General features: G+C 38.2%; 1 protein-coding gene across 2 annotated transcripts; it reads left to right on the plus strand.

Annotated features, from left to right (window-relative positions):
• The first annotated feature begins 1,055 nt into the window (after positions 1-1,055).
• Positions 1,056-54,375, plus strand: Dio2 (iodothyronine deiodinase 2). 2 transcript variants are annotated; one of them, XM_057783265.1, is made up of 3 exons: positions 1,056-1,153; positions 40,736-41,010; positions 48,848-54,375. In XM_057783265.1, the coding sequence occupies exons 1-3, from the start codon at positions 1,126-1,128 to the stop codon at positions 49,424-49,426; spliced, it is 882 nt and encodes a 293-aa protein (XP_057639248.1). In that variant the 5' UTR covers positions 1,056-1,125; the 3' UTR covers positions 49,427-54,375. The 2 variants fall into 2 exon arrangements, with proteins under 2 accessions (XP_057639248.1, XP_057639249.1); XM_057783266.1 differs by having other exon boundaries at positions 48,848-49,414.
• Positions 54,376-144,179: the final 89,804 nt, after the last annotated feature.

A 144,179-nucleotide genomic window follows, 5' to 3' on the forward strand; every position in this document is an offset into this window, starting at 1 on the left:
AACAATAGCCACTGCCTGATAATATCCAGTTTTTTATAATGTGTTGAGCTGTTTTTTTGACCTTCCAAAACCACATTTCAGGTTGGCAATAAATAAATACAGAGAGTGGTCTTCTCTCTGATTTTATAGGTTATCAAAATAAAATTATATCATGTCCTTTCTTGAGAAGAGACAACTAAACTTTGATGAGGCATTGAAGGGTACAATTAAGTCAAAAGAAGAAACAAATGTTTTGGAACTTTATTTTAAATCACAATTTTCAGCAATATATTTCAGCAAAATAACACATTCTAAAGCACTCCTGGGTCCGAATACATGAGGTTGTGTTACTTGTGACTGGGTGCCTAGGGATCTTCGAGAGCCCAAGGTTTTCACGGGACAGCTCTTTTCCAATTCTAACCATTATATAATGCTGAATTTAAATGAGAAACAAAGAAAGTCACACTCACTAGTCCAATGGTGCACACATTTAAAGTTGTTTGAAAGCCATGTGTTAACCTGCTGTGTATTTAGAAATTAAACCTAGATATCAGAAAACCAGCTTTGATTGAAGCCTCTTAACATCATTCTCTGCATCACACCAACCAGAGGCTCAATCTTGATTCTTTCTCTCTGATTATTTCATAGCTTTGTTTGATGCATGTCACTTCTCTATTGTTGGCAAGTTCTGAAAGCCTCTAATATTGAACCTGATGCTGCCCCATTATTTACTTGGAACAATTGCCATTATGTTTTCCTAATAACAGCTGTGAGAGCATCTATCAGTCTTTTTTATTTGGGTATAATTTCTGTATATGAAAGTAATTTGCTGTCAGCATCTGCTGGTGACTTCTATTGTTTGTATTGAAACAGTGTTCAACTCTCACCCTTTACCCTTGCTTGCAGTCTCTCCCTCTTTTCCGCTGGCATAATTTTAACATATATTTCAAAATACTACTTACAAATAAATGCAACTCTGGTGACCTTAGGCTTTTTTGATAACCAAAGAGTGTTGTAGAGATAAGGGTCCCTATTGCCCAACCTTGAAGAGTGTCTTGCTTGTATCCTCCTTTCTAGGATATCTCTGTTACCTGTATTTGTGGATCTCTGAGTTGACACCATGGTGTAACAGAAGCCCAGGATCCAATGCTGTCTTTGGTCTCTAGAAGAGACGGTGAGTACTTGTACAGAATCCACTGATGGGAAGGGAATCATACTAAGAGTTTGGGGAGCCGAGACATGTTCTCACCATAAGTGTGGCTGTGGATATTGAACATGCATGCCATGGATATCCAAGTTGGAGGTCTTACTAGTGGTTTTTTGTTTTTTCAACCTTGTCTGGCAATAACTCTAAATGAAATTGTGAAACCTGTGTAGAATGAAGTGAATAAAAATCCCTAAACTTTTCAAGTTTGTAAAATTTCCTCATTATACAAGTAAAACACAGGTTTAGAGAGGCTAAACAACACTGCTTAAGTGAGCACCAAGATTCAAACTATAGGCCTCCTCTCTCTTGTATCTCAGAATTCCCTACTGGGGATAGGCTTCTCTTCGGACATCACTTAAACAGGATTTGTAATGACAGTGGGATGGAAGTCACTTCTCATAGGAGCTCCTGCATTCAGTCTCAAACAGGATAATATATCTGAGGAACGAAAGCTGAAAAACTGTAGACTAGCTGGATAGAGGGAGCCAGACAAGACTCATGTGGAGCTGCACGCTGAAGTGAGTTCTGAGTCATAACTCCACAGCATCTTCAGATAGTACCTCAGCTCCAGATCAGATAAATGAAGAGCTTCATGCAGGTTGTGTCACTGGCTTTATCTGCTCATGATGAATGTTCATGCATGTGTTGTGATTAGTCAGAGGATTAGCTTGTTCATAATTTATTTTGTAATGAGCTTAAAGCATCATAGGAGTAAATGCCAAATTCTATTGGCTCAGTCTTCAAAGCTGATCTGAAATATGCCTACTGCTCACTACCTGCACTGCTCCAGGTTGCTGTAAAAGTTCCCTTACATTAGGTTATCTGTTCCCCCTTTATTCTCCTTAACAGCCAAAGTAATCCCTCTAGAATTGTAACTAGACTTCAGCATGCTTGATCAGGGCCCTCGGGAAGAGCTCCATTGCCTTTGCATGATGTTTCTTCCACACCAAGTTCTCAGAAGGCTGCAAGGCTCTGGGGGGTGAGAACCCCTAAGGCCGGAGTCCTCTGTGACAACCCTCACTGTCTGCCTGAGCCACACTGGCTCCTTGCTATTCTCCACACCCAAAACACGTGTTCACTGAGCAGAATCTTCCCACTTTCCTGACACATAGCTCTTGCCTTCATAGGCTCCTTTCACATCATTCAGGCCAGAAAGGACTTTTCCACTTCCCAAACATCTTCTGAGTCCCCAGCTTTACTTCATATATTACCTTGCTATCTATGTCTCTGACTGACTTTTTTCATGAACTTTTAATATGAATACTATTTGGCATCATGTTGTAGACGGTTCGTTAACTTACTTAGGTTAGTTTTATTGTATGAATTCCCCGATATAGGCTCTAAGAGTAATACTTTTAAACTAATTAATTAGTTAATTGTGTATGTGTGCATGTGTGTGTATGTGTTTGGTGTAGGTCAGAGGACAATTCTCAGGAGTTAGCTCAGAAGTTAGTTCTCTTATGTTACCTTGTGGAATCTGGGGATGGAACACAGGTCATCAAGCCCACAAGTAATGAACAATCTGGATGGCCAAGGGGGAATTATTTTTGTCTTATTCATTGTTCTGCTCTCTGTTCCTATATTGGGAGACATATAGAAAACACCCAGTAAATATCTTTAATAGCTTGAGAAATAGATGCAATGTCCTGGAATTCTTGGAAGAGAAAAATCTTTTATCCTATGTGAAAGTTTGCTGGATCTCTATTATGCACTTAACAAATTTTTGCTAAACTTAAATGCTAGTTGCTAGAATTATAGACACACATCAGACATTCTGTATTTGAGGAACTCGTCCTCCAGGGAAGAAATATAGGTAAGTGTTGCAAGAGAACGTGATAAAATAACAAAGAGCAATAGAAGAAGGTGACCAAGTCATAATAAATGATAAAATTGAATTTGGACTAAGGCAGACTTTCTAGGGAGTTTCTTGAAGAAGTGAAAATTCAGTTGATTGCTGAAATCAGGAAGAGGACAATCCATGCAGGGGTATGACTGGAGAATGAACAGAAACCGTAGGACCCACTGCTACTTCCTGGTTTCCTTGGTTCGCATTTTCGTGTGTTCTATTGCTGGGAGACGTTTGTGAAGCACTTTCTGTGGCCTAGACATCATACATTTTCAGACATTAACTAAAGAAGCTTGTCATTTATTATCAGTCTGAAATTACATATCTCTGCTCTCAGAGGCAAGTTGCCTCTGTCTGAGATCTCAGGGTGTAATGAGCCTTCTTCACTGAGAGTAGAACTGATGTGGAATCTTTTAAAACTGACATTCCATGTGGTCTGGATTTATCTAATTATCTTATCCAACGTTTTCCATAGTGGGTAGCAATCTATCCTAGGAATGGACTTTGGACCAAAAGCTATGAGGTCCTGCCTGGGACTTGAATTTGTGATTTCAGAGTATCTAAACAATCTACAATTTATGCTAAGAATAATCGAATGATTCATGTAGGATGTCACTGAAGGGTTCAGTGTGTATTTTCTTTGGATGAATGCTGGCTCGTTGGGGTGGCTTTTAGAACTGTGCTGGAACTTCCTACCAGAGTTGAACTTCAGCCTGCTGCACTGGTCCCATAACATCAGCACTGACCCTTCCAAAATCACATTACGTCACAAAAGATTTCAAGCGTTTCTATTTTGTCTAGTTGGAACAACAAAAAACACAACCAAACTCAACCATGATAACAACATGTACGCTTGATTGTGCACATTGGTTTAAATCTTTATGGACAATGCTCTTAGCATCCTTTCAGGAGCTTATTTTCTCAGAGTTCATGGTGACCAGATTATTATGTAATGGTTAAATTTTAATGTTTGTGAGTTAAATAGGGTTGAGCCTTGTTGATACTTTAAGGGGAGGACCTCAGGGTGTTCAAAAGGTCTTAGACATTACATTTTAATTATTTAATATAAGAACATTCAATAAAAGCCTCCAGTAAATAGATGGCCCAACCAAGCTCCCCTATTTGACCAAGTTTGTTTATGAAGCCATTTTCCCTGATATCAGTTATAAAAACCTCACAGTAATCAATTCCTGCAGGTTTTTAAATTTATCACTCTGTCAAATATGACAGGTGTCTGAAAGGGCAGATGTGTTTAAAAACACAGACCCTAAAAGAAAATTCAACAATCACTTCAGTACATGATGGTCCCCTTACTTATGAAATGAAACCAAGTGGCCCATAATAACAAAGATCTGCATATCTTAGCCTCTTCTTCTGTGTGTGTTATAAATAGTAGGGTCACTGCTTGAGCATAGCATTTTCCCTTCGCCTCTACCAAGGCTTCTTGAACTCTATGATTTCTAACTAAAAATGCTGGTGCAGCTAGTCTCTCTAAGTACAAATAAGCTGGTACGTGGCCTCTGTCATTTTCTTTCTTGCCCAAGTCTACTGATTCATTTTGGTACATCATTTTCCCTAAATAATAACCCTTAGTTCCACCTTCTCTCTCTCCTTCACATCCTTTGATTCCTACGTTTATTATATTAGAGCAGATTTATAATGTAAGAACCTTTCTAAATAGTCTAAAGTCATCTCTTCTCCTGAATACTGATGAAATTACAGGAACTCTGAAATCCCAATTTGACAGGACATGTCTGCCATAAAAGTTTGTGCCTGGGTTTAGTTTCCTCCATTATTCTACCAGAGCTGCACCCCCTGTCCTTGCTCGCACACTCACCACTCATTCCTTCTGGCTCTGTGCTCACTTAATTCAGGGAGTCTGGATTTTAGTCACACTTCACGAATTATCTGAACTTGGGCTTCGAATTCAACCTCTCATGACTTCAAGTAAAAGATAAGATACCCTACTTGCCAAAAACTACCACCATCATCACCATGTACAGCAATGATAATAATAAAACTACCACCATCATCACCATGTACAGCAATGATAATAATAATTAAAAAAACTAACCAAAATAAAATTGCTAACAATGTCAATATTACCTAAGACAAAGGTAACTGAGTATTACTGAAAGGACGAAAAGTATGAATTCACCAGGATATTGAAAAACTCTCAGTTGTTATATAAATAATTAATATAATTCAAAACTTTGAATCTCAATTGAAAACAGTGCAAGGATAAACATACGTGAAATACTATTAAGACTGACAAGCTATTGATATATGTCTGTGTTTATAGAGACTGTGAGAAGCAGAATCAATAAATGTGCTCTATCTTATCTCCAGAGAAAATTTCACTCAACTGTTGGCCAACATGCATTCTTTCCAACCATGTGGCATATTGAACAAAGGTGACTACCATAAATTCAGTCAAAATCAATTTTAAAGGCTTAATAACATAAGTAGCACATATCTGGTCACAGTGGTTTAGAGATCATTGTACTTTTAAAACAGAAAATATGATTAAATATTAAGATACTCTACTAATACATATACTGACTAAAGAGTAAATCATAATAGCATTTAGGAAATATTGAGAAAACTTTAGCAATGAAAACCCTGAGGTCAAAACTATTATGGAAATTAAGTGATATTAGGAGGATGTGATTAGCCTAGATAAGAAAGCCTCAAATTAATTGGTCAGACATATTAAACATCCAGCTTGAAAAGTTTTAATAAGAAAATAACCCTAAGAAAGTAAAGGGAAGAAAGTACTATTATAGAAAACAAAAATCAATAAAGTAAGAGGTAGGTGTTTGAAAAGGGTTAACAAGTTAGACAAACCTTTGACAGGATTAACTAATACCCTAATGTTGGAAATTAGAAATAAACATTATAATTTAAAACGGTGACCAAGGTATGCACTTTAGAAGATATTATAAATAACTCCATGCCACAATGATTTAAAACCTGGGTGAAATAAATAAATAATTAGAAAAACACAGCTTCTGAAATTGACCCATGAAGAATTACAGTGTGTCACTCATTATACAATCATTAAGAAAGATAAATTAATGGTGAAATAGTCTTTCCAAAAAGAAAGACTAAGTTCACATATTTTATGGGCAGTTGTGTTAAATATTCAAGGATAATTTTAAATTCACACAAACTCTTCAGGAAAACGGTAAGAAAAATTCTCCTGCTCCTCTAATGAAATTGACATTACCTTGATGTGAAGTGCCAGGCAAATCATTAACGCAAGAGGCCATTTCATTACTCAACTAGGTAGAGAATATTAGTAAATGAAATTGAGCATTATCTAAAGGAGGCGACCATGACTAGGCTGAGCTATTTCAGTTATATATATTCCATTAACAGATTAAAGGAGGGAATAAAATATCAAAGTAATAAACACAAGAAGCATTTTTAGAGCTGAATATTCATTTAAAATAAAACTCTTAACAAATGAAAATAAGAGAAATTTTATTTCATCTAATGTAAAATCTTTAACATTTTTTATATCAAGAATCATATTTAAAGTGAAATGTTGAAAGTTTTCCATTTCCTACTGAGATGAAGTCAAGAATTATCTAAATTAAATATGAAGATTCTGTAGAATATTTATTCTAATTAAATGTTTTCAATTCTGCCAGATACAAAAGTCAACGTATTAAACTTTATTATTTAGTATAATAACATAACTACTAATAGAGTCTGTGAAGATTAAAATGCACAGTATCTACAAAACACTTCTCATTTGAAACTCAAATACAAATAAATAAAGAAGTATAGTAAAGCCAAAACTCAAGAAAACTTGAAGATACAATAAAGAATACCATAGTACTAAATCATGGAAGGAAAGAAATCTTATAAAAAGACATATAAAGGCAGACCACAAAGACAAAAATGGAGAAATCATTCTAATAAATGATGGATCAGTGAGACTAAATTATTGTTAAATTAACATTAAAATTCCAAAAAGCATGCAAATAGTAAGGAGAGTACAAATCATTATTAAAAACAGCCAAACAAACAAAACAAAAGGACTAGTGTCTGGATATTAACAAGAAAAAAATCCACAACAGAAAAAAAACTTTTATATGCAGGAAGACTGTAATATGGGGGCCTGCTTTGTTGGAGTTTCTGTCCTGCGCAGTTCCCACAGCTGGTATGTCCCAAAGAAACCGCACAGAATTCTACATTAATCATAAACTGACTGGCCCATTAGCTAAGGCTTCGTATTAGCTCTTATAGCTTATATTAACCCATTAGTCTAGTATATGTTATCCACATGGCTCGGTACCTTTTTCAGTGGGGTAGGTCACAGAAGATGAAAAACAAACACCTCTTTAACATATGAACTCAACTGAACTTCATCTGTGTGAATGAAGTGGTAGTTACAAATCATGATTAGATATGTCTCATGTGGACTGTACTGGCAGCCTCAAAGTCTGAAGAAGCAAGAAAGTAATAGCAATAACTTGAAGCTATGGGCCCTTACCCATTACTGATGGGAGGATAAATGGGCCCAGTCATTTTTGATCAGTTTGATGTGACCTAGGGAAGTTGAACTTACTTAAAGAAACTCCTGTGCACTGGTTAGCCTGTGTAAGCATCTTATACAGTTAGCAGCGACTCAGTGGGCACCAGGGAGTAGATGGAGTTCCATGTAAGGAAAGAACTACACACTGGTGAAAACCAACAAATCATCAACAGCATGGATGGATTAGAAAACCTCACACTCAGGGGCTGAAATGATGCTCATTCAGTAAATTGACAAACATAAAACTGGAGTTTGGGGTCGCAGCATCCACATGCAAGCTGACTGTGGTGGCAGGCATCTGTAACGTCAGCACTGGTCAGCCACCCTAACCAATTAGTGAGCTTCATATTCAATGAAAGAGCTTTCCAAAAAGAGAAAGTGGAGAGTAACAGAAAAGAAAAGCCGACAGAGACCTCTAGCTTCCAAGAGCACAACTGTGGATGGATGGATGGATGGATGGATGGATGGATGGATGGATGGATGGATGGATGAACTCAAGCAGAATATATAACTCAAAGCAGTGTGGAAGGAATTGTTCCAGTAAACGGTTCTGGGTCATCAGGTAGAAATATTCTAAAAGAAAATATTTTATAGAACACCAAAAATTACACACATATTATCAACCTAAGAACAAAATATGAAAACAGGAAACTGTAGAAGAATATCTGGAGTTCCTGGAGGCAAAAAAAAAAAAATCCGTACCAGAATCATCCCCTTTGTAGGGTAACTTCATTTACATGAGGTAGAAGTGTGTGTGTGTGTGTGTGTGTGTGTTATAAAATAGTTGGTTTCTCTATAACCCTTTCAAACATCCTTAGTAGTATCCCGCCCTGTGCCACGTTCTCTACACTGCCATTCCCTTTCCTATTTACCTGTTTCCAATCTTTCACACTTCACACGACCTATGCCCAACTAACGCTCTCCCTTAAATCTTTCTGCCTACTCCACCCTCTCCCCTTTTTAGTTTCCTGGGAGTACTCCAAGTCTAAAGCACTCTTTCTTTCTATTACTATCCATAATGTGTCATGTCTGTAAAATTCTCTCATACAATTTTTGTTCAAAAATTTCATGTTTAAAATTTGTAAAACTATACTTTGTCTAATGTATAAGAATGCAGGGCATTGGTATTTTATAAAAGGAGAAAATAGAGGCATTAAAAACTAAAGATGAGTTAGTGTCATCCTAGAATCAAGAAAAAATAGCATTATTTTAAAATAAAAATATGCTCATCCTTACTTTAAGTAAGCATTCTGGGCATTAAGAAGAAAAGAAGCACAATCTCTATTCAACTCATTTAAATAAGCAAAATTTTAACTATAGTGACTATGTATAGTTAAAACAAAATCACAGAAGCAAAAATTTAAAAGTGTTTACATAAAACAATATAATCTGCTCTCTTCTATATCCAGTAAATCCTGTGTTATGTGTATGAGCAATAACCACATTATAGCAAGACAGTAATTTTTGTTTCTATCATTGTGTAATATTATAGCAGACAAATACAGTACAAATTCGGTATTTGGCTTGTTTCCAAGGAAGGACAATTGTGACTAGCACTGCTATGAACATAATTTCATATGCATGCATGCATTTCACTTTGAAATATACTTAAACCTTAGCATTCTTAATAAGACACCCATATGTTCAACTTTTCATGCCCTGTAATATTCTGAATACACAATTATGAACCCACAGATAGTGTGTGATATGCAATGCTTACTGGTCTTTTTAAATGTTGATATTGCTTTGTGCCTTTGATTTATGCTGCCCTGATGTGTCATAGTACCTAGCACTTCTTCAGATGGACATCTTCTGGTGTAGTGTCTAATGGTCTGCAAAAATTGACTCACTCAAGGGATCTTTAGATAATTAAGAGTTCATAAATTTAACGTTGACTACTTTTAAACTAGTGCTATATAGATTCTGGTTGAAAATCTTTTGTTTGCTTCCAAAAACTTAGATATTCTTCTATAGTTTTCTTGTTTTGGTCTTTTGCCAATAATCTTACTGAACTGTGACAGCAATGAACTAAAATAATGACCATTATGGTAAAATATGCCCATGGTGCAATAGTGGTATGAAGAGTGTAATGGTAACCAACCACTTTCTTATTAGATTCCAGTTTAAATACAGAGCAAGAAACGCATGCTGAGCAATATGTCTCTAATCAAGAATCTGTGGCTGGAGAGATCGCTTTTCATCAGCATAAAACATAAGAGCTTGGTGGTGGTGGAGCACGCCTTTAATCCCAGAATTTGGGAGGCAAAGGCAGGTAGATCTCTGTATGTTTGAGGCCAGCCTGGTCTACAAGAATTAGTTCTAGGACATCTAGGACTGTTACACAGAGAAAACCTGTCTCTAAAAACCAAAAAAAGAATAGAAAGAAATTATATAAGTATATCTAAAAACACAAGTGTAAACAGTTTACAAAGTCATCAATGCAAGTAAAGAATGTAGGGGGAGTATATAACACACATACGTACTCACACATACACATGCATACACACACACACGCAAATGCATGCACACACACATGCACGGGGGGGGGAGCCTAAGGTGTTTAAAATGATGTGTAGCCTAGTTCAACAATTAATGTGGCATACATGACAGCAGAAATGTAGGTCAGGTCTAGGCTATATCAATAAATGTTGCATCCTGAGCAGGAAAGCTAATAGTTCCATCAGACTTTTTATTGGCCAGAATAAACTGGAACGTTGTGCTCAGTCCTGGATGATCATCAAGGAAAAGGCAGCCAAGACGGTGAGGTGTCTGGAAATCATGATTTAAGGGTGCTTGGTTCTTGAAAAAGAAGAAATCTAAAGAGAGTCAAGAGAACTGTCTTTGAGCACTTAAAAGGTTGCCGTTTGTTAGAGGAACTTGATTTTCTATGAAACATAGTCCATATAAAATGCAAGTTATAAATATAGAATATCCACTAAGCAAACTCCTTAATTCATATCTCATATTATGTCAATGAAAACCAGTCATTTGTGAGCTAAGCACATAGCCAACTATAAATCAAGGAGTTCCTATGTCCCTTTGCCATGGAAACACTTGATTTTCACTTGCTAGTATCTCATAAAAGACATTACAGAAATCACAGCTGAACAACAGGACCCAATAGACACAGTGGGCCAAGTATGTGGAAAGGGTACACAGCCTTCATGCCCTCTCTGTACTGCTATCCTACTTGTTTTCTGTTATCTGCAAGCTCACCCAAACACAATCCTTTTAGCTTTTGTTGGAGCCTCATTGTATAAATATAATTGATTGTATGATTGATTATTACTGATCACATCAACCTTTAGTCCTTCTGCTCTCCCCAAAGTGTGGGGAACGGGAAGTTCTAAATCTTCATAATGAAGTGGTTGGTACCTGTAACTACTAACCTCCATCTTTTTGGCTATATACATTAGCCAATACTCATCTTGTTAAAACAAAACATGGATTTATTAATCAAGAAACTCCAAAGTATTAGATGCTCTAGGCCATGAATCAGAATGCAAAGGTCAAATGATTGATCAAAAGATTCTCCTATCAATCTTATCTACAAAATATGAGAAGCATGCCTCCACAAGTGGGTGGAAATTAAATATTAGAACAAAGATTCACTAAGCATTTTAAAGCTTTTGAAATCACTAGGGTTTTTAGAAATGCAAATAATTTTAATACCGAGGTCTAAGAGTATAGCCCATTATGTATATTTCTTGTTACTTCATAGATTTAATTTTTTTCTTAAGCTATAACTTGGCTATTGTATCTTTTGCTTTGGGGAACTTTGATTTGATTCACTTTTATAATTTCCAGGGAGTTTTCTTTTGGAAAAAAAAAAGATTTTGAATATTGAAGTCTCTTTTCTTGTACCTATTCACCATTGTTCTCAATAAACTCGTTTTCTTGGTACTTGATTCAAATTTATTTTTGATAATTTCATTATGAAGATATTTGAACACTTGGCTCCTATCAACTGTTCTCTCTCTGTCTTGTTGCTGTTTTTGTTTCCTTTTTTGTATCAACTTATTTTTGACAGAATACGAGATGCTGTATATAAGCAAGTAATAACTATGGAAATAATTTGTCAACTAAAATAATGGTGTTTTTCATCACCAAAGCCTACATTTGCTTCTGGAAAGTAACTAGGGACACAATCTGTGATAAAACCTTAATCTAATTTCAGGGTTTGAAACTGTTGGAATCTTATCTTTTTTTTCCCTTTGAGAGTTGCTATATTTCTGATTTATCTTTGTTATTAAGGTATAGTTTTTATATTCCCAATATGAAGCACTGAAGGGTTATATTTCACATTTAATCCCTCAAACCTAAAAGTTTCTATAAAGCGCAACTTAGGCTCTCAGCTGTAGTAGAATATTGTTTCAGCTAGGCAAAGATGTGTTACATTTCTTTACGATGTGGAATATTACTTTAATTGTGTAAAAATGTGCTACATTTGTTTTTGTTGTATTTGTTTAATGATACAAGGATGTGTGATTAATTATATAAAGATGTGCTGCATTTGTTTCACCTTGGGTGCCTAAGGCACCTGATTGGTCTAATAAATAGCTGAATTGCCAATAGCCAGGGAGGAGAAAGGATAGGTAGGACTGGCAGAGAGAGAGGGAATAAATCGGCTTAAGAGGGGGAAGAACAAAAGATTAGAAGGAGAGAATGAGGGACTTGGGACATGACCAGATCTAGAAGCCAGGCAGACACAAGCCAGCCAGACATAGAGAAACAGTGAAAGTAAGATACACAGAAGTAGATAAACTTACACAAGCAATAAACCCTGAGGCAAAAGATAGATAAAGAGAAACAGGTTAATTTAAATTAGAAGAGCTATCCAGAAATGTGCCTAAGCTAGGCCGAGCATGAGCCTTCAGAACTAATAATGGTGATGATTATTAGCTGGTTGGTGGCCCCACAAAAGAGAAAAAGCCAACTATACTCTGCCTCTCAGCTGACCGTCCAGATCTATCAACACGTTTCTAGCTAAAATGCCTCTGCATGCTGAACTTGCCATTTTTTTTTCCCAAAACATTTACCCTATATATCTGATCATCTCCATAGACTTTTGAGCGTCAAGTAAAATATAATTTTTTAACTTTTGTATTTTTTTCCTAATGGGAAGATTATTGATCCACTTTTTACGTTATGAATGTCACCCAACATTTTCAAGTATTGTTGTGTTAGGTAAGTTTGGATACATGAACTCAAGTTGATGACTTAAATGAGGGATTTCTACTTCTCTTTTATTTAAGAAGTACAGAAACAACCCATCCTGTCCATATTGAATATGCCTGTGACTCTTAGAGATGTAGGAAGTTTTCATATTTCTGTTCTACCAGGCTTACTGTGTGACTTCCATCTTCAGAGGTGTAACAGGAGTCTGAGATGTCACTCGGAACCCCAAGCACTGTGCACTCTGCAGAAGCACAAAAAGAATAAGAAGACAATATCCTTGCTATCTGACCCTCAAAGAAATACTCTCAGATCTCCTCTCAATATATTGTGTTTTAATTTGATTTACCAGAATGCCATGTGTATATATTGGTAAAAAGAGAAAATACTTTCCATAGGAATTTCAAATAGAATTATAATTGTGTTATTAAGAAAGATGAGCAAAGCCAGGTGTGGCAGTGTACTCCTTTAATCCCAGCACTTGGGAAGCAGAGGCAGGCAGATTTCTATGAGTTCAAAGTCAACCTGTTCTACAGAGTAAGCTTCAGGACAGCCAGGACTACAAAAAGAAATCCAGTCTAAAAAAAAAAAACCCTCCAAAACAAACAAACAAACATCAGCAAATAGCTCAATCCCTGGTAAAACTTCATAGTATATTATCATGCGGTGTACTATAATTTACCTATTGATACAATATATATTTGCCCACCATTTTCATTATTATATAAGTACCCCAATGGTCTTGATATATATATACATCCAATGGTTTACATGAAAGTATATTTATATTATACTTTAGGCATAGCTTTATTACAATAAGTGAGATTCAAGAATTATTTATAACTTTTTTTGATTTTTTGAGGCAGGGTTTCTCTGTACCTTTGGAGCCTGTCCTAGAAATTGCTCTTGTAGACCAGGCTGGCCCCAAACTCATAGAGATCTGCCTCCTTCTGCTTCCTGAGTGCTGGGATTAAAGGCATACACCACCACCACCGAGTTTAGATTAAAAAAATTTTTAACTTTGAAGTATTTCTATATATAATATAGTTTATTAAGTTATCTATTGTTAAACACATTTTATAACTACTATATTGTCATTATAAATAAAACTTCTATCAACTTTATGTCCTCCTCTTTATTTTAAAATCTCTATCTTTTATGAGAGTATTAAAATTAAATTAATTTATATCTGTCATAGATGTTAACAGTTTTGACTTGAATAATTTATCACACCACAATATTTATAGTGCATACTCATTAACAGTATGGTGCCCTTTCAACACACCCTTATCAACAAAAATTTATATTTTTAAAACAAAAACCTTTACATTTTTATGAGTAAAAATATGACATAGTTTACTTACTTTTGATTTATTTGATTTCTATTATTTTGAATGAATGTTCATCTATTTGTCATTATATTTTCTTTAGTTAGTTATACATTAATCACATTTGGCTATTTTTCTACTAGATATAATATTCTAAAATAATTAATATAACTTTTGATATAGAAATTATATTCACTCTGTATCAGGTGTGTTTCTCATTGCTGTGATGAAAATCAGACAGAAACAGTTTAAGGAAGGAAGGCTTTATTTTGGCCTACAGTTTGTGGTAGTTCTGAGATGGTAGGGAGACATGGTAGCAGGAGCCTGAGCCTGCCAGTCACATTGTCTCCATTGTCAGGAAGAAGAGAATGTGTAAAGGACACTGAACTTACAGTACCTGGCCACCCAGACCTGAATAATCACTCAGAAACTATACTAATTACAGCACTGGTTTATGGGTCAGGCATATTCCTAGCTAGCTCTTACATCTTAAATGAACACATTTCTATTAACCTGTGTATTGCCACAAGGCTGTGGCTTACTGGTAAGTTTCTGGCATTTTTCTCCTTCTGCAGCTTCATGGCATCTGCCTGATACCTCCTTCTTTCCTCTTCTGTCTCTGCTTGGATTCCTACCTTGCTATATTCTGCCCTGCCATAGGCCAAAGATGCTTCTTTATTAACTAATGATAATAAAACATATTCACAGCATACAAAGGGTAATTCCACATCAAGAATGATAAATGTTGATGGTTGGATTTTTTTTTCATTTTTATGCAGTACAGGAACGACCAACTTAACCAAGACAATACTACAACACATTCTCACAAGCATGTCCTTTTTTTGGTGATTCTAGATCCCCTCAATTTGATAACCAGTATTCACCACATTGCACTTTTTATTTACAGTAAGTATGATTGACATTTTCTTACCTTACTTTTTGACTTACTGCTATGGATGACGATAGCAATATAGTTATGTTTAATTATAATATACTTACATCTTTGGATTTTTTCATTTTGTTTTCTTCTCTCATATACTATAAACATTCTCTCTATAAAAAGTGTTAAGTTAAATATTCACCTATTTTTGTCTTCTAGTTGTTTTCATGATTTTATATATTTTCTCTTTATATATGAATTTAAATTGACTTATTAATCTCATGATATAGTTTTCTTTCAGGAAAAATCCTTGTGGTATATTTATATCACTGGTTTAATGTTCTTGGGCTCATTGATACATAATTCCTGTGTTTAAAAGACTGTGTAAGAGTAATTTCTGTACTTATGCTTTCTGCTCTCTAGTGAACACAAAACAAATAAAGGCTCAAAAGATAAGGTATATATAAAAATGGATTGCTTTAATCAAATATGTTTAAAATAACTTGCTTCTATAAATTTATTTGTACTTATTTCTCCAGGTAGTCAGCATAAATGTCATTACTTTTCCTTATTCTTTACAAATTATATTTTATTAATTTTTTGAGAATTCCATACATTGTATTTTTGTATTTTCATCCCAACTCTTCCTAACTCCTCTCAGATCCAACCACACTTCACAACTTCCCCAAATAACAGTAACTCATCATCTCTAATATTTGTGCCCATTTACTTACAGGTGTAGGATCACTCACAGGAGCATGGCCAATCAATCTACTAAGGATACTCTTCAAGTAAAACCATGAACTGTCCATAGATCCTTAGGAGGAAGGGCTCATGAACTTCTTTCAACTCCATGAGAGAGTGCTGTTTTTACCTTTTTCAAATCTTGGGCTTGAAGCTCTAACTTCATGAGTTTATGAGTATAGCAGTCCTGACGTGAGCAGAGCACACTGTGCTGATAATCATATTATAAATCTTCATGTTTTTTTCCTTTACACTCCATACACTAATTCCATTACTAAAGATTCTTTGGTAGGAGCTGCATGATTAAATTATTGCTACTCACCTTACAGAAGTTGCTGGGGGATGTATGGGGAGAAGTAGGGCAGGGTCAGAAGACTCAATCAAGGTCACAGCCTTTATTGGCCTCCCTAAAACATATTTACAATTATGCTAATTAAACCAAATTTTAGGCAGATGAGAATCTACCAGGTCCATTAAGTTTTAAGCCCTTTAGTTGCATCAAACTCAGAGTCATATTTGTTTTTGCAACAGTTATATTAGCAGTGTATTTTAAGTGTAACTGATTAAAATACCCCTCTTTATGCTTTCTCTTTTGACTCTCTATATCTTTTGTAGTAATTGGTTTGGACATTGGAAGACATTTTAGAAGATGTATTTAGCTTGGTATAAATGAATTTATATTTATGTAAGGTATAGTTACAATTTCTTGTTAACATTTGCCATTCTGGTATGAGGAAACTTCTAGAAACCCTACCTTCTATGACAAATTGCAGATCCAAAACACTAAGAGACATGTTAGTGGAAGAAAAAATGTGGAAAATGCATAAAATTAGAAGCTTATATGCTAGAAAATTGAGACGGCACTAATATGCAAGAATTTTGACTACCACGGTAAAATTTTATGTTGCCTTTAATGGTAAAGCTGAAAGAAAACCTTTTGAGCAATCAATAGCAATACAGAACTTCATTCTTATTTGCAGATTTGCACAAACAGCTATTATCTATTTTATTCTCTCAGGAGAAAAATATAGGGCAATATTATTATTTTATGAAGCAACAATTAAAGAATTTACAGTCATAAAATATGAAAAAATGATCAGGCAGTTAATGAAAATATACTGAAATGTTTTTCTGAATTTTGTGATGTTTTTAGTATTTCTCAGTATTTTAAAGTGCATAATTATAACGGTTTCTGTTCATAGTGTTCTATGCTTCTATAATTAATTTGTGTATTTATGACTATTATTACTAAAAAGGTCCTTTAAATTATGCAAGTTATTAAAATATAGGCTGGTTGTTCTATTCTCCCAATGCTACTTTACTGCCTAAGACCTGATGGAAGAATTTCCCCATTTGCAAACTAAAGTCCTTGGATTTTTCAAAGTCGATGAAGCTCAAACCATAGGTGCCTCCTGTTTACAGTAACACTAGTATGTACCCCCACTTTTTGGGTGGAGCCAAAGAAAGAAGAGGACGGAGGAAGAAACACATACAACTTTGACAGGTTACAAAGGTTGCCTGATCATGTAATGACAGAGATGACTAGCCTTTCAGGTGGGGACAGTGCCATTAATCAGCCTGCCTTGAACTATTAGTGCTGTCTGCTTCTTGCTTAGAGACGACAGTTCAACGGTAGCTTTTCCTTGATTGGTGAAATCCCCTCAATCAAAATGGAAAATAAGTCAGAAGCAGAGGCAGGACTACACATCTCTGGCAACAAGGTGTGTCCATACTTTTAGTCTATACAGGCTTTTGATTTAGTTTTGCAAGAATGTGAAAACAATCCTTAGTAGAAGCCCTGGACTTGCTAGTACAAGAGTTGAGGTCAGGATCTGCGTGTGTTTGTGATGTCACGAGCAGGAAAGTTAGCACCTTGCCTGTATGATGATGGCCTGGTTAAATATAATAACAATAAACACAGGCCCGTATTTGTTTGCACATGCACTATCTTTTGGGAACATGGGGAGAGGATTGCTGGATGGCTGTATCAGAAATGAAAGCTAGACATTAAGCTGTGGCCCCACTTATTAGCAGGAAAGGGAGTATCTTTTGAGGTTGTAAAGATTATTCGTTCTGAAAGCCAGGCTATTTGGTTTTTGAGGGTTTTTTTTTTTTTGCCTAAATTAGATGCTATATACATCTGTAGAATATCATGAAAATCCCATTATTATTAAAAATTTCAATATTTACACGATTTGTAAAGAAATCATAGTCCAATTTTAAATCCTAGAACTCTGGATACTCATAGTTTATATGTATTGTAATTTCTACTGTGTGTGTGTGTGTGTGTGTGTGTGTGTGTGTTTTCACGAGCCTATGTGCATGTGTACTGAGGCCAGAAGAGGAAGTCCAATATCCTGCTCTATTGCTTTCTTCCTTATCTAGTGTTAGTTTTTGAGACAGGGTCTCTCACTGAACTTAGAACTTACTGCTTCAGCTAGACCAGACAGCTCTGGAAATCTGGCTGTAACCGCCCAGCTCTAGCCCTGGGTTACAGGTATGTGGTCATATTTGGCCTTTTACCTAGGTGTTGGGGATCTGAACTTGAGTCCTCACACTTGTGCAGCCAGCCCTCCTGCCGCAATCCAGCTCCTCAGCCCAATTACTACCATTTTCTAAATATTCACAGATATCTATTCTGCTGATGTGGAGAAAAAATAAAAACAACTTCATATGACTCCTGTTTTTCTCTTACTTTGCCAGAAGGAGGCCTGCAGCTCTGTCTCACATACACTGGTTTCTCTTTGAGACGATGCTATCTTATGGCCCTTGAGAACCCTTGACTGGGATACTTCAGTTTGATCTGCTGTAAAAGCATAAGATCCCCTTTTAACAGGTTAAATGGGGCAAATATTTTAGTTGATCTTCTCTTCAGTCTGTTTTCTCCCTGCCTTTATTCCTAAATGACCCAGGAAATTAAAAATGGACCTGCAAGCCACTTAACCTAATGATATTGCTCATGTCTAATGGAGGGATAGCTTCTCTGTATGCATGTGTTCTAGATACATTTATGAATAGAACTTAGTGCAGATCCACGTCTGCTCTGGGTATCATGTAATCTGTGTACATCCAGTATTAGCTTTAAAACCCTCATTCCCAGAAACCTAAGGTAAGAACTTTGAAGAGATATGGGGCGTACACGATTTGTCCTTTGACCTAGATATCAACCATAAAAACTGGATAATTAAAAATAGACTTTGTTTTTAAGAGAGCGCTGTCTTTCTTGATGAAGGCCCTTGCTGGCTTGTGTTATCAGTGTATCAATTTCTTTAAAGTAACATTAATGGCTAAGAGGACCACTTTAAAACCAAACAATGTATCCCATTTCTATAATTATGATTAGCTCAAATGCTTTCCTCTAAAAATAGTGGTTTCAGTTTTGTGTCATTTTGTTTGCCAGGGGATATTTGACACTGTTGAAGACATATTTGATTGTCTTACCTTGGTGTGATATGGTGCTCTTGACAGGGATAGAGTAGTAGAAATTCTACAGCATATAGAATCCATCATCAAAGTCTGTAGTGCTTGGTTTAAGAAGCCTTTGTTTAAGCAATAAGAACAAAGTAGACATAACAAACTCTGTTGATTTTGATGGGATTAAAACTTTATTGATATCTAAAAATAACCTTGACTGTGACTCTCAGGCCTCATGTATCTTTGTTAATTATGGCCAGAGGTGATATCTTTAAAAATATGGGTTCCGATTGCTTAATAGTATTTTTATTTTTATTTATTTATTCACTTAGAAACAGAACTGACTTGGGTGTAGACCGCTTCTCCTATTGCCTATGGATATATCTATAACTATAGGCTTCTCCCAGTAGACTGGAGGCCATGACATCCCTGTACTAGTAGTTTTAGAAGAGTGTTGCTTCGTATCTCTTAGGAAGTATTTGTTATTGGTTTGTTCTGCTGTGGGGTAGATTAAAATATAGCCATAGAAGTCACAGGTAAAATTATTTAGTGATTTCTCGGCATTCTTTTCACATAGCTGAAAGCACCTCTCATGATGTTGGTAGGAATGAACCTGAAGTGTAGATTCACTGCTAATGTTAGAGGCATTGACTGAATTGACTGGATTCATTAAAATGTTTTTCAGTTACAGACCTAGTAGTAACTTTGAAAATGGCATAATGGCACCTACTTGGTCTAATATGTCCTATGGTTTCCCTAATATACTTTGATCTTTGATAAAATCAAATTTATTTAAATCCTAGAACCATTTCTGAGTTTCACAACTGTAGCAAGATAACGGAAGAAAGCTAGATAGTCATGATTGCAGAAATGTGTCCTGTAATTGCTAAGATAAACAAGGACTCTTCAGCCTATGGAATGTAGCTGTGAACAGAAGTCAGGCGGACTATGGAAGAGTCGTATAGAAACAAAACAAAGCTAGTATCTGTTACGACAGAAGGCTGAACAAAGAAAGTCACGGATTTGAAAAGCAGAAGATACATTTACCAAGAGTGAGATGGCTGTTATAAGAGTAATAGTCTATGTAATTTTTTTGGAATATTGACAAAGCAGGAACAGTTAAATTCCAGAATCTAGAGAATCTTCTAATTATAGTCCATATTTATTTCCTCTGGTAGTTGTAACAGACTACCACTGATCAGCTTAAAATAATTAAAAACACTCATGTTGCATGACTTTTCTTGGAGAGATATAAAGAAATGTAATTCATTAAACAGAACAAAACTTCAGTTCCATTTTGGTGAAGCTATGAGTTTGCTAGGACTACTTTAGGAACAAGAGAAACTTTCGAACAGATATATCAAAGCCCCCGGGTGATGTAAGGGTTGTCAAACAACTGGGAAATTCAACCCCAGTTAATTGTTTGCTTGTTTACCTCCTAGAATCTCAGAAGGCAATGGTCCTTATGAGAATTCTGTGATGGTCTTCTAGAGCTTTTGTGAGTCTCATGATTCCAGTGACCCTCCACTGAACCTCCATGAGGTCTGACGTTAAGAGGGTCTCCTGTGTATCCTCACAGAATCTCAGCTTCAAGATGGCAAGGGTCATGTCTAAACTAGAAGAAACAACTCACCCTCAGTCAGTTTCTTAGTATTCTAGGAGTCAGAAACTGAAGGTCAAAATCAAGGTACCTATAGGGTACCATTCCACCAAGGGGCTTTCAGGAAGAATATGTTCCCTGTCCCTTTTGAGTCTGTTGGCTGCCATCATTCCTCTCCTCTTAATGAAATCTTTGCGATCTTCAAGGCTAGCATCTTCAAATCTCTTTCTGGCCTGATGTCTTTTTGCTGTTCACAGTGTATGTGAAAGGCACCTCTACCGGCATGTTATTAAGGTTTATGAGATGCCTTTTGGGGCCCTCCTGAATTTACAACCAGGATCATTTCCTCATATCAGGATCTTTAATCTAATCATATCTGCCTAGATGTAGCAGGAGGCTGCTCATTCACATTTTCCAAATCAGGTTCAATGTATTAAGATTCACCTGTGACCCACTAAGGGCTGTACTAGTTGCGTGTATCTCAGGCACTTCCTGCATAAGGACACTGTGATTCAGAGAGTGGTTCTTCGGTGATTTGCTTCACTGCCCCTTGAGTCTTGGTTTTCTCATTTATGAAATGAACCAACAAATAGGCCATAAGAATTTTATGAAGGCCATTTCAGTTAGTCCTATTGAAACATTTAGAGACTGGCTGGTGTATAATGAACTCCAGAGCGACTCAGTAATCATTTCTTTTTACGCTATTCATGTTGGTGTTACGGTGATCACAGGGAAGAGAGCTAGGTGACAAAACCACTAAACTTTTGCTGGGTGGTCTATGTCATGCTGGTCACATGTTTCTCTATTGTTACTTTATTTTATGTCTTTACAGTACAGCTAAGGGAGATCACAGGAGTAAAGCAGCAAACCGGTCTAAACAAAGCATTTAATATACTTGGGGGAGTTCATTTCACTTTGTCTCAGTGAAACATACTAACTGAATCCCAGAATCCAGTAGGTAACTCCGAAACTAAGCGTTTCAACATCTTGTTAACAATAAATGGACTTAAGAGCGGCAAAGATAAACTGTTCACTCAGGGAAGAAGTTGCACTGCACTCTAGAAGCGTTTGGTCTACTTTATCAACATTTTAGACCTAAAGATAAAAACCTCAGAGTTTTAGTTTATAACAGAAGTCCTTTTTGATTTAATCGAGAGCCCAGCTTCATGCAAGTTTATGTTAGCCATTCTCCCATTCAGATTTCATTTTATTTATCTCTAAGAGAACACAATGCCCTCTCCTCTCTTCACTAATGTAAAATAAGCATAATTAATTTGCTAATCAAAAAACAACAAAACCTTTTTAGCTTCAAATTCTACTCTGTTCCTTTTGAAGGAATAGTATGCTATACATCTAATGTACATGTCAGGTTGTTTAGAATACAGTGTGATGGGCTCCACTATACACACTAATGGGCAGATTATACAATTTCTTTAGAGAGTTGTATCAGTCTAATGACAGTCATTTGTGGGTCACACTAAAAATAATCTTGTCATTTCCATTTTCAAATGATAAAATTTAATGAAACAAAAATTCAAATGACATGTCAAGGGCACACCAATGGAAACAATAATCCATTTTCTCTTTGCATTTTACAAGAAAAGAATCATGCACAGCTCTAATGTAACACAAATCTGTAGATCTTCTGCCCTTTGGCATAGTAGTAGATTTAAATAATAAGGAGCTACTATTTTATAGGTTAAATATAGGTTGAAAGTGGCAATTCTATATGGTACAGACAGTGTGGAAAAGGAGATCAATTTTCCAGAACTATCAAATGGAAGCCGCTAGATGAAACTTTCAACAATATAGGGAGAGTTTCACATTTTCCAGTTGCTTATGTTCTTCCCAATAAGTATCAACCAAGTCTTGGCTCCCATTCTTCACTTTAATGTCAATGGTTATGGGAACAAACTTTATTAAGAAAAGGGGAAATGGAGAAAAGAAATTCATAGGGGAAAAAGCCAGGTAAACAGAAAACAATGAAAAATACAAATTGTTACAAACTTCGTAATCATTTCTTTTTGACAGTGTTTATCTCTTTAAGTGTTTATCTTCATACCCATTTTTATTTCCTCTTTATATGTCTCATAAAGTTGGAGATCACTCAATGTTTAGTTTTCTGGGTGTCTGATCACAGAGAGCAGATTGTCCTGGCACTTTTATATACTGTTGGAAAAGAAAGCAATTTTCATATACTGAATTTATTATTGGAGTATGTTTTTCAATATAGCAATGCATGACTACAAAATTTAATGGACATGCATATGCAAGTGTATGATGAAAGAATAATATCAGGTAAATCTTTATACCTTTTTTTGGAGAAAATGCAGAGAAGCAAATAAATGCGTACGCACACACACACACACACACACACACACACACACCTCCTCCTCCTCTTTCATCGTCCACACATCTCCTTGTCATCAATGATACAGGGTAGGAGCATTGCATTTTTTTTCCAGAAAGTTCTCTAAACACCCATTTATCATATGGGAGAGGAGGACCTTCATTATAAGTGGTTGAGAAAATGCTAAACCTCCAGAGGAAAGAGATCCTCAGATTTCTCTGTAGGACATGTGATGACCCAAAGAGGAAACTGGCTTTAAAAAAATTAGGCATAGAGACCCATTATCATGGATTCCACTAAAAGGTTTTACATTCTTATAATTTATGTTCTTTGTTAAATTTATTTATTTATTTATTTTTTTATTCTTTTTTACTTAAAATTTCCAACTGCTCCCCGTTTCCCATTTCCCTCCCCCTCCTCCCACATATTGCCCCCTCCCCCCGCTCCCCTCCCCCTATCCCCACTCCACTTCTCCTCCCCCTAGTCCACTCCCCCTCCCTCTCGATACTGAAGAGCAGTCCAAATTCCCTGCTTTACATGAAGACCAAGGTCCTCCCACTTCTATCTAGGTCCAGGAAGGTGAGCATCCAAACAGGCTACGCTCCCACAAAGCCAGTTCATGTATTAGGATCGAAACCTAGTGCCATTGTCCTTGGCTTCTCATCAGCCTTCATTGTCCGCCTTGTTCAGAGAGTCCAGTTTCAACCCATGCTTATTCAGTCCCAGTCCAGCTGGCCTTGGAGAGCTCCCAATAGATCAGTTCCACTGTCACAGTGGGTGGGTGCACCCCTCGTGGTCCTGATTTCCTTGCTCATGTTCTCCCTCCTTCTGCTCCTCTTTTGGACCTTAAGAGCTCAGACGGTTGATCCTAATTGGGTCTCTGTCTCTCTCTCGATCCATCGCCAGATGAAAGTTCCTGTGCCATTCTCCTTGGCCTCTCGTCAACTCTCATTGTCCACCACATTAAGAGAGTCCGGTTTTATCCCATGTTTTTTTCAGTAGCAGTCCAGCTGGCCTTGGTGAGCTCCCAATAGATCGGCCCCCCTGTCTCAGTGGTTGGGTGCACCCCTCATGGTCCTGACTTCCTTGTTCATGTTCTCTCTCCTTCTGCTCCTCATTATAACCTTGGGAGCTCAGTCCGGTGCTCCAGTGTGGGTCTCTGTCTCTATCTCCATCCATCGCTAGATGAAGGTTCTATGGCGATATGCAAGATATTCATCAGTATGATTATAGGATAGGTTCATTTCAGGTTTCCTATGCTCAGGTGCCCCAATGAGCTAACTGGGGACATTGCCCTGGGCTTCTGGTAGCCATTCCAGGTTCAAGTCTCTTGCCAACCCTTAGGTGGCTCCCTTAACTAAGGTATGAGTTTCCCTGCTCCCCCATCCAACCTTCCTTTACCCCCAATCACCCCGATTCCCCCAGTTCCCCTCATCCTCTCCTTCACACTTTTCTCTCCCCATCTCCCCTCATCCCCATCCCACCCCACCCCCCAAGATTCCCATTTTTTGCCCATCAATCTTGTCTATTTCCCATAGCTGGGAGGATATCTATATGTTTTTCCTTGGGTTTACCCTCTTGTTTAGCTTCTTTAGGATCACAAATTATAGACTCAGTGGCCCCTATCCATGGCTAGAAACCAATTATGAGTGAGTACATCCCATGATCTTCTTTTTGGGTCTGAGTTACCTCACTCAGGATCGTATTTTCTATTTCCATCCATTTGCATGCAAAATTCGAGAAGTCATTGTTTTTTACCGCAGAGTAGTACTCTAATGTATATATATTCCACACTTTCTTCATCCATTCTTCTATTGAAGGGCATCTAGGTTGCTTCCAGGTTCTGGCTATTACAAATAATGCTGCTATGAACATAGTTGGACAAATGCTTTTGTCATATGCTAGGGCATCTCTTGGGTATATTCCCAAGAGTGCTATTGCTGGGTCCAGGGGTAGGTTGATCCCAATTTTTCTGAGAAACCGCCACACTGATTTCCAAAGTGGTTGCACAAGTTTGCAGTCCCACCAGCAATGGATGAGGGTACCCCTTTCTCCACAACCTCTCCAGCAAAGGCTATCCTTGGTGTTTTTGATTTTAGCCATTCTGACAGGTGTAAAATGATATCTCAAAGTTGTTTTGATTTGCATTTCTCTGATCGCTAAGGAGGTTGAGCATGACCTTAAGTATCTTTTGGCCATTTTAACTTCTTCTGATGAGAATTCTCTGTTCAGTTCAGTGCCCCATTTTTTAATTGGGTTAATTATCCTTTTAAAGTCTAGTTTCTTGAGTTCTTTATATATTTTGGAGATCAGACCTTTGTCTGTAGCGGGGTTGGTGAAGATCTTCTCCCAGTCAGTAGGCTGCCTTTTTGTCTTAATGACAGTGTCCTTTGCTTTACAGAAGCTTCTCAGTTTCAGGAGGTCCCATTTATTCAATGTTGCCCTTAATGTCTGTGCTGCTGGGGTTATACATAGGAAGCGATCTCCTGTGCCCATATGTTGTAGGGTACTTCCCATTTTCTCTTCTATCAGGTTCAGTGTGTTCAGATTGATATTGAGGTCTTTGATCCATTTGGACTTGAGTTTTGTGCATGGTGATAGATATGGGTCTATTTTCATTCTTCTACAGGTTGACATCCAATTGTGCCAGCACCATTTGTTGAAGATGCTTTCTTTCTTCCATTGTATACTTTTAGCTCCTTTATCGAAAATTAGTTGTTCATAGGTTTGTGGGTTAAAATCCGGGTCTTCTATATGATTCCATTGGTCGACTGCTCTGTTTTTATGCCAGTACCACGCTGTTTTCATTACTGTAGCTCTGTAATAGAGTTTGAAGTCAGGGATGGTAATGCCTCCAGAAGTTCCTTTATTATATAAGATTGTTTTGGCTATCCTGGGTTTTTTGTTTCTCCATATAAAGTTGATTATTGTCCTTTCAAGATCTGTGAAGAATTTTGATGGGATTTTAATGGGGATTGCATTGAATCTATAGATTGCCCTTGGTAGAATTGCCATTTTTACTATGTTGATCCTCCCAATCCAGGAGCAAGGGAGATCCTTCCATTTTCTGGTATCCTCTTCAATTTCTTTCTTCAATGCCTTAAAGTTCTTGTCAAATAGATCTTTCACTTCCTTGGTTAGAGTTACCCCAAGATAGTTTATGCTTTTTGTAGCTATCGTGAAAGGTGATGATTCTCTTATTTCCCTCTCTGCTTCCATATCCTTTGTGTATAAGAGGGCGACTGATTTTTTGGAGTTGATCTTGTATCCTGCCACATTACTAAAGGCGTTTATCAGCTGTAGGAGTTCTTTGGTGGAGTTTTTGGGGTCGCTCATGTACACTATCATATCATCTGCAAATAATGCAAGTTTAACTTCTTCCTTTCCAATTTGAATCCCCTTTATCCCCTTATGTTGTCTTATTGCTATTGCTAAAACTTCGAGAACTATATTGAAGAGGTATGGAGAGAGTGGACAGCCTTGGCGTCTTCCTGATTTTAGTGGGATGGCTTTAAGTTTCTCTCCATTTAATTTGATATTAGCTGTCGGCTTGCTGGATATAGCTTTAATTAAATTTAGGTATGACCCTTGTATCCCTAATCTCTCCAAGACTTTTATCATAAAGGGATGTTGAATTTTGTCAAATGCTTTTTCAGCGTCTAATGAAACGATCATATGGTTTTTTTCTTTCAGTTTATTTATATGATGGATTACATTGATAGACTTGCGTATGTTAAACCAGCCCTGCATCTCTGGTATGAAGCCTACTTGATCATAATGGATAATTTTTCTAATGTGTTCTTGGATTCGGTTTGCCAGAATTTTGTTGAGGATTTTTGCATCGATGTTCATGAGTGAGATTGGCCTGTAATTTTCTTTCTTGGTTGGGTCTTTGTGTGGTTTTGGTATCAGAGTTACTGTAGCTTCATAAAAGGAATTTGGCAATGACTCTTCTGTTTCTATATTGTGAAATACCTTAAGGAGTATAGGTATTAGGTCTTCTTGGAAGTTCTGGTAGAATTCCGCATTGAAACCATCTGGTCCTGGACTTTTTTTGGAAGGGAGGTTTTTGATAACTGCTTCTAATTCTTCACGACTAACAGGTCTATTTAGGTTGTTCACCTGGTCCTGGTTTAACTTTGGTATATGGTATTTATCTAAAAAAGTGTCCATTTCTTTTACATTTTCCAGTTTTGTGGCATACAGGCTTTTGTAGTAAGATCTAATGATTCTCTGAATTTCCTCTGTGTCTGTGGTTATGTCTCCCTTTTCATTTCTGATCTTATTAATTTGCAAATTCTCTCTCTGCCGTTTGATTAGTTTGGATAGGGGTTTATCAATCTTGTTGATTTTCTCCAGGAACCAGCTTTTTGATTTATTGATTCTTTCAATTGTTTTCTGTGTCTCTATTTTGTTGATTTCAGCCCTCAGTTTGATTATTTCCAGTCTTCTACCCCTTCTAGGTGAGTCTGCTTCTTTTTTTTCTAGAGCTTTCAGGTGGGCTGTTAAGTCTACAATGTGTGCTTTCTCTGTTTTCTTTAAGTGGGCAGTTAGTGCTATGAACTTTCCTCTCAGGACTGCTTTCATAGTGTCCCATAGGTTTGAGTATGTTGTTTCTTTATTTTCATTGTCTTCAAGGAAGACTTTAATTTCTTTCTTTATTTCTTCCTTAATCCAGGTATGGTTCAGTAGTTGACTATTCAGTTTCCATGAGTTTGTAGGCTTTCTGGGGGTAGCATTGTTGCTGAATTCTAGCTTTAATCCATGGTGATCTGATAAGATACAGGTGGTTATTAATATTTTTTTGTAACTGTGAATGTTTGCTTTGTTACCAAGTATGTGGTCGATTTTTGAGAAGGTTCCATGAGCTGCAGAGAAGAAGGTATATTCTTTCCTATTTGGGTGGAATATTCTATAGATGTCTGTTAAGTCCATTTGATTCATTACCTCCATTAATTCTCTTATTTCTCTGTTAGGTTTCTGTCTGATTGACCTGTCCATTGGTGAGAGAGGAGTATTAAAGTCTCCTACTATTAATGTGTGCGGTTTGATGGCTGCCTTGAGTTTTAACAATGTTTCTTTTACGTACGTGGGTGCTTTTATATTAGGGGCATAGATATTCAGGATTGAGATTTCATCCTGATGAATTGTTCCTGTTATGAGTAGAAAATGTTCCTCTCCATCTCTTCTGATTGATTTAAGTTTGAAGTCAACTTTGTTAGAAATTAGTATGGCCACACCTGCTTGTTTCCTAGGTCCATTTACTTGATAAGCCTTATCCCAGCCCTTTACTCTGAGTAGGTGCCTGTCTTTGTGGTTGAGGTGTGTTTCTTGTAAACAGCAGAATGTTGGATCCTGTTTTCGTATCCAATCTCTTAGTCTGTGCCTTTTTATAGGTGAGTTGATTCCATTGACATTAAGTGATATTAATGACCAGTGGTTGTTAACTCCGGTCATTTTTTTTTAGTAGTAGATTTTGTGTGTTTCCCTTCTTTGAGATGTGCTGGTAAAGGGTTTCTAGATGTCTGAGTTACTGTGGTCATTGTTGGACTCCTTGATTAGTGATTTTCCTTCTATTACTTTCTGTAAGGCTGGATTTGTGGCTACGTATTGTTTAAATTTGTTTTTATCCTGGAAAATTTTGTTTTCTCCATTTATAGTGAACGAAAGCTTGGCTGGGTATAGTAGTCTGGGCTTGCATCCATGGTCTCTTAGTTTCTGCAGTACATCTATCCAGGACCTTCTGGCTTTCATGGTTTCCATAGAGAAGTCAGGTGTAAGTCTGATAGGTTTACCTTTATAAGTAACTTGGCCTTTTTCCTTTGCTGCTCTTAGTATTCTTTCTTTATTCTGTATGCTTTGTGTTTTGATTATTATATGGCGAGAGGATGTTTTTTAAAGCGAAGTTTTCTCAATTTACATACCTATCCTACTCCCACTTCCTCCTCTGCTCCTCTCCCTCTCCCTTCCCCCATCCCTACCTTATCCACTCCTCAGAGAGGGTAAGGCTTTCCATGGGCAGTAACAAAATCTGAAACATCACTTTAAGGTGAAACCATGGCCCTTCCCTCCATATTTAGGGTGAACAAGGTATCTCTCCAAAAAGCCAGTTCAAGCAGTAGGGTTAAATCCTGATCCCACTGCCAGTGGCTGCAAAGACTGTTCCAACCACACATCTGTCACCCACATTCAGAGGGCCTAGGTTGATCCTATGAAGGTTCTTTTGCTATCATTCCAGAGTCAGTGAGTTCTCACTAGCTCAGCTCAGCTGTTTCTGTGGGTATCACCATCATGGTCTTGACACCTTTGCTCATATTATCACTCCTACCTCTTTAGTACTGGTCTCCAGAAGCTTAGCTGTGGATCTCTGCATCTGTTTTCATCAGTTGCTGGATGAAGGTTCTATGATGACAAATAAGGTAGTCATTAATCTGCTTACAGGGGAAGGTCAGTTCAGGCACACTATAGCTTAGGGTCTTAACTGGGGTCATCCTTGTGTATTCATGGGAATTTACCTGGTACCAAGTTTCAGGCTAGCCCCATAATGGCTCCCACAATCAAGATATCTCTTTTCTTGCTCTCTCTCTCTGTGTCCTTCTTCCATCTCGACCATCCCGTTCCCTCGTGTTCTTCTATTCCCTTCCCTTCTCTCCCCATTCCCCTCCCCCAGCTCCCAATATTTTCAGGAGATTTTGTCTATTCCCCCTTCCCTGGGGAATCCATGTATGTGTCTCTTAGGGTTCTCCTTGTTCCTAACTTCTCTAGGGTCATGAACTATAGGATGGTTATTCCTTTGTTTTCTCTCTATTATCCACTTATGATTTATGTTTTTGTGGTAAGTTGTATCATTTTCTCCCACCAATGAGATTTTTCCAATTGAAAACTCTACATTATAAATCATATTGACTTATGCAGATTATGAAGCGTATTGACAAGCTGTGTGAATTCTTACTAATTACACTTCTTCAATCTAAGGATTCTCACGACCTGGGGAGTGATCTCCTGTTATACCTCCTGATCTATTCCATGCTGGAGTATATGGTAATAAGCAAACTGAGATCTTTTCATGCTCTAAAGAGCAATATGACCCTGTGCCAGCATGTCCACTGCGTCATTACAAATGGGTGGATTAATAAGGAAATGACTGTGGCTCAGAAATTTGGGGAGAATTGATGTGGGAGTTCCTGCTGTGTGCTGTGATTACCATTAATGAACAACAAAACTGCTTTGGACCTATAGTAAGGCAGAAGAACATAGGTAGGCAGGAAAAGCTAGGCTGAATGCTGGGAAAAGAAAGGCGGAGTCAGAAGAGAAGCAAAAAGGGCAGAGTCAGAGAGAGAAGCGATGGACCCACCAGGTGAAGATGCTGGGAACTTTAGCCAGTAAAGCCACAGCCTTGTGGCGATACACAGATTAATAGAAATGGGTTAAATTAATATGTAAGAGTTAGCCAATAAGAAGCTAGAGCTAACGGGCCAAGAAGTCATTTAATTAATACAGTTTCTGTGTGATTTTTTTTTTCAGGTCTAAGCTAGCTTGGTGGCTGGGAACCAACAGGCAGCAGCTCCTTTCAATAGATAATGATATGGCTTTATTTTTGTATATACATTTTTAATAGCAGCTTTCACCGTAGTATGAAGGGACTCAAATGGAAGATTTGGTTTCATCTCAGAAATGATGGGAAAAAATTATAGTTTCATTTGTTTCTTAGCAGTTTGGCATATGATTGTCAAAGAGAAAACAGTATACAGTAGAGAGTAAATAAATTAGTCAGATAAGTTTATATTCTGTCTTCTGTGGTTGAAACTGCAGGTATTTGGAGGGTATAAAAAACTCCTTCATAGTCACAGAGGAACTGAGGAGGTTGATAAAGGTAGCAGGAGTGAAATGAAATTGGTCCTTGGCATACATTTATTCTAGGTGATGTTTCCTTATATTGCTCTTAATATTGCTTATGTTTTAATTTTTCCATAATAATTTTTAATCTCAGATGGGCATAGTTGTACATGCTTTAATCCTAATACTTGGGGTATAGAGGCATTAGATCTCTGAATTCAAAGCCAGTCCTGTCTACATAGTGATTCCAGAGCAGTCAGAGCTACACAGTGAGACCCTGTCTTGAGAAAAACAAAACAAAATTTAATCTCAGTATTTTAGCTGTTTTCCATCAGTAATTTAAGCCAAATATGAAACAAGAATGTTCTCTATGTATAGATATTACAGTCTCTATTTTTTCAGGTATAATTCTATAATTTCAGTTTCTAAATCTTTTTGGAACATGTCATTGGAAACATCCTCAGTATCACTCAATTCTGTTGCTTATACTCTGTAAGAATGGTCTGAAATGAAAGGATCAATGTAATAACCATCATATATAATATAGCAGGAAAGATAGAATTAACAGAAGTATTGAACAAATAATGTGGAAGTATAGAATTAGCAGAAAGAGAAGAATGGACATGTGGATTAAGCTATTCTGCTAGCATTCCTTCTCTGGCCCATAGCATAAAATTTCTCAAAGTCACACAGTTAACTTGTGACATCAAAGTGTTCTATAAGCACATTTCAAAGAGGAACCCTGTCAGGTCTAAAATAAAGAATAACCTAAAAGCCGGGAAGTGGTGGCGCACACCTTTAATCCCAGCACTCAGGAGGCAGAGGCAGGTGGATCTCTGGGAGTTCGAGGCCAGCCTGGTCTACAAGAGCTAGTTCCAGGACAGGCACCAAAGCTACAGAGAAACCCTGTCTTGAAAATCCAAAAAAAAGAATAACCTAAAAATAAAATATGGTTGTGGAGAACTATAACTTGGTCTGGTCATTGTTTTCCATAACATTCATTGACACAATTCTTTAGCTAGAAGTAGACAGCATTGCTGAAGATGCTTGATGGCATACCATGGCTAATATTTAAATGCTAAGGCTGATTGAACTTATGCTTAGTCATTTTTAATAAATTGAAGACACTTCTTCACCGAAACACATCATGTCATGACTTTTAAGACCCCTGTACAGGGAACTTGCTCTGGTGAAGAATTGAAGCAGTAGCCAGTACCCAAATCATTGACAAGCATTGAATGTTGTTGAGGTTTCAATTTGGAAAGCATACTGTCCATTATAACATCTCCTTTTTGAAGTTTTTCTATTCTACTTGGATCCAAGCAATTTAAGACAAGAGGTGTACTATACAGTAGGAAATATTTGGCCAGCTTTTCTTTCTTGCTAGCATCTTGGATGATGGAGAGAAGGTTAAGTGCCAAGTAATGTCAAGATACATGCCTTGGAGGATGTCACACTTGATTGTGGTTTAGAGTGGCATGGGGCAGAGATTCAGGCTGGTTATGTCGTTCCTCAGGAATGGTGCCCATGCCTAGTATTTTCAGTGACAGATAATCGTTCTTTATTACTTCTCATCAAAAGTTTTCATCAGGTTAGCGGGAACAGATTGGTAGTTCAAAGCAATGTCATGTCACACTTGCTGCAAACAGCTCATCCATCTCTTTCCTCCTCTTGCTCCTCTTCTCTCTCCTCTTCCTCCTCTTCTCTCTCATCTTCCCCATCCCCATCCTTCTCATTCCACATCAACCCCCTCTTTCCTTTTCTCTTTTTCCTCCTTCATTCTTGTTGGTGAAAATTTATTCAGAAGAAGTAAATTTAAGAAAGTCTGAACAAACATCATTTTCTTTTGACTAGTTCCTTGTAAAATATAACATGACATCTATCAACACTGAATATATATGGGGAAGCAACAGCTCCACTTACAGAGAGAAAAATGAAACTAGAGGCTATTTATGGTTACATGGGCTTCATGATTCCAGAAATTTTAAATATATATACATATGCATACATATATACATATACACATATAAGTATATATGTGTATATACATATAAGCACATATAATATGCAATTTATGGGAATGACTTACAGGCTGCAATCCAACTAATCCAACAATGGCTAGATGTGAATGGAAAGTTCAAGAACCTAGTAGCTAGCTGTTCAGTCTCGTGTGACAGGGTGTCTCAGCTGGTCTGCGTATGCTGGAATTCCAAAGAAGAGTAGGCTCCAATGCCAGTGAATGTGCTGGCCAGGAAAGGGTAAGCAGGTGAAGAATGACTCCTTCCTTCTTCCATTGTTTTATATAGGCATCCAGCAGAAAAAGTGGTCCAGATTAAAGGTGTGTTCTCTCTCCTCACGATCTGAATTAAAGACCTGTGTCACCCAGCCTCAAGATCCAAATCAAAGGCATGTTGTCTTCCTATCTCAAGATCCAGATCAAGATCTGGAGGTCAGCTCTCCATTTCTGGATTGTCGTTCATTCCAGATATTTCAGTTAACCACCAAGAATAGCCCTCACAAGTCTGTGATGCCAGATAATGAGGAGGCTGAGACAGGAGGGCCACAGAGTCCAGGTCTGCTTGGGCTACAAAGTAAATTCTACTCTGGACAGCCTAGAGAGACCCTGTGTCAAGAACAAAGCAGAGAGAGGATTGCGGATATAATTAATAATGAAAGCTTGACTGGCACGTGGCACATGCATAGATTTGATACCCAGTAAAAAATTTTTAAAAATTACAAATCAACAGCAAAAACAAAAACAAAAAACAAAAAACAATGACAAATGAGAAAGTTGCATTTCAACATTTCCAGGAAGCAGCACATATGCTTCCTCTGAGGCTCTTAGGTTAGTGAAGCTTTTATTACTAATGCAAAAATCTTAAAGTATATTGGTTTCTTTCAGGAATGAAGATTTATTAGGATCTTTAAAATGATAGAGAGTCCCCCAGGAAAGTAAAATGTCTGTTCAGGAATTTGTTTATACATCTATTTGAGAAGTAATCATTTAGCTAAGTGGTTGTATCTTGATAAAAGACTCCTAGCCTCCATCTAAAGAACAAGTCCAGCTTCAAACTAAATTTGCATTTCATGCCTTAGATTTTTGTCCTTGTATGTCACACTAATCCTTTCCTGTCTCCAGCTTCTTAGAAGAGCACAAATATTCATTTAATCTGATAAAAATAGAGCCTTTAAAATTGAAATGGAAGTAAAAAAATAATTTAAGAATATCATATTCTGCCATTAGCCCAGTTGCATGATTTTATGCATGTGTGGTACAGTAATTCATTCTAAACTATTATCTTAATAGCACCCTAGGTTTAAGTGAGTTTTGAGAAATTATCTTTTTAACCTTCCTCCCTATCTCAAGAACCAGTCCATGGGTAACATTTTCATAATTTCTCTTGGTAATAGGTCTCATTTATAATCATCTTCATTGCAGATATTCATCCCCACACCAAACATGAATTATTTCCCCATGATACAATTAATTCTTTTAGCTTCCCCATCTCTGCTGAAGTTGAGAGAGAACCATCTGGTTTTTCCCTTTGTATTAATGTCTACTGATTGGAAGGGGAGTTGTGGCATGTCTCACTCTCAGAACAAATCCTTCCACTGCCTCCGGAGTGGCAAGAGCCAGCATGTGTCTCCAAATGTTTCTCATGCTATGTGCCCATGTACTGGATCATGAATAAGGTGATATAAAGTGATTCCTTTAAGAGCTTCTGTAAAGCCATTTACAAAGAATGACCTATTTTATTTCAAAGCTGAATATCGTCTACTGGTGTCCAACAAGCTGTGGAATGAAAGAAAGGGCAAGGGAAAGTTGTTCCAAAGGTGATGGACTGGTTCTGGCCATTTTCCTTTGTTTCTCTTGGTCCACTGTAATGGGTCAGGGAGGTCGGTGAAATGAAATGATTCACACTCACAGAAATGGGTGAAATGATTCACACTCACAGAAATGGGTGAGTCAAAACTGTTTTTTTCTGAGAACTCTCTGTCCTGGAGTGTGCCATGTGTGTCATGATAGCACTGTATTCCACTCTGTTCCTTTGCGACCTCTTGGTTCACTAGGTCCCCAAGTTAGGTTATTTCCAGAGGTAAATAATTCTCAAAAGCAAACACTCAGAGCCAGTCTCATGGCACTTGGATATGTTTGGAGAGTGAGCCATTAATTCTAATACAGACCAGGTCAGGGGCAACTGGACATTCCTGACTCTGAACAGATGTTTAGTGGTCTCTGTGAACTGAGGTGGTGGTTGTCATCCAGGTTCTGGACAGCTGTCTTTCTCAAAAGAGGCATCTCTATAATTGGCATTAATTGATTTTCTTGTGGCAGCCTCCACAGGTAATTCATTGAACCTTTCCCATTTTCTACTTCCCACCATGTTAGTTTTATATGTGTCTAATTGGTCACCTGTGCTTCTATGCGTAAGAAGATGTGACGCCAGAGGTTAACCTTGGGGATTGTTCCTCATGGACCACCCACCTTGTTTCCTTGTTTTTTGAGACAGGATCTCTCACTGGGACTTAGGTTCACCCACTAGGCTGTACTGTGTTTGGGTCTGAAGGATCCACTTGTCTTCAACAGCCCAGCACTGGGGTTACAGTGTATGCTGGCTTTTATGTGAGTGCTAGGAACCCAACAAAGGTCCTCATGCTTACACAGGAAGTACTTTACCACTACCTTGTCTTGTGTTTGTGTGTCTCTCAACCTGACACAAACCAGGGTTCATTGGGAAGAGGAACCCCAATTGAGAAAATACTTCAATCCGATTGGCCTGTGTGCAAGTCTGTAGGGCTTTTTCTTGAGAGATGATGGGAGCAAGTCTGCTGTGGACATGCTACCCCGAGGGCAAGTCTGCTGTGGACATGCTATCCCTAGGGCAAGTCCGCTGTCCCTTAGGGCAAGTCCGCTGTCCCCTAGGGCAGGTGGGCATGCTATCCCTAGGGCGAGTCCGCTATGGACTTGCTGTCCCAAGAGCAGGTGGTACAGGGTTGTATAAGAAACTGAGCCAGTCATGGGGAGCAAGCCTCCATGACTTCTGCTTCTGTTCTGGCCTCCAGGTTCCCGCCCTGAATTCCTGTGTTGACCTCTCTCAGTGATGAACTATTACTTAAAAGTTTAAAATGAAATAAACCCTTTCCTCCCATGCTTTAGGTCATGCTGTTTTATCAGCAACCTCAGACACCTACTGAGCCATTGCTTCCTCAAATTCCATTACTACTATTTTTACCTCCCCTTCCCTCCTCCTTGTTCTGATTTTTTTCTTTTTCCTTTTCTTCTGCTTGAGGTAGGTGGCCTTTATAAAGGAGCAGCCTCAGTTCCTGAGGGAAGAATGCATTCACCCTTCCCATGTGCCAGCTCTTGCCAAGGATCTAGGGAAGGGCTGTAGGGAAGGCATTTCTCACCGCCCACAGTGCCTGCGTGCCCTACCTCAGCGCTGAGTTGCTTTGTTTAAGGAGCGTCAGAGTTGACTCCAGGGCTGTGCATGTTATCCATTGACCTGTACACTTCATCACGGGAAGGCAGGGAACATGGCTGTGTTGGCAGAAGGGGTGGAACCGCGGGGAATTCATAGGGAATTGGTTCTTGTGGTAGACACCTTGCGTCACACTCCTGTGTCTGGCACAACCAGAACCAGAGACAGGAAGCTGTGCATTTTGTGATTCCATTTCCTGATTAGAGCACATCATTTAGCGAAGTAGGCCACAAAGCACCATTTGCAAGGCCTTAGCCAGCACCTTTGTCCTTCCTGTGATTTTTTGGATTGATAATTGTTGCATTTATTCTACAGATTTTTTTTTAGTAAAGATAAAACCTCATGTTTATTATGCATTTGACAAATCACGTGAATGAGGACGACTATAATGTTTCAAACCAAGGCGGCTTGTACGCCAGTGGCATGAAATACCATTGTGACAACATCCTTTGGGCTTTTGCTTCCTTTTATAGGTGAGGGTGGAGGAAAGACTGTGGCAGCTGTCACATTCCAAATTATCAAGTAAGCTGTCAGGTCACCCAACTTCGTTTTGTTAATCTCAGTTGAAAAGCCAAAAGCAAGCACACTAAGGAAAGATTCATCATGTATTGCTCTTTTCCACCAAAGACAGTCAAAGGCAGGATCTGATGTACTCTTACTATGAGAAGAGGGGGGCATGTAAATGATTTAAATTTAAATGATTTTGTAGTAGTTCTGTACTCAGTAAAAATGCCTAGTGTGTTTTTCCCTGGGCTGTGTCTTTGGGGAGGAAAACCAGTGTGTAAAATTGTATGGGGAAATTCAACCACCATGTGCCCTGCTGGTTTGCATTGACTTCATTCGCATATTGACTGCTCAGGACAATTTCATGACCAGAGGATATCCAAACCCTTTCAATGAGATATAAAATCTGAACCAAGGGGTTGAGTTGGGACAATATTAAACAGATGCTGAGTCCTAGATATTCATTGCAATTTAGAAGATAAAATTCCTAGTGAACCAACTTCAGCAAGAGTTTCTGATTCTCAGAGCCATGACCTGACCAGGAACAAGAGAACAGCTGATAAGAACAGTGAGGTTTAGGCTTCAGAGAGATATCCTACACCACTCGACTCTCCAATCATGCTGACCCACTTTTCCTCATCATGCCGGGGTAAATCATATGCTATGCCTCATCATGATTTTTCTGTGACTTAGAGCGTATAAGATCACTTGAAGATCAAAAATGATAACTACCAAATAGTTCCAACAAGCAACTGGGAACCACATGTAGAAAGAGACCTCGTTTCAGAGGGTTGTAATTTCTTCTGAGGTGTTGGACAGATGGGAGGAGATGCTCAGGTTCATGATTCCTTTACTCAGAAAGAAAATCAATAGACATCTGACAAATGGTTTTCTCAGGTTGGTTATGGGCTACTCATTTTCCTACAGTTTCAATTTCCACTCCAACATTTCTGATCTTAAAAAAAAAAAAAGGAAAGGAAAAAAATGTGAACAAACAGCAGCCAGTGGCTATAATTCTGATCTGTACCTGCTTGTATTCTGCACTTTGCATTTGAAAAGGAAGCATTTTCTGACTTCCCACTAGTCTTTCTCCTTAAGAGGCCATTTCCAATCACGCCTCAGATCTTGAGGGTGGGTGACAAGGACGAGGAGCATCAGTTTACGTTTCTAGGTCTCAGAAGAACTCTGTGGAGCCCTGAGGCTTTCAGGGTTGAGCAGTGAGTAGAAGCTTTGTTTCTGGGGACCACACCTCCTGTCCTTGCTGGCTGTGACCTCATCGGGTATTGAAATGTTCTCAACTACATTAGTTGAGATACCACAGTCACCTCCATCTCTGTGTCCTTTCCTACTTCCCATAAAGGCTTTTAGAAGCTTGGGATCAAGAACAGAACACAAATACTGTATATGGTAATGATAGACTTTTGCAAACAACGCGTGCTGGTACTGCAAAGACAGATGGTGAGTCGTTTGTGTTAATTTTTCAAACATCTGGGTTCTCCTCTAAACACTTAGTCCACGGGGTATATACCCAAACCTCATATCTGATGATTAATGGAAAAAAAAAAAAGAGTCAAAGTTATATGGTATGGAACCTCTGTCTTTGAGGAGGGCCATTCAAAAGTTACCTCACTTTAGAATTGCAGGGCACCTCTCCACTCTGATATGTCGTATGTGAATGGCGCCCCCTAGTGTGAAGCAAGCTGAGCCCTCTGCATGCCCTCGGTATTCATTCATTCAGAACATCCTCACTGAGCTGAACAAATGCCAACCAGGATTCTTAAGTGCTGGGGAGATGGCAAAGCTCAGCGAGAGCTGTGGGTCACACAGATCTTACCCTCTCTTTTGACTCGATTTCAAAAGTGCCTTGCCAACTGAACAAAATACACCCATATGCAGATTTTCGCCCGTGCTCCCTACAAAGAATGACTCTGCTCTGTCTAGGCTTTTAAGTGCTGTATGGAGGGGCAAAGCAGTAAGAGCAGCAGACTGACCACCTGTTTGCACCCACTGTTTAGCTCTTGCTCAATGGGGACTCTGTGCACACAGAAAACTCAACTAATCAACTTTCAATTATAGTTCTATGACCCCCCACCCCCACCCCAGTGTCTATAATTGCCACTACTTCTATCAGGGAGAAGTATTCCCAGAGATGATCTCTTAGGCCAGAGGGGAAGGAAAAGTAGAGGTTGATGAGCTACTGCCACACTGGACCTGCTTAAATAACTGTCATGAAGATTAAAGAACAAAAAAGTTGCTGAGAGCCAGGAGGCATGTGGCACCAATTCTTGATTTGTTCCTAACCACCTATAGACTTATTTATTTATTTTTGTCATGCCAAAAAAAAAAAATATTTCCTAAGTCTTAAGGCCCCTTAGGAGAAGTGCTAAATTTAAAGGACTCTCATAAATAATCGATTTCTCAACTTCGTGGCATCTAAATGGCAATGAATGGAAAGTTTGTTTTATCAGTGTTGAAGGAAAATGACACTCAAAGATTTGGTCACTCAGTTTCTTCTTTGCCTGGAAGGTTATTATTGTTGTTATGAAATGAAGCTTCAGTAAAACCAAAAATAACACTGGTACTGAGTTTGGGAATAGGTTTTAAAGAAATATTGTGCTGGTCTCAAACAATTTACTACTTTTCCAACTTAGATAAGTTTTCTTAGATAAAATCATTACTTAAAAATATATATATTCATAGGACCCAGGACCCAAATTTGGTGAAAAAAGTGTCATGGTATAAAGCTCACATAGGAACATTAATATCTTTTTAAAAAATTTATATGGATAAAACCCATCTATGTTCCCTTTTCCTTTTCTACCTGTCTGCCAGGAGTCTTTATTGCCAAAGCTACTGATACGTTAATAAAAATGGTAGTCAGAGGAAAGTGTTAACATGTTAATCTACAAATTACTTTTTTTCAAGTTTGGAAGCATTTCCTGAAAGCTGTCAAAGGTGATTTCTTTTCCTTTCTCTCCCTTTAAATCACAAAGCAAAATCCCACTGTCTTTTCCCCCACCCCTTCTTAAAAAAAAAATGTTGTGGAGTTTTGCTCTTCTGTTCACTGTGCTCCTGGCCAAAGTAAAGCCCTCTTTCTCGATGACGTCAAGATCTTTAGCAAGATTAGGCTTTCCTTTCTCTATTGCAGCAATTAGCCAGGGAATGTATAAAAGGCTTCGGGAGACTCACTGGGCTGCAGAGAGAGGCACTCTGCTACGCAGGCAGAAGATAGCAAAGAGGAAAAGCCAGAGGGAGGGGGCAGAGGACTCAGCCGCTCCTGGAGAACCTGGAGAAAGAACAGACAGAGGCAGGCTGGGAGGAGGAGAAGAGAAAGTATGTTTAAGACGGAGTAAAGACAGACAGAAAGAGAGAAAGAAAAATACAAACAAACCCTACCCTTACAGCACAGTTAAGAAATTTGGCACTGCAAGAAGTCAGACTGCGTTTAAAGGAACATGAAAAGCTCAAAGAAATTTTCCCATCTCTGCAGTCTCATAAGTGCCTGGAAATGAAAGTAGAGCTTCCTGTCTTTAACGGACTCTGACAGGGGTAACTGGATTAGGAACTGGTACGTCAGGGTTTTTTTCTTTTTTTCTTTCTATTTTTTTTTTAACCATCTTAAATCCTGGAAAAAAAAATGCATCTCGGAATTGAATGAATTGATGGGCACACTCCAACTGCTGGACTGCAGAGAGCGAACTTAGTCTTGCCATTTCTGCTTCTTTCAAAGAAGAGACAACTTGGGTTTCCTTCTAATTTAGTTTTTCTCCTTCTCCCCCTACCCCCACTCCCAACCTTCCCCCCTGGTCCCCCACCTCCTTTACCACCACCTTCCTTTTCAAAAAGAGGGTGAAGGGGGAAGCAGAGCACACAGGGGACAGGCTGCAGAAGCAGAGAAGATGGGACTCCTCAGCGTAGACTTGCTGATCACACTGCAGATTCTGCCAGTCTTTTTCTCCAACTGCCTCTTCCTGGCGCTCTATGACTCGGTCATTCTGCTGAAGCACGTGGCGCTGCTGCTCAGCCGCTCCAAGTCCACTCGCGGAGAGTGGCGGCGCATGTTGACCTCAGAGGGACTACGCTGTGTCTGGAAGAGCTTCCTCCTAGACGCCTACAAACAGGTGAGCTGCACCCACTGGGTTTCTAGGTCAGCAGAACCAGGGGACTGGAAGGTACGGGGCTGCAGGTCATGGGCAGCCCTATCTGGGGTGGCCTGCCCTTTTGATGACGTTCAAGGGAGTCTCAATGTCACTTGGGACACCTGCTGCACAGGTTAGATTTGGGAGTGACAGATATTGAGCCATCGGGATTCTGGGTGAGCTCAGCAAGAGTCTTTGACAGATGGCTGCTATTACCTTGCTCTGACTAGGCAGTTTGGGGGCTTGGTGGTGGTGAAATAATTCTGGGTGAAGTTAGGCTTGTTGGAGGCTGGGGGCTGCATTTGTTCTGCTCTCAGCATGAGCCGGGTTCTGCTGCTTTGCTTAATAGGAGGCTGTAGGAGATGTAGTAGGGAGGTCTGGATAATGTTTCCTCTCTTCTGAAAGGGTCAGAGTCTGATGATGATGATGATGATGATGATGACTCTAATCACACCCTAGCCCCTTCATTTCTTAGGGAGGTAAGAACTAATGGAAGCAAGCCCAGTACAGCCACCTACTTGGTTGGAATGTGTGGATTCCTAGTTATGAAGTGTCAGTTTGCAAGAGAAAGATCAAGGAACTGCCAGAAATCCAAACTTTGTATGTGAAACCAAAGCCACAAATAAGTTACCTAGGAAAGCCCTGATGGGTCTATGGTGTGTTCCAAGATCAGGCTTTGGGCATTACAACAGCGACCTCCTTTACCTGGCAAACGTGTGTCTCTATCAGCATTTGAAACACCAGAGTGGGTGACTGATGTTTTGAAGTGAAAAGTTCTGGTGTTAGATTCTGCTGCTGGGAGATGTTAGGGGAACATTTCCAAATGGTATCTGTCAGGGCAAAGAAGAATACTTTTCTATGGTCCTCCATGCCTTGGCCCCCATCCCTTAGGTTCACAGGACTCCTGAAGTATCCTGGGTTTTATAGGAAGAATGAATGCAATGGAAAGAGATTTCTACAAAAGGAGGAAAAGTGTCCCTAGGGGCACTGAGAGAACTTGCTGGAGAAGGGAGCTTGCAATAGTGAAGCCAGATGTTCAACCAAGTGGCATTCTTCAGACAGGTGGAATGGTCGAGAGCGTGATGAAAACTCAGAATAGCCGAGGAGGAAGGGAAGGAGCCCTCCCTCCTCCAATAAACAGTGGAAAAATCAATCCATGTGTCAGGAAAATAAAAACAAAGCATCCAAGCCGGTGCTGGGGAAGAAAATGTCTTTTGTGAATAGATTGTGTGATTCATGACATTGCTCCTGCAAGTCATCTGAAGAAGGTCCCCTCTTGCTGTGCTGAGGACATGTCAAATGTCAAGCAAATAGGAATGCCCTTATCAGGAAAGAAGTCTCCTGGACTGTAGTTAAAGCCCAGTTTTATCTTATATGTAGAGGTAATAAAAAGGATGAGCCCAGAGATACTGAGAGATAATTCTATACTCACAGAGAATGTGACATTTGTATGTATGTTCAGGTGTCAGGAGGCTGGAGGAGTGGGGCATTACAACTGTACATTAAAATGTTATTGATTAGCCAACCCCTTCAATTACATCTATGTATCATGTCTTAGATAATATGGAATGTTAGTGGCTTGATCTCAGTATATTAAAAGCTTCACTTTTGAAAGACAAGGAACATCTGCTTAGAAGAATTTAAAAGTGAATTTTTGGAGAATTTTACCCATACACATATGTATAGAATATAAATATTATTTTCATATCAACTTGGAGGCTACAAAAGCACCTATAAACATTAATTGAGGTGTTTTCCCATCAATATCAATGATGTGGAAAAGCAAAAATCAAGCAAATGCCCCTATAATAAACTTCATGGTGTCTTCTTTCACTAACGTATAGTGTTCCATTGTGTTGTCATCTGTTATTATTTGTGTTCATGGGAACTGAGAAAGATAAAAGATTTGTTTTTACTGTTGGCATATGGTTTGTGTATTCCTCTTATTCATTTCTTTGTCTCTGCCCACTGATTTGATTACTGACCAAGTTCATGACCAAGTTCATGTTATTATGCTTGCTTTTAATGATTTGTACAATAGCTACGATGCAGCAAAGAAACCCTAGGAAAACACAAGCTCAGAGAAAATGCTGAGCCGAGTGTGAGATAAATGAAAACATTATGAGTACGACTGAGCAAAATCCTGTCCTCTTCTGTCTTTAACTATGGCTGGCATCATGGTGGATGTGGTGGCCTCAGAAGCTCGCTCAGAACCTCTCATGCAGGTTGAATCATTTGCCAAATGCTGTGTCATCTGTGGCACACTGTCTTTAGGCGTGACTGTTTCCATAGATGCTGGAGGAGGTCCTGTTTGACATTGCATCTTGGGATTTCACAATCTTGACTTGCATTATTTGGCGACTGTCACCCCGAAGCAGCTTTCTCCAGGATGAGGGGTGTGTCTGCATGGAGTTTCATTTAGATAGATCATTCATTACTCTGAACTTTCTTGCTTAGTGAATGTCAGCTATTATATTTGAGAAGATATTTAGAGATGCTATATTTGTTCACAGAGGAGGTGACAGAGGCAGGAGCTGGAGTGAGCAAAGGGAAGGAGAACAGAATGAAATATTAGTAATAAAAACTGCATTGAAATTTTAAAAGTGACTTACAGTCAACTTTATAAGGACCTTATCAAAGATCACACGGGCTTGGTAATGGTCGGGAGGTCTGTGTGTAATTCAGGTTGGAAAGGAAATCTAAAAACTGGTGAAAGGGTTGGAAGAAATAGCAGATATTGATGATTTAAGTTTCCTCGGTGTCTTTGCTGGTGAACACTGTACCCTTGTGTTGGTGCTCAACGACTTAGAAATGCAACCAGTAAGCAAGCTGTCCTCCCTTGGAGCCTGGCTCTTCCCTAAATGAAGTGTAAAAGTAAGCAAACAGTATAGACCCTCACAAGCAGGCTCATTTCTGCACGGCTGATGTTGCAGTGGCACAGAAAGCATGCTCATGGGAACATACAATTTTGGTTTTGAAAGGGTCTCTTTAACATTCTCCTCCTTCCTTTTATTCACCTCCAGCCTTTTGACACTGGCTTCTACACTGAAAAGAGGCTCTTTAGCGAGAGAAACTGTCCTACAAGGACACAAAGAAGGCCACAGCCAGAGCTTGTCTGTCACTTGGATAAAACATAGCGAAATGATAGGGCTTTGAGCTTCATTTTCAAGATACAAATCAAAGAGAGAATAGCCAAAGAGAGAGCTTAACCTAGAAGATAGAGGAGGTAGGCTGTTCTTCAAGTCTCATTTATTTGGCCCATCTGAATGGGCATGGCTGAAGCCTTGCCTAATGATTGTTTGGCCATGTTTCTGAGGACACTGCTGTAGCCTGATTATTATGTTGAAGAATTGGAAACTTCCTGAGAGTTAATTTCCAGTGCTTTCGATGACAAAAAGTCTGTGTAAATATTCTGGTACGTGCCCGTCCCCAATTTTTGTAATTTGTTTCACGACTCATCATGAGAGTGTGTGATATGTTACTCAAAAACTGCTTTTAGGCTGTGGAAAAAACAAAACAAAAACAAAAACAAGGCTGGCAGTATATGCTATGTTTCTAGTTCACTCAATGAATGGTTCCATATTTCCCTTGGGTCTGCATCTTGCTGCCCTATCCTCTAGTCCCTAAGTTCTCAACCCTGTCCTAAACTGGAGCCCATCATCAAGGGAGTCAAATTCTTACATACAGTATGCATTTGTGCTTTTGCTCATGTTTATAAACATATCTGTTATCACCTTTGAACTCAGCCCAGAGATGTCATCAGCAGTAAACTTGCAAATGCCTCACCCACTCCCTTAGTGGGCATTGTGTTCCTGTCCACTGAAATGACTCTAACAGTGCAGATGAGAGCGATAAAGGTCAGTAGTGACGCTATCACAGTTTACGTGTGTCCCTTCTGATCCTTGCAAAATAAAGAGACCCTTTGGGAACATCGGAACTTCAAGACCAATTAGTGGAAATGATGCTTCTTGTGTTTGGGCATTAAATACCAGGCAGGGTTCTCTTTAGGCGGCTGATGCTGGCAGGGAAAGAGGTACCGACCTAATTACTCTTCCGCAAGAGCAAAAAAAAAATGCCTTTTGAATGCCTCTTTGGCAAATATGTCTCATTAAGGACAAAAACCAAACACAAACCCTCTAAGAAGCAGAAATTAAGATGATAGGTAACTTGTGGCCAGGAGACTTTCTGTGCCACTGTGGGAAATTAAAACAAAGTTTGGGAGTACCAGGGGATGGTTTGTTTTTGTTGAGCGTCTTTCCTGTAGCCTTAGTACTATTATGGGACCAACTTTATTTTCTTCATCATTTTGGCTCTGTTTCAGGGAATACTTTGCTCCTGTCTTCCATTGTACGGATGACAATGGGGTTTCTCCCATTCCACCATTCCATCTCAGCAGGATGCAGGATTTCTAACAAAAAAAAAATCAAGAAATTCTCTACTGGGAATTTTAATCTAATGTAAATTTAATTTTCATAGTGACTTGGTTTAAAAAAATTTTAAACATTTTTTAAAGATTAAGTCTATTTTTCAAAAATTTTATCCAACTTATCCCCTATCAGATTTTAGAAAAGATGAGTCAATTTATGACTAGTTTTATAAGGCTTATAAAATTTGACCACTGGTTTGCTCATGCTTGGGCTTACACATCATAAGTGTGACCCTGCTCCCTCTGTGTGTGTGTACTTATTTTGTTATGCTGAGTCTCAAATCCAGGGTTTTATGGAGACTAGTCAGTTGCCCAGCACACTTTATTTTATTAGTACCGTTAATCTTACCTATGTATTTTTTCTAGTCTGTGACCTTCATGAATAAGGTGTTCATACATGACTTCCTAATGTTCCCAGCTGAAGAACAGAGTAAAGAGGATTGATCTTTCTTTTATTTGCTGGTTAGCTGAAATAATTAAGAATAGGTCAACGATATTGGTGTTGACTACAGCAGTCTCTGGTGACAGGGTAGGGTTCCCGTTTCTGAATGTATATGCTTTAGTGTGTTTGTCCATCACCTGACTGTGTTCACTATATGACAAGGTTGCTATTCAGTGTAGAAGTTTTCCCAGATTTAGGATTATAAAAACCAGAGTTTATTCAATAATTCACTCCCTAAAGCTTTTAAGATGCATATTTTTCAGAGTAATGAAATGCTCAACACCTCCACCACCAGGGATATTAAGAATTTGTTGACTTTCCTAAACTTTAAATTTAAAGCGTGTGAGGCTTATCCTACATTTTCTAAGGTAATCTAGAAACTAAAATTTCTTTGTTTTGAGAGGGGTTGTATGGAAGAACTGTCCGTTGTCTCTAAGAAGTGACATGCTCTTAAACTTTCCAAGGAAATTGACTGCAGGTAACAAGAGATCATCTGTGACCAAAATATTAGATCGGATTGTTCAATTGAATAGTCAAGAATAACACAACGATCAACAGGTCTGCTTGGGAGCCAGGGAGACCCAGGCCTGTTTACCAAGACCACACAATTGTCCACAGAGCTCAACAATGGCTCCCACAAGCAGATGGATGTTTTCACCCAGAATGAATCCTCTAGTCTGCAGTGCAGAAATTATTTGCTCCCATGAAAATTTTCTGATCCAACAAGTAGTCTCTACAACATGCTCATCAGAGCACATTCATGCCTTCTTATCACAGGCCTTTGAGGATCAACATTGCACAGGCAGCGGCTTTCAAAGCAGTCCTGCCACCACTGCACGATGTGATGGGAAGTCAGAAGTCATGGCAAGCGCCTTTATAACCTTATTTAGGAGCAAGTATCAAGAGACCCCAAGACTTTAAAGCTCAACAATGCCTAAAATGTGTGTCTTCCTGTTTAATGCGTTTTTCAGTGCTTCAAAGAGCAGTGTAGAGGTCATCTGGTCAGAGGTGAATTATGGGAATCCTCTATCTACTTGACTGTAAAATAGCCAAGATAACCCATATAAGTAACCTTCTTCATAGTTGTTACTGAATCAAATATATTTATTTAAATCACATCTAAGAAGCAAGACTATGATTTTAAGATGTCTTTTGGACCACTACTAGTACCAGTTTCAAACCGGTCCTGAAAGTTTCGAGAAGAATGAGAAAGAACTTTGATTCTTTCCCTAAGTGAAAATCTCTTGAGTGTTCTACATCAGTGTACATCTTTGCTCTCCAGCAGTTCCCTTTTAAGTAGCTTCGATTAACGGTAGTTTTATATGGGACTATATTTATATAAGAGAGATAAGCCGATCAAGTTGGAAATGTTTTGCAATATTAAGGATAGTATTTAAAAATCAATTGTACCATTGTTAGCTATCCCTAATGGTATTAGCCTTGATTAAACCATTCTAGAGGGAGATCCAATCATGTTAATTCTGAAGTAAGTAATTGACTCTTTTCTGTTGCCTGCTTTTTATTATCAACCTACAGACCCAAAGGCCACTAACTTTCAGTATTCTATGTTCAATGATTTAAAGCAAGGGCTAAGGCGTTCATAGAATAATTTCAGTCACTATGCCTTATATCTGAATGCTTATCATTCTGAGGGGTTTGATAATAAATTATATGATGGAAAAGCACAATGTTTGGTTCTTCCAATATAGAATATTGTGAAATATTCGGGAAAAACCCAAAATATATAGAAAGTCAGAACTCAGCTGAAAGTCCTATTGTGAAATAGCTCTTTTTCTTGTTAGTTTTTGCTTTTCAGGGGCAGCTCTGAGATTTTAGTCATGACATATATATTGTGAGCAGTACCCACAAGAACCTGCAGAGATCACACCATGCATGCTGAGGGGAGCATAAATCTCTTCTCAGAACAATTTGCACTTTTTTAAACATATGATTTCCCAAGAAGAGTGGTAGCATGCCTTATGTGATGGGGTGCTGTCCACAGTGACATCTATTACCCTCACAGAGTCATTAATAGAGTTCCCTTCCTTACTTCTTCCTCCAGGACCCACAGAAAGAAAGCAGGCATGACTGTCTAAATTTTCTGGGTGGGAAAGCATGGGCAAGGGCCAGTGGGAGAAACCCTACTCACAAATGGTGATTATAGATTGTCCAGCTTTGCCCAGAGACAGAACCCACTGGTGTTCTGATTCATTGGTTAATAGTAAAGAACTTACTGCATAGGTGAAATGGCTCACCAGGCTTCCAAGTCTGATGAGATGAGTTTGAACTCCAATGGTGGAAGGAAAGGACAGCTCCAACAAGTTGTCCTCTGACCTCCACAAGTGCTCAGAAAGACAGACAGACAGACACACACACACACAGGACAAATCAACAAATAAATGTATTAAATTATTACTTGAAAGAGGAGAAAAGAGAAAACAAATTAAACCCAAATGTGTGAAAACTCAGGTCTTGCCTGAATCTTCTAGAATTCAGAAAGAGGCAGTCCACTCCAAAAATGAGATAATTTATCTTAAAGTGGACCATTTACTTTTAACTTTTAAAATGAAGTCAATTAATCACTCATTCTATGATGCTTGCTAGGCACTGACAGGAAAGGGAGAGTAGCAAAGAACACCAGAATCAACTTAATTATGAAGACAGTTCACTCCAGTGTCTTCAGAGATGGAAAGAATTACCTCCAATGAATAGTCAGAATGGAAGACTTTTATACTTTATTTTTCTTGACCATCCTTTGGGTTACCTGACATGACTAGTTTTTACTCAGATCTCTCTCTCTCTCTCTCTCTCTCTCTCTCTCTCTCTCTCTCTCTCTCTCTCTCTCTCTCTCTCTCTCATTAGAACCCATTGCATTTAGAGTAAATTATTTAGAGTACATTGTACTAGTAATGTATTAATACATTAATCCTTTTTTTTTTTTTCACCATTAGGTTAAATTGGGTGAAGATGCTCCCAATTCCAGCGTGGTGCATGTATCCAGTCCTGAAGCAGGTAACAATTATGCCTTGAAGAAGACAGCTGATGGGGCAGAATGCCACCTCCTTGACTTTGCCAGTGCAGAGCGCCCACTGGTGGTCAACTTTGGTTCAGCCACCTGACCACCTTTCACTAGGCAACTGCCAGCCTTCCGCCAATTGGTGGAAGAGTTCTCATCAGTGGCCGACTTCCTGTTGGTGTACATTGATGAGGCTCATCCTTCAGATGGTTGGGCAGTGCCTGGGGACTCCTCTCTGTCTTTTGAGGTGAAGAAGCACCGGAACCAAGAGGACCGCTGCGCAGCAGCCCAACAGCTTCTGGAGCGTTTCTCCTTGCCGCCCCAGTGTCAAGTTGTGGCTGACCGCATGGACAATAATGCCAATGTAGCTTACGGGGTAGCATTTGAACGTGTGTGCATCGTGCAGAGACAGAAAATTGCTTATTTAGGGGGGAAGGGCCCCTTCAACTACAACCTCCAAGAAGTCCGGAGTTGGCTGGAGAAGAATTTCAACAAGAGATGAATTTTAGATTAGCTGGTTAAATGTGTGATTGTAATAGTGTTTATTATTTTTTTAAAAAAGTATGTAAAAGAAGTTGAGAACTGAATCTACTATTTCAACTGAATCCCATTGCCTCACTGAAAGACAGGGATATACCTGTCAGAAAGCATCAACCTCTGAACATTTCAATACTTCCTTTTACACAAATGGCATCAGGCTAAATAGCAGCCCTGTTACCTCCCTTTTGAATGAACTGATCTGAGTTGGAGTGGAAGAAACCCTGATGCTGTGTGTGTTCATCCTTGCTTGTAACAGAAGTGATTCTGCCCTATGTGTGCATTGGGAGCAGAGGACAACAGTTCCCAGAGTACTTAATGTTAAGGGAGCTATACTACCTATGATCTGGTGAACTGTATTGTCTCCGTTTTAGACATCAGGAACAAACCCAATTGGAAAGTCCCCCAAATACTTACTTATAATGTGATCTTGAAGCAATGTCATGCCCTTAGGGCTGAGGTGTTAGTTCTAGCCATGCAATGCCTGTGTTAGTCTTTGTAGCCCAGAATTCCCAAGTGTATATGTACAAACCAAGAATGGGTCCCCCAATCTGGGGAGGTTAAGATGACATCAGAAATCTGGCAGATGGGAAAGCGCTAGGTGAGAGAAAATGAACTTGTCAAACAAAGAAAGAGGGAGCAGAAAGAGGAGAAAATTGCAGTGTTTTGCCAGGAAGCTGTAGATAAGAGTGTCATTCAGCCACACCAGCATGGAAGCATGCACACAGCTGGAAAGAGAAAGGGGCTTGCTAAAAGTAACACAGAGAGGATGCACATGGAAACAAGATTGTAGCAGTACCCTTAGACTGAGAGAGAATGGGAGATGGAAAGATAAAAATAGGTGAATGCTCTTAAAATGGAGATAATTACTTTCTAGAATACACCCATTTCAGTGGGTGATACTTGCTAAGGGAAAATCCAGGGGCTAGGTGCTGCTGAGTTGTTCCTGCCAAATTCCTACAGTTACAATGTTACGCTCCCCTCTGCCCGTAATCTCAGAATCACTGTTTTCTCTCAATGCTGAGTGAAGGGTGTAGGAGCCAGGTACCCTAGCCATTCAGCCCCTGACCCCTCCTAAAGTAGGTAAACTCTAATGAAAATGGGTTTCTTCACTTAAACATAAGAGCAATTTATTCTAATTATTTCTACCCATAGTTCTGAAGGCTTATAGGCTTCTTGGTATCACTGGAATCTGGAAAAGTAGAATTTTCACTGACATTTGAATTTGGACTTGGGTTTTTTCTTTAACTAGAGTTAACCCATTAGGTGAAGTGTAGTAACTATGTGCATAACTAGAAATGTATCTATGGATACACTTCTCTTAAAAATAAAAGGAACACAGCTTTACCCACAAGCAATACCTAAAGATCACAACCTCCAAAAAAATCAGACCAAGTGATATTGTATCATAATTATTTTTTAAACTCAAAGACGATTAGCTAACAGCATATGTTTATATTTACATGTCAAATCAGTTGGTTTTTATGTCTATCTCTTTCAATAATTAGATCTAAATTTGAACTACATAGGAGAAGATAATTTAAAGTTAAAGTCATCTTATTAAAAAGCTGTCCCAAATGAGAAAACTAGGAAGTGGGTGTGCGTGAAACAAAAGCATTGTTTTTAAAAATGGCAGCAAGAAATAAGTCAGATAACCAGTCCACATTTGCTTAGACATTAAAGCAGCATTGTGGCTATGTTTGGCAGCATCTAAGATTGCCAGTGCTTTAAATCCTGTCAGACATGCCCGCAAAGAAACAAAGTAAAATTTGAAAACTGCAATGGCGTTGGAAGATACAACTGAAGAGAGACTTCTTCAGACTTCTCAAATGTCAAGGCCTGCCATTAAGGCTTATCAGCGATTCCTCGCTGATTTCAGTCTTCAAAATGGTGTTGGGATTGATGAAGAAGCAAAGTGAAAAGCTGGTTTCAGACCACTCACCTCGTCGTCCCTGAATGTCCCCTTTGCTTTTCATGTGCCACAGTGGAACAGAACGTCAGAGAAGTGGGTGGGGGGATGAGTTTTGGCTAAAGCCATGCTAGTTGTCAGGGGAAAGGAGTGATGGAAACAAATCACCCAGTTGTGCTGTATTTTTCTTTTTTAAGAAAGAGAAGGTTGTATGTGTATACCATTTGTCTTTTGGAGCACAGGCCAGTGGAGGAAGGATGAAGAGGAAGTAAATATACGAAGACATAGTCTGACTGTCAGGGACACAGACATGTTCAGTAGAACATGGCAGAAACACTGGAAGAAAAAAAAACTGTTGAAGGGTCCAGGAAGAAGGTGGATTGGCAGAGCTCAGGAATCTTACACTGTGTAGAATGGGGTGGTCTCCCGGGTATGATACGCCTGCACTTATGTAACCTATTTATCTCAATGTAAATGTCTATGAGTTCCTATGATGTGCCTTTTACAAAATTAAGAAGTCATTAATCCAGACAAGGAAATTCATGCTCAGCTCTTGTGCTCAGTGACAGTATTAGGCTGTCAGCATCCACCTTTCTAATATGCCTTTTATAATGTATATTCCTTCTAAGAGTTATAACTATAATTCTCATAAGGAAATATACATACATATGCTTATATATTCTCCCAATGATATGCATGTATGTATATATAGATACATGTATATCATTGACATATCCAAGATATATATCTTGGAGTTATTTTTCCTTAGAACATAAACATTTCCCCCTGTAAGATATGTTTACATGGGCATATCAGTTCAGAGTTTTAAACTGAATTGGCCTGACCACTGTTGAAACAGTTTCTCAGAACTTACCACAGCATCTAGATTTCTCAAACACTTAGTGTTTGAAAGACATATTAGTCTATCACTTTAGTTTATGGGTTAGAGGAAATAATCTGGACAGTGACTTTCTTAAATGGGCATGAATAAAGTGTCTGCCCAGCAAATGTAGATATACTTCATATAACAGTAATGAACCTCGGTTTAGGCAGACCGGTCATTGTTCTTGTTCTGTGTTGTCAGAGTGGCAGTCACGTAACTCACATGTTGGCTTTATTCAAGCTCTAGATCTCTCCTCCTGTGTCTTTACCTCATTCATAGTTTATGTCCCTGGATTTTTGGTACTATCAGCTTCAAAGTGGTCCTATTAATTTAGTTAACTTCTAATCGTCAACAGATGCTTACTCTCTGATCCCTTTGCCTGAGTGTATCTTACTATTTGGGTTTTGATTAAAATTTACAGAACATTGTGAGGTCACAGGTAGGGGTTGACCCCCCAGAAAATACTGGAGGAGAAGAATGGGGATGCTACTTATGATTTTCAGAGAATTCTCAGGTAGATGTAAACTATCCTTGGCATGCCCTGTAGCCTCCATCCACAGCAAGAGGGATTTGCTGATGTCGAGGACTTCTCATTATGTACTTCATAAGAGGATCAACCTGGACATTAGTTCCACCTGACCTCTGACTGATGGTTTGGAAAATAACCTTGAACACTGCAGAGGGGGAAATCAGGCTGATTCTGCCCCATTGCATGATATGAACGCGCTGACTAGCACTTCCGCTCTTTAGAGCACATCCAGTGTCCTCTCTCTTAGTGGAAATTGACTGTGAGTCTTTTAATTTTAGGACCTTTTGTTAGGATACAGTCCCCAACTAGAACCCACGGATATTTAGTTATACTCCAACTTCTATTATTGCCTTAAATGTAGAAGCCAAACCCCACTCTTTCTATGGATTTCCAGAATGGACATAAGAATCACTTGCTGCTTGATGACTGTACTGTCTTGGAACTGTCCCAAGTCCCACTAGGAAAGGATGAATCTTAGGCTGTATGAACTAGAAAGCTGCTGGGTGGGAGGAATTAGCTCCCACCTCCCTGAGGGCTTGGCTTGGAAAATTTTGAAATGAAACTTCTTATGCTTGGAGGAAGGCTGCTGGATGTCAGTGAATTACTTCAGGATAAGCAAGCAGCAGGCCTCTTCTTCATGCTGTGTGTTCTAGATAACACCAGAAACAAGGTCTCAGACTTGACAGACTCAGCCCTGTTCCAAGATGAGTCTGAACCAGCAGAAAGCAAACACGTCCAGATATCCAAACAAGACTTTTCATGCAAGCCAGGACTTGCTGCCTGTCTCAGGCAACAGCACCAGGGCTCTGGGGAGTTTATTTAATATTTACTGAGACTTTGGAGACCTAGCAGATGTTTAATGAAGTCACTATTTTGACTCAAACTGCCCTCCCCCATCTATCTTGAGAAAAAAAAAATTCAAACAGGTAAACATAAAAATGAAAGAGGCCCACAGAAGGGGATGGGAAATAAATAAGATTCTCTCAAAACTGCTCCAGACCGTGCCATGCGGTTTTTGTGTGTCAGGAGTGAGGGTGAGAAGACCTATGTACCCAGTACTTGATAACCAAAGCAATTAAATGATCTTGGGTAGGGAACATTGGCCAGTTTTGTTTAATTGTGTGTCCGTTGTCACCAGACTGTCTCACGAACCCAGATAACCAGACACCCGCAGGGAGAAACTGAGATGGGCAGAGCTGACTGGTGTGGAGATGATAACTACTGACGAAAGAGCCACCCGCTCAGTCTGTGGTTGGATGTAGTCACATGAGTCTGCCTCTCCCACCTCCGTCTCCTTGGCAAGGAGAATATTTGGGTCATGATGCGAAGAGTGCTGGGTCAATGTGATGAGAGTGTGTGTGTGCCCATCTCTGCTTCTTGGTTGCAGACAAGAGGAAAGCTTTGGGGATTATCAGTAGAAAGAGTGCTGTTACATCGGTGCTGAGTGGTACGTGTGCTTATACAACTTGTTCTCATGTCTTAATAAACTTTGAATAAAAGAATAGAGTTACTCTTTGGCTCTATTTGTTTATTTTTAAATAACTTCCTAGACCTTGCTCTGGGCTGAAACACAGTCATGGGTGACAAGGAAAAGAGCATCCATCTTTCTAATATGTACTCCTTGGTGTTTGTGGGCAAAGCAATGCCAGATTATTTAATAAATGCTGTGTGCCAGGGTTTTCAAGGAAATCAAGATGAGTTCAAAATAAACTTTCAGATATTTTCCTTATTTATTAACAAATTACACACAGGATCCATGAAAGGGGGCCTGAATTCCAGAGACTGTGAAGCAAGCATTTATTTTGTCAGATTTGTAGTCTAGGTTTTCTAAATGTAAGGAACATTCAAGAAGTTGGTTAAAGCAGCACACATGCAGACACACATACATACACAGTCATACAGACACATACATATGCTATTTGTTATGTGGTCAGCAATGCACTAATAATGTAGCTAAAAGATTAGACCTATGTATATTATACGTGTTCCAGTGTGAAAGAGCCAAGGAAATGGCTGTACTGTGGATGCCATGACCAGAAATCATAAGGAATATGCTTGAAATGTAGTTCAACATGTGGCTTTTCTTTCTCCAATTACTTAAACGAAAAGGTGATATTTCCTGAGGCCCTATGGTTTCTAATGATTTTTTAACCTATAATTTTATTAATACTTGTAGCATCTTATACTCTGAATTTTAGTGGATTTTTTTAAAAAAATCATTATTCTACAATTGTTCATTCAGCTTCATTCCTTTGCAGAGCCCCACGCTAGGTTCCTATGATATGCCCATAAATACCAGACTTCTTCAAGAGGCCTATCATGAATTTGTTAAAATTTGCAAGAAACGTGCACAAATTGGTTTAAAATTTTTAAAATGATTCCATTGGCTAGTAACCCAACCTCAGAAAATAGCTGGATCAAAACTGCTTCATGTTTTGTTTTGTTTTTCTCTAAAGATATTTATTTATGTGTGTGCATCACTCTGTGTATGCACACTTTCATGCGTGAACCTTTGGAGGCCAGAAGAGGGCACTAAGTTGCCTGGTGCTAGAATCATAGGGGCTTTTGAGGCACCCGCTACTGGTGCTGGGAACAGACCCTGGGTTCTCTGGAGGAGCAGGTAGTGCTCTTAACCACAGAGCCATTTGCATGCACACACACACTTTACTTTTTTAATAGTTTCCTTGAGTTTGTAGTGTTCAGTTACAACAATGTCTATCCCACTCAAACAACACCCTACTGTTTTAAGTGGGTTGAACATCTTAAAACAACAAACTACCTTTGTTTTCTCTTTCCTGTCTCTAGCACTGTCATTTATTCCGTGTACATGCATACATAGTCACAAGTATTATTGCTGCCATTTTTTTTTTTTTTTTGAGCACTGTTATCTGCTACATCAGAATAAGGAAACCGAGTTTTTATTTCAGGTCTGCTGTCAAAGCTCTGTCTGTAGTTTCTGACCTGTGTCATTTCCCTTTTCTCCAACGAATGAATTTCTTTTAATGTTTCTTATGAAGGAGGTCTCCTGACAATACACATTCTCAATTTTTGTTTGAGAATGACTTTATTTCCCCGGCAGTTTTGAAGGACAGTTTCAAAAGGTATGCCTCAGTTTTTCCATAAGCCCTTGTCTCAGAACTGTGATCCTTACAGGTGTTGTCCCATCTCTTAACCTTGCTCACGTAGCACTGACTAACTAGAATTGACTTGATTACTGTGTTTCTCTTTCCTGAGGTCAGCCAGACTCTCACAACACCAAAGCTGGTCAAATGTAGTTCACCAGTCTTTCCTGGGAGTTAGACCTCTGGAAACAAGGTTCTAGTGTGCTTCAAAATGTCTCTTTCTGTTTTCTGCTTGCTATAGGCTAGAGAGAAATTTTTCTAATTTTCTGAAACTCAATCCAGTTTCTGGAGCTGAAACTTACAAAGCTGTGAGGTGACACCATGACTGGGTCCTCCTGGAATTTTTAATACCTATTTCTCACATTGAGGCGCCTCCAATGCGTCAATTACTGTTTGGATATTTCTACTCTGGGAAAGGTTCCTGCAGGTGTTCCCAGCTCTTAACCTTCTACTAACGGAGCTTAACTAGCTAAGCTGTGATGTATTTACCTTCTTGTTTCCCGAGTCTTGGGGAAGATTTTATCTGGGTCTATACCCTCTACATGGATTGAAAAGTATTGTTGAGTTTTCAGTTTGTTCAACTGTTTACACATTAGGATGAAGTGGCAACAGACAGGCTAATAAATTACCTGTCATCTTAATCTGGACCTGATATTTCCAGCTTCTCTCTGTCTTAGTCAAAGAATTAAAAAGGTGCACACAGCTACTAAGGCAGTAAGAGGGTTCAATTAAAGAAACAGTGCAAGATACATTGCAAGGGTTCTTGGATATCCATGAACATTGGCTGCTGTTTGGGACTTCTTTTTAAAGGGTTAGAAGGGGGAGAAGTCAGTTACTAAGGGGCATAGTGTGGGTAAATCTCCAATTTGATTGACTGACTTAGATTATGAAAGTCTTTTTTCCACTGTGCATGTCCTTTCTCATAAGACATTTGATTTTAATCATATGCTTACCAAGCTATGCATAGACATAAATGGAAATAGGTTCTTTTGTTTAAATATTCAAAAGAGGATACACTATGCCTTACTGCCCATGCACCCAAGACCATCCCAACCGAGATCAGTCCATTGCCTCTATTCCTCTATTCCTGAACAGGTTCTATCATGTTTGAATGGAGACTAACCACGAAAAAGGCATTTATTACTAAAGGAGAAAGTCTTACTCTGTTACTTAAGTTCTATGTTTGTGTGGCTCAGGGTGGGTGAGGGTTCTGAACTGCTAGGTGCATCATTGGAGGAGGGGTATGTATAGAGCCCAAGCTAAATGGAGTGCCAGGCTGCTAAGCTACTCTGGGTTTGTATGCCTCACATGTGTAACTAGAAACTTAGAAAGTCAGATTACAGGGATGGTGAGAGGGTTCAATGGGTAGATGTGCTTGTTGCACAAACCCGATTAACTGAGTTCAATTCCAGCAAACTATGGAGAATGGAAAGAAAGAATCAACTCCACAAAGTTGTCCTATAAACCTTCACACTTTTTTTTTCATGATACTACTTGAAGGTCTTTAATATGATTTAAAAGGTTGTAAATAATAAACCATCATTTCCCTGTTTAATTTTTTTATTCATTTTTATTGAGCTCTACATTTGTCTCTGCTCCCCGCCCTGCCTTCACACTTTTATCATGACAGGTGCTGCCACACATAAACATCATGCATATATACACAGAGTAATGGATAGAAATTTTAAGAAAATTATTATATATTGAAAACTTAAGTTATCATATTCAATTCTATGTAGAAGGGGAGTCCAAAAATATACAGAAGTAACATCTAGAAAAAAGAATTTAAAAACACAAAGGAAGGGGCTGGGTGATGACTCAGTTACTAAAGTGCTAGGAGCATAGGCATAAGGACCTGAGTTTAGATCTCTATACTTGTGGATAAAACCTTGCATGTAATCTGGATAAGGGGAATATCACATAGTTCTACTCTTACATAAAGAGTAACATGCCACTAATGACTGATAAGAGAGAAAGAATCAAGCTCTTCCAGGGTTCAGTTTCCTAATTGGTTATCCAAAACCACGTGATCTTTCCTAAAAGCACATACATGCAAGCACACAAATAGACCCAGCCGGTTATATTTCCACATGAAACAATAATAAAGAAAACAGAATTTGAGAGGGAGCAAGGGACACAGGAATAGTTTGAGGGAGAAGATGGGGGGGATGTAAATATAGTACTCATATATAAAATTATCAATAATAATAACAGTAATGATTATGAAAAATCCTGGTAGGGTGGCACGTATCTGAACACTAGTCCTGGTGGAAAGTGAAGCTGGAGGCATCCCCGAACCTATTAGCCAAGTGTCTATCCATCAGTGAGTGCCACGTTCAGTTGGAAACCCTCAAAAAAGTGAGATGGGACAATAACAGAAGATGACATCTGATGGTGACTTCTATCCCCCATACCTACAAAAATGCATGGACACACAGACATGAATACATATGTACCACACACACACACACACACACACACACACACACACACACACACAAAAGGACCCCTCTGGGTAGTCTTGAGCTGTTATTGTTTGAAACTATATTTTATGAAATCATTAACACAGTGGGCATTTATAATCTTCTCACAGGTTTGCATGTATGATAATTTGTTATGGTTTGAGCAAAGTGTTAAATTGCTATGGTGTGAGTTTGCTTAATAACCAAAGAAAATGAAGCTGGAGTAAAAGGCAGGGGATAAATTCTCACCCTAAGACCAGTACAAAACCTTAAAGCCTTACAGTCAAGAAAACACAGATGCTACTATGGCGGGGTTAATATGATGTCCAGAGTGAGCATAGCATCTAGCCTTTGGGAATTCCAGGGGTCTCCTTGCGGGACACAAGTCTGGCTACAGCCAAACAGCTGCAGTTTGCTCTGTGTTGAGCTTGTGGCTTGTTTATGCCTTGCAGCTTATGTATCATGAGAATCATTTTTCAGTCCTGCAACTGCCTTGGCCTGCATGGCAGTAGCAGAGATTCCAGGTGCATTTTGGTAAACCACAACCATTTGAACTGGTTAAAATCAGAGATTGAAAGTGCTGAGCCTCCCATTCTCATTTCTAGAGAAGGGAATTGTGGCTTGTTTCCTCCACTGTTTTTGCCCTCCCCCCACGCTACACATTTTCCTTGTTTTTCTAAGAAAAAGAAAAACAACAAAACAAGTTTAGCCTGTGGGGGACACGCAGTTTGGATGGCATGAAGTAGACTGTATAGGTAATCAGTCTATATATTTCAGACAACAATCTTTATTCATCATTTTATACAACATGTGTGGTATTTTAGGCAATTTAGTAGCGCATAGAGTTTGTAGGCCTAGGTGCTTTTGTTATTCTTTAAGGTCAATAAATAAAGGCTATATTGTGTTATAATGACTGGAATCCCCTAAACTTAATTATTGTCAGTATTTCTTACAAAACAATGACTTTGGCACAATAAACTTTCAGTTTTTGTGTACTTTATGGGATTTATCTCTTTGGGTTATATAAATCAGTTCTTATTTGGACTTTGAAAAATTCAAAGTTTGGCCTAGATCTGCTCCTGATTTTTATGTTTTGGTGCTTATGGCTTCTATGGAAAGAATGATAATTAAACATGGCCCAACTTTGTGGTTATATCTTTAAGATAGTCATCATTTCTCATTACAAATAAGACTGTATTGTTACCAGCAATCCATGCTTTTCATGCTAGAGTGTGCATATGTTTGTGACCTTCAAAAATTCAACTAAGGACAAAGGTGGGTTGTACTCAAATGAGTTGGCAGATGACGTTCTAGTGACCAGGTCGAGTAGAGTAGACTTGTTAGTGAATGCACCATGCTTATGGGAAGGCATCAAGACATCATTCAGGGCAAAGGCTTTGTCTATTTCTTCATGATTCAGAAACACCTAGTCCAGAAACACCCAACATATTCGGGTGCTGGCTTTGAAAAGAGCTGGAAGGCTTCCACGTAACATGCAATAATCCCTTGAGGGCTGGGTTGTTTTACCGGCTGCTTAGTCACCCTTTGAAAATAGCCCTCTACAGTCACCAGTAATCTCCATTTAATCTAGATGACTACGAGATCAATTCATTTCAGTCCTCATTCTCCATATTCGAATGGCATTGCATGTTCCTAACTCCTACAGCTTCTCATTTCACCTCTCTCTTTCCATACAGTCTCTTAAAAATGGACGTGTCTATAGAATTTTTTCTATGTACTTGTCTTAGTTAGGGTTTCTATTACCGTGAAGAGACACCATGACCATGGCAACTCTTGTAAAGAAAACATTTTGTTGGTGTGGCTTGCTTACAATTCAGAGGACCATTCCATTGTCATCATGGCAGGGAGCATGGTGGGGAGCATGGAGGTATGCAGGCAGACGTGGTACCTTGGCCAGAAAGCAACAGGAAATGGACTGAGTGTCACACTGAATGAATCTTAGAAGACCTCCAAGCCTACCTCCACAGTGACACGTTTCCTTCAATAAGGCCATACCTCCCAATAGTGTCACTCCCCGTGAGCTTATGGGTACCAGTTTCATTCAAACCACCATATTACTCCTTTGAAATAAAGAAAATAAGCATTGCTATGTAGGTAATATGAGGTTGAATAAGAGATAGTATAATAGAGAGTCAGACAATACAGATATGTGCTAGTATCTGTCATCAAGAGTGTTGAGATAGGAAATCAGAGCAAGGATGGGAGTTATACTGCATGAAGCCTGCTTAAATCCCTAAACGCCTGTGTTCCCCATCCAATCTTTGACTGTTCTTATAGAACTATATTATAGACAAAGGTAGACAAAGAAAACTAGATGGATAAAGCATTTGTGTGCCAGCTGTCTTTTAAGGAGGATAACGTGAACTGCTTTATTGATATTTCTAAACATATTCCATTGGCAAGAAGTTTTTCACCCACTGTCTGTTACCTTCTCATTGCTGAGACAAAATACACTGAGAAAAGAATCCTAAAGGAGACAGGGTTTGTTTTCACTTAGTGTACCAAAGGACTGTAGTCCTTTGTGGTGGTAAAGAGAAGCCGAAGGCAGGAAAGGGACCATAACAGGAGAAGGATGTTGTCTGGTCACATTGCATTCACACTTGGAAAGCTAAGAGTGAACAGGAAGTAAGGCTGGACCATAAAACCCCAAATCTGCTGCTCAGTAACTCACTTTCTTCCACAAGGCTCCACCTCATAAAGGTTCCACAGTCTTATAAAATAGCACCACTAGCTGGAAATCCAACACATGTAACTATTAAGGCAGTCACATTGAAACACAGCACCAGACTCGACTGTCATGTAAGGTAGGTTAGAACATGCAGTCTTCGTTGTTGATATCTATGCATCCATGTAATTTCATTACTGTGGAAGAGGAAAGCAGCCAGGAATGGTGGTACATGCCATTATTTCCAACATTTGGAAGGCAGAGGCAGGTAGATTTCTGAAGTTGAAGTCAGCCTGGTTTAGTTCCAAATCATCAATGCTACATATTGAGATGTTGTTCCTGCCAAAAAAGGAGAAGGGAGAAGAGAGGGAGGTGGAGAAGAAGAGGAAGGGGAAGGGAAGTAGAATATTTTCTTCCAGAAATTTTACCTTTTGATTATATTATGTTTATGAAGGTATTTTCCTCCTGATACTAGTTAAGAAACAAAATTTCACTTTGCTTTCCTATCATGTAATTATTAAAGTGCCTTTCATTCATTTTTTACCAATATTCTATAGTGATAGTTCTGACCACAAGTTTCCAAATGCATGTATGTGCCTCTATGGTATCTACTATAGATTTTTTCTCTATCATCTTTTTTTGTATCAATAATATATATTATAAGTATATATTATATAAGTAGTATATATTAATTATATGTTATAAATTTATATAAGCATTATAATATAAATATATGGTGTGGGAAGGCCTTCTGTTTATGTGTTGCTTTTATTGGTTAATGAATAAAGAAGCTGTCTTGGACTGTGATAGGGTAAAGTAGAGCTAGGCAAGGGGGAAGGGTGTAGGAGGGGAAGTAAACTGAAGGCTGGGAGAAAGAAGGTGGAGTCACAAGATGCCATGTAGCCACCAGAGAGGAAAGATGTGAGCTGTCAGTTCGAACCTTGTGATAAAACATAAAATAATCAAAATGGGTTAATTCTAGATGTAAGAGCTAGCTGGCAAATATGCTTAAGCTATTGGCCAAAGACTATTGCAAATAATATAGTTTGTGTAATTATTTCAGGAGTCTGGGTGGCTGGGAAACAAACAAACAGCCTCCTACAGCAAATATATTATATTTCTGATCCAATAATTTATATGTCATATATAGTGTATATGTCTGTATGTACATGTGTATATGGATGCATATATAAAACATGCATATATTATATATTATGTATACATGCAATTTTCTCAACACTATTAAAGGATATTATACACTAACTTCTTATAATATTATCATTTAATTAAGTATTCACTAAATGTAATCAGTTACCAAAGTGTATGGGTCAGTCAATAAATTCAGGTTTAGAGATTAAAAAAAGGGGAAATTACAATGCTTGTTCAAAGAAAGACAGAGCTGAGATATGAAAGAGATGATCTCCTAAAGCCATCATTTCAGCACACGGTGGGGGGGGGGGAGGGAGGGTCAGGGGGAGAGAGGGAGGGAGGGGGAGATGGAGACTTTATTATTTTGGTAACTCTTGAGATTTTATCACCCGTTGGTATTGAACTATACGATGCCAGTTTCCTATATATTAAAATAAATACTGTAGTTTGGGGATGAGCTTTGTTACATTGTTACAGTTAATTCTGCTTCTACTTTATTCATTTATACTTATCTACCAGGGACATCTTGATTACTATTGGTAGTTGTCTCTTTTATATATGTTTAAGAATACACTTCTCAAGATCAAAGGAAGAAGTCTTTTAGCATTTTGGTTTGGTTTTGTTAAATTTATCATCATTTCATGAGATAACTGACACATATAATATATAATATTAACACAATAATATTATATAATTGTAATTAACATAATATATACTTGCATATTTATATATATTACTGGTACTGACTGAGAATGATAGTAGAGAATGAAAACCTTTGTTATTCCTCTATGTGTATTGAAGTCTGTTAGTTTTATTTTATCCAGGATCTATTAGAAATAGTAGAAGGGTCCACCCCCATGAATACATAGCCTCTCCTATTGCTGAAAGCTTTCTTAGAGAACATTATCTAATCTGAACAATGTCACGCTCAACTCTATGTTCATGAGTGATTCTGAACCCTCCTCATGCAGAACCGAATCCACATCTGCTTTCCATTGCTATGGACCTTTGGAAACATGAATGAGCCACTCACATATTTCATTAGCTGTTAAAGCAAAAGATAAGGAACAATTTATCTTCTTTCACAAATTGATTTTCCTGTCAAACTCTGCTGTTTTATTATCATAACATGTCGACATTATTCTTAGATTTTTAGCACATCAGTGTTGAAAATATTGCAGAAGATAAGAATTGTCTGCCACTGGCTCCTCTGTCTGCCCCATAACATTTATTATAAATTATCATTTCTAAGTTCTACATAAAATTCCAGGCCCTAGCCACCTCACTTGGGATTAACTCAATAAAATTTTAAAGCTACTAATATCTTCTGTTCATCTGGTCTGTCAGTGGTAATGTGCAAGACGCTACAGGTTATACAAGAGACAAGTGTTATTTGACATTTTCCCTAAGATTCTTTGTTTCACCCACCAAACTTCAGAGACCCTGGAACTGCCTCCCCATATGTGCAATCATCCCCCACCACATCTCTGACTACTGGATTCTTAGCCCAGACTGCTCATGGAGAGAGCCTTGGCCCACCTACACCTGGAGTGTAGGCCCCAGAACTATATCAGTATCCACTAGAGGCATAGACCTGCCTGCACCTGGAGGAAGAGTGACCACCTAAGTCAGAGGCCCCACCTTCACAAATTGGAGGAAGAGGGACCCTCTGAAGCACAAGCCTCTTCTGTCCCCACTGGAAAAAGATGGGCATATGGCAGTGTAAGATCATATTCAACAACATAAAGAGCAATATGGCACCAGAACCTACAACAGGAAGACCTGAACAAGCTAACCCAGAAGAAGCAGAAGAAAATGATCCTAAATAAAACATTCTGAAGATGATAGAGACACTTAAAGGAAAAGTGGAGGAAAAGACAAACAAAAAATTGGAAGAAATCAATAAATCTCTTAAAGCCAAGAAAACAAAACAAAACCAAAAACAAAAACAAATGAACAAAAAAATCAAACAGGTGAAGGACATAGTTCAAACAGTTTAAGACTTGAAAATTGAAAAAGAGTCAGTAAACACAAACCAAGGGAATTTTGGAAATGGAAAATCTGGGTAAATGAACAAGAACTACAGATGCAAGCATAACCAACAGATAACAAGAGATAGAAAAGAGAATTTCAGGAGTTGAGGATACAACAGAGGGAATAGTTTCATTGGTCAAAAATGTTAAATCCAACAGATCCTTTTTATCTTCACTGACTGTCCAATAGAGATGATAAAATATAATATTAATATGTAACATAATGTCAAATAAATAAAGTACATTTATAATAAGTTTAACACAGAATAAATAGTTGTATTTTTATAAAAAGTCAAACCTCCGAATGGCATTGCTTTGTGGTTACTCAGCTAAATTGCAATATCTGCCTGGAAGATCTGTTTGTCCTTCGACAGGATAATGTGTGAATGTAAACATAGAAGTGATCAGGCACTAAGGGAGCCTGGAGTAGCAGCTTGGTATTTTACAGTACAGCTCACTTTTAAATTACCCAATATAGAATTTTATGAGAGGTCCTTATTGCATTTTGAAGCTTGTTAATAAGAAGAGCAGTGGCCTGAGTAATCAGAATATGCAATTCTGTACTATCAGTTTCCTGTGAACCAGCACCTTGGGTGATCCCACATCATCCTTCCTTATTACAAATGAAGACGCTGAGTTAATTTTGCTAAGGATTCTTCCTGCTGTAATTTTCTTTGTTTGACATCAAGTCTGCATGATCTCTGGTCCATAACTGAAGGCAGTAACCATCCTTGCTATTATTCAAGCTAAGTTATATTTCCTGTGTTGAAATGAAATGCAAGACCAATGTGTTCAGACATCTTTTTAGCTAAGAATTTGTCTTTTTGTGGGGTTTCAAACCTTTAAATATTGGTGTGGTAGTTTTAAAAGAAAATGGCCCCTTAAAAGAGTGCCACTATTAGAAAGTGTGGTCTTGTTGGAGGAAGTGTGTCACTGTGCGGGGAGGCTTTGAGGTCTCTTTTGCTCAAGCTTTTCCCACTGTGACTGTCAGTCAACTTCCTGTTTCCTGATGTAGGACTCTCAGCTATTTCTCCAGAACCATATCTACCTGTACATCATGCATGCAGTCATGATAATAATGGATTGAATCCCAGAAATTAAAATTAAACCTTTTCTTTGTAAGAGTTATCATGGTTATGGTGTCTGTTCACAGCAACAAAAACCCTATCTAAGACAACTGAATAAAAGAAAATCAAATAGATTTTTAACTATTCAATCAAAACTAAACACAACACAGAGTGGGGCTTGGTCCTTGGACTGACAGTCCAAGCTTTAAAATTTTCTTTTCTATTATCAATGATTTTGGTTCTGGTCAATAAACAGCTACAGCTACCCACCATTTTTTTCCTGTTGACTACACAAAGGATGGACTGAGCACAGAAGAATGAATCAGCTAATATGAAGATTAAATATCTTAACATGAAATTATAGCTGTGGTATGGGAAAATTCTGTTCTTTATCAAATTTCATTAACATTTCCAAGGAATGGCATGCTAAAATTATTTTATAGAACTAGTTAGTGGAAAATTACTTTATTATTATGGAGAAGAAAAGAGAATTCTATAGAAACTTTGAGGCCCATTCTCATATTCAGCCAAAGAGTAGATGCAAGTAGACTTGATAAGGGATGGATGCTGTTTTATATTTAACTCAATGATAGTCCTTCTAAGTTTTATGCCTGGTGAGGTCATTTCAACTTCATTAAAATTTAATTGAGTGAGAATGGCATAGCAGAAACATCATATGGCCATTGGAATCAAACTTGGATCTGATTCTAATTTCAGTCATTGACTGGGTAACTGTAAAGTTATCTATCTTGTCTGTGCCTTATATAACTCTTTTGCAAAAGAGATGGTATTTGCAGTGGATTTTATGAGGTGCATAAATAATACATAGTAATAATTCATGTAACATATATAGCACATAAAATGGTACATACACTTCAAGTAAATTTGCCATATTTTAGGGAGACCCAATTATATGATACTTTGTACCCTAGTAGAAAACAAACACAAAGCAAACATGGCTGCTTCTCCCACAGTTTTAATTCTCTAGTTGGGAGAAATAAGACATAATCATGTATGACTAGTATTTGTGGCACAGTGTAGTGCATACCAACCCACAGAAAACATGAAATCTTACTCATTGCTTTTTCCTGAACACTTTTATTGCAGTTGGTAAGTGTTAGAGTCTTGTCTATTGCAATAGGAAGAGAGTGCTTTGGAAGAGATATTAAAAGAGACCTTCCCAAAACACAAAGTATGAGAAAATGTATATTTTCTTAAAGGTATACAATATATAGTAACGAGATTGATAAAAAATAATAATACAGGAAATAAAATATTTAAAGTAAAGAGTTTGGGAATGTTATGGCAGCAGAGGTGTACTGCATTCTTTCACACCATCATGTTTCAATAAAGTAATCAAGTCTTAAAAAATATGAGGAGCAGAAACTTGACATATACTGTTATATGCAGAATTTGATCACGTTCCAAAGGCTGTAGGGTGGTGCTCCTTGGGTATGATGTAGCCTTGCAGGAGTGATCCTAATGAAGACTCTCAGGTTGTTGGAGGCGTTTCTCTAAAGAATATCATATGATACTTTCCTCTTATTCTCTTCTTGTCTCTTTGCAATGAGGTAAAGAGTTTTGACCTATGATGCAGTCTTGCTGGGATTTTTTTTTTCATTTCAACCCCTCTAAAGGGTACTGTTGCTGGGCAGTTGTGGCTCATGCCTTTAATTTCAGCCCTCAGGAGGCAGAAGCAGGCAGATCTCTGAGTTTAAGGCCAGACCGGTCTACAAGAGCTAGTTCCAGGACAGAGAAACTACAGAGAATTAAAACTACAGAGAAACCCCGTCTTGGGGGAAAATAAAATAAAAGAGTATTTATGACCATGGTGTCTAACCTCTAACCATGAGCTCGTACAAACCTTTTATATTTATTCTGTTACCCCAATGATGAAAATGCAACCAATGAACCATTTTCTGAAAACATCTAGAATTTCCAACTGGATAAAATCCAATATAAGGCACAACAAAGCATAGAAGAGTGATCTGAAGTATTCTTTCTTGTAAGGGGCATGTGGCTTGTGTTGAGGAAAGCATGGGTTTAATGGAGACTCTTACAGAGGAATGGTAGGACTGGGTAAGAATTTATAAGAACTTAAAACCAGAAAGATAGAAATTCCTCCCTCAAGAAGTTGAAAAAGAACCACCTACCGTAGCTCCTACTTTTATAGCAAATGCCAAGCATGGCTGACTTTATTTCTCCATTTATGCAGAGATATTAATAGGGTTGTAATACCTGACACATAATACCAGATACATAAAAATTGTACTGTAGTTCAAAGGGGTAATTCTGTCTTTTCTAAGGTAGGAGGAAAATTTAGAAGTATTGTTATCCTTATTATCATGATTCAAGAGGTTGTCATAGCTATGAAATTTGAGTGAGCAGTTGTAAATGGGGGATATTCTGCGAGTAAGGAAGATTTCATAGAATTGTACAAAATGCTTAATTAGGAGGAAGCTGCAGAGATTTGATTGAACACTGTAAAACTGAATAATAATGTTGGAAATGGAACATTTCTCTGAGATGCTAAGGGAGTACTGAAGTACAATTCTTAAATGGAAAAAAAAGATAAAAGAGAAGATCAAACACAGATTTAAAGAAAAAAATTACACACATAATATGGAAATTTGTAGAATGACATAACTGGAAAGAGTAGGGGAAAAAGTAAAATGAAATGTTCTGAGTGGACCTGTCTTTAACTGAAAAGAATAACTGGTTATTTATTTAAATTTGATGGAAATATATTAGAACCTACTTTAATACTGTAACATTTAAAATCAAAGATGAAGTAAACTGGAAAATTTTAGAGCTAACTGAAACAGGTTGCATAGAAAAATACCTAAGAAAAGACTGACATCAATTTCCTTCAAACTAACAGAGCCAATAAGGATAGAGGATGAAAAGAGGTAGCACTAGAAGGTTAAATATTGTTATGAAGGAGTCCTCTAGATGACAAAATTGCCACCGAGAAGTTTGGAGAAAGAAAACATATTTAAGACGGGTGCTTAGAGAGCATGTAATGAGTGCATACTTCTGAACAAATTTGTTAGAGCAACATTATGTGAAGATAATTGAAAATTCAAATGAAGCCATCAACCCAAAAATAGAACAAAAATTTGGTCTTGAGAAATAAAGCTATTTGAGCATTATTATTATTATTACTATTGTTATTATTATGTAACATTGTATAGTTAAAATAACCTTTAAAAGGTAGGTTACAAGAGGTCATAAATGTGCTATGAAAATCGGATTATTGTAACAAAAATTGGAAATTTCTTAAGGAAACAAGAATAGGATATTAGCATTACACTGGAAATGAATACACCCTTTTCACTCTTACTAGTAGCTAGAGGAACTGGGCTCACTACTGCTCATAACAAAACATGATGCAAAGTTTTGAAGCCAATGAAGAAGAAAAAATGTAACAGAATGAATGACACGATATGGTGATCAAATGAAAGAAGCAATAACTATACACACTAAAAATGTCAGCAGTGGTAGCTCTATGTTGGAGTTGTAGGCTTGCTTGTTAACATATATGTACATGTTTACATCTGTCATAATTTTTATAACCAAGTACTAAGTATACTATAAAAACAAATAATTATATTTTCATTCAGGGTCACAAATGATATTGAATATGTAAAATTATTTTAAATATGGGGGAAATGCCACTATTGTATAAATAAAAAAGAACCAAGATGTTTCTACTTTTGTAAGTTAGTCCATGTGTAAAGAGACAAAAATGCTTTTGTGAACAGTGACAAAGGGTTGAGGTTTATACGTTTTTTTTCTGTAAATTTTCTAGAATTACTTAATGTTACTAAAGTGTTGAAACAATAGACAAGGGATAGATGCAGTGGAGGAGTTGGTGGAGGTGAGGGCTGTGAAGAATGACTATCAGGCTAAAGGGTTTGCATAGCTTCTTTAGTGGTTTAATGAATGGGGAGCCACTGGAGAGGTTTTTAAGTAGGGAAATGATGCAAACAGCTTTGTATTTTGAGAAGATTTAGACAGCAGTGTTATTGTTTAGGTTGGATTCAGATGGCTAATTGACTGGAATTCATTGTAATGGTCTAGACAGGAAACACATCTTGGCAGTAGGGGGAGAAAAGAGGAGAGACATTTGATGTGATAGAAAGAAACAGTTTAGAGGGGGACTTGCGGTCAACATGTGGTGTCAGTGAGTAGAGGAACAAAGAAGCTGAAGAGACATGGGGCATTGTTAACAGAAAACGTTACTTTAAATAAGGGCAGGTTAATGATATTTTAAATATAATGATATCATATCTTTGGAGGTTTCATGGAACAATGGCTACAGAGCTGAACTTATGTTTTAACTGGATTCACCTAGAACATCCTCCAACAGACCTGTAGATCTCATTGATTGATCCTACACTTCCTTTAGAGCACAAGGCAGGAAAACAAAGATTTTCCATTCCTTCACAGCAATGGCTGCACAATGACTCCTTCCTTCCTTGCCAATAGACTGTAAACACAGCTGTTGACACCATGTAGATCGGTGAGTTCCTGGGTGATCTTGGACATTACTAGTCAGGATGGGTCTCGGGGTTTAGCAACTAAAGCCCCAGCTCTGTCCTCATCACTACGGGAGCCTGGCTTCTTCCACGCCATTTAAGATTTTGTTGAGTGCTGGGGTGGCATGCCCCCTCAGCTTGGGCATATTCCCATTTCTGCAGTGATGTGGAGCCTAAAGCCTGTGCTTAGGGCTTGGTCAGCCTTCCTTACTGGCCTATGTTCTCAAGGAGAAATTATTCTCCTCCTTTGTTCCTCTTGATCTACATGAAGGACACGAAAGTTAAAAGTGTCTGCTTTAGAAGAGGAATAGGGGTTCAGGTAATTTTTGTGACCTATTGCTCTTGCCTAAGGTTCTTTGTGGTAGTCGAAGGCAAGTACAGGAAAAGGTGGGCAGCCCACAGTGTGAGGTCTCCAGGTAAACTCCTGAGACACCCACAGTCCAAAGGGGGCATTCCACCAAAGGGAAGCAGCCAGAGAGCATGGTAATGAGAGAGGACTTGAAATATGAAAGTATTTTAATATTTTGGTTTCTGGTGATAATATGCTAAGCATATTAGCTCATAAGCAGAAAATTAGGTACAGATTTTTAACAAGGCTTCCTCCCAAACCACAATTAGAAACCCATTTAATGGAATCTTCCCATGCCTTTGTGACTCATGGCAGACTGAAATCACCATTTCCTTTAGAAGTGGATTGATGAGAAACATAGAAAAATGGAGATGTGTGACACTTTAGTTTAGTCCAGTTTTTCTTTTTTTTTCTTTTATCTCTATTGGTGATGGTCCTAAGATGAAGATCATTGCTCTTTGCTAGCTTTCAACCCACATTTCCTCTCATGTCTCTAGACAATCATCACCCCTGAGTTGCTTCCACAGGGCAGATCTATCCCCTCACCTGAACTTCATACTCCTAATGTCCACTTTTACCTTTAATATAGTGTCCACAGTAGGCTTGATCCAGGTAGGACACCGTAGTCAGTATTCTTAGATGCTAGAATGTAGTCATGGTAAATTACCAGATATTCCATTATAAACATAAACAATAAAGAAGTTCATGAAATAAGGAGGGTGTGGAGGGAAATCAAGATGTAGATGACCAAAGTGTTCAAGTAAAGCCATCAATGTCCTACTCCTGGACTTACCAACTCTACCTTCTGCCCTTGGATAGCCCCACTCTTCTTGGATACCGTGGACACTCCTGAGATTTATTACAATATAAACACTTGGAATAATTCAAGCTTATACCACCATAATTTATTTTTTTCTGATTAATTAATTTTTCTTTCTTTCCTTGTAGTCCGTCCTTCCTCACTCATTATAAATAATGCATTTCATTAACCATCTGTGGCTCTAGGTGCAACAGTTTCATCCTTCTGTTTATGAGATCAGTATTTCAGACTTTGCCAGTAACTACGCTGTAGCTACTGCACCCATGAACTTATAGTGGCTGTGGTTATCTGCATGAGACCTGCACAAGATCAAGCCAGGAAAAACTCTTGCATAGACAGAGGAGGAATTCACAAGGCTCTGCTCTTAACTGAGAAGCTGTTGGCAGTTGGTGGCTCCTGGGAGAGTGAGGGTCATTCTTTGGGGGTATGGTCACTGGTAGGTTGCCCATGCTCCAGTAGATGGCCCTACACCCATGCACATACGGGCAGCATTAAATATACTTAATGGGTTATTTACAAAAATAAGAGTATGTGGAGTGAAGAGGCAGATTCACAGGGAATTGGAATTCATGGACCAACAAGAAAGGAGGTAGATATGATTCTAACTTACCAGGTACTTTAAATTCTCAAAGAATAAAAAATAAAATAAATTTATAAAATTCTCTGTTCTCTGGGGAGGCAAGGTAAAAAAGCTTCATCGTTAACCCAGTTATCTTTGATGTGTGGGTTAGTTAAAACATTTTAATCGACCTTCATAATCTTCCACAGACCCTGGGTCTCTAAACGTAGTTGATTCTCACCATGGGTGAGGTCATGTGTGAGAAAACATGCTATCATGTCTTCTAAATACTGCAAGTTCTTTTATTGCTCTGGTGCAGAGGATGCCTGAGATTGGTTTCCTGTGTTGCTTAGAAAGAGTTCTCTGAACATCAGCCATGGAGTTTATGTGGAAGTAGAATTACACTATGTACTGCATGTGACCTGGAGACCCTTGGTCCTACCTGCCTCCCAGACAATTTTGACTCCCATATCCTGATGCATTGCATTGATACTTTCGTGGGAAATATGCACATGAAGGCAGAAAGAGTACGGGTTAACAATTCATTTTCTATTGGGCTTTTCAGTTTACAAAATGTTTTCACTAGGTTGACCTTACTTGACTTCAGAATGCTATATGATCATGTCTGTTTTTATAGATGAACTCAAAAGATATAGAAAAGTTACTAAGTTTGGTAAAGAGCTGTGCTGTTGATCTTCAAGTCAGGTGTTTGATACTTTTACCAGTACCAAAGACTGAATCTTGGACTTCCTGTGTGCATATCAAGTACTCTTTGACAAAACTATAGTTCCAGTCTGAAGTCGAGGATTTGAGAAAAATTAATTGACATATAATTGTGTTTTTGAATAGAGTGCAGCCTGAAAATTCACTATACACTTACAATATGTAGCAATCAAATCTATATAATTAGCATCTACAAATCTTTATATATCATTTCTTTAACTTGGGACATTTGAACCCTGTTCTTTTAGCTCATTATAAAATGAATCATAAATTACTATCATTCATAAGCTTCAGCTGTGTTTCTTTTCTCTAACTGCACATCTGTACCTACTTTTTATTTACCCTCTAACATCCTCCTCTCTACCCTGCCTAGCCTCTAGTGACCACTGTCCTGCCCTCTACTTTGTGAAATCAATGTTTACCTCTATCGATTAATAAGTTCACTCTATATTTGCTTTCGTTGTATGAACAACTTTCTTTATATGACTATTTTCATCTTAATATAGCATCTTTTAATTCCATTCATGTTGTCACAAGTACAAAAATTCTTTTTATGGCTAAACACATTCCAATAGCATAGTATCTCACATTTCTAATCAGTTCATCTGTTGATGAGCACCTTAGTTAATTCTGTATTTTGGCTAATGTGAATAGCATTGACTCCAATAGATATACAAAAGTAGTTATGTTTTAAGGCTTTCTATTTCTGTGATAAAAACACCATAATCAAGAGGAAAGGGTTTATTTTATATTGCAGCTCCTAATCCATCATTAAGGGAAGCCAGAGAGCAGACACCATAGAGGAATGCTGCTTTGCTCCTCATGGCTTACACAGCCTGCTTTCTTATACCATTGAGGACCATCAAGCCAGGGATGCCACCACCCCCAGTCTGGTCCCTCCCACATCAACCATCAATCAAAAAAGTTCATCACAGGCCAATTTGGTGGGAGTATTTTCTTATTGAGTTCTCCCCTTTCCAAAAGACTTGCATATGCTAAATTATTACAAAACTATACAGAGATATAAAGCCACCTCTGCTATATCGATCGTTACATACCCACTAGTGAAATAATGGGTCACGTAGTTGTGTAATTGTTTTGTAAAGCCTCCATATTGTTCTCCATGGTGACTATACTAATTTATAATATATTCCCACAATTTGTGTACAGTCTCCTCTTTTAGCATCTTTATGACCATTTGCTACTGTTGTCTATTTTGTTTAATTGATAACCTAACTTGAGAAAGGTATCTCATTGTGTTTTTGATCTACATTTCTCTGATGAGTAGTGACCATGAGTATATTTGATATATTAATTTTCTGTTTGTAAGATGTCTTATCAGACAGTTTGCCCATTTTTAATTAGATTATTTGGCATTTTGTAATTGAGTCCTTTAAGCAGTCTGGATATCAATCTTTTGGTGGCTAAATAGTTTATAAGGGGCTGGGGAGATGTCGTAGTGGATAAAGGGCTTGTTATACAAGTATGAGTGCATGAATTCATGAATTCCAATCTCCAGAACCTATGTTAATAGTCTGGAGGCAGATATCTCTATGGAAAGCTGGCTAACTAGACTTTCCAATCCTCAACTGCACATACAATTGAGAAACCTGTCTCAATAAATTAAGTGGAGAATGATGGAAGAAGACACAAAAATAAACATCAAGGCCTTCACAAATCACATACATGAGTGAACACCTGAATCCACATGTGCACTACATGTTTCTTAACATACATATACATATATACTTGCTAACAAATACCTCAAAATATTGGCTCTTCTCTTTGGGGAGGCTGTTTCTTTACTCTCTTGTTTTCTTTTGTTATAAAGACATTTATTAGTTTGTTGTTATTCCCATGGTATATTTTTCCTTTATTAGCTATGCTTTTGAAACTTCAGGCAAAATATCGTTGCCTATACCAGTGTCCTGAAGTGTTTCACATATATTTTCTTTTAGAAATTTCAATAGTTTTGGTTTTTAAGTTTGTTCAATTTGTTTCATTTTGAGTTGATTATAGTAAATGGTGATGGACAGGTATCTAATTTTATTCTACATATGCAGTTTCCCCAGCAATATGTAATTAAGAGATTGTATTTTCACTAATATTTTTTGTACCTTTGGAGATCTGTAGCCTAAAGATATATACATTTTATCAATTCTCTATTCTTCTCATTGTTATTTTGTTTGGGCTTTATTTGAGTAACAATGTATTTACTATGTTTTATTTATGTGTATCTATGCATCTAAGTAACTATGTATGCATTATCTGTCTATCTATCTATCTATCTATCTATCTATCTATCTATCTATCTATCTATCTATCTCCATCTATCTACCTATCTATGTACCTACCTACCTATCTACCTACATCCTCTGTCCTGGTACCTGTGGAGCTAGAAGAGGGACTTACTCCCCAGAAAAATGAACTAACAGGTGATTATGAGTTGATCTTTATGGGCATTTGGAGGTGGTCATGAGTTTCCCAAGGTGGGTAGTAGAAACTGGACTTGGGTCTTTTGAAAGATCATTAAACATTTTGAACTGCTGATATCACTCTCCAGTACCTTGCTGTAATTTTGTAGGATGTTTGGAGGCCTGTTTGGCATACCTTCAGCTTCGCTGTATCTGTTCACGTTTATTTTTGATGCTAGAAGTCTTTTGTGGTTCCACATACATCTTTAAAAATTTGTTTATTTATTTTACATCCTGGCCACAGTTTCCCCTCCCTCCTCTCCTTCCATTCTGTCCTCTGCATGCCCACCCTGTTCCCAACCCCCAATTCACTCCTCCTCAGTTTCTGTTTAAGAAAGGGCAGGTCTCCCATTAGTATCAACAAACATGGCATAGCAAGTTGCCATATCAAGCTCCTCCCTATGTATTAAGGCAACCAGATGTGAGGAGTAGGGTTCCAAAGGCCTGTAAAAGAGTCGGAGACAGCCCTTGTCACCACTGTTAGGAGTCCCACAAAACGACCAAGCTACATAAATGTAATGTATATGTAACGTATATGCAGAGTACCTAGGTCAGTCCCATGCAGGCTCTTTGGTTGTTGATTCAGTCTCTGTGAGCCCCTGTGATCTCAGGTTAGTTGATGGAGCCTCTCTATTTTTCTCTTTATAGAACTATGGTTATCTTTAAGTAAAGATAATTTTATAGCCCAAAGATATTCTACATTTATCTTTGCTAACATTCATTCCTTCGTTTCTACTCAGTAAACATTCTTTGAGTAGCTACCTGGTTTAGATATCATTCTGGGAGACATACGGTTGTACATTGCTTTTTTGCAGTAAGAAAATTTGGGTTAACAGCAGGATATCCAAGAGGAGTTTCAGTGAGGGTCTGGTATTGACAGTGTACAAGAATCTAGAGGCCTTGAGCCTAACTAACAACATATTACACAATGAACATTTGCAAGTAAAGCTGGTTGGACAAAAGGGTACACTGCATGATACACCTCAGCTCCCAATGCCAGTGATACGAATGAAGAGATGATGGAGAGGGGAAAAAGATGGAATAGCAAACTGCTTTTTAATCTGCTTTTGTTTATAATTCATAATCTTATCTTTATTGTTTCTCTTTACATTTTCCTCTGGGGGGATGCTACAGGTGTGAAGGCAGATACAGAGGGACTGGAAATGAGTGGGACTGGGGTGCATGACATGAAATTCCTAAAGAATCAATTAAAAAGTATGTAATTTAAAAAGGCATTCTACACACACAAACACACACACACAAAGAAAGTAAGAAACAAATCAAAAGATTTTATAATAGGAGTGAAATTCAAGCTCTGATGAGGGGCTGGGAGATGGAGAAGCGGTAGATGCTATTCAGGCAAAGTGGGAGGTCTGGGAGAGTTCCAGTTAGATCAAAGTTTTATCTTTAAACCATTCCAGTAGATCTGAGAAATAAAAATTAGTCAAGGAAGCAAAAGAACAATAACAAAATTACACAATTGCGTAATCTCATATTTAAAAGATGACAGTATCTATCAATTCTATTTCCTTTTTATTCTGCAGTCCTATTGAATATATCCTCATGACCAAAGGAAATTAGAGCCTTTTCAGAATATTTTCACTACTTTAATAATTTGGCAATCTGATTTGTTTTTATTATCTTAGTGATAATTGAAGACAGAATTCTGACTATGCCCTTTCATGAGAATGCCAAAGCTGCCTCTTCTTCTTGGACCACATTTTAAACAAGTTGGAAAGACTTTTTCCAAGGTCAACTGGTGGGCGTTGGTTGCACAACAGCCCATAGAAGGAGCCATGCTGGGGCTATTCGAGTAAGGTCAGCTCCTGGATGTCACCTAGGCTTTGTGTGTGGAAGGAAAATGCTTGTAATCAACAACAACAACAACAAAAAGTCTGACTTCCTATTTCATACCTGGGGTACTGGTCTACCTGGCAGAGATCAACAAAATCTCAGGCAGGATCCAAAAATGAGACTGACCCAAATGTATTAAAAGTGTGACTTTGTCAGTTCGTAGATGGACAAGTGTCAGGAAATAGGACAAGAACTAATCCTTGTTAAGTCATTAGGTCATCATTTTCCTAATCAATACCATATTATACTGGTTTCAAAGAAAGTCAACACCCAACTGGTGGGATAAACATTACATTTGGAAACAGGGATGTATTTGCAGGGGTGAAGCAAGGAGAAAGCTGATAACACAACCTTAAGAGCATTACTAGAAAATAAGAGAAATATAATGTAAGAATTGGAGATAAAGCTGGTCTAGATTTGATCACATGGAACACATACCAGGAGAAAAAAATCAGCACCCTTGTGTAGACAGAAGAGGGGAGGACATGGTAAAAAAAAAAAAAAAAAAAAAACAACTTTATCCTCTGTCATCACTGGGATACTTATGTCTAGATGAATTTATTAAAAGTAACTAGGAAAAAGAGATAAGACTCTATGGGCTTTAAAGAAACATAAATTGGATAAGTAGGGAGTTTGAATGGATCTGGGGGGCTTTAAGGGCGGTGGTAAATATGATTAGTATACCTTGTATGGAATTCTCAAAGAATTTAAAAAATATTATTTAAAAAGAAGCATCTGGGTTAGCAACTAACATGAGGAAATTTCGCTTTATGGTATTATGGGCTATTTGAAGAACAAGGGATGGATTAAGATTTCTACAACTGACCAAATGGTACATAAGGCTATGTATCAGGTTGGGTGAAGGAGTTTATTAATGAATAAAATAAGAAATAAGAAAGCATTTATATTGCTACTGTGGCATTATGTTATTGAAATAAAGGACTTCCTGTTTAAAACAAACTCATAACACAGAAGGGGAGCAATGTGCATTGAGATACTCTATAGTAGTATTTAGACAGCTCTGATGAAGTTGTCTGGAGGATTGAACTAAAGTTTCTGAAAGTCCCCTGTGAGAAGACTTTTGATGTGGATAAAAGCAGAGTTTTCCAGGATAAAGAAGGAGGAAGCATATTTGAGGTGAAGGGATTTACCTATTTCTCATCTTACCCTTTTCCATGACTCTTGTTAAAATAAAATGTGTTATTTGAGAAATCCCATGCTCATCATTGTCAAGGGTAAATGGATATATTAGAAATAACAATCCTAAGGATAGAGAACTATGTGCTCCAAAAGAAATACAATGTGAGCCACAAATATAACCACAAATGTAATTTAAAAATTTGTAGTAGCCACATTTTTTGAAAATGTAAAGAGAAATAATTTAATTTTAATAACATACTTTTTTCTAACTTAGTATTTCCAAAGTATTTTCATTTCAACATGCAAAACAATTTTAGTGTGATAATTTGGAGTTTTGTACTAAATTCTTGAAATATCCTATTATATATTTTAAAAATAACCTTGTATATTTTAAGTTTAAAGTGTAATTCAGCACAGCTATGTCTCCATAGTTCAATAGATCCATGTGGCTATCGGTGATTATATTGGATGGTTCAGATAATCAGCTTGTTGATTTTGCCTGGAGAGAATGAGTATCTAGAGGTTGGGACATCTCTAGGGAGAGCACACCAAAGATTGGTACCAAAGCAGCCTCAAAGGATAGATACAGGTTGATCCTGTTCAGCAGTTACCCCAATGACCAGCTCACATTGTCTGCTTTCTTCCAAAGTTGTCCAGGAAGGTCCGAGCTGGTGTCTGCTCCTCCACCCACAGAAAATATGTCCAACTCAAGTTTTCCTGGGAAAATTTTCATTTTGTTTGACTTTTATTATTTTATTTTAAAAGCCCACAGGCACCTCTTCTCAACACCTAATAATGTCTTTCCCAGCTCTCTTAGGAAGCAAGGCCTTGAAGTTTTCCTCACATATAAGCCCCAGTGGACACTGTCTCCATTCCATAGAAACACTGCCCAGAAATGAGCTCACAGACCTTCTTCTCATCATGGCCAGAGGCAAGGAGGACTGTCTGGGATACAGGAGGAGAGGTCAAAGACAAGCTTGACTTCCCTGAAATAATGTGCTAATATTTCCAATCCCAGAGACCAGTCACAGATGGTGCCTAAAACTGACTCAGCTTTGGCTGAGCCATTTGACAGACTTAGTCTTGGACACCCCACAATCCCATTATCTAGTATGGGTAATAGAGTCTCAGTCTTTGCAGATATCATATTTTTGTTTTTTGTGTGTGTGTGTGTGTCATGCTTCTTATTGACCACCTGGGTTCCATTAAGTCCCTAGGCTTTAACACCCACATAATGCTTAAGACAAGCAGGATGCTATTGCATTCTACCTGGGAAAATTCTCTAATGAAAGTTCCTAATTATAGTTTTGTTCCTGCAAATTCAACGAATCTGTGATTTTAGTTGTTGAACGTGTCAATGGAACAATTTAGAAAATGAATAAAAGAAATATCATTTGGTATCAAACCTATTATTGACTTTACTTGTCTAAGATGTTCACAGATGCCACAAGTCTGTTTGAAGGAACAAACCATTTATCTTTATCTGTCTGGTCATCAGATAACTTAGAATCTCCATAAAACTGAGAATCATCACAAAGCAGATCTTACATAAGATAGTAGTATAGGAAGTTGTTATACCTTTGCTGCAATGGCAAAGCAGGTTACACTGGAAGTTCTAAACAGTTTTGTATGGATTGCAAAACCAGCACCACTACCATCACCATCCCCATAATCATCCACATCATAGGGTCATCATCGTATCCTTCAATTTTTCTTTTCTTGAGTTCTAAACATTGCCTGTGTTTATAATGTGAAGCCACACTAAGCAAACTAATCTACCAACTCTGTGTGTGTATCTATAGCCACACACCTATGTGTAGTAATTTTAATCATTGATTACAGATAAATAGATAGAACAAATAATTTAGTGGTACAGTAATACTGTACCATCACACACAATACCATTTGCTGATATTTTTGTCCAGTTTTCTTTCACCAAAGAGTCATTGCATCACTCGTAACAAGCCTATAAATTAGCCCATATGATAACTAAACAGGAATCCAAGTAACTGTTTTGACTTTAGTCATTACAACCCAGTGTCACTGTCTACTTTTTTATTGATAACATTTTAATTAAGGTTATAAATAGCCTGATCGTGCCAATTGATGTGCGGGAAGAAGCTGGGTGGTAGTTTTGGAATAAAAGACTAAATTCCACATATTTCTGCTTTGACATGGCAATCCAGAGCTGTAACGTGGGAATGTCCTCCAGGCATGACATAACCACTATTTTCTTGAACCAGAGTAGCTGTGACCATCTGTGACATAAGCTCATGAGATATGTCTATTAACATTTCTTTGTAAAAGGAGAGGAGAGGCTTAGGAGCCCTGCAAAGTCCCTCTCTTCTACAAGATTATGGAAGAGTTGGGTGATGACTAGGGGTTGGAATTCTTTGTAGTGTATCTACACTAAGACTTTTCAACGGCCCAGGATCATCTCAGTCATTCATGATGCAGGTGGAACTCTTTAGTTGTTCCCTATGCTACCCAGGCTTCTGAAAATAACCCCCAATAAACACATTAGTTCATCAGGCTTGATGTATTTTTCCTTCCTTCCTTCCTTCCTTCCTTCCTTCCTTCCTTCCTTCCTTGCTTTTCTTCTTCTTCTTCTTCTTCTTCTTCTTCTTCTTCTTCTTCTTCTTCTTCTTCTTCTTCTTCTTCTTCTTCTTCTTCTTCTTCTTCTTCTTCCTCCTCCTCCTCCTCCTCCTTCCTCTCTCTCTCTCTCTCTCTCTCTCTCTCTCTCTCTCTCTCTCTCTCTCTCTCTCAATATTTTGGTACCTTCTCTTTTTGTGTGAATAGCATCACCAAGAAAGACATGTGATACTTCACACCTAAACATGGACCAATGGACTTAAGAGGGCCACGAAGTCTGAGCAACAGTTCACTCAAAAGATGATGACAGGCATGTGTTTGTTACTGTGACTGCACATGATGGGTTCAGTGAGGATGATACATTGTGGCACTGAAATATCTCAGCTGCTACACTAATGAGGTAGCCAATAAATGTTACCTGCTGGGGCAGAACATGAAAGGCAACCAGAAGCCTTAAGTTGAAATGTAGTGGTTTTCTGTTAGTATGTAGAACATTTTAGATACTGAATGATGTCCCAGGATTTTGCTTTGTTGTCCTGCCCTATGCTATAAGTAAGAGTGAAAATCCTCATGCCAACAGTGAGCTATTACCCTATGAACGATTGCCTGGGGAGTTCTTTGAGGCCCCCCCACATAAGATAGACGATTGTCAATGCTCTTGGTTGCATGTCAGAACTCAATGATAAATTTCTTATCCTAAAGAAATTATATATTTTCGTTGCAAGGAGACAAAGTCAGGTCTGATTGGTTAGGAACCTTCTTCCTCTGTAAGTTGCTGGAGAGATGTGTCCCTCACAGCCCTACTCAGCTGTGGTCTCTGCATATTATGCAGTCAGCATGCCAGGGCAAGGTGTGCCACTGATGCAATAATGACACAACTGTCATGGGTGTGACCAATTGTTTCCCAATTGTGTTGAAAGCTCACTCACAAGAAGAAATGCATGTTTGGTACCATGGGCTAGGCAAAGACCTACGGCTGGGGAAATTGTGGGCTGCAGTGGGGAGACTGTGGCTATTGTTCTGTTAAGTGGGTAGGATGCTGTAATATGGCTTTCTAAACCTTTGTGTTTATGTCTGTAAACAACTGCTGCTATCAGCTAGAGGGGAAAGAAGCTTCTTTTTATAGTCACTGCAGTTACTAGTAGTTGATAAGTGATGGAACTGCTTGGAGTGAGTGTTTGTTACCATGGCTTACAATATTAAAGTGACAGAACAGTTCAACATTCAGTCCTGAGCAAATCAAGGCTCAAGGGAACATCGCAGAACAGGGAGTGGAAAAACCTAAGAGTCAGAGAAAGCCGGGGAGTATAATTACTTCCTCTGGGTGTGGCATAGTTGTTGTCGACTTGAGTCACAGCAGCCGTGATCACCTCCATGAAACCCTCCTTGTGAGATTTTGACTATCATCTCCTCCTGTATGGAAAGAGAAGGCTAAAGAGGTCCATGAGATTTGGAAAACCTCCTCATAGATTATATGAGTTAAACAACAGCCCAGGGGTTCAGGTTCTTGGGTAGTGCATCTGTCCATAAGTATCTCACAAATGTCTTTAGCACTGCAGCTTTTTATAGATTATTCATACTGTGAGTAAGACTCTTTGGTTCCTAGAAGTTCCCAGGGAAATTCCTGGTAGCGTAGCAGCCATCTTTGAGTGATGAATGCTTTGTCTAGAAAATCATGAATAGTATCAGTTCATTGGTTCACCAGCTAGGACTTAGGTAGAATCCTTTCTTTGATCACTGGTGCCTTTTTTGGGGTGCATGGATGCTTCTTTATATCTCTCAAGAAAAAAATGCTCAAAATAGCATAGTTTAGAAAGTGAACCTCTCAGTGGTAGAAAGGGGTTTGTTCATTTGAGACAATGAACAGAAGTGACAGACATTTTACATTTATATTTGTCTTGAGATATAGCTTGGAGAGTCTCACTTGCGACTCATGTAAAGAATTTCACCTCTTGATTGGGACTTGCATTGTGTTTGATATAAACCAATCCATTCCCCCCCCCCCTCTCAATCTTGTTGACTTCTGTAGACTTTATATATGTCCTAATATTGGTGATGACTATTATCCTAGTTCTAAGTATCCATGGGAGTCATATCTCATGCTAACAGTAAATACCTTGCAGACTATTGTGTCTGATTCAGACCAGGATCAACATGAAAACCAAGTTCTCCATTGCCAGAGTGAGGCTGGCCTTCTCATCTAAGGCAACCAGGCAACCAAGATATTGAATTCATTGATGTTATTTCAGGTAAATAAAAAAAAAGTAAAAAAAATATTAAAAGAACAAAAATAGAAACAAGGACCAAAAATCAAGTGATTGTTAGGGTAAAACTAAATGTGTTTAGAGAGACAGGATAGCAGGTCAGTTGATGAGAATTTAGACTGAAGTGTTTGGAACTTGGTACATGGTATTAATCCACAGAACTAGCTAATGCAAGTTTCAAACAATAAACTTCTGTTTAGCGTAATATCTAAATCTCTTTGTATACCATCATCATTTCCTCTCTCAAGACTTTGGCCAAATCATTGGGCTCCCTGTTTCATAGGTAGAAACACAATCTTCCAGGGTGGTTATACTTCTGAGAAAGTTCTGGAAAGGCTGTGCAAAAGCAAATAATTGTCATCAGATATTATTAGTCACTTCCCAGGCATATTCAGAATTACGTTTTTAAAAAATAGGAAAACAAAACCATCTCTGTGTTGTACGACTTACAGAGCATTCTTAATAGATAAAAATCTTCGATGTTAGTAACATACTTAATTTTCATATTACTAAATTTTGTGGAATGTTTTTCATGGAATCAAATTGTTAATTGATTAAATAGAGAAGTTAATTAAATCAAAGCAGCTGAAATAACTCTGTATAGACACATCACAAACATTCTTTTCTGATGATCCTGGTTCTTCCAAGAGTATTAGAGCCCACAACAGGGAAAATTTTGAAAATCAAGTTTTCTTTGGCTCTTTGTCGGCAAGCAATTGATGTGTCATGAAGTTCAACAATGAGGATGTAACAGACCTACCCATTCAGGAACTTCTGTGATTCACTGATCTGGAGTTTCAATAAGGAACATGCACACAATTCCACAGGTAAGAACATGGTTCAGGATCTCAGATAAAGTTGAAAAAAAAATTTTTACAGGTAGGTGCATGCAAAATTTTCCTTCTCATGAAATATTAATATGATTTCTTCTCATGGATGTTGGAATTGTGTAACTTATTTTTTCTATTTTTATTTCAATCTCTTGGCCATTCTAGAATTAAACTTTACCTTATAGAAACCAGTATACATACGTGTATGGATGCTTATACTTACATATGATGTAGCTTAATTAATTTCCCCTATTCCTTTATTCTTTCTCTTCATGTAAGTTTTCCTGATTTTAGTTTAAAACCTAACATGTTGTATTTAAAAATAAAATCTCTGAACTCCAAACTCACTCTAGTTATATGTGAAAGTACACATTTAGGAACTGGAGGGAAGGCTCTGAGGTTGCTGCTAGCTGCTGTTGCAGAGAACCTAGATTCAGTTTCCAGAACCTACTCAATGGTTCTCAACCATCTGTAATCTCAACTGTAGTGATTCCAATACCCTCTTCCAGCCTTCACAAACACTGCGTCCATGTGGTACACATACACACATGCAGACAAAGCACTCGTGCATATAAAATAAAAAGAAACTAATCTTTAAAAATAGATATTTAAATAAAAATTTTAGTAATTACAATGACTATAGTTTTATAGCTATTCAAAAATCTGAATATTTCAGCATAGTGGTCTCATTTTACTTGCTGGATTTCAGGAATCTCAAAGTAAAAATAATTCCTTCTCTTTTTCTGCCTGGAAGTGGAATTCATTTCTCCTTCATGGTCCAGCTCAGGTTCTACATTCTTATGAAGACTCCAGGCTGTTCCTGCCAAACGACACTCTGGAATTTTCATAGCACTTGGAGTTTACAGTGCAGAGTTCAGCATTGAGGCTGCTGTGGATTTTTCCTTTACCATGGCTGCTCCAGCCACAGTTGTCCTGGTTGTTCTGGACTCTGCTTCCACATGTCAGACAAGACACCTTCTGTTCACCAGCTCTTTCTCTTTCTCTCTCTCTCTCTCTTTCTCTCTCTCTCTCTCTCTCTCTCTCTCTCTCTCTCTCTCCTTCTCTACCTCTCCTCTCACATTTCTCTTTCTCTCTCTCTGCCTTTCTGTCTTGTCCCTGATTCTTCTCTTTCCTCCCCCTCTCTTTTTCTGATGGGTTCTCATTGTGTAGCCCTGAATGGACAGTAACTCACTCCATAAATCCAGTTGGCCTTGAACTCTACTGTACATAGCTTTTACCCTCTTTTAACCAGCATATCCCCATTTAACGAAGATCCATGGCAACTCATGTTTCTTCATGAAACCTGTGTGAACCAACCAGTCCCAGAGAAGTATAAATCGACAGTGCTCATGAACTATCTGATGAAAAGTATTTTATAGATACCTTTACATGTTGTTTGTGATATATATATATATATGTTTATTTAAACTGTAAATTTAATTTGAAAAACCACGGGACATATATAATTGTGCTGAATTTCCCATTGATCACCATCCACCGTTATATTAGTTTTTCAATTAGTTGTGCGACAGAGTCTCATGTGGCAGTAAATAAAGTTAGTCCTGTGGGTCCTAACCTAGATGAATGACCAATGATATCTGAGACTTGAGCCTGAGTATTAATATTTCAAATCAGCTTTTTTTTTTTTTTAACACAGAGCCAAATCTAAGAACTAATGGGGAATGGAGAGACTGACTGAGAAGGCATTTATAAAAATCTCTGTCAAAGTTTATAGTTTTCTAGAAAGTGGTTTAGTAATCATTGCATATTAGGAATTAAAATTTTTAATTTTCAAAAATAATAGATCCTTGATAATTTGCCAGGTACTATAAACTTTTTGTTTTATATTTGTCAGCAGTTTTCACCTCTTTACATTTTGATCCTTTGTTTCTAGTTTTAATAACAAAACGCAACAAAATTTCCAGAAGGTACCTGAATATACCACTGAGGGATTGAGGACCTGACCAATCCTTCCTTACTCTATTGTAGACCTTTGTAGTCTGCACCCTTGGCTGCAAGTGAAATGTGCCAAACCTAAAGAGTTGAACAAAAAGCAAACTCAATTAGGTAGAATTTTATTGGCTACCTCAAACGTAGGATGTACTGTACTCCTTTCTGTTCTCCCTCTCCCTCTAACTCCTCCTAGGTCTCTATCACTCCATCTCAATTCATGACTGCTGCTTCTTTGATTATTGTTTTGAACACACACACCCTGTTGAATCTGTTTGATATTACTCACATGTGTAAGTGTTTAGGGCTACTGCTTAGGATTAGATAACCCACGAGGTGCTCATAACCCATCAGGGACTCAACCCTAGAAGAAACTGATTCTCCCCCTCTCAGCAACCACTAATTGCCTATAACTCTTCATGTAGGGTAAGGTTTCCTCCGTCTATGTTGGATGTCAACTGGTATTGTCACTGTGTAACACCAGACACTGTAGACGTTTTTTCTTATATTTTACAGGCACAACTTCTCTGTCATGTATAGAATGCACTATCTCATAGCATACTTCCTGGTTTGTTTGTTTTTTTTTTGTTTTTTTTTTTTACTCTTACAATACTTCTGCCCCATCTTCCATGATATAGTGCTAGCCTTAGGTGTAGGGGTTGTATTGTGGAGGATCTGTAAAAGCGGAGCAACCCATGGTCAATTGTTCTCTGCATTTTGACGAGTAGTAGATTTTTGAAATAGTCTCTGTTGGTTTTATGAAGAAGCTTCCTTGATGAAGGGTGAAGGACATACTTATCTATGGGTATAAGGGTAAGTATTTAGAATGCAGTTAGAAAGCACACTTGCTTAGGAGAGTGGTGGGCATAGGATCTCCTATAGGATCCATAACATTACCAACTATAGGCAGTTGGTTATGCCTTGAGTCCATAAAATAAGAGTGTTAAAATGATTTTAGATGCTCAGACCCAAAGGATATGCATTTTACTCTTAGAAATTACAGTTTTGTTTTTTTTGTGTGTGTCTCACCTGCAATGGGAAATATTGGGTAGCATTTAGATATCCTGTTCTTGTTCAACTCCTTTATTTTATTTTAGTAAATAACTAGTGTGCTTCCTCATTGATGGTTTGGATTGTCACTTATGTGAGAAAAATTTATTTGACTATAATATGCAAATAAAAATTTCACTAAATTTCCCAAAGTAGCAAATGATTGTTTTAGAACAAACTTAAATTAGGATTGCCTCTTTGCTTATTCAGATTGCATTAAAATAGCAATTTGTTATTAAATAAAGTATTAAGTTATTTTGTTGAGAATTTTATACATGAATATTTTGTATTTTGCATATTCATCCTCAACTTCTTCAACCCCTCTCTCAACTTGTTTTATGACCCACCTAGTATAATTTATGCAGCTCATATTCATGGAATATGGTTGACCTATCAGAGGCCACATTTCTCCTCCAGAAATTATCAGATGTCAGTAGCTCATCAAGTAGAAACTGGTACTCATGAGTCCCTTCCCATGCTGTATAAGACAGCAGTTATTATATACTGATCATTCCCTGTCCAATACCTTGCAATGCCAACAGAGGCTAGACTATTATTGTTTTACTTATAGCTCTTTGCTGAAGGTAGGACTTTTGATACTCAACACATTCCTCTTCTCCATAATCCAAGAGCATATAAAATAATACAATGATAAATGAACCTCATTGCATGCTACAAATAAACCACAGATCCACAATAAAAATGAGGAAGAAAAGAGTCAATTTCATTGATCCTGGAGAACAATTTCAACTAGGCAGTGGAAGCTAAAATATATTAAGGACTTTACACGAATATTGGGCTCCAGTCAATCGATGTGTTTTTCACCAGGATATGTGTTAGCAATTATTACACCTGTTTATTTGTATGCTAGAGTATGCTATGAATAAACAAGCGACCAGTATTGATACTAAAAACATAGTTTCTTGTGAGGGAATCTGCAAGTAAGTGAAAGAGGAAAGTTAATGAGGACCCAGGCTGTTGGTTTGGAAGCAGATTTATTTGTTTTAGCCCTTGTGCTTTAATAGTCTTGAGAGTGAAAAAGTGATTTGCCTGGGTTAGTACACAGACACATACATTTCTAGCTCTGTTTCTGAGATGACATGAACATCATGGCATTCTCATAGCAAAATGAGCACCTAGACCCTGATCTTGGTTTCTAAATACTTGTCATTAACTGAAGGCAACTTATATCTCAGACAAATGTCACTTTCAAAGCCTGGAATCAGCAAAGTTTAAGATGGACCTAGTAGGAGAGGATAGAAATAAAGAAAAGGGGATATATATGTTATGGAGTCCATGTGAAGGCCTTCCTACACCACACACCTGAGTTAACTTTTATAATTCAATGTTGAGAGATAAGGATGACTCAAAGTACACAAATCTCAGCTATGAACAAAGGAGGACTACTATAGCTTTGTCTTGGGAAAACCATGTAGATATCATCTCACACAAATGATTACCTTATCTAGATCTTTTTAAATAGAAGACTCTGACTTAGGAGGGTTGGGTCTAAGACTCTAGGTTTCAAATAAGATCCCGGATGAGTTGCTGTTGTCAAGTGAACCATATTTATAAATCAAGACCATTGGGGGGAACCCTTAAGCCTTTAGCAAAAGGAGAGCAGGCAGGAGTATAGTTACCTTTGTTTTTTGACATTCCTTCAGAGTTTACCCTATCTTACTGAACGCTAAGTGATCCTTGACTTTATCTAATGCTCTTTAGTCTCATAAATTTCCAAACTCAAGTAAGTAGTATTGTAAGGAAGTAAAAAGGAATGATTTGTGCATGTGATACATTTCCTTTTTCAGAGCAAATATGCTGCCTTACCCAGAGTTCTTTCTTCCTCAATCTACTTTTCTACATAATCTCTGAGATTCTTTTCCCAGAGTTCATTGAGGCCTCCCAAGTCAAGGGATAGTTTATGGACTCTGGGAAATAGGCATATCTAATTTAGAATTCTTTTATAAGTTAAAGATGTGTGGAACCACGCGTGGAAGTAGAATAAGAGGTTTTCTTTGGAATAGGAAAGAGATCTAGACATACCTAAAAGTCATAGTTGTGTACTATACAGAGGCAGAAAGGATACTTCTCAGCAGTCCAGAGCAGTATATCCAGGGAGATATAAGTCAAGCTGCACACCTTGTTGCAGTTCTGCCTGCTCAGATGTACTTTGAGTCTTCTACCCAGTAATCCCTCAGGTTTTCTCAATATCCTGACAGGGGGTTATCAGCTTGGCAAGTTTCCCAAACTATTTCATTTTGTAGGCGGCAGCTGCCTAATGTAGACCTAAAGGTTCCTCTTCAGCAGGGAAATATGAGAGTGTTTGAGTCATTTTTGTTCTTGGCCTTAGTTGCAAGAATGAATAAAAGTCGAGACTACCTTGTCAAAGAAAATGTGACTGAGGAGGGATAATGACCAGGTGTCAGGCTGTGGACAGTCCTTGAAGAGGCTTCTGCAGTCAGCTGTTGGAACTAAATTGAAAGCTATTTGAGATCTTTTATTTGATTTATTTATTTTTCTCTGACTTTTTTATGTTGCCACATAAATGTCTCTAGTTCAAATCCTTTGTTTGCAGAAGGCTTTTTTGATTCTTTCCCTGTTCTTTCAAGGTTTAATCAATGAATTGGAAAGTACATCTGAGTTCAATGATGACCCCTACCTCTCTCCCCCAAGACACTTGTGCTGCCTTACCCAGAGTTCTTTCTTACTCAATCTTCTTTTCTACATAATCTCTGAGATTCTTTTCCCAGAGTTCATTGAGCCCTCCCAAGTCAAGGGATAGTTTATGGACTCTGGGAAATAGGCATATCTAATTTAGAATTCTTTTATAAGTTAAAGATGTGTGGAACCACGCGTAAAAGTAGAATAAGAGGTATTTTAAAATACAAGCAAATTCTAAAAATATTACCGTTCCCAGAGGAATATTAGTTTTGACAAAAATTTTCTTAGCTAAAAATGTAGCATATAAAATGAGGAATATAGGAAAACTCTAAGAATGAAAGATATAGAAGAATCATCGTTAACATAGGAGACAGCTGAGAGACATGGCTAAAATGAAGGTGAGGAACAATCCCAGGAGAGCAGACCTCAAGACTTGTAACTCAGACTGCAGCTACAACAGAACAGGAAAACTGAGGGGCACCGTGTTGAATTGTATTGGGTTTTTGAGGAAGGTAAAATATGTATGGGAAGAGAAGGCATGTTCAGAGCTAATGTTCATATTTGCCTTAATAAGAATGGTATTCTACACTGGAATACATGCAGAAACCAGGGAGTGAGGTAAAGGGACACAAGAAGAAGACTGTTTTGTTGTTGTTGTTTTCTCTCTGAAAACTTTGGAAAGGGCAATTAAAGATTGTGTGTGAGCATCCACACACACACACACACACACATATATATATATATATGCTCATACATATTAAGAGTCAGATGACTAGTTTTAGTTCAATAGTCACTTCTTAATCACGTACTGTGTGCTAGAAGCTTTGTAATCAAAGATAAGCACCAAATCCACACTTAAGGAAAGCATAAACCATAGCAAATAAAACATAAAACATGCTCTCTCTGTCTCTCTCTCTGTCTCTCTCTCTGTCTCTCTCTCTGTCTCTCTCTCTGTCTCTCTCTCTGTCTCTCTCTCTCTCACACACACACACACACACTGTGACAGGGAAAGTGAAAATAATGTTGCTGCAAACTTCTGGGGTATCAAAAGGGAGGGAAAGTGATGTGAGAGCAGCTGGACCAGGGAGTGCACTAGTGGAGCCGCAAGTAGATGCAGCAGATACTGTTGCCTCACACCTGACATTAGCTGGGGCTGCCCCCCTCCTGTGGGGTGAGCGGAATGCAGAGGAAAGAGAGAAGTTCTTTGTGAACTTCCACTTACTCTGGGTTAGAAGAGATTTGGACCTCAAAAAAGGGACAAAGAAAAACCCTCCTGATGACAATGCTTCAGCATGTTTCAGAAAAAGGTGAGGAAGTGCCTAAGGAGAGCAGAAAGGCTTGTGGGTCTAGAGTACACGAAGGAGATCCGGTCGTCATTCAGTAGAAAACTCCATATTCAGAAAGGAAGAGATATGTTTAGCTGGAACGAGGACATGATCTCGGAGTTAAACTGGCTCATGAGGACTCTGGGGAAGAGCTATAAGGCCCAGTACTTTGAAGGTATCTGGCATAGGCTTACTCAGTCAGTTTAAGAAGGGTAAGCATGTGTCCTTTGAAGCAAATATGTGAGGTACTGTTCACTGAAGATGTGTCACTAATGCTTGATAGCGCTGGTGGTTTGTATTTATCCAAGACTGACAATGTGGTTCATTGAGTTGAGCAATGATTATGACTTCTGGTGAATATTAACAGAAAGTTCAGTCTTGTAGATGATTGAGAGTGAGACAGAGAAAAGTTAAATGGCATGTGGATTTTGTAGCAATAATATTTCCTGTTTTATTTTAAATTATGGAGTTAGAACTGTTCATGTTTAAAGAGGGTCAGGGCATAGACAGTCTTCAGAATGGGAGACTTTGGGAGAGGTGCTACAAAAATAAACAGATGAAAAAACCTAATCGCTAATAAGTGATACACAGATACACAATTTAGAACAGAGTGCACATACTAATAAGTAGAAGGAAATTTCAGCCAATTGTTTTTATACACTAAATGGATATTTTTCTGGAGGGGAACCAATAAGGATATACAAAGGATTTTAAAATGTTGCAAAGACAACAGTAATAGGTGAGTAAAACTCAGAAAAGAAGTTAAGAAATGAAAATTCCTGACAGGGGAGATACCACTATCAAGAGAAAAAAAATGTCAGTTTTGCATACTTAGAAACCACACTAAAAAATCAGTTAAGATACTCATATTATAAGTAGCAAAAGCTTATGCTTGACACAATATTCAGGCTTGAGTATGTCACTATGGTACACATTATTAGAGAGTTGATGGATATGGAAGATAAATATTAGTACACATTTGTTGTGTGACAATGTTCATGGGGAGACATGGACAAATATACATTTGCCCAAGATAGGGAACTATTAATAAACCAAAGTGATGATTGCATACCAAAATTAGAGCAAATGAAATAATGAGTTTATTGGGGCTACATCCACAAGCATGGGATGCCTAGAGGACCGGAACCCTGGATTCTTTGTATAACTCTCAGAGCCCGACTGGTCAGAATCTCCTCTTCTCTAGGAGCTTGTTCTGAATCTTCACAGTCCTTACTGCTTTTGTAACCTTGAAGAGAGACGGGCTTGCACGTGTGATCTGTTTCAGGGACTTTCGAAGGCTTACACACCATTTACTAACTGAATCTTATGGAAAGCCCCCTTAGAATTTTGCTATTCTTAATGAGTCTCCTTTTAGGACTTTGAGAATCTTCAGGAGCTTTCCTCCAAGATGGAATGATTGCTGCAAAGAAAATGCTATACAATATGAAATATGAATAATTTTATCTTGGATATATAGACACACAGAATTGGAAATGCAGTAAAAGACAAAAGAGAAGAAAATCCTATAAAGAAAAGAAGGCAAAACTTCCTCAGTGGGGGTGGAAAATCAATCCTATAGATACAGAGAAAAGATGAAACTAAACAACCAAGATCAAAATTGAAACCAGCACACTTTTAAGAATGACTTGGTCTCAGAGCCTTTGGATGGTTAAAGCAGACAGTTCTGAGGTAAATGGGTCATGGACATTCTTGAGCTATCCAACTTAGGTTTAACTTACCCAAACAGCAGTCATGGAATATCACACTAGTGAACATGTCTCGAATGAAAAAAAAAAGTCAAAATGACAAATTTTTATGATGACATACTTCAGCATCTCCAAAGACAAGTCAATCAAGAACTCATAAAAGGGAAGTTTGGCTTTGGAAGATGTAGGAGGGAACATGGAGTAAGTGGAAATATAGGCTTCATTATAAGCATTGGTAGTATTATGATTCCAAATCGAATGTCAAGTTTCAAAACCTTGACAAAGTAAAACCCAAAATATGCTGTAAAACCATCTCACTTGAGAAGAAAGGAGAGCGGAAAAATGCTGTTGGGACCAAGCAGTGGGAACACACACCTTTAATCCCAGCACTTGGGAGGCAGAGGCAGGTGGATCTCTGTGAGTCTGAGGCCAGCCTGGTCTATAGAGTGAGTTCTAGGACAGATAGGGCTGTTAAACATAGACACCTTATCTTGGAAAACAAAAAACAAACAAACAACAACAATAACAAAAAAACCCCAAATTAAAAAAAGCTGATGGGTGAGAGTTATATTTTGTAACTGGTAAGAGTACATAGCCAAAATAGTTGAAATTGATAGAAATTGGGGAAAAAAATCAACAACCAGAGCCTTTAGTATTTGAGTGTTCTGTACCAAATTGTAAATATACTCATTAGAACAAATTAAAAAAAAAAATAGAAACCAAGATAGGTCACGTGCCATTAGCCACGAAGTGTGAAAGTGCTGCGTGTATTAACAAGCTTGTTTAAGCACAAACTCACCAGCTATGGCAATGCCTGTAGTAAGATGAAATTAGTTTTCAAAAGAAAAAGTTGATTTTCAAGTTGTATTTAAAATAAACTACAACAGAACAAACTAATTTTTCCAAGTCATTGAAATAAAGTGATGGCGTGGTAATTCATTGTGCGTTTACCTTGATTCGGGAAGTCTTAGGTGGTTGAAACACTGTTTCTGACATGTCTTTGAGGGTGCTGGGGGAGGAGGCTGGCCTGTGAGTCAGGGGACTGAGAGAGGAAAATCTGTCCTAAGCTTAGGCAGAAGCCATCGGTTGAACAGAGAGAACAAAGGAGTGGAGGAAAGATGAGGTCTCTGTCTTCTGGAGCTAGAATGTCTCCTTTTGTCCAAGGACAACAGAAATTTAGGTTCTGGGGTGTTTGTGGTCCAGGACTTGCCCTGAGGGCCCTCTGGATTCTCAGCCCACTGGATTCACAGAATTATACCACTGGCTTTTGTTTAGCTTGAACTGAGCCCTGCCACCCACTTCCCTGGTCCTTCCACTCAATATTCTGGGGTTCTTTGTGATTTCTCAGCCTGCATAATGGTGTAAGCCAGTCCCAGAATCAGCGCCTTCTCATTCTTCTCCCCGCTGTACTTACTGGTGTTGCCTTCCTAAGAATACTGAACAGTACACCAGCAATAATCTACATGCAAATCACTTGGAGGAGAGTTACGTATGTTTTATTCCATTTTGCCATGCACACATACACATGTGTGCACTAATATGTAACACTTCTAAATATTCTATTTGAAAATGAGAAGTTGTAGAATAATTTATAATAACGTGAAAAGGATCCTTTAAAGAAAACCTGATAAATGAATAGAAAATTCTGGAAGAATGTCAAGCAACTATTTTTATTAGTTTTATCTTGCATAATGGTACTCATTTCATTTTTCTGTTTTCATTCTAATCATGAGCATATATTACTTTTAAAATTAAATTTAAAACATAAAATTGCCTTTTGTATAAAATTGTTCAGTCTATTTCATTATGTTGTCTTCAATTTCTCTATAAAATCTAATGCATAATGCTCTAATTTGATAGTCAATTATAAGACAATGTCTGAAACTGGTATGATGCATCATAATTTCATTCTTTACTTAACTGGCTAAATGCATGGGAATCTGGAATGAATATAGCATATGTTCTTCATTTTTGTAGACTTGACCACCAAAATATAGTCTCCATTTAAAGTAAAATCATATGGGGATGTATTTTTCATTTTTTGTTTTATATTGTAAGTGAATACAATGGTCCACAAGTGACGAAAGTTTATTTTCTCTTCATACATAAAGAGAGATCCTCAAAATCTACTGGAAATTAAAAAGCCTAAAGGAAAGACATTATTATATAAGCAGTATTAAAGGGATTGAGGGTTACTTTTTGTTTGTTATTTACATTAAAATTTTATAACTGACATGTATAATTTTTAGTTGGAAAAGCAAATTCCAAAAACTTGAAAGCCAAATATTGGCATATAAACCTTGGTTTCCTTTTTTCTTCACATGAGAACTCCCTCTGTTTCTGATTCTCCTTAGTGAGATGGATGAAGAAAATATTTCCCTATGTACCCTAGGCTGACCTTGAACTCAGGATCTCCCTGCCTCAGTCATACTGCAGGCATATAATGCTCCAATAGTATTGGTGTCATATGGAAATGGGTTGTGACACTCTGCTGTAAATTTCCAGTGGCCACTGGCTCCCAGAAAAAAATACTGGAGCTTTCCCAAATCACAAAAGTTGGCAATGATGTGAACCTTATGTTGTTACCTTACACCCCTTAGTAATTGCCTCAACTTAGAAGGCATCTGAACAGATTACCCAAATCAGCAGTAGAAAGTACAATGTCGAATATAGTTCTTCAGATGTACAGATGCAATCTTTGCTTTAACGGGAAGAACTTGGCAGTGTGGCCCAATAGGTTCTCCAGAACATATATGCAGAACATATCAACTGAGGATAGTGAGCTGAAAGGCAGGATGGTACTGAGCTGGAAGTTGGTGGTTTGACAATGATCCAGTACCAGGATTTTAAAGTGCCTGCTGCCTTCTCTCGCAGAGCTTGGAAAGAGCATAGATAAGGGTTTCACCTGCCTGGTGCTCAGATATTTGTAAAGATGCTCCAATTCTGATTTGTAAAGTGGACGTGACTTCAAACAAAGAGAATCCAAGGGAGTACAACTCCTGAGCATCTTGTACAATTTCCCAGAGAGGAAGACGCCATCTATTTAAAACTTCGAAAATTTCCAGCTTTGTAAATGAGCATCATGTATGTGGGAAAACTGTTATTTTGTGACCCAGAATGCTCTGTGTTTGGATTCCTATTGATAAAGGAACACTTCTGACTGTTACTCATTTTGCCAAGGTAGGGAACTAGTCTTTTTCTGCTATCTCGATATCCCAAACTTCTCACATCCAATACCTTGATGCTCTCCAGTTGTAAAACCTGCAGAACCTTCTGGTTTTTGTACACAGACCTTCATGAAACCCACAAGCTTCTTGTTAACGTAGCTGGATGACTTCTTATTTCGTCTTCGCTCACTGCAAGAGGCAGACTTGGGGTTGATTTGCAGTAGCATATTTGATACAAGGGTCTGATGATCTCTAGGGCTACTTTCCTCTCATCCTTCAACCACGGTAGTTTGCAGCTCACTCCTGGCTTCTGGTAAGCAGACATGCTACAATGGCTCTGTACTTCATGAGCTAGAAATCCAGGCCCATGTTCTGAAAATAAAACACTTGATGTTTCTGCTCACTGAACTGAACCTTCTGGGCAAGGAGGACATCAAGACCGTACAGTGGAACTGCAATGTTTCCCAAAGGGCTGGTAAGGAAGCAACAAGAATAGTACCATCGATTTCCAGACATCTGTGTTCCCCTGTGGACGCATCCATGGCATTCTGCAAGGAAAGCTCCATTTGTAATTTCCCCAGGTACAAGACAGGAAATATCTCACTCTCCAGACAGCTTTACCTAGGCAGCTCTAGGAGGGAGAATGGAGCATCCAGTTCAGGCTACAGTAATAGATTCAGGTGTGACAGTTGAACCGTAATGAATCTGAGCAGATCCAGAAATGTGACTCCTGGTCTTTGGCATCTTTTGTTTTTCCACAAAGCATCTACTGCTCAATTGTGGATCTATCTCATGAACTTCTAGGAAGCAATTGTTTCCATGCAGTAGTTTAAAATTTAAGGACAGAGAGAAAAGCATCTATAAATAACAGTAGAGAGACATAGTCTCTCTGTGTAGCCCTTGCTGTCCTGGAGCTCACTGTGTAGACCAGGCTAGCCCCCAAATTACAGAAATCTGTCTGCTTCTGCCTTCTGAGTGCCAAAATTAAGGCACGTACTCCCACACCTGGTGATAAATAAGGATAATACAATTTATCTTGTGCTGTAATAGAATATTTAGCACAGGAAAGGGGCTCATTAATTGATTGAAGAGTTTTGGAAACTTAGTGTTAAGATGATGAAGAGTGTTAGAGATCCACGGTTGAGAAAATTTCTTAGGAGAAGTTAAGGATGTACAGTGAGAGTTTGAGATTCCACGGCATCCTGCTCAGAATGCCTCCCATAAAGAATGTAAGCCTGGGAATGCACCTTAGGCCCCTAGAACTGCAGAAAGGAAAGGAAAAGGAAATAAATGTAGAAGAAAAGAAACAAAGAGAAAGGTGTGGAAGAAAGGAAATAAGACAGCAATTGTTGGCCAGGATATAAGGGGGTCAGGAAAGAACCCCTATGACCTGTTTGTGGTAATACACCATACCACAGGGATATTTATTTATTTATCTATTTATTTATTTATTTTGACAGGACTCACAACAGATAATCTGTTCAATCAGCCTAGATGTCCTTTAACAAGAGAATGGACTAAGAGGTGCATACTCGTGGTGGATATTCATTATTTAGCCATGAAGAAGAACAAAATTACATAATTTACTGAAAAATGGATGGACTCAGAGATCATCACATTGAGTGAAATAAATCAGATTCAGAAAGTTAAATCTAGTTTGTTTGGTTTTTAAGGAACAAAGAGGAGTAATTGTAGGGAGATAGGCAGGCAGTATGGTATTGGATGAATGAGATGATATATCTTATATACGTTCAGCATAACGAAAACATTATTATGTATAACATACACTAATAAGAATAAGTATACACAGTAATGGATGTGGTTTGGCAATGGGACAGGTTTTGCTTTCTGGGGTGAAAATGAAAGGTCTTCACCTGGCATCTCCCAGATGCAACTTAATGAAGTGCATCTTCATGGCTGGGAGGTCTGTGGTCTATGGGGGTTAGACAATGGCACTGGCAAATATTTTAACTATCCTTGATGTTATGGGTAGTAAGAGATGATAGGAACTTCACTGAGTTTTTAAAATCTGAGAACACTACAGTAGACGACAAAAAGCCGTCACTGGCTCACTTCAGGAAAGAACAAAGAAGTGTTGACTGTGAAGACGGAAGAGCTCAAGCTTCCGCAGACGCTGACCTGGGCAACTGTCTTATTCTTTTAGACCTATTCCAGCTCTGATCCAGCTGTGATCCGTCAGTACCCAGAGCCCGCATGTGGTTTTGTGACAGCGGTGTCTTCAGTTTATTTCTTCTATGTATGGGTGCTTCTCCTCTGTCTTGTCTGAGCTTCAGTGCTGCTTACCTTTCTCAGTACATCTTGAGCTGGCTGTTTAAACCCACAACCAGAACTTTAAAGCCTCGGTGACTGATAACAATAAAGTTCTGGTTGTGATTCATGTGTAAAGGCCAATCTGACTCAGTAGGACAATTCTATGTAGAGTATTCATTCAGGCTCCTGGGTTTATGGAGGTCCCATGTTCAAAGGGTGCCACCTTTCACTTCATCTATAACTGCCCCAGAAGAACAGAACAGAGATCTAAGATTGCAGCACAACACTGGTTTCTAAAGGTGTCAGAGGTCTGCTGTTTGTTGCACATGGCCTAACGTGAGATCAAGAAGTGGTATCAACTTGAACGTTTGGAACAAGGATCAGTAATCGATAGGTTTCACTCCTCTCTTCTTTTCAGTGTTAGGTTTGAAGAAACATAGTGAGGAGCAATTCTAGTTACTACCCAAACTGGGAAACACCTGACTAATAAAACAAAAATTTAATATACTGTTTTTGAGATCAAAACTTTGGCATTATTACTGAATACTAGGATAAGGAAGTGTCTTAGATGTATCATCGTAGAGAGCATCTTAAGAGTTAATGCCACATAAGACCGGTACCTGCCAAAGTGGCATCTCAGGAGTGGGAAGCGGAAGGATTGAGTCAAGTATGTTGAGAAGTCACTAGTTAGATCACCATGGCCTCCTCAGAAGAAGCAGGAATTAGGCAGTAGGAGGAGACAGAGAAATGCTCCTGCTCCGGTGATGCGGCTGCTCTCACTACCAGGAAATGCAAATTGTATAAGACATGAGGGATTGCTGCTTTGTTCCAAGATGTGGTCTCTGTTCTCAACAAACCACAAAAAAAGACACAGAAAGATTCAGCATCAATAAAAGGATAAAGCACATTTATGTTATTTCATATGACATTTTAAAATATGCAGTTATGTACCTTATGCTTTATGTCAATATTATAATATCAGCATTAGATTATGCTTTATAAAATTAGATCAATATGTATTCAATGCTATAGTTTATTATTATTATTATTATCATTACTTCTTGTTTGGACTAATTGTCAGTCTGGAGTTTTAGGAGATAACCCATGGATCCCTGAGCAGGTATTAGAACACACTGTGAAACATACCTTAGGATACATTAAGTTCTGTTGCTCTTTCTTCCTAATGAGTTCCTGTCCTTTGCTATAATTCCACTTTAATAATGGAATTCTGCTTCAAGTGGATGTTCAGGAATCTTTGCTTTTACTTAGGAAAAAGAAAATTTAAAAGGAAAAACAGATTATAAGCAGAAAACATAAAAAAGGAAAAAATGATTCAAAGACAAACCAACTCCACACAAAAACAGAAATAAGATATAAATAACGTCAAAATATTTACTATATTGATGAATGATAAGAAACACAGGAGGGATAATGTAATGATGTTTAGCACAAAATGATTCTAAATGCCATTGTAGCCAGCTCATAATGTGGAAACCACAGTTAGAACTTAAATGAAGACTCTAATTGGCTGTTCTTCTTTGACTACACACTTAATAACAATCCGTGATGTGATTGATACAATGTCACTGCTAACCAGGTAAGTTTCCTAATGAAGTAAAGGCATTAAAGCCATGCTAGGGTTATTCCAATTTATTCAATAACTCAATTAATATTAAGTGTAGGTTAACTGCTTTTGTTGTTGAGAGTAAGGTATTGATGAGACCAGGACCACAAAACTAGCCAGTAAAGAGTTACCTATTAGAGAATATACACTACACACTCAATTTCATTAATCCAGTGCACATGTGCTTTCTCATGAAAATAGTACAGTAGAATTATCAAGATGTTGGGGACAGAGAGGGAAAATTAATTTGATAATTATGTGCACCTTTTATAGAGTGCAGTATTCTACTGGAAAGAAATATCACAAAACTCCAGTGCGGTTGGAGATGGCTGGTGACATCATTTTTTTAGGCTATGAGACACTGTAACCTGTAAAAGGCCAGTGTCTCAACTATATACTCCCAGTACATTCGAACACAAGTTTTAACCAGTATAGGCAGAATTAGCTATTTCTTCTGTCCTTGGATGATTTTTTTGATCCTTTGGCAAAGTAAGTTTCAATATTGTCAAATAACTACAGTACCACTTAGAAGTAATCTTGTGACGTCATTAAAATATTTGAGATTAATAGGCTGTAAGAAGGTATATCAAAAATTCTTCGGAACACATTGTTAGGTGGTCAATATTTAAACATAAAACACTAGACCCTTTAAATAGATAATGGATCAAGATTATATGTTGATAATTATTACAAAAAGTCCAAGAAAATATGTAATCATGAAAAATTTGACTTTCAGTGAGGTCATATTTGATTGGTCCTGATCCTGAACCAGGAAGAAACACATATTCTGTTTCCTTATTCTTTTCAAAAGAAGTCATAGATCAACATTCATAAATGTATATGCACGCATATTCTTACACACAAACAGACATACACACACACAATCTGTTCCTGACTATGCATGTGATTAAATCCAAGTAAATGTTTACATTCAAGAACCACTAATGTCTGTACTTAAGGAAATTATGTGTATTTTATTTTCAGTCATCATTTATTCTTTTATTACAAGAATAGTTTCTGAGGGCCATAGTTTGTTCGAAGCTATGCTAACAGCCAGAATTTCTGCTCATTTCAGACACCATTTTGTTTTTGATTTTTGAGAGAGGGTTTCTCTGTGGCTTTGGAGGCTGTCCTGGAACTAGCTCTTGTAGATCAGGCTGGCCTTGAACTCACAGAAAACCACCTGCCTCAGCCTCCTGGGGCTGGGATTAAATGTGTGTGCCACCACAGCTCGACCTCTTTTTTTTTCCCAGCCACTTTTTATAGCATTACCAACATCAAGAACTTAAAATGTAGAAGATCCTTGATCATTCATTTTTCAGTGACTTAATTTCCCACAAAGCCCTGTGAACTCTGAACTATGATTGGCCTTGTGTGAGAACTGAAGAAAACAAAGATGGAAGACCAAGGTGGGCTGGACCTCATGATGAATGGAAGAACCAAGGAGAGGCCAACTGAGGAAGATCTCTCTTCTCTTAGTTGTGTGCTGTCCATCTCTTTTTGGCCTTTTTAATCAGAACTTGTACCATTAAGAGTTCAAGTTGTAAAGTATTTGAAATTTAAAAGCACCCATGAATTTGAAACAAAAAGGGAAGCCAAAAAAAAGTTTTCTCAGCTGATAGCCAAGGCAGCTAAGCATCTTTGAGCAAATAATTAGATTTGACAATAAAAAAAGCTAAATGGAAATACAGGTGCAAGTCTACTACTTAAGTCCTATCACTAAGGCTAATGGCTGCTTTCTGTCCTTGCCAAAATATGAAGTCAGTGTGATGAATTATGCATGATTTGGGCTAAAGCTGGTTGCGAAATCCTCTGAAGAATTTACCTGAACCCTGTTTTTCCAGTTAGGACTTTGATTTGCCTCAGGGAGAACTTGGAGTGGGGTGAGTTTCAAAGAAAAAAAAAATCCTATCTGGGAAACAAAGAGAAATGTCTCCTGCCCACTTTACTAAGGAGTATCTGGGAAGTTACAAATATACTTCCACAAAAAAAGGTAATGTAAGCAAAAACACCTGGTATTCTTGAATACTTACATCTGTTAGGCTCAAAGGTTTTGCGTATATTAATTTACTTAATCTCTATAAAAACAAGTACATTAAGAACCTAATAAATCTTGGCATTATGATTTGGTTTTGCTTAGAAGAGTGGATTCTGCCTTTTAGACAGGTGAATATATCAATCATATATATGGGTTGTCAATCATCAGTAATGTGGTTTAAAAAATCACTATACAGTTATTTGGAATGCCAAGCTTTTCTAATATAGGTGAAGTATCATTGAATTTATAAAACATTGATGAAGCTGAACTTTCAAAAATATTACTTCTAGAAACATCTACAACTTGGGAATCTCAGATTTATTTTTCTATCAACTCCTCTAGATGTAAAACCTATTATTCAGGTTTGAAGAGATAAGGTAAGCTAATAAGGAATTTTTATGGAGTATGTGTGAGTTATATTGTTTACTGAATAGATGACTTTTATAAAATTAGTTTTATTATATGTGGCTTTCTATGACCTCAAGCGTGGTAAGTACAATTTGCTCAAAAGTATATTGTTGGCTTCTGCTCGCCTGGACAAGGATAGAATCGAAATCCTTCAGTTGTAAAGAATATTCTATATATTTCATGGAAGTTTGCTGTTCTTCTCTTCTTACCTCCATAACAAAACAACACCAAATGACAACAATAACATCAAACCTTGTCCCCAAAATACTACAAAGCAACATAAACATGAGAGAGACTGCTGCGGGAGCGCCTTCCACTCCTTCAGCCAATAGCCTTTAAGATAGCAGCCCACTTGGGCATGGTCTCTTTGGCTTGAAAAAGCATCGGTAGCCCTGTGCTCCCTCACTTGCTTCAGACTCTGGCTTCTAGACTCTTTTCCTGATCCTGCAGAGGGCAGTTATCTGGGAAGGTGATCTTTAAGTTTTTCCTTTAAATAAATAACCCTTTTATTAATCATAATTTCAAACAGGTGTGGGATTGTTTTGTGACTTACTCCTTTATGAGACAAAGTGATGTGGGTTTTGCTGGGCAACTTATTTTGCCCATTACATCATTCATTTCCCTTCTTACATTTCTCATGTGTGTCCCTTCTCTTTTCAATGTATAGCCTCCGTTCTTTAGTTGTAATTGTTACATATCCATATAAACAAATGAGCATTACACGTACAACTTTCAGAGTCTGTTCTGTGTTGCAGTGGGGAAAATTGATTTACCCTCTCTCAGCAGTTGTTAATTGCTTGTAGCTCTTCATTTGAGGGTGCGACATCATGGAATATTTTTCCATGTATATTGGGTTGTCGACTGTCATTCGAAGTGTTCAGATATTATTGTGGTACCCATGTCGTTGGGCTTTCATCAGTATGCCCTCCCTGTCGTAGCTACGAGGCACAATTTCACAGCTGACTTCCAGGTCCTCCGGCTCTTACGCTCTTTCTGCCCCATGGATGGTGATGCTCCCTGAGTCTTGGGTGTGAAGGTTATGTTGTAGATACGTAAGCTGGGGCTGAGCAGCCCAGCGTCAATTGTTCTTACGTTTTGACTAGTTGAGGCTTCCTATAATGGTCCCATTACTATTACCATTTTACCAAACCGGCATAATTTCTAGCTGCATTATAAAGACTTATCCTCATCTCCACAGATAAGTGTCGATCATCAAAGATGCCTCTTTTTGCAGCAGGAATATACAACTCTATTTTCTACATAGATTGAATTGTTTCACACAATCTGACAATACTCCATTTTGGCTGTTGTCTCAGAATCATGCAGGCAATTAGGCAAGGTAGAGACTGTTAGGTAGATTGGATTCTTGCTTAAAGACCAGTGAATATTTAAAACTTCATTCTTCTCCAAACTATTTTTTATTAAAATGTACTAATCCTCTGAGAAAGTATAACTTGACTAAAGGTCACAATCTAAATATTCCTTCTGCTAGCTGGGATCTAACCTCATATGTGTTCTTGACCCTTCTGTTTCTGTGCAACACTTCAGAGTTCAAAGTAATGAATATATTGTAGGTCATCCTCTATAATAGTTAATGATGTGTAATCAGGATGCTTATAATATCTTTTAAAATAAATCCCTGGACTAGTGTTAGGTCACTTCACAAAGACAGCACAGAAGAAAGTGGGTCTCACGGACAATTTTTTTTTCAAAGGTTGAACAGGGCAATCTTTTTCAATAAATGTTTTACTTTAGCCACACAGTGTTGAATGAATTAAAGGCCAGATCATTAGGGGGAACCCAAGACATAGAGGAAGTGGTCTCTGCCTCAAAGGAGTTTCTGTGGTAGAATGAGTCAGGATGAGGTGTTATGAGTAAGTTGGAAGAGGAAAATCTAGCCACAAGATAAAGTAGATGAGAAGCTTAACCTACTGACGAGGCGTGGATGAAAGGAAGGAGAGCTGAACTGTCAGTGCCATGCATGTTAAAATCACTTCATTTGTACTAATGTATGATCTATATTAATATACATAATACATGTCATAATAATCCAAGTTATAATAATCCAAAGAAGTCAAGTCTGTTGTCCTTATCTTGTAGATGAGGAAACGTAGACAGTAACTTGCTTGCCTGTAAGGTGAAAGAAACAGATTTTCAATTCAAGCTAATCATTCAAGAAACTGATAACTAAATCGTTATACCACAGGATATGTGACCGTGACTTGAGTAGTTGTTCTATGACAAGCACAATCATTTAACTGACCCTAAAAACAATGTATTGAAAGGAACTTAAATGGCCATTTGGTTTCCTTGGATACTGATATGGTCTATGATCCAATTGTTGGTGAATTGAGCAGTGCTTCTAACTGTTTTATTTACCATAGTGAAGAAAATTTTGAGAAATTGCATATTTTTGGCAAAGGATTTATCATTCTTTTTACTAAAAGACTTTTTTATATTTTCACTATATTTAAAATGCTTATTTATTACCTATTACCTTATCAATATGCTTAATTAAATGTTTTGAATTACATTTTTAACAAAATTACTATAGAAAGAGAATAAAGATACTTTGTAATAGTTTTCTTTTAGAAAAGCAGATTACTTAGAATAACATCATTCTTCTACAAAGACTTTATAGAAAATAAATCTCCAATGCTGTAATGGTGAGCAATTCATATATATCATGAATTTATATAATGAATTTGGAGGATATCTATATTATGTGCACTTATTGAGACAATGGTAAGTGTGCTGTTCATTATCTTTATTAACTCCCCAATTTACTAATAGCTTTATACTAGTGGTGATTAGGAGAGACATAAATTAATCTTTAAGATAATTAATTTTCCGTCACTTCATTCCTCATCCCTTCCAAGAAATTTGAAACAAAGCAATGTAATATAAACTATCCATCTCTTATAAAATCAGTAGTCACGTTAGGACATGCAGTATTTTTGAATGTTGAGATTATTGTCCAAGAGAAACCTTTACTCTCCAATTCTTACATGAGTCACAGCTTCTTAAACATGTTCACCTGGATTATGTTATAAAGCCATGATTCACTAAAATATGTCAAAGATATTAAGTAGAGTCTTACTGGAGTTCCAGATAGTTTCCCCATAAATTCATGAGATTCTTGGTCTGTAAATGTATATCACTCCATCCTTTCAGAGAATTAAACTTATATAAAATACGGTGAGCGTCTCATCACAATGTATAATACATATTGCTAGTCTCATGATACTAAAATACCCAAGTCATAGAAATCAGATATACCTTAACTGCAATGCAGTACTCCACCAAGATTCAAGGATGCTTAGCTTAATATTACTAATGTAAATTTCCTACTGACTTTTGTATCTTACTATTAGAATGGTTATCTTAATATCACATAGGCATGATGATAGAATGAACCTCTCATCAGGGAACTACAGATTAGGTGATGTCATGGGTTGGATTTGTCTTTTAGTTTTTCTTAAATATGTTGCCAAGTACTGACACCATCATCGGATTTGGACCCTAGACTTTGTCCAGGCAGGCACACAATCAGATCATGTTGTCTTCTGGCAAACTGACATAATTCCTAATGTCATAAAGAAAGTAATCTTAAAATCTCAACCAACATAAAATTTAGAAGTCTGACTATTTTGCTTAGCTGAAGAGTCCCTTAAACAGCAACTGGTAAAATCATTAAAGTTAATAAATGAATTAACCAAACCATGATTTTGGCTAAGTGGTTATGGTTCAGAGAAAGGTTGAGAAAGAGTTTGCGTCACTAAGCCTACAAGTGGTAGAGGAGAAACCATTGACTCTAACAAAGAGTCTTTGTTCAAGTGAGCAATTCAAAATCAGCTAGTCCCTTAATGCTCTGAACAACAGATGCCTTATCTATCAAACACTGAAATTGTAACTTAGAGGATTTGGAAAGTTCTTTCAAGAAACTGTGATAGTTTAAAGGTACTTATTTAGGCACAGGAGATAGCTCTGTCACTTGTCACACAAGAATGAGGACCTGAGTTCTATTCGTGGAACCCACATTAAAACAAAACCAAAACCAAACATTGTTGCATTGGTTATCTCAGTGCTAGGGAGGTGGAGGCAGAAAAGTCCCTAGAGCTCACTGGTCATCTAGCCTTTTTGAACTGGCTATCTCTAGGCTAATGAGATACCATGTCTGGGCAACCGAGGTGGATGGCACCCAAGGATAATATACAAGGTTGATCACTGGCCACTACAAGTACACCTGCTTATGTCCCCTTCCCAAACCTTTATTTAAAGCTGGTTTAAACTCTCTTAAACATTAGTATAGTGACCAAGATTAAATACTTCTTCACACCTGTCTAGCCTCTATATTATTTTCTGCAAATACAAGACCAATAGTATCTAATAATCTATTTGAAATTAATGGCCACATATCATTTATCATTATCTATACCACTGTCTCGTGTAATAACTAATCAATACATTTTTGCTGTATAGAATAATCTTTTATCCAAAGTTTTGAACCAAAGGACAAATACTGATATCCTTTTAGTTCTATTATAAAGCAAACTCCGTAGATCCTATTGAAGAAGCTGCCCTTCAATTCTTCTTGGCCACATACAGTTTCATCCAATGAAAGAGCTCTTCATTATCCTTCTTATGGGGGTCCTTGTCGCTACAAAATTGTCTAACATTTTACTCACTAGGAAAATTGTTAGATCAAGAACAAATAAATTACAATAGCTCTCTGTTGTAATTTATCTAAAATATATAATACTTTTGCTGAAAATCAAGGTTCAACTTTCTCATTCTATATTTTTTATTATATACTGCTAAAATGATACTGTAAGAATATTTGCTTTTCTTTGCTGGAGGTTCATTGGAGGGATGTAACAAATTAATAGGATTATATATCTAAATATTCTAGAACATGGATGAGTATTAAATAGATCTGTTATTTATGTTTTTACTCCCAAGAGCAATACAATCTTATTGAAAATAAATTCTTTGCCAGAAATTATTTCTCCTGCATTTTTGCTTTATTGTCTTTTTATATGTTCATAGGTACCTCTAATTTATATATGTTTTTATATTTTTAAATTTCTGTGCCAAAGTGGGTTTCTTGACCTTGTTTATTAACATTGGGAGTATGAATTTAAGAATTCAGCCATAGCCCAGCCTGATGTTATTCTGATCTTTATTCATCCTTCTCCGGAAACCTGCTGTGTGAAATTCAGGTCACTGTCTAGCATCACCACCAGTCTTGAATGTTAACCAGCTTGGGACCTCTGAAGACTCCACTCTCAAAACAACTTGAAGCCACCTATGAATGTGAGGCCCCAAGACCAGGGCCTTTCAGCTCCCTGTTACATATCTTAATAATAGCCACAAGACTTGGGTTTGTGTCATTTCCCAGGCTTGGTCTTCACGCACAAACCAGCTTGGAAATGAAACAGAGACTTAATTCAGTTTAGTCCTTTTAAGAGATGGAGTGAAACCTCTTTATTAGTTTTCCTTTCCCAACATGACTAGTTTTATTTCCTTTTCAAATTATTGTGTCTAAATAGACAGGGCCTTGGAATGAGATCACCAAGTCAACATTCCATTACGAATCCTTTTTGACTGCAAGAAGTAGAAGGGGAGAAGTTGAGTAGGGAATTAAGTGTGGAAACATTCCAGACAAGAGTAGACACTGGTGCCTGATGTCAGGACAGATTTCCACCTGCATGGCCTAGAACATTCATTTTTGATTTGGGGATATTTGCTAAGGTCTATTTGACTTTTCCAGAAGGCTAGTCTGTGTGTCCATTCCGAAGACTAGTCTGTCCCAAGACTTGTTACAAAGCCTTTCCAGAGACAAAATGCAAAACAGTTTTTACAAGTTTCTTTGAAGGATATCCAAACTGGACTCTTATTAGCATTAATTTGCTGAAGATGGATAGAAACTTCCCTTGTATGTCTTAATTGTTATTTTTCATTGGTACCTTCTTTCATCTTGAATTTTACTTTTATGCAGAGAAAAGGGGAAATTTACTTTGGAAAACAAAAGAAAAAACACAACAATATTCAACTTAATCCCATAGTTACGAAAATCACTCAGTCTTTCTCCTCCCGCCCCCTCTTTCTTCTATTGGCAAGGTATCACACTGCAGCTTGGACTATTCTAGAATATATTAGCCTGACCAGGCTGCCCTCAAACTCAAACAAATCCCACTGTCTTATCATCATAAGCTTTGGGTTTAAATGTATGAGCTACTATACCTTTTAAAATAAAGTTTTTAGTTGAGTTTTACTGATGTTTTTATGAATATGAATATATAGGTATTTATCATGAATAGTGATTCCATGCTATAATTAACTGCCAGACAATATGCAATAATTATCCAATTGCATAGGCCTATAACTTCACTTAATATGATCAATATATCTTTCTAGAATATGGAAGTACTGAGGAGGTTTCACAAGCTAAGAGTCACGAAGGGAAAGTATTAAGTCCAGTTAATGTACCATTTCACTGTATTACCAAGACTCGCTATACACCATAGGCTGGCCTCAAACTTCTAAACACCATGTCTCCCTCTCTTCCCCCCAAGTGGTGGGGTTATGGGTGTTAACCACCATATCTGCTCCCTACAACAGATACCATATTTCGAGTAATGAGCTATTGAAAGAAAATATGTAGTAATTTGAATGAAAAATGTTTTCCATAATTTGGGGCTTTTGAACACTTGATACCCTGCTGGTGGTGCTATTTGGGGGAGGTTTAGGTGGTGTGCCTAGAGAAAGCATGTCACCGGGGCCTGCCTCTGAGAGGTAAAAGTCTTGCCCACTTCTAGTTGACTCTGCCTGTCTTGTGCTTACAATTGAAGATTTAAGTTCTTAGCTTCCTGGCTCGTGTCACCTTGCCTGCCACTTATTTCTATGCCACTATGAGGGACTCTTAGCCCTTTGGAAGTCTAAGTCCAAATAAACTCTTTCATCTTTAAGTTGCCTTGTTCATGGTGCTCTATCACAGCAGCAGAACAGTAACTAATACAGAATGTAAGCCCAAATAGTGTAGAGGAAACTGTGTACAGACGCCACATATATATATTTGCAATGGAAAACAATTGTGTGCTCCCGAAAGCAGTATTTCTTCCTGTTAGACAGGGCGATACTGGAAGAGCATTTCCCAAATTCTGCAACTGGGTCTTTAGATCAAAAATCATTAGTTAGATTAATATGAGTATAGTGCATAAATTCTCAGCTGTTCTTTCCAGTAACCAATTAGTTGACAGAGAAACATGATTCCGACAGTGGTCTGGCATTCTGAAAAATACTCCTTCCAAAACAAAGCAAAACAAAAAAGGCAGCCCCAAAAGTACTTCTGAAGTGTTTATCTAATTATTCTTATTAATAAAAATTTAGGAGTCAGATATCAGGGTAAATACCTGAATGATCAGACAAGCAGCAGAGAAACCACTATCAACTTTCTCTTCCATTCCTCCATTCAAAAGAGTGAGATCTTCTCTAAGCCCTGCCTTATTGCTTTCTGTCTCGCTATCTGTCCTTAATCCTCCAAAACCTCTATGGTTAATTTTGGTCACATAGAGGGTAGTTCCACTCTCTTACTCAAAGCAAGCTTTATTGTCAGAATTGCAATCAAAATACCACACAACATGCTCCTCCTATTGAAATGTCAACTATTTCTCAGTTGGATTGACAGTGTTTTGCAGAAATAATTCCACCTTAGGTGAAGAGCGCTCTGCTAGAGGGAAGTCATGGCATATCCTTCCAGGAAAGCTCTCTTTAGCCGTGTCTTCTCTTTGAAGACAAAGAGCTGTCTTTGAATCTGATTTGGCAGCAAACAGAAAAAAAAAATTGCTGTTTTAGTAACCAAAGTGTTGCTTCAGTTTGAATCTTGAAAGATCAAGAGCTACAAAACTATTCTTTTCTATTTTTCCTATTTACAGACTTGAACAATAAGTAAATCCTCCATTCTCAAAAGATTATCTTTCTTGCTGTCAATCTAAAATAAAGCTACTTTATAAATAGAGGGCCACATACACCCACAAGAATGTACATCACAAAGGAAGTGTTAAGAGATAGATTGTTGAGTGGCCTTATGTCACATGATAAAAATGTTGCATAATTTTTGGGGAATGCATACATATATGGAAATGGTACAAACAAAAGTAGAAATAATCAGATAAATTGTGGTAATTAGGTATCTTACACATAAGAGAAAGAAATAAGAAAGGGGTTTAGGAGGAATCACCTTTATTTGCCTTGTAGTGTTTCATTTCTTATGTTGAACTATGAGCCAGTGGATTTATTTTAGTGTTTTTGAACTTTTTGTTTGTTTGAAACATCTCAGGATTAAGAAATAAATTCCCATAGAAGTGGTAGTATCTCGTATGTGAAATAACACAGACATAAGATTCATTCTCAATTCTCCTGTGGTTTAGAGACAGTTACTTGACAAAAGATCAATTTCTTCATTTTTGAAATATACCTGTACTTACCTTATAAGGTTGTTTTCTAGATTAAATCAATTCATTTTCAGTGTTTAGCACATTGTTGACTTATTAAAGATGTTTATACTTAATGTATAGGTTACCTCATATGCTGGTGCATGACAGAATTGCATCTCTTCAAATGTGCCACCCACATGGTTGTGACAGTGTCACTGAAACCTGAGAGTCCAGTTCTTCACCTTATATGTGTGTTCTCTCCATATATGTAAAATGGAGAGAATCAGATGACCTGCCTAATCTGCATCCAAAGATTTTTAGGAGGAACATTGAATACTATAGTGTAAAACCTACTCTGAAACATTTGAAAGTATAAAAGATTTAAAACCATTCTTGAGAATTTCTCTTGCAACCTCTTATTGTGTTAGTACTGTTGAATTCAGTGATCACAATAGTGATAGTTTTTAGGATAGTGATTTAAAATTATAATTGCTACTCCCTTTATCTCATTTTCTCATAGGGTACAAGGGATAGATTAAGTATGGGGAGTTAGGGAGGATAAGAAGGTGCTATGATAATGCACTAGAGAGGGTACCATGAATGAAGGACAGATGGAAAAGCGTTTAGTAGATCATGGTAAGGGTTTTGACCAAAAGATTCGATGAAGGACTTTAAGCATAAAGTAGCATAACCAAACCTATTTTAAATACCATCCTGCTGTAAGGGCTTAATAGTGACCAGATTAGAAAGAGCCAGAATGGAGGTAGTTAAAAGAGTTAAGAAGAGGTTTAATTAGTCTACTAAGTTTAGAAACCTGTGGGAGTGGAGTAATGGTGGAGAAATATAACCATACAGATGACTGAAGAACAAATGGATAAATGTTTGGGGTTTGCATTGAAAAGAGGTCGTGCAGGAGGAAACACTGCTTGATTTATTGATTTTATATCAAATATCTCTGCCTTTAGAGATATCTGAATTTAAAGTCCTTGATTAGTGATTTGAAAAGCAACAAATTATTTTAAATTATTTTACCTGAATAAAATGCATGTATTAGGATACTAACGCAAAGTCTCAGGAATACAGTCATGCACACTAGAGATAGATGTCACCTCTACTCTTATAGTAGTTGTGAACTACCACACAGGTAAACAAATAAATAACATAATCAAAAATTTCAGGAAGTTTGGATCAAATTTTGGTGGCTGCCATAATAAATTAACAATGAGCTGGTAACTTAAACAACAGAAATGTGTTCTTTTATAGCCAACAAGCTTGAAATCGGTAATACTGAAGAAAATTAAGAGGCTTGGTTTCAAGAGGTTCTAGAGTGGAATTCGTTATTTACCAGCTTGTGGTGGCTGCTGGCATGCCTTGGCTGCGGCATACACAATGGCAATATCTGCTTTCATGGAGCGTGTTGCCTCCACTTGTGTGGTGAGTTCCCTCTGCTTCCTTTTATAGGGATACTTGTGGTTACATTTGGAGCCCTCTGGGATAATCCAGGATGGTTTAATCATAAAAAACTCGGTATCTGCAAAGAATCTTTGTGTTTTGGCAGATTAGTTACTATATAAAGCAGTATATGTAGATACCAGTTCAAGGCTTGGATATTTTCTGAAAGGTCATTTTGCCACCCACAATTTATACCATTTATTCCACAGGAAAAAAAAAACTTATGGAATTATGCTGATAACTTACTTTTGCCTTAAAAATAACAATGGGGAAAATATGAATGAGGAAAGACAAACACACAATCACACATGAGAGAGAGAGATGTCATCATAGAGCCTTGCAGGGGTATAGATCTTATTCTACACATTTGGAACCTACTGAAGGAATTGAATTAGAAATGCATTGAGATTTTACTTACACTTTAAAAACCATTATTTTAACTATCATAAAAATTGGCTAGGGATAGTTGACAAAGAAAGTAAGGCACAGTGCCAAGAGGGAGTAGTGGTCATCAGAGCAGGAAATCAATCGTTAGAGTTGTGGCAGGACTGTGGTAATAGAGTTGTAGCAGCAGGAGCAAGGCTGAGTTTATTGTTAGATGGAAGCAATTAGGATTTAGATGGACTAAATGTGTAGGACCAAGATAACAAGGCATAATAGATATCTAGTTTTTACAGTTAAATGGATAATTTTGTTATAAACTGTCTTAAGAAAGAGAGACTGACAAGGAAGTAGATCTATCTTGGGAGTATGAAAGCTGAGATGATCACAAGTTTTCTGAGTAGGCAGTTGTATTAAAGAGATTAGAGAAAATAGATGCTCCAAAAATGTAAAGGAAGAACTGTAGCATGCAGAATTAAAGATAAAAAACAAATATATGAAGAGAGATGAAGAGGTTGGGGAGATGGTGAGGTCTGGTAAAGTGCTCGCCATAAAAGCATGGGGACCCAAGTTCAGTTCCCTACCACCCACTGAAAATGCTGAACACAGTCACATACTTCCCTAAGGCTAAGACAAGAGGATCCCTGGAGCTCACTGGCCAAACACCTACCTGAATGGGTGAACATTAGATTCCTTGAGAGGCCATGTCTTGAAAAATAATGTAGACAGTGATGAAGGAAAACACCCAGTGTCAACCTCTGGCCTCCATACAAACATACACACACATGCATGTGCACCTGCATATACACATACATACTTCTACTTGAACATGCTTGAAGCATACCTCCACAAACACATACATACAAAGAAAGAAAGGAAGGGAGGGAGGGAGAGAGAGAGGGGGGGAGAGAGGGAGGGAGGGAGGAACCAAGGAATGAAGGAATGAAAGAAGGATGGAAAGGTGAGGAGGTCCAGGCAACCCCTTGAAGAATACTCAACAATTCAGAAGACAGGAAAACAGAGGAAACGCAGAGAGACAAATAATGGAGAAAAACACAAAGCAAAGGATATTGTTAGAGGAGTTGACACAAAGGACTGAAAACATTCCTCACAGAAGATTTCGAGAGAGGAGACAGACCGCGTTTCTTGTCTTTGGCAACATGGAGGTCACTACTGACTCTGGCAAGGGAGTTCTGTGGAATGATGGGACTGAAGCCAGGGTGCACTGCAGAGCTAAGGGGAGAATCAGAAGGATGAATTTAAGTGAAGACATGGAGACAAAACGCGGACAATCTTCTAGGCATTTTCTTTCAGAGCAGCAAAAGATACAGGGATAGAACGAGCCAGGGAAGCTAGGATAAGTAGGAATATATTCTATGACACAGGGAGAGCACGCCTAAGTCAGCGCTCATGTTACTCTGTGTGGATGAGGACAGGAACGTCAGGGGATCTAGGTCTAGCAGCCCCAGCTTTCCTCTGCCTCGAGTTTCACTCTTGTTTTAGACTTCTGGAGAGGAGAGATCTTTGGAAAGAACTGGGTTGTCTTTGTCTCTTTAAGAGGCATGGCTGCACCTGCTGCCCAAACATTGGCTTTCTGCTTGCTAATCTGTGAGTTAAGAGAGGGCACACTTCATGTTAATGCTTGTTGAATGAAGGATAAAACAATAAGTATTATGAATATAGGTGAAGAGCGCTTGGAGAGAGGGTTAAGTCTGGTAAAGAGCTTACCACACAAACATGAGTCCCTAAGTTCAGATCCACATTTCCTACATAATCAGCTGAACACACTCACGCAGAATTTTTCCAAGACGCACACAAGGAAGGAGTAGGAGAAGGAGGGCACATTGAAAATTTTGACCTCTAAGCTGTAGTTTAAGTTACTGAACCCTTCTGCTGTTGAACAGAGATAACATCAGGATTTGAGTAAATCCCTAGTTCTGAGAATAATAAATAGCTTTTGTGAGTAGAAGAGACTGAGGAAGAAACACATGTGTGCTTTTATTTTCTGAAGAAACAATACATTTTATGTGGTGTGTTTGTTTTCTACCAGATACAGTGCAGCTATTCTTAGCTATTTACTGAGGGGAGAAGGCTAACGGAGATGTGTTTTCCCTTTGTTCCTTTCCGCCTAACATTAACATGTTATAATCCTCTGATCACAGGAATTTGTAGGCACCAAACCTCACTTTTCCAGTGTTTACCTTGAAGTTCTTCCAGGGAGGAAAACTGTAGTCCCTTTGCTATGAGGAGCTGTGTTTCTAAGGGATCTGGGAAAGTGTAGGTTAAGGTGATGATTGTTTAAAAACCCCAAACGGTTTGAGTCAAACCGTACACTGCAGTCTAAGTCACATTATCAAAAATATTACCTGAAAACAAAACAAAACAAAACATGGCTTGATTTTGAAAGTTAAAATGGAAAAGTGGAGCATAAGTCCATCGTTGCAGTCACAGGTCAAAATTACGGCTCAATAATGATGTTCACGAAACTGTGACATGGCAGTGCCCCAGAGGAACATGATTAGGACTTGCAGTTAAGAGACGATTGCCCCATGGGGCCACGTTCTGACCCATGTGCACACTGAGATAGTTGGAAACACTTGTAATCTTGGGCAAACTTAGCAACAGAGCCACCCCTAATGTTTAAAAAAATAAAACAATAATTCCAAGGAGAGAACTAATTCCAAATTTAGCTCCTACCACCACCAATCCAGTCACAAGAGAACTGCCATTTATGTTTTGAATACAAATATTTCAAAGTAGGCTTCTATCTTGGGAAATTAAATGAGGATTGTGGAGGAAGTCTCATTGTAACTTGCTTCTGAAACAAGATTGCATAATTTCTACCAGCCTAATTTAAAATGATATTAACATATAAGCAATTGGGGGTCATTACTGATTTTTTAATCAAAATATTTTTGTTGTCCCTCTTACCCCATACTTCTCTGACCCCCTTCCCCAAGGACCCTCCCAATCACCAGAAGTCTCTTTGCTGATTTCATACCATTATGTCCTTTTGTCCCCACATCCCTTCTTAATATCTCTTGCTATCTTGTTCTGGTCTCCTGTCTAGTTTCACAGCCTGTACCCTCTCTTTCATATCATCTTATTTACATACATATAAGCATTAAGAGCTAAATCCACATATGAGAGAGAAAATATGATTTTTGTCTATGTTTGACTATCCTCACTTAGATGTACTTTCTACATCCATCCAATTTCCTGCAAATTTCATTATTTCAATTTTCTTTATATCTGAGTATAATTCCATTTCAAATGTATTAATTTTCCATTATTCTGTTGATGAACATCTAGGCCAGTCACATTCTCTTGCCTTTGCCAACAGATTAGCAATTAACATAAATGGGCAAGTATCTTTGTGGTAGGGTATAGAGTCAATAGGCTCTATGCTAAGGAGTATAACTGTAACCTTAAATATTCTGTCCTCTCAAGATAGCTTAATTAGTTATCTTAACCTCTGGGGTGAGCAATGCTTAAACCAAAGTTGCCAATCAGGATACAGTGAACGAAATCGTTTTCCTTGGTTGAACAGTATCCTGAAATCTCAACTTGACTTTCTGATTCTGCACCAAGGGCTACAAACTCTGGTTATAAGTAGAGCCATTAAAAAACTCTCCATTTCTTAACTGGTAACTCTGAAAGCTTTGGTCTTTCTACAATACTTCAAAAGAAAATTAGAGTCTTGCAATATGATTGTGATTTTTAATTGTGCTCATGAAGCTGTATGCCATGGACTCTGAGCTCCGTGAGGCAAATTATATACTCTCTCACTCAGGGTCTCAAGTCTCTTTCCTTTGACTGATGTCTGTGGCTTAACTGGCATCTCCTCGGGAAGAAGGCAAGATGAGCAGAGAAGGGGAAGTGAGATAGCTGGGAAGGCACCATGACCAGAAACATTGCCCTAATTGCTTGGCTTCAAGGGGCTCTTTGTTGGCTTTCCTCTCATTCCCAGAGAGAGCCCTGTGGAGTCTCATCAGAGTCCAGTTTCAGCTGCGGTTCATCTGGAGAGTGACCTGTCAAAAGCCAGTGGAGTAGATGCAAGTGAAATGGAGCAGATGTTGGGAAATGCCAGTAAAGCAGAGGCTGTACTTCATTACATGACCAGATTCTGACAGGGCAAAGCCAGAAGGCCTGGAATCTGATCTGCCCTGGTGCCTTGGCAGCCAGAATGCAGGCCATGAGGCAAGACACCACAATTCAGGGCAAACCGTGCTTCTCTGGAAGCCCACGGATAATGGAGTCATACAGAAACATGAGGAAAAAGAGGTAAAACCAGATCAGCAGCTCCACTATCCAGAGGAGAGATGATAGTCTTCCCATAGAGTACCTCTCTTATTATTCTAGTCAAGGAAGTATCTAGAAGACCCGAGGGTTCTAGTAAATCTGTGGACTATCCAGTCTTAGCACACAAGACTGAAAATATGACTAGATATTCAGGAGCCAATTCCTTGAGTCAGTTTGCCCTGACTTCTTTGTTCTTTGATGGATCTAGTGGGCAGGGCTTCCTTGGTATCTATACATTTAAAATATTAAATTTAATAAATTTAGGGTACATTTTATTTCAGGTCAAGCCATTCAGGAATAATGAAAATTTCTGAGATATGGAAGGAACACTGGACATAAAGGGAGTAGGCTGTCAAATGTCATAGTTATAGGAGCTCAGAGTACTGGCTAGACCGAACAAATCAATGCTGATACACAGAGGTGCAATAGGAGCTTGTTCTCACCATTGAATTGACCATCTTTCCAGTGAATACACAAAGGCAGAATGATTTTAATTATTCCCCTTTCTTCAAGATGGTGTAAGAACTGAAATAAGAAAATCTTCTAATGGTTATTTAATTGACACAAATCCGAACACCTCTCTTCTCAGGATGGAAACTCTGGGGTGAAAAGAGTGGGTAGGGTAATTAACTCAATTGACCAGACCTCCAAGAAATTCTGCCTGTAAATTATGCTTTGTCCCATAACCGTGAAAATAATCTGATCTGCCAAGTTCCAAGGTTACTGGAACCTGAAATGGTATCTTGTTCATTTTTAGGCTTGGCAGGGCATCTAGCATGCAGCTTGCCTTGTAGGGGCCAATCTATAAACACTGGAGGGTGGGGTTCATTGAGACTAAATGTACTGTTCATCTGCCTGAAGAAGGGAAAGAGGTGGGGAGGGAGGGAGGGTTGGGGAGAGCTTGAGGGAATGGGATAGTTGAGATGGAGGAAGGACAGATACGAGAGCAAGGAAAGAGATATCTTTTTTATTGAAAAAAAAGTTTCCGCCTCCTCCCAGTCTCCCATTTCCCTCCCCCTCCTCCTGCTGCTCCCCCCTCTCCCCACTCCTCTCCCCCTCCTCCACTCCTCTCCTCCTTCCTCTCCAGTCGGAACAGCAGTCAGGGTTCCCTGCCCTGTAGAAAGTCCAAGGTCCTCCCCGCTCCATCCAGGTCTAGGAAGGTGAGCATTCAAACTGGCTAGGCTCCCACAAAGCCAGAACATAAAGTAGGATCAAAACCCAGTGCCATTGTCCTTGGCTTCTCATCAGCCCCCATTTTCCGCCATGTTCAGAGATTCCGGTTTTATCCCATGCTTTTTCAGTCCCAGTCCAGCTGGCCATGGTGAGCTCCCAATAGATCAGCCCCACTGTCTCAGTGGGTGGGTGCACTCCTCGCGGTCCTGACTTCCTTTCTCATGTTCTCCCTCCTTCTGCTCCTCATTTGGACCTTGGGAGTTCATTCCGGTGCTCCAATGTGGGACTCTGTCTCTATCTCCATCCATCGCCAGATGAAGGTTCTATGGTGATGCGCAAGATATTCATCAGTATGGCTATAGGATAGGGCCATTTCATGTTCCCTATCCTCAGCTGCCCAAGAAACTAACTGGGGACATCGCCCTGGGCACCTCGGAGCCCCTCTAGGTTCAAGTCGGAAAGAGATATCTTGATTGAGGGAGCCATTTTGGGGTTAGCAAAAAACCTGGCTCTAGTAAAATTCCCAGGAATCCACAAAGATGACCCCAGCTAAGACCCTAAGCAATAGAGAGGGTTCCTGAACTGGCCTTGCCCTGTAATCAGACTGATGATTATGTTAAATATCACCATAAAACCTTATTTCAACAACAGATGGAAACAGAGGCAGAGACCCCCATCGGAGCACTGGACTGAACTCCCAAGGTCCACTTGAAGAGAGGAAGGAGGGAGAGTATGAGCAAGGAAGTCAAGACCATGAGGGGTTCATTCACTGAGACAGTGTGCCTGATCAAATGGGAGCTCACTAACTCCAACAGGACTGGGAATGAACGAGCATGGGATCAAACTAGTCCCTCTGAATGTGGTTGACAGTTGGGCTAGACTGAGGGGCCAATGACAATGGCACTGGGATTTGTCTCTACTACATGTACTGGCTTTTTGGGATCCTATTCTTTTTGGATGTATACCTTGCTCAATCTGGATGTAGTGGGGAGGGCCTTCAACTTTCCTCTCTTAAAATTGGAGAGGGGTAGGGGTAGGGTGTATAGAGGGAGTGGGAGGGAAGTGGGAGGAGGGGAGAAAGTGGGAATTTGGATTGGTATTTTTTTTTAAAGGAATAAAATAAAATAATTTTAAAAAAGGAATTTGTGTACCACACTCACTTCCCTACGCCTAACACTTTTACCGAAGGGACTCATAGTAACCCTGTAGGTCCAGGGAGGTGGCACTTCTTGAAGTCTCACCTTACCTTTGTCCCAGCGCTTTGGTCACTAGGTTCCCAGATGAGAGCATCCTCTCATCTTCCTTGTTAAGACAGCCCACCGACTTGTCTATTTCCCCTACAGCATGTTGCACTAGATGTTAAGAATGATGTCCTTAGTTCACACGCCTAATGCTATGAGTAGTCCAATCAGCATTCACTCTCTTAATAAATACCTGTGTAGGAGAAGTAATGAATAAAGATGGGTGCCATAGACTTATGGATAAAACTGTTTGACTGTGCTTTACGATTCTTTCCAGCCTGTTTTGACAGTGAGATTGTTCTCATCTACATCCACATGGGAGGTTTCATTTTTCTGATTAGCATGAAAGAGGTACAATTATCAGGGTGTTTATTGAACCATCTTCTCCCACTGTTTGGACTGTTACTTCATATAAGTGGAAGGCTGGGGGTAGGTTACAACACCCCACAGTCTTCCCACCGTGACTCTTTCATTTCAATCCAATTGACCAGTACATATTGGCTTTCCCGAGTGAGCATTCACTGGTGCACTTGGCTTAACAAAAATCTTTACAACCAACTCTGTGATTGGATTTCTCCTGTCTCCACAATTGCCATGTAAAGAACTGAGTTATGTAACTCGTCGGAGGTCAGGCCAGGCTAGTGACACAGATCATTTTTGAGCTAGGAAGCTTACAGGCTGTGGCAGGCTGCTGTTCTCCCAGCTGCCTTGGAGGTCTCAGTTCATTATCTCCTGTCAGTAAAGAATGAATAGGGTAAAAATGTCTCCTAAGCTTGGGTTCCTATCAATTTCTTGGAAAATAAATACCAGCTTTTCATAATGCCTCCCTTCTTAACCAAGCCAGCTTGCTGAGTGACTTAGTACACATTTGAAACCAGCTGCTATACCAACAGTGGTTATGAGAAAACAGAATTATCCACAAGGTCAGTTTTGATTTCCCATTACCTCCTCTCTGCTACCATTCCCATGCCCATTTTCCAGAAGCTGTGGCCATGCTATTTTCTCTGGTGTATTTTGAATTCAGCTTTCCTTTCTGCTAAGCTTTATATTTCATAAGAATATGTCTTGTCTCCAGGACTTTCCTCCATGTTCCTGTCAAATTTCCTGAGATTTTTCCAAGTAGGGTCAATGGCTATCTTTAGCAGCTGGTAAAGTCTGAAACCACAAATGCCCAAGGACAGAGAGCCAATTGATTTAATTAGGTTCTACTGTGGTCTGGATGTTTGTGTTCCACCAAAATTCACGTGTCAAACTTGATTTCTGATGTGAGGCTATTTGGCGGAAGGATCTTTAGAATGCTCTCATCACTACTCTCTAACAGGATAAGTGCCCTTACCAAAATGCTTGAAAGTCTCCCTTGTTGAAGGATATTTGTAGTGATGAATGGCCACGTAGACAAAGGATACCATCACTAAGAACCTGATTACTTGGTGACTTCATTGTGGGTTTCTGTCTCCAGAATGGTAAAAAAAAAAAAAAAAAAAAAAAAAGCTGTTTATAAACTTTCCAGATTTAGGTTACATTAGTCTTAAAGGCCAGTTTCACAGTAGAAAAGGAGTCAAAAGTAAAGACAAAGCAAGCTTGGTTTTTCACTCACTCTAACCTAACATTTCTGGTCTGTAATATGCAAGTTCTATTCACCCACGCTGGCTAATTCTACAAATACAGTTGTGTATCTTGATAAGAAATTCATGTCTGACTTAATCTACCTTGGGCTACTGCCAGGTTCCTCAGGTAAAGGTTTCAGACTCCCTGACTGTGTCTCACTTCAAATATCAAGAACAGCTCAAGGCCTCTCATGATTCAGAAAACTATAAATTGAAAATGGGGAGTTACTTACTAGAATGGTGTATAGAATGTAGGGAAATGCTTTGCCTACATAGCTATGTTTCTGATAAAAGGATGCAACTCAGAGATGGCACAATCAAAGATGCAGAAAGGCTATGTGATGACATGTTCCCTTGCAGCATAACACACACCCAATCCTTCTGCATGTCCAGTCACCAGGAATCTCACTAGGCTCAAAACTTTGAAGTTCTTGAGGAGGCTATGTCAAACAGATGTGATTCACTGATCTAGTCTCATCCCACAAAGGATGGGAATGAAGTATGGAAGTTAAAATTTCTGATCATGAGTTGACATTTCTAGTGCTTAATTATTATCCAAAAGTTAATCAAAGGTTGCTTTATTGGGGAAAGTAAAATATATTCCCATGAGATTCCAACAGTTTTAGGATTTTAGATCAGGAAATAGCATCAGAGACCAAATATTGGGACAGAAAACCTCTCCTAACACCATTCTCTGCAAAGGTTGTATGAGTTATATCTTAGGAGTCTTGGACTGACACTAAGTATATATTTTCTATTATGTTATAATAGCAAGAGGGGAATAAAATCAGAAGCCAGGGATTCCCAAGTAAGCTGTTAACTTGAGACTATTGCTTGTTTTTCCAACATTTCCATTGTACTGTGCATTTCTCGTTGCTGTGATAAATATCAGAGTAAAGTCATTTAAAGGAAGCAAAGATTTATTTTGACTCCCCAATTCTGAGGAGTTGCATTTTATTAGCAGCTATACATAAAGGAAGGAAGAGCATCATGGTAGAAGGGCATTGTAGAATAGAGCTGTTTGTTTTGTGGTAGCCAGGAATGAGAATCAGAGGGATGGGGTGGGGTGGGGTACAACTTTTCAGCATGTCTATGTCATAAAGCTTAAACCATCTAGCATAGTAGGACCACCAACTTGGGGTCGAACATTCCCCATGCAAATTTGCATGACACATTTCATTTTGAAACTATAATGCCCATGAAGATCAAAGTCATAGGTGGCATCCTATTCATTTTCTTTCAGGAGCACGTGGACACAGTGGGAACAGTAGCACACGTAGTTTGTCAATAATGTACATAACACCTAACTGTAGCCAATGTCTGCACATTCTGGGAATGATTGACAGAGCTACTGAAAGAGAGGGAGACAGGTAATCTTTGTTATTGTCTATTTCTGTTACACAAAAGCACACATGAGCTGCAAACAGCACTCAATCTTCAGTTCAGTGGGGGCTCCAGAGAAATGGTCCTTTCCTATTGGTTTTTGTCTTCTAGAACTTAGAAATACTCCTGGTGTTTATTGTATGCTTAATAAGTACTTGATGATTTATTGATTTTTATTATTGTTTATATGGATTCTCTTAATTTAAATTATATTTATGTAGAGTTTCTAATGTTTTAATATTGAATTTAGGAAATGCCAGCAATTTTCTTGTTCCATTTAAATTGTTTTGTGTTTTTATTTTAAATAAGAATTATTTGTGAGAGGTTCTTTTTTCCTCAAGAAATTTAATTAAATAATTAATATATGTCAAAGGACTTTAATGAACTTATGGAGAAATAGTGTCCTTGTTAGTTTTCTAAAGAGTGATAGTAGGATTTTCTCATAAAAATAATTGTCATTATATGTCTTAATCTGCTCAAGATCATCCCATGGATGCCTCTGCTGCTGAATTAATGATAATTGGTTTTTCCTCTTCCCTCTTGGTAGTGCCCCAGTTTGTACAATGGATGATTCTTTCCAAATCTTAAAATTAGGAGATACAGATACAATCCTAGAATTCTCATCTGTGTCCTAAGACTAGATGTTTACAGAGCCTGGGGTCTCAGTAAGGCGAGGCTTATCATTTAGCTACGGCTTCCCCAAGAAGCTGTTGTAGTGTTCTATTTTCTCTTCCTTTGCCCCGCCACTTGATGTCTGAGTGTCTTATAGTATTCTCAGTACGTGCCATTGCATGACTTGAATGCACATCGCCTATCTTTCTCACTTCCTGTCTCTTACACAAAAAGGTCTTGAAACAAAGACTGCTTTGTTCACATCTGGAATTCTCACATTTAGAGCAATGCCTGATACATAATAGCAGGACAATAAACATGCGCGGGTTGGTGAACTGCAGTGAAAGCGCACTGTTAATGCTGAAGAAAATAGGTGCTAATGGCATAGCAGCATTCCCCTTCTCACTGTGCCCTAACTAAGCTGGAATGGGTCAAGCGGTTGACAGTCAATTTGGCTGAGTCGTGGAAGAGAATTTGTCAGGTGCAAAGAATTAGAAACCAAAGCTAGAATAATGACTCGACATCCTATAGAAATGGTCCATCTTCGTTTTTTTTTTTTTTCCATTGGTGGTGGGCATACTTTCTTCTTGACATTTTCCCTTAATTGGAAGCCCTGTGTCAGCTAGATCACTTGCCAGTGTGGGATTTCTTTGAATGTGGTAATATCATCACTTGGTATAAAATTCAGCCTATGTTCCCATCTGGGATGTTAATAAGGTTACTTTCTTCTAAAAGAGCTCCTGTACTGTCACCAATACCTGGCAAGGAAGAGCAGTATAGTTTTCTTTTATCTACTACAGTAGTTAAGGGCAAAGGATTACAAGGCATTCCCAAATCAGTGCCATTTTTTTTGCCTAAACAAGTTTCTAGCATCAAGTAACAGAGTAAAGAGAAAAGATAAAAGATATTTCCTTTGGAGAACTGCAGAGGTTGGCCCTGTGAATTTTTAAAATCTGGGGGTTGTGGTTGGAATAAGAATGGCCCCATAGGCATATATACTTGAATGCTTAGTCACCAGGGAGTGAAATTAGAAGGTGTGGGCTTAATGGAGGACATTTGTCACTGGGAATGGGCTTTGAGTCTTTCAAAAGCCCACCCCTGACCCAGTGTTCCTCTTTCTCTTCCCAGCCCTGTGGATCCAGATGTAAGCTTCAGCTACTGCTTCAGTATCATGATCTCTGCTTTGATGATAATGGACTAACTTCTGAAATTGTAAGTCTCCAATTAAATTACTTTTATAAGAGTTGCCATGGTCATGATATCTCTTCACAACAAAGAACAGTGAGTAAGACTTTGGGTTAAATTGTGTACTTTCCACTAGAGAAGCATATTCTCAACTTGACCATCTTACTATAAAATATGAGAGTCATCAGAAGTAGATGAGTCAAATGACATTTGGAAAAAAATGGGTGAAAGCTAACTAAATAGACTGGGTTTCAAAATAGTCTACATATTTACTGTTGTTATCATTCTTTATAATTCCCATGTCTGGGCCTTGCTAGGTTTTAACTAGAAAATAAGTCACATTTCCTTTAATATCCAATTTATAAAACCGGGCTCCAGCAGGAAAATAGCTTCCTTGTGTTGTCTTTTAGTTATTTCTCAGAGCCCCCAAGAGAGTTTCTCCCCAGAGTTTCAAGGAGATCTGTTAGCTGCTGTTTTGTTTTGGTAGCTGCTATTTATTTTTCCTGATCCAATAATGACTATTTGTCTATAATCTCTAAGAAGCACCTTGAGAAAAGTCTATCAAATTGGTGAGAAATTCATCTTCCAAGCTCATGCAGAAATGATGTATCAGTGTCTCTTGTTCACAATTGAGTCTTAGCTCCTGGTGTTTATGATTTGCTTTATCCCTGTTGCCTTAGCTCTGGACATGACCCAGTGAGCTTTATTGGTTAAAGAGTTAAAAGTGAACATGATTCAAGTAGGGCCTTGTCTTCTACTTCTATCAGATATTCTTTTGGAAACAAATGTCATGAATAAAATCTCACATTCTCAAGTACCCCATGATGTGGGGAAGCCAAAGCTGGGTCATGGAGAGATCATGTGAAGGTGAGTTACTTTGACAACTGCTTCATTCTTTCTCTTTAACCAGCTTTTCTGATTTAGTTAGTTTTTTTATTAAAAATTTGGAATAAATAAACACTTCTTGCAGCATTAATTTGAACAATTGGTGTTATTGCTACAAAAGTACTCTGCAATTATAACTAAACCTTGGACCTGTTGTTGCTATCCTTTATAGACAATCACCATGATGAATTGTGCTTAAAAACCATCCAAACTGCCTCCCTCTGGCCTCTCAAGCTTCAATGAGTCCAGATATGCTAGACACACATTAATGAGGCCAGGATGATATACTGTGGACACAGCAGCCAACTGTAATTTGAGTGGTAGCGAAAGTGCCCACTTGCTCTAGGCCTCTTCAATCTTTAGAGCCAAATCACTTGGGGGCTGAACAACCACACTCCATGCATGGATTGTTAATAATTGTTCAACAGAAGATCACTGAGTTATTTGGGTGGTTTGCAAACCACGTAATAGAACACTGGACAATAAACATTCCTGTAATATCCATGGTGACATTTTTGTGACAGTACCAGTTGGTTCCTCTCTGCCGACTCTTCTACCCTGCTGTTCTCATTTTAAATTCTCATTATGTAGGGCCATGGACAAAAACATTGACATCAGAGGAGCGTATCTTTTCTACCAACCTCAGACAAAAACACTGGAAACTTCATTTTTCACCTTGGTTTCCACTCAATGGATAGATGAAGGCAAATATGGAGATTAAAATACCATTAAGTTAAAAATCAACGAAAGTGTCTAGAGCTTTGATTTCTGAGTGATTAGGGATCTAGAAAAGGATTAGCACTGGTAAACAGATTTTGAGGCCCTAACGGCTGAAGGTTAGCACAAGAGATTGGGCTCACAAAATTTGTGTCTTCTAAGCATCTAGTCTTACAGCACTGGACATGGGTATGGGGGAGAAGATACTGCCTTAAAGGAGCAACAGAGTCCATGTGCTAAAGGAAAAAGTGAAGATGTACACATTCAGGAGATGCAGCTTTTATTAGGCATATACTTGGGCTAACTCTTAGGACAAATGGCTGTGAAGCAAAGGCTCTATCTTGGGTCTCTCCACAGAGAAGGGTTATCAGGGTTTAGGAAGAAGCACTGCCCTTTAGGATTTGCTACAGCTGTTTGAGTTCAGATTTTAGAGAGCAAAGTTAATGAATAGAAAAGACACTGCAGAATGGAAAAGGCAGTAGAATACTGATGATCTGCTTGTAAGCAGTCAATGGTATATTTCAAAAGAGCTGGTGGGGAGCACTAGGCCTTCTACAGGACATCTATACCGCACCCCTCACCTAAAAGCTCAGAAATCTAAGATGAAGAGGAGGTAGAAAGATTGTAAGAGTCAGGTGTGGTGCAAAACTCCAAGGAAACAGTGTTTTCCAGACACAGCAGGGCTGATGCACATATGAACTTACATATATGGGTACCATACATTAGATCTGTAGAAGTTATAACTCAATAAATTCTCAACACAGAGGAGGGGAACAGCCAAAAGTCTCACTCATAACTAGGGAGGTATTTTTAACTGAAGGTTGCTGGAAGAAGGGAAACCAATTTTCTTCAACGGAGTGATACTCAGTGACTCAACCACATTCCAAGGAAGACTGTGCTCTGGAATATTTGAATAACACAAAAGAGAATCATGTTTTTTTTTTCTTTTGTCTTTCTCTCTCTCTCTCTTTCTCTCTCTCTCTCTCTCTGTCTGTGTGTGTGTGTGTGCACATACCCTTTTTGGTTTATTTTTAGAGAGAGAAATAATCTTAAGCAGAATGGGAAGAGAGGGGCTCTGAGGGTATTGTGGGAAAAGAAAGAATATGATCAAGAGACAGTGTCTGAAAAATTTAAAACTAAGCAAAAGAAAAAGCAAAACCATCAGTGAAGGGGATGTTGAATGTTTCCAACAAAAAGAAATGATAAATGTGTGAACTGATGCATAATCAGCTGATCTGACTTGATCGTTACTCATATCCATGTATTGAAATGTTACACGATATCCCATACCTGCTCATATTCATTTTGTGTGAATTGCAAAAATTTTAAATTTAAAGTGTGGAAACATAATAAAGAGAAAGGTGCTCATGAAACTAAAACACAGTACACATTACATGGACGTGGGAAACAGTTCTGTGAAAGGCAGGGGATACAGAAGCCCGTGTGGAGCACCCACAGCAGTGGATTTGTTTCTCTCAGACCATGTGCTGAACTTATGGACATCCCATCCAATCACTGCATTTCGGTCATTCCCTGGAATCTGAGTGAATTGGGAGGAATAAAATGATGGGAAGAAAGTAGAGGTTTTATGTTACCCTACCTTTGAAATCTTGGCTCATGGCACAGTTAAGAAAAAACCAAAGTAGCTGCAATTGTATGGACTGCTCAATTTTTTTCTCTCCTATCCATACCTCCTTATAAGCTTATAGAATCCCATCTATGAGGTATATATACATATAGTTTGGGTTTTATTATAATCCCTTTTACCTGACTTCTCTGATCTCTTCTCACAAAGGCTTCTTTTTCTAGAGTGCCTGACCTATGACCCAAGCAGTGAAGCTTAAGATGGGAATATGGTAGCGTTTGGAGATCTGCTTCATTCTAACTCAGAGATAATAGGAACAGTGAGTAAGGTGAGAGTAAAAAAAGGCAGAAGAGAGGAGAGCTTTTCTTGCCTAGGAGATGACCATGCTGGTTTCAGACATCAGGAGCTCTTTTTCCTTCTATATTCACATATTGTCTTCCAGCAACCATATGATGAATGCTTGCTTTTATCTTCCCCAAAGCCTTCCAAGAAAATCAGTCATGGCATCAAACCACCAAAAGAGAGGTCAAGGGTCTGCTTGATATTAGGAAATCTCACTAACCTTTCCTTGACTGTCTTTGGAAAGTGATTTAACTCTAAAGTTTTTCTCACATGGACATGAATTTTTTATAGGTAGGACAACCAGTGCTCTTAATATTTATTCAATGCCTGATATAGTCTATGCTCTGGGGCAAAAGGATGAAAGGTAAAGTGTGTGATGGTCTGTATTCTCTTGGAACTTGCTAGAAATAGGAAGGACAACTTTATAATCGGGCAAATAAATACACAACTAAAAAAATCTGGAGGTAACCTCTTTCCAAAACATAACAGTAACAACAAAAACAATGATTCTATGAGAAATAGCATGGGTTGGGAAAAATTAATCTGGTCTTGAGGCCAAAAATATGTTTCTTCCTTAGAAATACGAATAGAATAAATAAATAAATAAATAAATAAATAAATAAATATTAAATTGACAAAAGAGTGGAAGGGGGAAATGGGGTTCCCTATGGAGAAAAAGAGAACTAGAATTAGAAAAACCTTATGGTCTTTGACCTAAGTCATTAAAAACAGCATAACAACTAAATTTAAACTTAAAGAGTACAAAGTATATGCTACTTTGCCCCACAATTAACTTGATAGAAATTATCCCGATTGGATCTATTTGGTTAGATTGGCACTTCAGCTAGATAGCATTTGACAAGATGTATTGAAGGGTGGGAACCAATGGGGTGGGTACTTCATCCATGCATCACTGAGAAATGAACGCAGCTATTTTCAGACTAAAGTGTTCTTCCATCTCCAAAGTCAGATGAAACACTGAAGGTAAAATGAGGACATCATAAAGCCTGAGATTGGTATTGCAGAAGAATAATGGAAGGTACTGGAAATACGCTTGCATAATTTTGCCTACAGTCAATTTAACTGGAAGAAAAAAATCACAAGACTATCTCATGGCAAAAAAAAATCGTGAAAACTATTTTTAAAACAATTTCACAAATGTCCAAGGCAGCGAAGTCACTCGTGTGCCTTGTAGATTGCCAAGCACTCAGAGCGACGCACGTCATCCAGGCAGAGATGAGACAGGAGTCAAATGTCAGCTTCAAGTTATTGGAACCCTCCTAACAACATACATTCACTTAGCACCATTTGGTTTACAGAGTGATGCAAAGGTATCATTTTACTTATTTCCCATATATTCCTCAGGGGGAAAAACAAAGAAACAACATTTTTATTCTTCTATGTAGAAGAGAAAATTGAGGCCCAAAAAGGTTGAATAACAAAGATCCATACCAAAGAACTAGTAAACAGCAGAGTGAAGTAAAAGGTTGAGTCATCTGGCTCACAGTCTGGTGCTTACCCCAAAATTAAGTTCATAGGGTCAGTTCTACTTACCTGTCCCTGAGGTACCTCATATTTGTGAATTCATGACAAAAGATTTTATCAAATGAGCTGGTATACATAAACCACTGTGTTCTAACCCCCCACTAGTAAGGAATGTGGGATTTTTGGCCCAGATAAAAGGAGTCTACTTATTAAGAAAAGGGGGACAGGAAAGTTACAAAAGTTACAAATATCATTTGCTATCTCTCATTGTATCATATTCAGAAGAGCACACTGACTTTTGCAAGGTAATAAATATGATGGAAAGGAAGGATTAAAGTTAGCATTGTGCCTGAGATCCACATTTTTAATAACCCTCAGTTTGTGGGGCATTTGGAAGATACCAAAGTAAAATAAAAATATTTGTTTTACATTGAAAAGCAGTTTGAATAATGCTATTTGTCCATCTGTCCATCAACCAATTAATCAACCAACCAACCATGTTACCAAAAACTAAGGAACTCTTAACATTGTTCTTCAGGGTACACATTCTAATTGACAATGAAAGCAACTGAACACAGAGCGTTTGAACACAGTCGGGTATAGGAGATCAAGAGCAACATGGATTTACTGAATCCCTTTGGACACTGGGTCAAGGAAAAGAATCTCTTCACACTTCGTGTCCTTTTCACTGATGACATGTGGTGCACACTCTACACTCACTGTTTTAGACCAGATGTGAAGCCATAGTCTCGGCCAAGATTCACAGACCTTATACTAGGTTTTATATTTGTGCATCTGCCCTTGTTGGGTCAAATTTCCACACAATCAGTCACTAAGTAAAATGTCATATTTGAGTAAGCTAAGTTTTATGGGGAAATTCTTTAATAAGACACAGTATCTGGTAATTTTAGAGTAACAAACATGAGGCCCAGGACTCTTGAAATATCTGGCTCAAACTGAGTAATTTCTTTTTTAAAATTTTTTTATTAATTTTTATTGAGCTCTACATTTTTCTCTGCTCCCCTCCCTGCCTCTCCCCACCCCACTTCTACCCTCCCTTGAGGTCCCCATGTTCCCAATTTACTCAGGAGATCTTGTCTTTTTCTACTTCCCATGTAGATTAGATCCATGTAAGTCTATTTTAGAGTCGTCATTGTTGTTTAAGTTCCCTGGGATTGTAGGCTGGTTTTCTTTGCTTTATGTTTAAAAACTACCTATGAGTGCGATAATTGTCTTTCTGTGTCTGGGTTACCTCACTCAAAATAATGTTTTCTAGCTCCATCCATTTGCCTGCAAAATTCAAGATGTTGTTATTTTTTCTGCTATGTAGTACTCCATTGTGTAAATGGACCACATTTTCCTTATCCATTCTTTGGTTGAGGGGCTCAAACACATGGAAATTAAACAATGCTCACCTGAGTAATTTCTTTTAAAAACAGTTTTGATAACTCTTTGAGAATTTCATATATTTTCTCTGAAATATGATTTTTGTTAATTGTTTGAGAGTTTCATACTGTGGATTTTGGTCATGTTCATTCTCTTCCCTCAACTGTCCTAGATCTACCCCCACCTCTCTACCATTCCAATTTTGTGTCCTTTTCCCTCCTTATACCCATTGAGTACTATTTGTGCTTGCCAAATATTCTTGGATGTGAGGACACTCCTTGGAGAGTGCTCAACTTGTTAAGGATCACGCCCTTAAAGGGACCCAACTGTCTGTTTCCAAGCAGCCATCAAATCCCACTAACTTTCCAGCTAAAGGTAGGACCTGTACCTACCTCCATTCTCCGTGCTGAGGCCTGGCTTATGTTTACACTGTTCTGTATCCTGGCCCGATTGCTACAAATTCATAGGTGAAACTGCTCTGTTGTATCTGGAAAACATACATTTTGTAGTCATCCACCGTCTCTGGCTCTTATAATCCTTCTTTCACCTCTACCATGACTGTATCTGAGCCCTGGGAGCCAGGAAGAGATGCAGATATCCCATTTAAAGCTGGAGATTCTTCAGTCGATTGTTCTCTACATGTTGACCAGTTGTGTGGCTCTGTGTTCATTGAGATCTGCTGTAAGGAGCTTCTTGGGTGTTGAGGGATGGAAACACTTATCTATGGGTATAAAGATAAGTCATTTAGAGTCCATTTATGTAAATTTAGCAGAATATAACACTCCCTAATAGGCTTTATGACCCATCTAGCTACAAATTTGGCTCCAATAATGGTACCAGACATGAATTCCTTCTTTTGGGGGTGGTCTTTAGTTCCAATAATAAAGGGTTTGGTTACTCCTGTGACATTCTTGCCAGTATTGTACCAGTGGGCATATCTTATCAGGCTAGATGTAGCTTACAAGATGCAAGACTCACAACTAGACATGACTGATTATTACTTTTCTCCTCCTGTAACATGAACGGCACCTTCTAACACTATAAATGTTAACAAGTAGGAAAAATGGAGCTTCATTTTTTATAAGCAGTTCTGGCAATTCTGAGCCAAGGGACCTTCAGGGAAGACTTTAAAAGAGACAAAAAACAATTCTTTTTTATATCCCACAAGGAAGGGCATTCTGTTCAGAATGGAGTAAGATTGCAAAAGTCATACAATGGAGTATACCTGCTATATGAGCAATGAGAAGAAGAGTATGGCTGGAGAGATCTAAACCATGGTACAGCAGGGAGGAGGGAAAATGAGGATGTACTGGAGACTGGGTGGGGAGAGGAGAGACTCTGCCGGGACTGTAGGTCATTGTACGGAATTTAACTTTGACTCTTAGAGAGATTAGATCGTTAGTAAAATATTTGTATTTGTAACAAAATGCAGATATGACTAGTAACTTCAGAACTTGATCCAGACAAAAATGTCCTAAAATATAGACTACTTCTGTTAACATATTCTATTGCAGGCAACATTTTCTTCTGGAATTTGTCTCTTATTCCAAAATTTAGTTTTAAAATAGTTAGGTACTTCAGGAAAAGAAAAAAAAATATCATAGAAAAGATCACTGACAGATTTTAAGAAAGGACAGAATTTAAGCCTAAGGTAAATAGATTTTTAAGAAAGAATGGTCTTTAAGCTTACCAATTATCTTCAGATTTTCCATGTAAATTTTCCTAAAGATAAAAACAGTATATAATTTTTGTTCCTGGTTTTAGGATAAGAACAAAGAAACTTTAAAGATAACTTAAATAAACATGTTTTTACAATTTGTTATTTACTTTACAAGTACATTTGACTTCAGCCAGGAAAGCGCATAGGTTAATTGAAGATCTTCACCTCTTTCTCCTCTCTTCAAAATCCAATTCCTAGTAATGAAGGATGCAGAACCCGAACCAGTCATCTTATGTAGCGTGGCAAGGCTTCCAGTGGTGGAACTGGTATACCGACCAAGTCACAAGTTCTTCCAGCAACCTGTCCTACCTGTAAAATGTGCTGGGGCAATGGTGGCTCAGAGCTCGTGAGAATGGCCAGTCAATAACTGGTCTAACTTGAAGCCGATACCAGGGGAGGGAACCCATATCCCAAACTGCCCAGATGTCTGTTCAGGAAACAGAAACCAGCTGGCCCAGAGACCTAGGGTAAAATGAAAAAAAAAAAAAAAAGACTGGCAAAAAAGTCGATGAAATGATTACTAATAGTGTTCTGCTATACTCACAGAACAGTGCAAAGCCCAATTACCATTAGAGGGGATTCTTCCTGCAGCTGAGACTTTCAGTCAAACATTTGCCTGAGTCCTGGAACCCCAGGGAAAAGGGGGCAGAACGATTTGTAAGAGCCAGAGTGGTGGAAAATATGGCCCACAGAATCAACTGAAGAGGGCTCATAGCGGCTCACAGACTGAAGTGGCAATCACTGAGCCTTCATGAATCTGGCTAGGTCCTCTGTATAAATGTTATAGTTGTTTTTCTTGTTTTTTTTTTTTTTTTTGTGGGACTTCTAACAGTGAGGGTGGGTTGTCTCTGACTCTTTTGCCTGCTGTTGAGACACCTTTCCTCCTACTGGGTTGGATTGCCTAGCTTTGGTATGCGGGTTTGTACCTAGTCTACCTGCATTTTGTTAATGCTATGTTCAGTTGATATCCTTGGGAGGCCTACTTTTTTTCTGAAGGAAACTGAGGAGCCATGATGGGGAGGGAGGGTGCAGGTAACCGGGGAGGAGTGGAAGGAGGCTGCACTCAGGGTATATTCTATGAGAGAATATTCAACACTTAATTATTAAGGAAATGTGGATCAAATCTACTTTGAGATTTTGTCTTACACCTCTTAGAATGGGTAAGATCAATAAAACATGGGAAAGTTTATGCCAACAAGGATGTGGAATAAGGATAATACTCCATCTATTTCTGGTGGTAATGCAAACATGTACAACCACTATGGAAATCACTGTGGTCATCCCTTAGGAAGTTGGGAATTGATCTACTTCAAACTCCATCTCTGCCTCTCTTGGTTCCCAACAGAGATCACTTCATCCAACCACAGAGGCACTTGTTGAATCATGTTCATTGCTGCTCTATTCATAACAGCCTAAAGCTGGTAAGAGTACAGATGTCTGTCAAATGGATGGATGGTTATTAAAATGTGGTACATTTACACAGTGGAGTATTACTCAGCCATCAAAAAATAAAATCACTGAATCCGCAGGTAAAATGATGGAACTCAAAAAAAATTATTCAGAGTGAATTATCCCAGACACAGAAAGACAGCTATGATATGTGTTAGCTTATGTGTGGATATTAACTGTTAAGTCAACAAAAACCAAGCTATAATTTATAGAAGCACAGAAGTTAGGTATAGTGTAAGGGATTGGAGGTGAGGTGGACAGATGTTCCTAAGAAGTGTACATAGGAATGATACATATGTATGCATGTTAGGGGAGAGAACTGGAATGGGAGGATCAAATGGAAAGAAGTTAGGAAGATGGTAAAATAGAATGAATACAGGGAGGCCATTTGAGGGATAGTGTAAAAACCCAGTACAGTAGAAGCTTCCTAAGATATATACACATATGAAGGCAATTTAAATAAAATCATTAAATCATCATGGAGGCAGAACCCCAACTGACCATCCATATCACTAATGAAATTTCTGCGTTCCTGGAGTTTAAAGGAGAAATGCTGGAAAAAAAAAAAACTTAACTTAGAAACTATCTCCTATTGATAATGAGTTGCAGTGAGTATTTAGTTTCTTTCAAGGGAGTCTCAGTGAAGAAGTAAAATACCCTTAGGGGAATCTGAACACTTAACAGTAGATGGCCAACAAAAAGTGAACTCCGTGGTTTGTTTGGAGTTGCCTTGTCTCATAGTGTTGTGTCTGGGTTCTTCCATATTTTTGATCTTATTATCAATTTTATGGTATTTTCTTCTTTCTTTTTACCCTACAGGTCCTTTGCTTATCTATTATGATTTCCAGTTTCACGTTTATATGGGATTCTTAAATGTGCAAATGAATAGGTCGCTGTGTTTTGTGCCTTCTCTTGGATTCTTGCCTTGTGTTTGTTTTTTGTTATATATTATTATATTATACTTACTATCTCATAGAAGTCCATGTTTCTGATGAGAGATAGAAAGGTGTGTGGGTGGGTTCAGATGGGAGGGGAGGTGAAGAAGAGCTGGATATTATGGAGAGAAAGGAAACTATAATCAGGACATATTGTGTGAAGAAAAAATATATTTTCTATAAAAGAAGAAAAAGATGAAAAATTGAAAAATATTTCATGCACACTTTGGCACAAGTACCATGTTATTTTATTGTCCTTATACTCTGGAAATGAGACTTGTGGTGATTTTAAAGGCATTAAAATTTCACATCTTCTAACTTCTAGAATTAACATTAGGAATTGGTACCTGTAAATATGTATGTATAAATATCTATGTATTTATACATGTGTGTGTGTGTGTGTGTGTGTGTGTGTGCATACCAGCATACCAGGGAGGGAGCTAAAGAGATGACTCAGTGGTTAAGAGCACTGCCTGCTCTTCCAAAGTTCCTAAGTTCAATTCCTAGCAACCACATGGTAGCTCACAGCCATCTATAATGAGATCTAGTACCTTCTTGAAGTGGCCTGGTCAGTCATCCTCATCAACTTAGACTATGAAACCCAATACAAACAAGTTCAACAGAATCACCATATACGGTCTGCCCATGCATTCTTCATCATTGCCAGGGCATAAATTTAAAATTTCACATATCAGTGCATTAAAATGTATTACAGTTGGAAAGGAATCATCAGTATAACTGAGAAGTAAGGACTGAACAATGTCAATGACTCCTAAAGTTTACTACCAACTTCCAAAAAATGCAGACAGTGACGCATCATCACATGTAGTTTGCTCCATCTCTAATGAGATCTGTCTTTCCTTTCCTTTCTCACTTCCACACTCATTATGGAGAGATGACCAGACGAGTGTTATGATCTCATCTCCTCAGGCTTTTCTTTGCAAAGTAGACTTCTTCTTTTTCTTCTTTCTTCCTTCTTCCTTCTTCCTTCTTCCTTCTTCCTTCTCCTTCTCCTTCTCCTTCTCCTTCTCCTTCTCCTTCTCCTTCTCCTTCTCCTTCTCCTTCTCCTTCTCCTTCTCCTTCTCCTTCTCCTTCTCCTTCTTCTTCTTCTTCTTCTTCTTCTTCTTCTTCTTCTTCTTCTTCTTCTCATTCTCCTCCTCCTCCTCCTCTTCCTCCTTCTCCTCCTTCTCCTCCTTCTGCTTCTCTCCTTCCTCCTCCTCCTCCTTCTTTTCCTCCTCCTCCTTCTACTTCTCATCATCAGGGAACCTACTCCTATGATAGTCCTTTCTCTTCTGTGGCCATTAAACTCAAATCAATTCTAAATCATCTTGCTTCCCACCTCAACACACCAGAACAATTTCTCTACATATATTTTCATATTGCATCTGATTAAACCTGGCTAATTTCCATGGGAATAAGACAGAATGGGGTCATCTGCCTCATTTACACTTCAGTGAAGTTTCATCTCTGTGCTTTTACAAGGCCCCAGGCTATTGTACAATAGCCCCCTGTGTTCTACTGTCCAGCTGCCCCATTTCCAAATGATCAGAAAGACGGCCTTCCTGGATTGAGTCTAATGGGGATAATAGAAGATCATAAGGTGAGAGTTAATAACAGCACTCTGCCTTTTCTGATCATCATAGTTTTGGCTGCCTGCAGCAGACAGAAGGTGAGTCTGGTCAGATTCCAGCTGTTCAAACCCAGCAGATCTGCTACATGTGTGCAATCATTTCAATGCTATTAAAATTGGCAGGAAAGAGTTTGCTATTACAAGCCTTCTGCTTATTAGATCGTTTCTTATATCTCACCACTTAACAACACATGTGAAATAAATCCTAGGTGCCCAGAGAGATTCTCAGAGCCAGCAAGCTCTATTAATTGAAGAGGGACAAGTGCTACCTAAAACGGCATGCCATAAAGCTTCCCAGGTGCATGGCATGTTGTTATAGAACACGAAGTCCTTTGAAACAGTTCTATCTCTCTTGTAACATTTCTCTACAAACAGAAAGTCAATTAAATGCTTGAGTGTTTTATTTTTTCAGAGTTTAGGAGCTGGACCTAAATGGATAGTGAACCAAAACTCCTGACTACCTGCATACAAAAGTAGGTGCTTTGTTGCCCAGCAATCATTGATAGAATTCCCAATAATCCATCGAGACTGTGTGTTCTAAGACCCCAAGGGTTATGTGAAAATGTGAGTGGAAGCAAATCCCATTGATATGATGCTTTACACACACACACACACACACACACAGAGAGAGAGAGAGAGAGAGAGAGAGAGAGAGAGAGAGAACTTCAAAACCCTTTGCATTTTCACAATGCACTTTTTTTTATTGTGGCTACCATTTTTAAACTATAAACACAAATAGCATGGATATCTTTTTTCCTTGTTCACAGTCTGACAGGTAAGAGCTTCATATCTCTGTAGATCTTACAAACCTCAGCATACTATCTGTAGTGGCATTTCATTTGTATTTTAATAAATAAAACTTGTCTGGAGATCAGAAAAGTAAAACAGCCACACTGGCCAGTCTTACAGACTAGGAAGAAATGACACACACCTTAAATCCCAGTGGCCACACTAAAAATTCCAGTAGCCACACTAGCTTGCCATAGAAACCAGGCAGTAGTGGTGCACGCCCTTAAGCCCAGAACTAGAGAGGATTATAAAACGGGAAGAGACAGCTCTTAGTCTCAGTCTCATTCTGAGATTCCTGGAGGCAGGATCACCACTTTTAGACTGAGGTAGATGTAAGAGCTAGTGGCTGACAGTTTTGCTTTTCTGACCTTTAGGTTGAACCCTAATATCAATTTTATTAGTCATGCTTCAACTACCTTTTGTTCTTTTTTAAAAAATGGAGAATAATTCTTTTCTCATACAATATATCCTGACCAGTTTCCCTTCCTTCACTCCTCCCGTGACCCGCCACCTCTTCTCCTTCTCACATTTCTCTACATTCCTCTTCAGGAAAAAGCAGGCCTCCGGGAGACAACAGACAAACAAGATGAGAGAAGAAACAGTAAGACAAGGCAAAAGCCCTCATAGCAAGGTTGGACAAGGCACCCAAATAGGAGGAAAAGAGCCACACCCACTGTTAGGAGTCCCAAAGAAACCCCAAGCTATACAACAATAACATACATGTAAAGGATCCAGTGCAGACCCTTACAGGCTCCATGTGTCTTATGAGCCCATATGAGCCCATGTGATTCCATGTGAGCACCACTTAGCTGATTCATCAGGCCATGTTTTTTGGTGTCCTCTACCCCTAAAATCTTTTCACCACCCTCATCTGCAGGATTCCCCAAGATCCTAGTGGAGGGACCTGATAGACCTCCAATTTAGACTCTCTCTTCACATGTCTGTCTGTGCGTATTTGCACCTGCTCCAAGGCCCTCTGATGATGACTGGTAGAGGCACCAATCTATGAGTAGAGCAGAATATCGTTAGAAATAAGTTAACTAATTAACTAGTTAATTTTGAAAGTTGTGGGTTTGGTTCCACCCTATGTCTCTTGGCTATCCAGTCGCTATTTCCTGACCCCCAGACAGAGTTAAGGATGGACTCCCTCTCATGGTGTGGACCAAATTAAACCAAATAATTGAGTGTCCACTTCTAAAATTCTAAGCCACCATTGCCCCAGCACATCTTCCAGACATGGCAGATTATAGGAAGAAGGATTTGTGGCTGGGTCAGTGTCCAGATTTCTCTTCACATAGCCTGCAGAATACCTTCCCATATGAAAGAGGCTGGAGGGTGGAGGCTAAAGATCCATGCAGGCAGCAGCTCAACCTCTCTTCATACAATGAGCTGTGTGGATGAAGAACTTTTGCCTTTTCACTTACGGGAAGAACTTCTGAGATTCCCTGTGGCAGTTTTGAATTGCTGTCACCGCTGCCATTGTGTGTTGCTCCCTCTAACTGCAGCTGGGCTACACAGGTGAAATGTACATTCTAAATAGAGGGTGGGATGGAGCAGAGCTGAGCAGGATGGCATGAAATATCATCATTCTATTGAGAACAGTCTACAACTTAAAACTTGCTGTTTGTATTTAAAAATTTCTATTTAATATCTTTATATTGTAAGTAAAAGCATGGAGATTAAAGCCATAGATAAGGGGAGCCAGAACTACATAGCCTCAGGATGCTGAACCTTTGAGAACAATTTTTACTGCTTAAATAATTTTTTTTTGTAAATTAGAATTTAAACTAGTTGTGAGAAGGCTTATGGCACCCAAGTCTCTAATTCTGCTATAATAGTTACCATTTATTTACTTCTTAATATTAAGGAGCTAATCTTACTTCCAAATGGAGAACAAGATTCAGTACCTTCAGGGGTCAGCAACCAAGTTAGCCATGAGCCTGCTGGTCTCACTTTGATTTTTTTCCACAATAAACTCTTATCAGATGTAATGTAGCAAACTTACCATTGCTCAACTCTGCATTGCCCTTTTCATCCACCTGCTCCTTATCTAAATTGTAACCTTATCCCCCAGTCAGACAACACAGTTATTTAATGGTCTTCCTTATTGTCTCACTCCTGTGTCCAATATATTTTATTAATTAATTCCAAATTTACTTTTCAACCCCAAAACCTAGGATCCTGCTGAGGAATTTACAATGACTCCCAATTTCCTGGGATTTAATAAAAATGCCTTCAGTAGGCACTCAAAAAAATATGTGAAGCGTTCTGGTACTTCTTTGAGCATTGTCATCAGAGATCCCAGGTTCAAATCCTAGCTCAGCGTGTTCCTAACTGGATGATTTGGGGAGTTATTTTATAGTCCAGTGTCATCTTAAATTTAAGTCTTCCTGTCTCTGTTTCCCAAGTGCTGGGGATACAGGCATGCACCCACATTCTGGTTCTTAATTTCCTTTAGAAAAAGTACTAGTACATCCAAGAAAACCTTCATTCTCATGAAAACTGTGTACGTCTCTTTCCCAGGTTTGGTCATTACCTTCTTAATGACCAAAGGATTCTGTAGTTTTCAGAAATGCCTTGTGAACAGAAGTGTTCAATGAATATCTGTGGAATCTGTGATTCTTAGAATGTTTTCATTACTAGAAAATGCCATTTCTATTTGGTAACATTTTGATTAGCCTCCTAAATGATCTCACTGGATCGGGGCAGGGCGAGTCCATTTCCTTGCATCAGTTCATCCATTAGGAGACTATTGCCAATGTTCCAGATGGTAGTGGGGATCTTTGTTCCCTGCTGGGTGGGCACTTCAGTCTGGATTTTGCAGGCTGCAGTGAGTATAGATATTAAGATCCCTTTGATGTTGCTTGCAGTTTTCCTTCAATGGTCAAAAAGATAGGAAGAGACTGAAGAATTTTCTTTCATTGGTTGGATAGTTGAGCAAAGATGGTGGCTCCTTAGGTAGTTCTTTCTGCCAACTTAAAATTGCTGGTGAATATGGGCAAAGAGGGACACTGTTTAATGTCCAAGAAGAAAGTCCTCGGTATATATGTCAATGAGATTTTACTAAAGAGAAGATTTTTTTTTTAATTTCCATTTGTGTTTATGTTTCTGTGATTGGAGCTCAAATTGAGTTTGAACTCAGGATTCTCCCAACTTCCAAGGGTTGTAATTACAGCTGTGTGTTCTCATGCACAGATTTTGACATTACTTTTAAAGAGAGAGGTAACTCTGCAAAAGGCATATACAACAACAAACTAGCAGGAAGCATATATAAAATATTATGTAATAGTTACCTCTTTTTCATGTTCATGTAGAGGTTTCACACTCATGATTCTAAATAACAGTCCATAGAGCTCTGAGGTAGCTGGGACAATATTGTCTATACTCCGCCAGCCCAGTACCTCTCATACCAATTCATTCTCTGCTTTAATATTTAGGCTTGGGCAGAGAGTGATAGAGTTATATCCCAAGGTAATATTATAAATAAGTGAGAGAGAAGACACAGCATCTATAGTCTTACAATACTTTCCATATGCAATCAAGAATTGTTCTTTTGAGGTCTGTGAAGAATTTTGATGGGTATTATATTTAATTTGTAGACTGCTTTTGGTAAGATTGTCATTTTTACTATGTTGATATTACCTATCTAAGAGCATGAGAGATCTTTCCATTTTCTGATTTTTATTTGATTTCTTTCTTCAGAGATTTAAAGTTCTTATCAGACAGGCCCTTTACTTGTTTCATTGGAGTTACCCCGCAAGATATTTTGTGTTATTTGGCAACACTTTCCAATGTAACAGAAGATGGAGGGAATTTAAACTCAAACTATAATGTTGTTGTTACCCAACAAAACTAGTGACTTGAACCTTGAAAAGGGATATAGGGATGGACTTTCTTAGAAATCTTCTGCAGATAAAAATCTGCAGAAAAAATAAAATGCAATTACCAAGGAGTTGCACTTGGCTTCTGATTTTCTGGGTCTAGATGCCATTTTTTTTTTTTTTGTTAAGCTTTTTTACGTCTTATATGGACCCATGCCCCAGACTGTGGGCAGAATTTATAAATGGAGAACTGCTCATTCATTTCTCAGCTGCCCAGATCTGAATAATCACACAGAAACTATATTAATTTTAACATTGTTTGGCCTATTGACTTAGGTTGTTGTTTGATAGCAAATAAATTTCATCTCTGTGACCACTTCAATGGACAATTAAAGCTGACTTGAGGATTATGTTGACAACATTCCCAAGCATATTTTTTTCTTAGTAGCCTAGAAACTGCCATGTAATCATTCCCTGCTGTCAGGATATAAAATTGGAGAGTAGGGACAAGCCAACTATGAATTTGCTGATCCATAGTTTGGTAAGATATGGAGAAAGTGACCTGTTATTTTCTATGAAGAGGCTAGATTTCAGCCTGATGAGGGTAACAAATGTGGACAAAAATCAGAATGAAGTTATGACAGACTCAAATTGATCACAGTTCTTTATTGGGATGGTAATAGAACAACACAGTTCATATAATATTTATTTATCTTATTTTAGGTTATAATGTTATTGAATATATTTTGTATTTAATGCCTCTGAGGAATTATTCTTCATGGTTAAGAAATAAATCTAAAAGATATATTTTTGGTACCTGGCACTTTCATTCCTAGAGATTTGCCTTATGTGAAAGCCATATTAAAAACACATTTTTTCCATACAAAAATTGTGAACAGGCAATTACCTTTCACATTGCCTTATTTTCATATCTATGAAAACCAAGGGATCCGGTTGCTAGAGGAAAGAAAAAGTTGGAGGCAATTTCCATTCTGATAGTGTGTTGAGGAAAATGCTGCCCAAATTATGTGCAAGAAGCTTTATTCATTGAAAGGACATTTGTTCACAATTTAGAGCAGAATTTCGTCTATCACACAATGAAAGAAGTGTTTCATTTGAGGAAATTGTGGATGAATGTGTTAATAAACAGAAAACTATCTCATTATAAAAATCTGGTGTTTTTGTCTTAGTTGAAATTTGTCTCCTTGACATTTCTTGTGTGTTTTCCTTTGCTGATTTTGTTTTAAAACTCAATAAGAAGAAACCAAGGTAAAACAAGGACATTCAGGAGATTGGCTTGGGAATGTCTTATGAGCAGTCTTCCTTTGCTTCTTCTGGCTTCCTGCTTTTTATTCTGAGCTCATAATAAAATCATCCAGCCTGAGCAGAAGGAACTAATCAACCCGATTATTTCTTGGGTGTTGGGTAATTCTGTTCACTGAGGGTAGGGAGGCTTTGTTTATAATGCCAGTGAGTTCTCTACCGGCATCATGGTAGATGGAGACAACCACAACTGTACCTTGCCTGGAGCCTGTGTAGGGGATCTGCTTACCATGTGGAGAAGAGACTCTACTGTAACAGAGTCAAGGAGACTTCAGTCAGTTGCAAGATAAAACCGTGACGAGCTGCTTAGCATAGCCAAATAGAGAAGTGTTTCCAGTTGAGTCTCAGATAAGAGCACAATTTAGCTGTAATATCTTAAGAGATAAGAATGGGGCGTTGAACATGATACTTGCCTCTGAAATAAGTAACTTTTATTGAAGTGAATAAAATGGTAAATACAGGCCCTCATTATGACAAGCCTAAGCAAGTTAGATACTATCTAAGTACCCAAATAATGACCCAGAGTTGGAAAGATGACTCAGCAGTTAAGAGCAGTTGTTATTATCGTAGAGGACCTGGTCTCAGTGCCTAGCATCTGTATCAGATGTTTTACATTTGACTGTAACTCTATTGGATATTGAGTATAAATATAAATACAACACAATGCAAATATAATGTACTATAAATATATGTAAGCATGGATACTGAATAAAGAGTATATTGGATATACTTTTTCTGGTCTCTACACGCATTAACTATACCTGTGGTTCACATACATAATGTGCACGCACTGACACATAACCATAAAATAAAAATAAATAAATCCTCAAAATCCTACCCATTGGTTAGTTAGGGTCACATTGATCAAAGAGTTGCAGTTTCTAAGATTCTTTAACTGTCAAGACTTCGGAAATAGTTTAAATAAAAACAAATTTTATACTGGGTTTAAAAACACGCCATTTGATAAAAATCTCCTATATAACTAATTATAAGCCTAATAATAGGAATGTGATTTTAATTTAATCATTAAACCTTCTTTTTCAACTCTTTTGACATATTTTTCACTTTTTTAAAGAAGGTCTATGCATGTGGGAGTTTTGTCTACATTTATATTTGTGCATCCTATATGTAGCCTCATGCCTGCAGAGGCCAGAAGAGGCAAGTCCCTTGGGGATAGAGTAACAGAGGGCTGTGCTCTACCACATAAGAGCTGGAAAGCAACCCTGGTCCATAGGAAGGGTACCCAGGACTCCTAATCAGTGATCTATCTCTCCAGCTCTATGGAATAATTTTTAATAATAATTTGTCTAGTTTGTACTATCATGACTTCACGTTTATTTTTAGACTTTTACTGAAAAATATATTCATGCATATTTGCATAAAAATCTTATAGAACACTAATATTTATTGAGCTTCACATACACAGTGCTGTCTTAATCATAGTCTCTCTTCCAATGTCTCTTCTGGTTTCTATCTCACTGTGCATCTCAGATACTGTATTAATTTGCAAAATATTTTTTAAAGGTCCCTTCAGTTTTTTTTCTTATGTTGAAAAATCTGTACTTCCATGTATTTCTCATTGCCTTTTCTTGCAGGGCATTGGACTCAAGTATCTTCCTTGCTTCTGAAAGAGGACAGCATAGTCTCTCTTTAGTCTTCTGTTAATGCTCTCCTTTTTCTGTGACTCTACACCTTTAAGGACAGGGCCTAGGAGTCCTGTGGTCCCAGACAGTGGTAGTGTACTGCCATTATTTATGAGCAATAGCAAATGGCAATTGCTAATGCCAGGGACTATTAATAATCCCCTTTAAGAAATAGAAATGAGAGAAATCTAAAAGGGAATTTAAACTTCAGACACAAAGAAGAAAATTTAATTTCTTATTAAAGATAAGGAAAACAGAATTCATAGCTCACCAACATAAGTCTTATTAGAATTATTTCAAAGTGCTGAGGTTAGTCATAAATTTGGAATTATACAAGCTAAATGGAGCACAGTGGTGTGTGTGTGTGTGTGTGTGTGTGTGTGTGTGTGATCTTAGAGGTTTAGGAAAAAGAGAATGCAAATTGTCTCTTGAATGTTTTTGTTTTTCTTTCTTTCTTTGAATCCAACAGTTACTGGCTTCTAATATTTAAAATTATACTTCTCAGAAGTGACAGAGAAATTTCCATGAGTCTTTCATGAATATAACCAAATTCTTTTCATTTTCTCAGGTGTATCTGATGTGCGTGCATGTGTATATGTGGGATTGCATTGTGTGGGAGAGTATGCATATGCATATTGAAGTTCATGGCTGGCTAAGGTGTCTACCTCAATAGCTTTTCACTAAACTGTTAACTCAGTGAAAAAAAAATTAGAATAGAAAAAATTCTAGAATATTCATAATAATAATTATCCTCACTCTGGAATATTCTGAGTGAAACAGGAAGAAGTCAAGTACAGCTGAAATGTGTTTAATATGAACATGCTTATCAGAGTATGTTACTTTAGAGTGTGTATTTTTAAACAACAACAAAGAAAACCTGTTGAGAACATCCATTCTAGGAATCTTCTAATGCTGCACAAATCTGAAGCTCCTCATACCTCATATCACCATTGCTGTAGCCCTTCTCAACATTAGACTGAAGTCTTCTTTGAACAATGTGTCTACAGGGCTCTTGGTGATCTTATAGCCAATCTTATCACTCTTGGCTGCCAGAAATTCT

The sequence above is a fragment of the Chionomys nivalis genome, chromosome 10 (assembly GCF_950005125.1).
Source record: "Chionomys nivalis chromosome 10, mChiNiv1.1, whole genome shotgun sequence".
NCBI lineage: Eukaryota > Metazoa > Chordata > Mammalia > Rodentia > Cricetidae > Chionomys > Chionomys nivalis.